Below are 144,179 nucleotides of genomic sequence, written 5' to 3'. Positions count from 1 at the left end.
CAGAGCTGAGTTGAAGTCCTGAATATCCTTGTTAATTTTCCGTTTCATTGATCTAATATTGACAGTGGGGTGTTAAAGTCTCTCACTATTATTGTGTGGGAGTCTAAGTCTCCCACTATTATTGTGTGGGAGTCTAAGTCTCTTTGTAGATCTCTAAGGACTTACTTTATGAATCTGGGTTCTCCTGTGTTGGGTGCATATATATTTCGGATAGTTAGCTTTTCTTGTTGAATTGATCCCTTTACCATTATTTAATGGCCTTTCTGTCTCTTTTGATCTTTGATGGTGTAAAGCCTATGTTGGTCTGCACATGAGATGGGTCTCAATAATACAACACACTGATGAGTCTTGACTCTTTATCCGATTTGCCAGTCTGTGTCTTTTAATTGGGGCATTTAGCCCATTTACATTTAAGGTTAATGTTGTTATATGTGAATTTGATTCTGTCATCACGATGCTAGCTGGCTATTTTGCACATTCACTGATGTAGTTTCTTCATAGTGTCGTTAGTCTTTATATTTTCATATGTTTTTTAGCAGTGGCTGGTACCAATTTGTCCTTTTCATATTTAGTGCTTCCTTCAGGAGCTCTTATAAAGCAGGCCTGGTAGTAATAAAATCCCTCAGCATTTGCTTGTTTGTAAAGGATTTTATTTCTTCTTTGCTTATGAAGCTTAGTTTGGCTGGACATGAAATCCTGGGTTGAAAATTCTTTTCTTTAAGAATATTGTATATTGGCCCCCAACTCTCTTTGGGCTTATAGGCTTTCTGCAGAGAGATTCACTGTTGGTCTGATGGGCTTCCCTTTATGGATAACCTGATCTTTCTCTCTGGCTGCCCTTAATGTTTTTTCCTTCATTTCAACCTTGGTGAATCTGCCTATTATGTGTCTTGGGGTTGCTCTTCTTAAGGAGTATCTTAGTGGTGGTGTCTGTATTTCGGGAATTTGAATGTTGGCCTCTCTTGCTAGGTTGGGGAAGTTCTCCTGGATAATACCCTGAAGTGTGTTTTCCAACTTGGTTCCATTCTGTCAGTTTCAGGTACACCAATCAATCGTAGGTTTGGTCTTTTCACATAGTCCCAAATTTCTCGGAGGCTTTGTTTGTTCCTTTTCAGTCTTTTTAATCTAATCTTGTCTTCATGCTTTATTTCATGAAGTTGATCTTCAATCTCTGATATCCTTTCTTCTGCTTGATCAATTTGGCTATTGATACTTGTGTATGCTTCACGAAGTTCTCATGCTGTGTTTTTCAGCTCCATCGGGTCATTTATGTTCTTCTCTAAACTGGTTATTCTAGTTAGCAGTTCCTGTAACCTCCTATCAAAGTTCTTAGCTTCCTTGCATTGGGTTAGAATATGCTCCTTTACCTAGGAGGAGTTTATTATTACCCACCTTCTGAAACCTCCTTCAGTCAATTCATCAAACTCATTCTCTGTCCATTTTTGTTCCCTTGCTGGCAAGGAGTTCTGATCCTTTGGAGAAGAGGCATTCTGGTTTTTGGAATTTTCAGCATTTTTGTGTGGTTTTTCCTCATCTTCGTGGATTTATCTACCTCTGATCTTTGATGATGAGGACTTTTGGATGGGGTTTTTGCTTGGGTGTCTTTTTTATTGATATTGATATTATTGTTTTCTGTTTGTTAGTTTCCCTTTTTAACAGTCAGGCCCCTCTTCTCCAGGTCTGCTGGAGTTTGCTGGAGGTCCACCCCAGACCCTGTTTGCCTTGGTAACACCAGCAGAAGCTGCAGAACAGCAAAGATTGCTGCCTGCTTCTTCCTCTGGAAGCTTCACTCCAGAGGGTCAACCAACAGATGCCAGCCAGAGCTCTCCTGTATGAGGTGTCTGTTGACCCTTGCTAGGAGGTGTCTCCCAGTCAGGAGGCAAGGGGGTCAGAGACCCACTTGAGGAGGCAGTCTGTCCCTTAGCAGAGCTCGAGCACTGTGCTGGGAGATCCACTGCTCTCTTCAGAGCCTGCAGGTAGGAACGTTTACGTCTTCTGAAGCTGCGCCCATAGCTGCCCCTTCCCTCAGGTGCTCTGTCCAAGGGAGATGGGAGTTTTATCTATAAGGCCCTGACTGGGGCTGCTGCCTGTCTTTCAGAGGTGCCCAGAGAGGAGGAATCTAGAGAGGCAGTCTGGCTACAGTGGCTTTGCCACATTGCAGTGGGCTCTGCCCAGTCTGAACTTTCCAGCAGCTTTGTTTACACTGTGAGGAGAAAACCACCTACTCAAGTGTCAGTGATGGTGGATGCTCCTCCCGACATCAAGCTTGAGTGTCCCAGGTTGACTTCAGACTGCTGTGCTGGCAGCGAGAATTTCCAGCCAGTGGATCTTAGCTTGCTGGGTTCTATGGGGGTGGGACCAGCTAAGCAAGACCACTTGGCTCCCTGGCTTCAGCCCCCTTTCCAGGGGAGTGAATGGTTCTCTCTCACTGGTGTTCCAGGTGCCACTCAGGTACCAAAGAAAACTCCTGCAGCTAGCTCAGTGTCTGCTCGAGTGGCCACCCAGTTTTGTGCATGAACCCAGGACCCTCATGGTGTAGGTACCTAAGGGAATCTCCTGGTCTGTGGGTTGTAAAAACCATGGGGAAAAGGTAGTATCTGGACCGAATAGCACCATCTCTCATGGCACAGTCTGTCACTGCTTCCCTTGGATAGGTCAGGGAGTTCCTCAAACCACCCCCTGCACTTTCCGGGTGAGGCAACACCCCACCCTGCTTCAGTTCACCCTCCGTGGGCTGCACTCACTGTCTAACCAGTCCCAGTGAGATGAACCGGGTACCTCGGTTGGAAATGCAGAAGTCACCCACCTTCTGCATTAGTCTCACTGGGAGTTGCAGACCAGACCTGTTCGTATTCAGCCATCTTGCCCAGAACCCCCATCTGTGTCTTTATATAGCCTTCTTATAAGGATACCAGTCATGGATTTAGGGCCCACTCTAACCTAATATGACCACATCTTAATGAATTATATCTGCAAAGACCCTATTTCCAAATAAGTTCACATTCTGAGGTTCCAGATGAATATGAATTTGGGGGGACATTGTTCAACCCAGTAGAAATAGAGTTATGGTATTTAGTATGTCTTCAAATAAATTGTAAAAAGGAAGAAAATTCCTTTATGGAAATATAATACGAATACTGAATATGTTATATTTAGAATAGACACATCCCAAAGTACATTCAACTGAGTCTTTTTATTTTATTTTACATTATTTTTACATTTATGTATATTTATGCTTACATTTTAAATATTTATATTTATACCTTGCCTTGTTCTATGAGGGTTTTGGGTTGTCTTACAACAAAAAGACTTAGTTTATAATATACGCAGCATAAAATGTATGCTGCTCATTGTCAATAGTGTATAGTTTTTATTAACACTATAAAATTAGAGATTCAGTAATAAAGGAAGATACAGTAAAATCCTTACTATACGTGCAGTCTAAAAAGTTTAATCACATAAAATCCATGTCTACATTATTGCAAAGTTAAAAAAAACTGCTCAATTAGTCTTCCAGTTAATGCGTGCTTTATTTGTTTTCATTTATGAGCTGTGTAAGAAATAGACCAATTATTACAAAATATATAGCATACACTGAGTTGAGAAAGCCCCAAATTATCACAAAGTAGTCACTTCCTGACTCTTCACCACGCAGAACATAATACCTTTAGCTGGTCTTCATTTGAGAATTGCACCCAGGTAAAGAAGGGGAGCCAATTGCCAGTTGAATTCCATCTGAATTTACATTATCTCAGAGACATTATTACAGTTTTAACACAGTCAAGACCAGAGAATGCTGAAATAGAGATGACAGAGGGAAATACAGTCTGTTGCACAATTCTCATTATCAGAAAAAAGAGAATGCATCAGCTCCTTTGGAAAGGCCAAGCTTTGCTATGAGTTGTTTAAAAATGTCTTGCTGAGTGATGAAGGGAGTAGATAATGTCCTTTTAAAATTGCTAAAGTAATTGCAAAATCAGCTTTAAAAGACTGCTTCTTATCAATTGTTTTGTTATAGTGGAGGCCATAATGCTAAAACACAACTTGGTCAAGGCAGTTATGGGAAGGGCCAAGATAACACAAGGCAATGTTCCAGCTTATTCCAAGAATACAAGTTAAAGTAACTGGATTGTAACTAAAACAAACACGTTTCAAACTCACCTCCCCAAATATCACCTTCCCACCTAGGCATTTGTTAGGTATGGGATAGTAGACTCTACCTTCCTGTGCTCACTGATAAGAACACAGAAAGCCAATATTCAGAGCTGCCAAAATCTATACATGCTTTAAAAACAAGTGAACTGACAGATAAATTACATATTTCTTTAAATTTTACATTTGGGGGTACATGTTCTAGTTTGTCACATGAATATATTATGTAGTGGTAATGTTTGGGTTTCTTTTTTTTTTTTTTTTTTTTTTTGAGACAGAGTCTTGCTCTGCCACCGAGGCTGGAGTGCAGTGGCCGGATCTCAGCTCACTGCAAGCTCCGCCTCCCGGGTTTACGCCATTATTCTGCCTCAGCCTCCCGAGTAGCTGGGACTACAGGCGCCCGCCTCGTGGCCCGGCTAGTTTTTTTGTATTTTTAAGTAGAGACAGGGTTTCACCGTATTAGCCAGGATGGTCTCGATCTCCTGACCTCGTGATCCGCCCGTCTCGGCCTCCCAAAGTGCTGGGATTACAGGCTTGAGCCACCGCGCCCGGCCCAATGTTTGGGTTTCTAATGAACCAACCAGCAATAGTGAATATTGTACCCAGTAGGTAATTTTTGAGCCCTCATCCTCCCCTCATTATCCCCTTTTTGGAGTCCTCAGTGTCTGTTATTTCCATTTTTATGTCCCTGTGTTCCTATTGTATAGTTCTCACTTACAAGTGAAAACATGCATAATTTGATTTTCTATTTCAGAGTTATTTCACTTATGGCCTCCAGTTCCATCCATGTTGCTGCAGATGACATGATTTTATTCATTTTTATGGTTGCATAGTATTCTAATATATATATTAGATATATATGACATATTATATATGTCATATATATAAATATGACATTATAAATATATATGTCTCATATATATGACATTTTCTTTACCCAATCAACCATTGATGTACACTTGACTTTCCTATTGTGAATAGTGCTATGATAAACATATGAGTGCAGGTCTTTTTGATATAACAATTTCTTTTCCTTTGGGTAGACTCCCTGCAGATTGCTGAGTTCAATGACAGTTCTATGTTTAGCTCTTTGAGAAATCTCTATACTGTTTTCCACAGGAGCTGTACTAATTTTTATTTCTATCAATAGTGTATAAGCATTCCCTTTTCTCTGCATCCTTGCCAACATCTGTTATTTTTTGACTTTTTAATAATAGCCATTCTGACTGATGTGACATGGTTTCTCATTTGTTGTTTACTTTGCATTTTGCTGATGATTCATGATGTTGAACATTTTTTCAGTTTGTTTCACGTTTGTTGGCTACTTTGTATTTTGAGAAATGTCTGTTCTTGTCCTTTGCCCACTTTTTTATGGGGTTGCTTTTTTCTTGTTGATTTGTTTGGGTTCCTTATAGATTCTGGATATCAGTCCTTTGTTGAATGCATAGTAAGTAAACATTTTCTCCCTATATTAGTCTGTTCTCACACTGCTACAAAGAACTGCCCAAGACTGGGTAATTTATAAAGGAAACAGGTTCAATTGACTCATAGTTCCACGTGACTGGGAGGCCTCAGGAAACTTATAATCATGGCAGATGGGGAGGCAAACATGTCCTTCTGTACAAGGCAGCAGGAGAGAGAAGTGTGGCACGAAGGAGGAAGCGCCCCTTATAAAACCATCAGACCTTGTGAGAACTCACTCACTATCATGAGAACAGCATGGGGGATACCACCCCCCATGATCAAATCACCTCCCACCTGGTTCCTCCCTTGACACGTGGGGATTATGGGGATTACAATTCGAGATGAGATTTGGGTGGGGACACAGAGCCAAACCATATCACTCCCATTCTGTAGGTTGTCTTAATTTATTCTGTTGTTTCTTTTGCTGTGCAGAAGCTCATTCATTTAATTATTTGTCTATTTTTATTTTCATTGTATTTGCTTTTGAGTTCTTAGTCATAAATTCTTTGCCCAGACCAATATCCAGAAGAGTTTTTCAAAGTTTTCTGCTAGGATTTTTGTAGTTTCAGATCTTACTTTTAAGCCTTTAATCCATCTTGAGTTAATTTTTATATATAGTTAGAGATAAGGGTCCGGTTTGATTTTTCTGCATGTGGTTAGTCAGTTTTCCCAGCACCATTTATTGAATAGGGAGTCCTTTCTCCATTGTTTATTTCTGTCAACTTTGTTCAAGATCAGATGGTTGTAGCTATATGGCTTTATTTCTGGGTTATATATTCTGCTCCATTCATCTGTGTCTATTCTTGCACCAGTATCATGCTGTTTTGGTGACTATAGCCTAGTGTATAGTTTGAAGTCAGGTAATGTGATGTCTCTGGCTTTATTCTTTTTGCTTAGGATGCTTTTGCTATGTGGGCTCTTTTTTGGTTCCATATGAATTTTAGAATTGTTTAGAAAAGTTACATTTCTAAGACAATGAAATAAAAATGCAGCCTGGGCAACATAGTGAGATCCTGCCTCTATAAAAGAAAAATGAAGTCACTAGCCTGTCAAAATACAACTCTAGACAAATACCTGAATGGTTCCTGCAGGGAAACTTGGGATTTCCTCATGAAAAGGTTCTGGGTAAACTAGTTCAACCATTATGGAAAACAGTATGGCGATTCCTCAAGGATCTAGAACTAGATGTACAATATGACCCAGCCATCCCACTACTGGGTATATACCCAAAGGATTATAAATCATGCTGCTATAAAGACACATGCACACGTATGTTTATTGCGGCACTATTCACAATAGCAAAGACTTGGTATCAACCCAAATGTCCATCTGTGACAGACTGGATTAAGAAAATGTGGCACATATACACCATAGAATATTATGCAGCCACAAAAAAGGATGAGTTTGCGTCCTTTGTAGGGACATGGATGCAGCTGGAAACCATCATTCTTAGCAAACTATCACAAGAACAGAAAACCAAACACCGCATGTTCTCACTCATAGGTGGGAACTGAACAATGACATCACTTGGACTCGGGAAGGGGAACATCACACACCAGGGCCTATCATGGGGAGGGGGGAGGGGGGAGGAATTGCATTGGGAGTTATACCTGATATAAATGATGAATTGAGGGGTGCTGACGAGTTGATGGGTGCAGCACACCAACATGGCACAAGTATACATATGTAACAAACCTGCACGTTATGCACATGTACCCTAGAACTTAAAGTATAATAAAAAAAAAAAGGTTCTGGGGCCTTCAAGTCCAATACAGTAGACCCAGCACAAAGCTTTTTCTTCTCTACCTTCTGAGACCTAAGGATAACATACAGGTTAACTCAGAATAGTAAAGAGAACAGTAAGAGGGTCACCAGTGGATGAGAGTTTAAAACAACGGAAGACAGAAAAAGACTAGAAGTCTATGGCTAGATAAGAGAGAACCAGCAGCCTAGAATGTGCAGGAAGGGATTTTAATGTCAGAGTGGGTCTGTCTCTATGGCAGAAACCCACAAAAGCCCAGGGCTGAGCTGGCAGGTGCCTCAGAGGGCAGGGGCAGAGGAGAGGTAAAAATAGAAGGGTTAATTGAAAGTGTGCCTAGTGCACAGTCTACACCAGACACCTACCTACACTCCCAACCCTCCTCTCCCACTCCTAAATACACAGAATACCAACTAGTATAGAATCCTGGCCACAAAAAAAAAAAAAAGTTTCTTTTCTTGAAAAATTGAGTAAACTGGTTTGTAACACCATTCCTCCCCACAAAAACTAAAAGGCTCCAGCATTCTAACCCTAAAATAAACACGACTAGTGGATAAGTCTATTTTCAAAAGCAATGGCTAGAAGTGAGTGACAAAAATTTGTGTTCCTCATTCCTTACCGTGATGCCTCTTGTGGGAGGTAACTTCCAGGCCAGTGACTATATTTTCCAGCCTCTCTTGCATTCCAATGTAGTCATTTAACTACATGGGATATAAGTAGAAGTGATATGTATCACTTCCAGGCCAGGGCTTTTAAGAAAGTAGATGTGCCTTTGCACTTTCTTTTTTTTTTTTTTTTTTTTTTTGAGACAGAATCTCGCTCTGTCACCCAGGCTGGAGTGCAGTGGCCAGATCTCAGCTCACTGCAAGCTCCGCCTCCCGGGTTCACGCCATTCTCCTGCCTCAGCCTCTCAGGTAGCTGGGACTACAGGCACCGCAACCTCACCTGGCTAGTTTTTTTTTTTTTTTTTTTTTTTTTTTTATTATACTTTAAGTTCTAGGGTACATGTGCATGACGTTTATATCATGTATAACTCCCCAATGCAATCCCTCCCTCCTCCCCCCTCCCCATGATAGGCCCCAGTGTGTGATGTTCCCCTTCCCGAGTCCAAGTGATCTCATTGTTCAGTTCCCACCTATGAGTGAGAACATGTGGTGTTTGGTTTTCTGTTCTTGTGATAGTTTGCTAAGAATGATGGTTTCCAGCTGCATCCATGTCCCTACAAAGGACGCAAACTCATCCTTTTTTATGGCTGCATAGTATTCCATGGTGTATATGTGCCACATTTTCTTAATCCAGTCTGTCACAGATGGACATTTGGGTTGATTCCAAGTCTTTGCTATTGTGAATAGTGCCGCAATAAACATACGTGTGCATGTGTCTTTGTAGTAGAGTAATTTATAATCCTTTGGGTATATACCCAGTAGTGGGATGGCTGGGTCATATGGTACATCTAGTTCTAGATCCTTGAGGAATCGCCATACTGTTTTCCATAATGGTTGAACTAGTTTACAATCCCACCAACAGTGTAAAAGTGTTCCTATTTCTCCACATCCTCTCCAACACCTGTTGTTTCCTGACTTCTTAATGATTGCCATTCTAACTGGTGTGAGATGGTATCTCATTGTGGTTTTGATTTGCATTTCTCTGATGGCGAGTGATGATGAGCATTTTTTCATGTGTCTGTTGGCTGTATGGATGTCTTCTTTTGAGAAATGTCTGTTCATATCCTTTCCCCACTTTTTGATGGGGTTGTTTGTTTTTTTCTTGTATATTTGTTTGAGTTCTTTGTAGATTCTGGATATTAGCCCTTTGTCAGATGAGTAGGTTGCAAAAATTTTCTCCCATTCTGTAGGTTGCCTGTTCACTCTGATGGTAGTTTCTTTAGCTGTGCAAAAGCTCTTTAGTTTAATTAGATCCCATGTGTCAATTTTTGCTTTTGCTGCCGTTGCTTTTGGTGTTTTAGACATGAAGTCCTTGCCCATGCCTATGTCCTGAATGGTACTACCTAGATTTTCTTCTAGGGTTTTTATGGTATTAGGTCTAACATTTAAGTCTCTAATCCATCTTGAATTAATTTTCGTATAAGGGGTAAGGAAAGGATCCAGTTTCAGCTTTCTACTTATGGCTAGCCAATTTTCCCAGCACCATTTATTAAATAGGGAATCCTTTCCCCATTTCTTGTTTCTCTCAGGTTTGTCAAAGATCAGGTGGCTGTAGATGTGTGGTATTATTTCTGAGGACTCTGTTCTGTTCCATTGGTCTATATCTCTGTTTTGGTACCAGTACCATGCTCTTTTGGTTACTGTAGCCTTGTAGTATAGTTTGAAGTCAGGTAGCGTGACACCTCCAGCTTTGTCCTTTTGACTTAGGATTGTCTTGGCAATGCGGGCTCTTTTTTGGTTCCATATGAACTTTAAAGCCGTTTTTTCCAATTCTGTGAAGAAACTCATTGGTAGCTTGATGGGGATGGCATTGAATCTATAAATAACCTTGGGCAGTATGGCCATTTTCACGATATTGATTCTTCCTATCCATGAGCATGGTATGTTCTTCCATTTGTTTGTGTCCTCTTTGATTTCACTGAGCAGTGGTTTGTAGTTCTCCTTGAAGAGGTCCTTTACATCCCTTGTAAGCTGGATTCCTAGGTATTTTATTCTCTTTGAAGCAATTGTGAATGGAAGTTCATTCCTGATTTGGCTCTCTGCTTGTCTGTTAGGAAAAGAAGAAGTCAAATTGTCCCTGTTTGCAGATGACATGATTGTATATTTAGAAAACCCCATTGTCTCAGCCCAAAAGCTCCTTAAGCTGATAAGCAACTTCAGCAAAGTCTCAGGATACAAAATTAATGTGCAAAAATCACAAGCATTCTTATACACTGGCTAGTTTTTTGTAGTTTTTAGTAGAGACGGGGTTTCACCGTGTTAGCCAGGATGGTCTCGCTCTCCTGACCTCACAATCCACCCGTCTCGGCCTCCCAAAATGCTAGGATTACAGGCTTGAGCCACTGCGCCTGGCCTGCACTTTCTTATTTACTCTTCTGCCAGCCAGAGGCAGAAGGCACCAAAGCCTGCAGAGATGCTAGTAGTGCCAGGGGAAAGAGCCTGGGTCTCTGAATCACCACATGCAAGAAGCCACCTGCCAGTCAAGCACTGGACCACAATACAGATGAGAAACAAACATCTATTATGTAAAGCCATTGAAATTTATATAACTAGCATTACCACAATCAACTATCCGCACCAATCCCCCCGCCACCCCGGGCCCACCGTCCACGTACACAGAGCTCCCAACTACTGGCAGATATCCCATGGGAAAACAGACTTGTACATATCACAGTAAGAAACTCCTAAAAGTTACTTAGAAGTCTCATTCTGAAATATGATGGACAACTAAAGATCACAAGAAAGAAAACAAGCAACATAAAAGAGAAAGACCAAGATAAACAGTATTCATCCTAACAAAAGAACAGAGATTGTCTATGGAATAGAAAAAAATAAATTTTTAATTAGTGATCTCAGAGACATTTGAAAAGATACTGCTTCCAAGAAACTATGACTGGATACTCCTACACCCTATCCTGACTTCACACACACAAACCAAAATAAAAATCCAAAAGAAGAAAGAGTTCTTGGAAATTAAGCATATAATTGCTGACATTTTAAAAATCAGAAGGGTTGAAAGACAGCCTAGAACCTCTCCCACAACATAAAGGAAAAGATGAAAAGAGAGAAAATGTCAGAAGAAAGATGAAACAAAGAGAATAAATCCAGAAGATCCTATATCCAGCAAATAGAAGTTCCAAAAAGAAAAAAACAAGGAATGAAATATCCTTTAAAGCTATAGTATGTATGTGGGTACATATACATATATATGTGTGTGTGTGTGTGTGTGTGTATGTATGTATATATGTCTCATTAAGAGTTAAAGAAAGATGTAACTATTCCCAGTGAAGGGCGTAAATGAGTGCCAGGCAAAATGAATGAAAAAAAGATCAACTAGACACCACATTATGAAATCTGGGAATATTAAATATTAAGAGATAAGAGATTTTTAAGTTAATTAATTTCTTTACTGTGGTAAGAACACATGAGACCTACCTTCTGAAAAAAAAATTAAGTTTACAGTACTATTAACTGTAAACACAATGCTATACAGCAGATCTCTAGAACTTAATCATCTTGCATAACTGAACCTTTACACCCACTGGACAGCCCTCTCCATTTCCCCCTCCCTCAGTCCCTGGCAGCTACCATTCTACTCCCTGCCATAGAAATAGACAACTAGCTTATTTCACTTAGCGTAATGTCCTCCAGATTCATCCATGTTGTCACGAATGACTGGATTTCCTTTTTTTATGACTGAATAATATTCCATGTCATGTATATACCAAAGTTTCTTGATCCTTTTATCTATCGATGGACATGTAGGTTGTTTCCACATCTAGGCTATTGTGAATGGTGTTGCAATGAACATGGGAAGACTCTAGAGAGGAAGAGAATAAAGGTCACCTACCAAGGAACAATAATACACCAGCATCAAGCTGCTGCTTCTTTTTATTTTTTCTTCCAAGACAGGGTCTTGCTCACCTCAGCCTCCTGCATAGGTAGGACTACAAGCATGAGCCACAACACCCAGTTTCGGTATTTTTTGTAAAGACAGGATTTTGCCATGTTGCCCAGGCTGGTTGTGAACTCCTGGGCTCAAGTGATCCTTTCACCTCAGTCTCCCAAAGTGCTGGGATTATAGGCGTGAGCCACCGTGCCCGGCCCAAGCTTCTTATTAGTAATACTCCATGCTAAAGACAGTGGAACAATTCCTTCACAGTTCTTAACGGAAAAAATGTTTGAATATAGAATGTTGTACTCCAGCTAACTATAAATCAATGTAAAGGCATACTAAAGACATTTTCAGATTTTCAAGTACTCAGAAATTTCATCTCCCATCTGTTTTTTCTGATGAAGATACTTTTGGAGATATTCCAGAGAAGTGAAGTGCAAACCAACAAAAAGGAAGATATGGAATACAAGAAAGAGTAGAACTCGCCCAGGAGTAGAATGAAAAGTCATTTCAGAGTGACAGCTGTGCATGGGGTTTACAGAACAATCTAAATCAGAAGAGGGAGTCAGTGGGTCTCAAGTATAACACTGATACTATCTTCAGGAAGAAAAATGAAATGTAGTTTATACAAAAAATAGAATGACCGTGGAAACAGATGATATCAGTGACATGGCAAAGAAAACATGTTTCTTCTCTCAGCAAGATAAAAGAAAGATAATTGGAAATTCCAGGGGAAAAAAAACAACAAGAATTATATAGAAAAGTCGAGATACAAATATGAAGCCAGCTAAAATGTGGCACAATTTTCAGCAATTTCTATAATTATAAAAGAGAATTTATTTAATTTAGACTCTAGAATATCCTTCTTCAAAGAGCCCAGAGGTCATGGTCTTGGACTTATAAAAAAGGAAGTGTAATTTTGGCATATTATCTGCCTATGCAATGAATATTAATAGTCATAATAACATAAATTGGGGGGTTATGTTGATTTTTAACTCCCAGAATCAAACTAAGCAACACATAAAAGATGGGTTACAATAAAGAAAGAAGTTAGCACTAACTCTGAAAACAAAAACAGAAGTCTAGGCCAGACCTGATGGCTCATGCCTGGAATCCCAACACTTTGGGAGGCCAGGGTGGGCGGATCACTTGAGCTCAGGAGTTCAAGACCAGCCTGGGCAACGTGCTGAAACCTCATCTCTACACAAAATACAAAAATTAGCCAGGCATGGTGGAACTTGCCTGTAGTCCCAGCTATTTGGGAAGCTGAGGCAGGAGGATTGCTTGAACCCAGGAGTTGGAGGTTGCAGTAAGCCAAGATCATGCCACTGTACTCCAGCCTGGGTAATAGAGCAAGACCCTGTTTCAAAAGAAAAAAAATATATATATATACTTGACAGAATATCAAGGTGTAATAGAAGTAGGTGTAAGTGTAGAAGGTGGAAGAAAGGAGAAAAGGGCTAATAGTCTCATCAGCGTATCTCCAGAATGTGACCTCTTCTCACCAACTCCACAAGTACCTCCTGATCAGTACTACCCACATCTCTGTCTTGACAACTGTAAGAGCCTCCCGACTACTCCCCTACCTCCCCCTATGCCTTCCTACAGTTCTCAGCATGGAAGCTATACAAATCCACAAGTCAGACCGTGTCACTCCTCTGCTCAAAACCTTGCAATGGCTTCTCATTGTACCCAAAGTAAAAGCAAAAATTCTTTATATTGATCCACATGGCCCTATATCATCTCACCCTGTTATCTCTCTGACCTCATCCTCCATCACGCTGCCCGTTGCTCACTCCATTCTAGCCCTACTAGCCACCTCCAATCCTTGAATGGGCCAGGCACACTCTTTCCTTGGGACCTTTGCTGTTGCCTCTGCCTGGAACTCTCTTCCCTAAAATGCTCACATGAATAATATCCTCCCTGCCTTTACGTCTCCTCAAACGTCATCTCTCAGTGAAGCTAAATGATTAAACCACCTGATTTAAAATTATTATCCCCACTTTCCAGACTCCTGAACTATCTTTTGCTGTCTTATATTTTTTCTACATTGAATATATCAACGTCTACTATATAATTTCTCTATTTGAACAACCCTACCCCCAACTACCATGTAAGTGCCAATGAGCCTGAGAGCTCTGTTTTGTTCACTGAGCACTTAGAACAGTGCCTGTCACCACAGTAAGTACACAATAAATAATCATAATTATATAAATATAGCTTGGGAGTCAAGAGGTATTATATGTGGCTGATGGGACAAAAACTAGAGGTTTAAGTGTATTATTTAAAGGTATAAAAGCAACCAAGAATAAAACTATAATAATAACTATCAAAAACTGGGAGAGGGTAGCTAAATCCTTGTTTTTATTACAGGGAATAATTACAACACACAGAAATAAAGTCTTGAAAGATACACACCAAATTACTTGCAGTTGTAACTTTGCAGGAGGCAGTTTAAAGGAATAAAGGGATAAAAATCAGTGATTAAAATTTTAATCTTGGCCAGGCACGGTGGCTCATGCCTATAATCCTGGCACTTTGGGAGGCAGAAGTGGGAGGATCGCTTGAACCCAGGAGTTCAAGACCAGCCTGGGCAACACAGTGAAACCGTGTGTCTACAAAAAATGAAAAAATCAGCCAGGCACAGGGGCACACTCCTGTAGTCCCAGTACCCAGAAGGCCGAGGTGGGAGGATCCATTGAGCTTGGAAGGTCAAGGCTATAGTGAGCCATGGTCACACTACTGCACTCCAGTCTGGGCAACAGAGTAAAACCCTGTCTCAAAAAAAATGCAATTTTTTTTTAAATCAAAAAAGGGAGGTGGTTTTCCTCTGAAAAGTAGGATTGGGAAGTGTGGCAGACAGCTGTTGTTTTTCAGTATAAAATCCTCAGCACTATCTTATTTTTACTATGTATACATATTACTTTGATGAAAATTAAAAGACAATAAATTTTATTTCTTTTTTTTGCTAATCAGCTGACTTTAGAAAATACATTTTTAAAGAAGCAAAGGAATAAGCAGTTCTAGGTTCACTCTAGTATGTAAACAAATATCCAATAGATTCCCCAAAGTACCATACCTCATAACTGAGATGACGTTGGCCTTGGAAATTTTCAAAGCTGATGTTACCAGTTGATCACTATGTCTATAAAAATAAAAGGAGATATAATAACATTAAACATTTGGTTTTAGGCACTTTAACTCCCTGATATGTACCTGTATGGATTTCAAATTTTTCCTCTATTATCTAAGATAGTCACTGTTTGAAAGCCAAGGCCTCCTCTCCCATCCATCTGTTATCTGCTAGGGGATTAATATAGTATTTTAACATTTGATCTTATTTTCTCCCTTCTGGATCATGTGGATTGGCTTCGCCATCGTATGAGTTTGCCAAAAGCAAGAGTAACATGCCAAACCAAACATCTGTCACTAAACTGCAGATTTATTATTTTTACCTAAAAGAATACTTGCTACATCAAGAATACTGTAGTCATTAAGCCAGATGAGGCCCCAGGCCAGGTGGATGGTGTGACCATGGACACCAAGGTCTCAGAGAACACCCTGCTCTTCCCAATCACAGAGCCGTGAAGGACCCAGCCTTTCCTAGTGGAATGCTGTCAAAAAAGACAACTAAGAGGAAAGTTCTGATGAGGGGATATGCAAGTCTACAAAGAGTTATTTGAGTCACTTTTATAGTTTCCACAAAATTTAAAGAGTGAGACTAAAAATGGCCCTCAGCCACTTACTCATTGGTCAGCCCTAGCATCTAATATAAATGCTCTTCCACAACCCCTAGCAAGCCAAGGGTGGGTGGGTAATAAAGACAGCTTTTGGCAAGACCTCAAGTGAAAGAGAAATTCTGATTCTCAACACTCTATCCCAGGAGGGTAGGGAAGAAAACAGGGAATTAATACCAAAGGACAGTGTTTCTATATCTCCACAGCATATCTTTAGGATGGGAATCAGGCTGTTACCTAGTTTCAAAGATCAACTTATAATAGCAAAGGTAAGGTGACAAGCCATTCAAGGTATTTAAAACATAAGTACTAAAATTTTATCCGTACATTTATGTTTGTGCTTTTGAAAAAAAAAAAGGCCTGTATTGCAGTCCCCACTGGATAAATATATTTTTTACTAAATTTATTAGACATACAACAATTTTAGAAGACATCTGTCAAATACAATAACTTTAGTTTTAGAACTGTTAACATTATGCCATTTGTTTTCTAATAGTGTTTATTATGCAAGGACTGATTGCCTATAATTACCTAGACTCCCCCCACACCATTATCTAAAAGAGTGGGACAAAGGATCAGAAGGTGACCAAGCAAAACAAGCACTTTGTTTTAGAGCCTTTACTTTTCAGAAAAATCACTCCCGTGATGCTCAGAGCTTTCAATGCTATTAAATCAGACTTTTGGCCAGGCACAGTGGCTCATGCCTGTAATTCCAACACTTTGGAAGGCCGAGGCGGGAGGATGGCTTGAGGCCAGAAGTTCAAGACTAGCCTGGCAACATAGAGAGAACCCATCTCTACAATTTAAAAAATGCAAAAATTAGCCAGACATGTGCATACACCGGTAGTCCCAGCTACTCTAGAGGCTGAGGTGGCAGGATCACTTGAGCCCAGGAGCTTGAGGCTGCAGTGAACTATGATTGCATCACTGCAGTCCAGCCCAGATAACAGTGAGATCCTGTCTCTAAAAAATAAAATAAAATGCATAGTTTTTAAAGCATCAGTAACCCTGAATCTCTGTTGAGATTGTATACCATTCTTGTCCTCCTCAACCTCAGTCATCTCAATTCCATCCAGACATCCAAACCGGAACCCTGGGAGCGATTCTTGTCCTCTCCCTCTGCCTCAGTCTCCGTATCAAATCATCCCCCACAAAGCCCTGTTGAATATCATTCTAAAATACATCATAAGCTTTTTCACGCTCTCTGGTTAAAGGTAGTCCAAGTCAACACTGTCTTACATTGGGGCTTACACTGGGGCTTACAATGCTACAATCAGAATTTTTAAATAAAAATAGTAGCAAACACCTTATAATCCTTATTATGGATCAGGTACCCCTCTAAGTGCTTTAAATGCATTAGCTGATTTATTCTTCTCAATAACCCTACAAAGCATTCTAGCACCACTTTAAGATAAAGAAACTGATGCACAGAGAATTTAACTGACTTTCCCAACATCACACAGCTAGGAAGTGGAGGAGCCAGCTGTCCCCTCCTCACTGACCCTTTGTATTCACACCTGCCATCCTCTGGTCTGATTTCCACACAGCAACCAGTGTGATTGTTTAAACAAGTAACTTGTACAGAACCAGAAACCTTGAAGTGAGAACAGAAAACAACTTCTTTTCTTTTCTTCCCGACAGCCTGATCAAACCGGCTCTGCAGGACAGGTTCTTTCCTGGTGCCTGGGGCAAGTCCCTCCACATTTTTTTGGCACTCTCAGTTAATACAAATTCTCTTTTAGTCGCAAATAGTCTCATTTCAATAATAAAAATGTCCAGTTCAACGTGTTGGTTGAACTTCTGAACTTCATTACAGTTAATACTTTCTCCCCACCACCCATCCAAACCCCAAACCTGCTTGGGCTGGCAGCCTTTGTGGTGGGGTTGGCTCCTCTCTCCTGGCCTCCTCTTCCTTGCCTCAGCCCCTTCAGCCAGCCAAGGTTGGCTGTGGCAGTGGCAGGTGTTTAAAGCTGACTCTTGCTCTCAGGGCTTTTTTTTTTTTTTAGACTCTGGCCGTTGCAGATGGCCGTGGCAGGTGGCAGGTGTTTAAAGCTGACTCTTGCTCTCAGGACTTTTTTTTTTTTAGACAGAGTCTCGCTTTGTCACCCAGGCTGGAGTGCAGTGGCGCGTCGGCTCACTGCAAGCTCTGCCTCCTGGGTTCACGCCATTCTCCTGCCTCAGCCTCCCAAGTAGCTGGGACTAGAGGCGCCCGCTACCATGCCCAGCTAATTTTTTGTATTTTTTAGTAGAGATGGGGTTTCACCGTGTCAACCAGGACGGTCTCTATCTCCTTTTTTTTTTTTTTTAAACACACCCTAGATAGTCCCTGTAAGTTCCTCTGATTGGAGCTCATTGAAATAGGCAAAGCCTCGACCTTAGCTGGATGCTTACACATCCACTCCAGCCCCACGTTCAGCTTGACACGTGGACTGAATCTGAAGACATCTCCAGCCTCTTTCTGCTAAGGTTGTCTAGTGTGGGCAGAAGGTCTCTTAAGCATGATTCCCTTTTAAATGACCACATGTATATATTCCTGCAAAGGATTTAATACCTTGGAGCTGCCAATGAAACTCTCAATACCAGTTAACTTCCCAAATGCAGTTCCTTACTTTGATGACAGTAAGCTATTTACCAGGTATTTCTGTGACCCATGGACTCCACAGGCTACAAATCAAACCTTCCATATGGTCTCCTTGGAGCTTCCCTCACTAGCACACCTGAGGCAAGGTAAAAATACCTGTCCTACCAATCTTTCATGGGGTTGTAGGGAAGACACAATGCATTGGAGATTCTTTCAATGAGAATTTCCAAATCTCAACTATCTCCTTGGCCTTTTCAATTTTTGTTCCTATATAGCCTTAAGATAGGCAAAGGGGTGAAGATCCACAGAAGTGGTTTCAGCACCTCTTCTATAATTCTGCTACAGATGATCCGACTCACTGCACTTTGAAATGTGGGGGTAATTAGGCCCTCAGCTGCAGTGAGTCAGGAAGAGTCCTATTTTAACATTCTGTTAGAAATACTAACCATATCATGCCTTTCCATTGCCATTAGCATTAAATGATTAAAAAAAAAAACACTAATCATACTATGTCCTTCCACTGCTATTGCTATTAAATGCTAACTCTTTACCATGTTCTGTGGAGCACTACATGATATGGGCCTTGCCTACCTGTCTAGCCTTGTTTCATAACTCTCTTTTCCAGGTTGAGCTGCATGGGTCTTCTTGCAGGTCCTTGGATTCTCTAAGCTCTTTCCTACCTCAGGACCTTCATACATGCCTAGAACATTCTTTCTCCTACCACTCTTGTCCTCATTTGTTAGGTCTCAGCTTAAATATTATCTCATAGCAAGGACTTTCCTGAAGTATTATAGCTCTCCACGCCCAGCCAACTATTCTCATTCATGTATATTATTTTACTTTACAGCATTTACCACAAATTGTAAATGTGTGATTGTGTATTTTCAAGTTTATGGCCATATGGCCAGAAACTGGTTAACGATTTACCAAATTATTTCTGTTTTCCTCCTGGACATACAGTTGAACTACATATCCCAGCCTCCCTTGCAGTTAGGTACAGCCATCTGACTGTTGTAGTCAATGGAATGTAAGTAGAAAAAGAACACTTCTAGGCCTGGCCTGTAAAATCTTGCCATGTCTGATCCCCTATTCTTTTTTTCCATTCACCAACTTAATAGAGAAGATTCAAAAGACCCAGAAGACCATAGAATCACAAGAGGAAAGTGATCTGAGTTAGTGCTTAGAGGGGAGAGTCCAGTATAGTCAAGACATCAGCAGCAGCCTCACTGGACTATTGTTTGAGCAAAAAAACAAACTTTTATTAGGTTAAGTCATTGAATTTTCTCTTATAGAAGTATTCCAGCAAGTAAATTGAAGAAAGAATGACAGAATTAGATTACCACTATATTAAACCCTAATGAATTCACGAATCTAGACAATGATCATCAATGGCTATTATTTGTGACAGGAAGAGGAAGCTTTGAGAATATTCACAGATATTAAATATATTTCATTGCATCCTGGGCTCTCTTTTCTTTCTTTTGTTTTTTCAGTTTTTATTTTAGATTCCAGGGTACACACACAGGTTTGTTAGAAAGGCATATTGCATGATGCTGGGGTTTGGAGTATGATTAAACCCATCACCCAGGAAGTGAGCATAGAACCCAATAGGTATTTTTTCAACCCTTGCCCCCTCCTTTCCCATTCTTGTATTTCCAAGTGTCTATTGTTCTCCTCTTTATGTCCATGTGTACCCCATGTTTAGCTCCCACTTGTAAGTGAGAACATGTGTTATTTGATTTTCTGTTTCTGCATTACTTCAGCTGCATCCATGTTGCTGTAAAGAACATGGTTTCATTCTTTTTTATGGCTGCATAGTACTCCATGGTATATTAGTATTAATGCCACATTTTCTTTATCCAATCCACTGCTGACGGGCACCTGGGTGGGGTCCATGTCTTTGCTATTGTGAACAGTGCTGTAAGGAACACACAGGTGCATGTGTCTTTTTGGCAGAATGGTTTATTTTCCTTTGGGTATAAACTCAGTAATGTGATTGCTTGGTTGAATAGTAGTTCAACTCTTATTTCTTTGAGAAATCTCCAAACTGCTCTCCCCAGAGGCTGAACAAATTTGCATTCCCAGCAACAATGTATAAGCATTCCCTTTTTTCCATAGCCCCACCAATATCTGTTATTTTTTGGCATTTTAACCAAACCCATTCTGACAGGTGTGAGATGGTATCTCATCATATATTTGATTTGCATTTCTCTGATATTAGTGATGAGCATTTTTTCATGTTCATTGGCTGCTTGTATATATTTTTCAAGAAGTGTCTGTTCATGTCCTTTGCCCATTTTTAATGGGGTTGTTTTTTGCTTGTTGATTTAAGTTCCTTATAGATTCTGAATATTAGACCTTTGTCAGATACATAGCTTGCAAATACTTTCTGCCGTTCTCTAGGTCATCTATTTACTCTGTTGTTAGTTTCTCTTGCTATTCAGAAGTTCCTCAGTTTAATTAGGTCCCGCTTGTCAATTTTTGTTTTCATTGCAATTGCTTTTGAGGACTTAGCCATAAATTCTTTGCCAAGGCTGATGTTGAGAAGGATATTTCCTAGGTTTTCTTCTATAATAGTTTCAGGTCTTACATTTAAGTCTTTAATTCATCTTGAGTTAATCTTTGTATATGGTAAGAGATAGGAGTCCAGATTCATTCTTCTGCATATGGACAGCCAGTTATCCCAACACCATTTATTGAATAGAGTCCTTTTCCCATTGCTTACTAGCTGTAGATGTGTGGCTTTATTTCTGGGTTCTCTATTCTGTTCCTTCCATTGGCGATTTTCTATTTTTGTACCAGTATCATGCTTTTTTTAGTTACCGTAGCCTTGCAGTACAGTTTGAAGTCAGGTAATGTGATGTCTCTGGCTTTGTTCTTTTTGCTTAGGATGCTTTGGCTATGTGAGCTCTTTTCTGGTTCCATACAAATTTTAGAATAACTTTTTTTATTTCTGTGAAAAATGAAGTTAGTAGTTTGATAGGCATAGTGGACTCTCCTTTCTATTTATATTCACCTCCAGATGATCACATTTGGTCCCAGGCTTTTAATACATCTATCCATTGACAACTTCCACATTTTTATCTCCAGAGCTATTAATTCCAGTGAAGTTCTGGATTTCTATATTCAACTGCCTCCTCAAAGTCTCTACTTGGCTGTCTAAAAATTCCTTAAGTTTAACATGTACACAACAGAACTCTTTATTTCTCTCCAAAAACCTCCTCCCACAGTCTTCCACATGTGAGCAGATGAATCTAAGCCACCATCATACCTCATCCAGTGACAGCTGATGTCCATATAATGAGTTCTTCACACAACATCTAGGGTGAGTGAACTTTTTAAAATTCAAATCAAATAATGCCACTTCCCTGTTTAAAACCTTTGTACACTCTGATAAACTCAAAAAAATTCAAACATTTTTTCATGGCCTCTTGCTTCTTGGCTGCTCTGACTTCATTTTCTACCACACTTTCCATTGCACGCTCTTCTCAAATCTTCTTATTGTTCCTTGAAAGAAGCAAGCTCATTCCTGCCTCAGGGCCTTTGTATTTGCTATTTCCCTGCTTGGAACTCTGTTCTACCATCTACTTATGGCTTTGTGCTACACTTCATTCAGACATCCTTGAGAAGGCTTGTCCAATCCATCAAAAATAGCACCTTGCCTCCTCCCACTGTCCCTGCCCTGACTCTTACTCTATTTTATTTTTTTCATTGAAGTTATTACTGTTTGATATCACATATTTGCTTCTTTGTTTAAATATCATCTCACTTGCCAGAATGGAAGCTTCATGAATGCAGGAATTTTGTTTGCCTTGTCCATTGCTGTTTCTTCAGTGCATAGAAGAGTCATTACCAATGAGTGGGAACTCAATACATATTTGTTAAATAAACAAATTGATTAATGGATTATAAACAAGTGACCATAAAACCTTCCAAGTTCGACTCAATCACAGTGATGAGCCACATTTAGGAAACCCTGACATACAAGCATTCTGTCATTTATTGACTGGGTAACCTTGGGAGAGATGCCTGATCTCTCTGTGCCTCCGTTTTTTCATCTGTATAATGGAAGAATGATATCATCTGTTTCATAGAGTGCGAGGCTTAAATAAATGAATACATGAAGTTCTTAGACTAGAACAATGCATAGTATAATACATTGTAGGTACTCAATAAATGTTTGCTACATTATTATTATTACAGAATTCCAGATTTTCAGTGTTTTAAGAAAGTAGAGGAAAGGGCCGTTTTTCACATTAAAGGAATTTTTAAAGTCATAACCAATAAATATGTATTGGTGTTTACAAAGCAGACCTTAACTGCATGAGAGGTAAGAAATAACAGAGAAACTCAGAATGAAAGTATTAAAAACCGCTTTCAATTACAAATCAATATGAAATACAAATAATTCTGAAAATATGATGTAGTCATTCAGATTTGACTAACAACCAAAATAAATCAGTTTATATACAACTTTTCAGGAATACACCTACAGGATAAATTAAAGGACAGCTGAATTCTTCAATACTTAACGTCACTATAATCAGCAAAGACAGATGGAGACCTTTCCTCCTGCCCTTGCCCCCTCTATTCCACATAACCACTATATCCCTCTCTAACTAACAACTTCTATCTTGAAGGCAGCAACATGATTCATACTATAGCCCAGGCTTATCATATTAGGGCAAGACCAAAATACTTAGCCTGAAAACAGGGTTCCACAAATGAAGGTGCTTGATTAGCTAAGCTACATGTTAAGAAATCACTTCTGCACTAAAAGTAAAGCCAAAAATTGAAGCCAAACACTGAATAATTTTGATAAAACTTGCTTTTAAGTAAGTTGTTTCTGCATTTATCTCAGCTTCATTTCCTACATGTCACTGAGAGGAATTTTTCCTCTTTTTATCATCCACAATTATTGTTCTGGTATTTTGTTGTTGTGTTGGTTTGTCTGTTCATTTGCTTTCTTGCTTTACTTGCATCCTGATGTATTAAAAGCATCAGGGTGAGATTCTGCTACAATCTCCTTTGGCCAAACTTACTTGCCAAGCATGCAGCAGTCTTCCTGTTTTCACATAGCAACCTCCCATCTTTTCTTAGTATTTGGAAGCATGCCAAAGCAAGAAAATGATACTGGGTGTCTCAACATACCTTAAGATTTGGCCCTCCTGTCCCTCAAACAACCTAACAAGCAAAACATAGCCTTTTACAGAGCCCACCACTGCTCAGCAAGGCCTACTGCCTCTGTTGATTCCACCTCTGGGAGCAGGCCATAGCTGAACAAAAGGCAGCAGAAACTTCTGCAGACTTAAACATCCCTGTCTGACAACTCTGAAGAGAAAAATGGTTCTCCCAGCATGGCGTATGAGCTCTGAGAACAGACAGACTGCCTCCTAAAATGGGTCCCTAGCCCCTGTGTAGCCTAACCGGGAGACACCTCCCAGTAGGGGCCAACTGACACCTCATAAAGGCAGGTTACTCTCTGGGACGAAGCTTCCAGATGAAGAATAAGGCAGCAATATTTGCTGTTCTGCGATATTTGCTGTTCTGTAGCCTCTGCTGGTGATACCCAGGCAAACAGGGTCTGGAGTGGACCTCCAGCAAACTCCCTCAGTCTGCAGCTGAGGGACCTGACTGTCAGAAGGAAAACTAACAAACAGAAAGGAATAGCATCAACATCAACAAAAAGGACATCCACCAAAACCCCATCTGTAGGTCACCAATATCAAAGACCAAAGGTAGACAAAACCACAAAAATGGGGAGAAACCAGAGCAGAAAAGCTGAAAATTCTGAAAACCAGAGCACCTCTTCTCCTCCAAAGGATCGCAGCTCCTCTCCAGCAACAAAACAAAGCTGGACAGAGAATGACTTTGACAAGTTGACAGAATTAGGCTTCAGAAGGTTGATAATAACAAACTTTTCTGAGCTAAACAAAGATGTTCGAACCCACTGCAATGAAGCTAAAAACCTTGAAAAAAAAGATTAGACGAATGGCTAACTAGAATAAACAGTGTTAAGAAGACCTTCAATTACCTAATGGAGCTGAAAACCATGGCACAAGAACTATGTGACTCATCCACAAGCTTCAGTAGCCAATTCGATCAAGTGGAAGAAAGAGTATCAGTGATTGAAGATCAAATTAATGAAATAAAGCAAGAAGAGAAGTTTAGAGAAAAAAGAGTAAAAAGAAATGAACAAAGCCTCCAAGAAATATGGGACTATGTGAAAAGACCAAATCTACATCTGATTGGTGTACCTGAAAGTGATGGGGAGAATGGAACCAAGCTGGAAAACACTCTTAAGGATATTATCCAGGAGAGATTCCCCAGCCTAGCAAGGCAGGCCAACATTCAAATTCAGAAAAAACAGAGAATACCACAAAGATACTCCTCGAGAAGAGCAACCCCAAGACATGTAATTGTCAGATTCACCAAGGTTGAAATGAAGGAAAAAATGTTAAGGGCAGCCGGAGAGAAAGGTCAGGTTACCCACAAAGGAAAGCCCATCAGATTAACAGTAGAAACTCTATAAGCCAGAAGAGAGTGGGGGCCAATATTCAACATTCTTAAAGAAAAGAATTTTCAACCCTGAATTTCATATCCAGCCAAACTAAGTTTCATAAGTGAAGGAGAAATAAAATCCCTTACGGACAAGCAAATGCTGAGAGATTTTGTCACCACCAGGCCTGCCTTACAAGAGTTCCTAAAGGAAGCACTAAACATGGAAAGGAACAACTGGTACCAGCCACTGCAAAAACATGCCAAATTGTAAAGACCATCGATGTTAGGAAGAAACTGCATAAACTAATGGGCAAAATAACCAGCTAACATAATGTCAAGATCAAATTCACACATAACAATATTAACCTTAAATGTAAATGGGCTAAATGCCCCAATTAAAAGACACAGACTGGCAAATTGGATAAAGAGTCAAGATCCATCAGTGTGCTGTATTCTGGAGACCCATGTCACATGCAGAGATACACACAGGCTCAAAATAAAGGGATGGAGGAAGATATACCAAGCAAATGGAAAGCAACAAAAAGCAGGGGTTGCAATCCTAGTCTCTGATAAAACAGACTTTACACCAACAAAGATCAAAAGAGACAGAAAGGCCATTAAATAATGGTAAAGGGATCAGTTCAACAAGAAAAGCTAACTATCCGAAATATATATGCACCCAACACAGGAGAACCCAGATTCATAAAGTAAGTCCTTAGAGATCTACAAAGAGACTTAGACTCCTATACAATAATAATGGGAGAATTTAACACCCCACTGTCAAGATTAGACAGGTCAACGAGACAGAAGGTTAACAAGGATATCCAGGACTTGAACTCAGCTCTGCACCAAGTGGACCTAATAGACATCTACAGAACTCTCCACCCCAAATCAACAGAATATACATTCTTCTCAGCATCACATCACACTTATTCCAAAATTGACCACACAGTTGCAAGTAAAACACTCCTCAGCAAATGTAAAAGAACAGAAATCACAACAAACTGTCTCTCAGACCACAGGGCAATCAAATTAGAACTCAGGATTAAGAAACTCATTCAAACCACACAACTACATGGAAACTGAACAACCAGCTCCTGAATGACCACTGGGTAAATCACGAAATGAAGGCAGAAATAAAGATGTTCTTTGAAACCAATGAGAACAAAGACACAATGTACCAGAATTTCTGGGACACATTAAAAGCCGTGTATAGAGGGAAATTTATAGCACTAGATGCCCACAAGAGAAAGCAGGAAAGGTCTAAAATCGACACTTTAACATCATAATTAAAAGAACTAGAGAAGCAAGGGCAAACAAATTCAAAGGCTAGCAGAAGGCAAGAAATACCTAAGATCAGAGCAGAACTGAAGGAGATAGAGAAACAAAAAAACCCTCAAAAAATCAACAAATCCAGGAGGTGGTTTTTTGAAAAGATCAAGAAAATTTGGTAGACCGCTAGCAAGACTAATAAAGAAGAAAAGAGAGAAGAATCAAATAGATACAATAAAAAATGATAAAGGGGATATCACCACTGGTTCCACAGAAATACAAACTACCATCAGAGAATAATGTAAACACCTCTACGCAAATAAAGTAGAAAATCTAGAAGAAATTGATAAATTCCTGGACACATACATCCTCCCAAGACTAAACGAGGAAGAAGTTGAATCTCTGAATACACCAATAACAGGCTCTGAAATTGAGGCAATAATCAGTAGCCTACCAACCAAAAAAAGTCCAGGATCAGACAGATTCACAGTCGAATTCTACCAGAGGTACAAAGAAGAGCTGGTACCATTCCTTCTGAAACTATTCTAATCAATAGAAAAAGAGGGAATCCTCCCTAACTCATTTTATGAGGTCAGCATCATCCTGATACCAAAGCCTGGCAGAGACACAACAAAAGAAGAGAATTTTAGACCAATATCCCTGATGAACATTGGTATGAAAATCCTCCATAAAATACTGGCAAACCGAATCCAGCAGCACATCAAAAAGCTTATCCACCATGATCCAGTCAGCTTTATCCCTGGGATGCAAAGCTGGTTAAACATACACAAATCAATAAAGGTAATCCATCACATAAACAGAATCAATGACAAAAAACCACATGATTATCTCAATAGATGCAGAAAAGGCCTTTGACAAAATTCAACAGCCCTTCATGCTAAAAAGTCTCAATAAACTAGGTATTGATGGAATGTATCTCAAAATAATAAGAGCTATTTATGACAAACCCACAGCCAACATCATACTGAATTGGCAAAAGCTGGAAGCATTCCCTTTGAAAACTGGCACAAGACAGGGATGCCCTCTCTCATCACTCCTATTCAACATAGTGTTGGGAGTTCTGGCCAGGGAAATTAGGCAACCAAAAAAGAGCCCGCATTGCCAAGACAATCCTAAGTAAAAAGAACAAAGCTGGAGGCATCACAGTATCTTGACTTCAAACTATACTACAAGGCTATAGTAGCCAAAACAGCATGGTACTAGTACCAAAACAGATATAGACCAATGGAACAGAACAGAGGCCTCAGAAATAACACCACACATCCACAACCATCTGATCTTTGACAAACATGACAAAAATAACAAATGGGGAAAGGATTCCCTATTTAATAAATGGTGTTGGGAAAATAGGCTAGCCATACATAGAAAGCTGAAAGTGGATCCCCTCCATGCACCTTATACAAAAATTAATTCAAGATGGATTAAAGACTTAAATGTTAGACCTAAAACCATAAAAACCCTAGAAGAAAACTTAGGCAATACCATTCAGGACATAGGCATGGGCAAGGACTTCATGACTAAAACACCAAATGCGGAGGCGAGCGGAGCTGGAGACGAGACCAGAGGCCAAACTCGGGTTCTGACAAGATGGCCGGGCTGCCCCGCAGGATCATCAAGGAAACCCAGCGTTTGCTGGCAGAACCAGTTCCTGGCATCAAAGCAGAACCAGATGAGAGCAATGCCCGTTATTTTCATGTGGTCATTGCTGGCCCTCAAGATTCCCCCTTTGGGGGAGGGACTTTTAAACTTGAACTATTCCTTCCTGAAGAATACCCAAAGGCAGCCCCTAAAGTACATTTCATGACCAAAATTTATCATCCTAATGTAGACAACTTGGGAAGAATATGTTTAGATATTTTGAAAGATAAGTGGTCCCCGGCACTGCAGATCCGCACAGTTCTGCTATCGATCCAGGCCTTGCTAAGTGCTCCCAATCCAGATGATCCATTAGCAAATGATGTAGCGGAGCAGTGGAAGACCAACGAAGCCCAAGCCATAGAAACAGCTAGAGCATGGACTAGGCTATATGCCATGAATAATATTTAAATTGATCCGATCATCAAGTGTGCATCACTTCTCCTGTTCTGCCAAGACTTCCTCCTTTTCGTTTGCATTTAATGGACACAGTCTTAGAAACATTACAGAATAAAAAAGCCCAGACATCTTCAGTCCTTTGGTGATTAAATGCACATTAGCAAATCTATGTCTTGTCCTGATTCACTGTCATAAAGCATGAACAGAGGCTAGAAGTATCATCTGGATTGTTGTGAAACGTTTAAAAGCAGTGGCCCCTCCCTGTTTTATTCATTTCCCCCATCCTGGTTTAAGTACAAAGCACTGTGAATGAAGGTAGTTGTCAGGTTAGCTGCAGGGGTGTGGGTGTTTTTCTTTATTTTATTTTATTTTTTTTGAGGGGGGAGGTAGTTTTATTTTTAATTTTATGGGCTCCTTTCCCCCTTTTTTGGTGATCTAATTGCATTGGTTAAAAGCAGCTAACCAGGTCTTTAGAATATCCTCTCTAGCCAAGTCTAACTTTATTTAGATGCTGTAGATGGACAGGCTTGATTGTTTGAACCAAAATGGGAACATTAAACAAACATCACCGCCCTCACTAATAACATTGCTGTCAAGTGTAGATTCCCCCCTTCAAAAAAAGCTTGTGACCATTTTATATGGCTCGTCTGGAAACTTCTGTAAATCTTATGTTTTAGTAAAATATTTTTTGTTATTCTAAAAAAAAAAAAAAACACCAAATGCAACGGCAACAAAAGCCAAAATAGACAAATGGGATCTAATTAAACTAAAGAGCTTCTGCACAGCAAAAGAAATGACCATCAGAGTGAATAGGCAACCTACAGAATGGGAGAACAGTTTTGCAATCTACTCATCTAACAAAGGGCTAATATCCAGAATCTACAAAGAACTTAAACAAATTTACAAGAAAAAAAAAAACCCCTCAAAAAGTAGGTGAAGGATATGAACAGACACTTCTCTAAAGAAGACATTTATGCAGCCAACAGACACGTGAAAAAATGTTCATCATCACTGGTCATCAGAGAAATGCAAATCAAAACCACAATGAGATACCATCTCACACCAGTTAGAATGGCGATCATCAAAAAGCCAGGAAACAACAGATGCTGGAGAGGATGTGGAGAAATAGGAATGCTTTTACACTGTTGGTTGGAATGTAAACTAGTTCAACCATTGTGGAAGACAGTGTGGTGATTCCTCAAGGATCTAGAACTAGAAATACCACTTGACCCAGCCATCCTATTACTTTGGTTTATACACCCAAAGGATTATAAATCATGTGACTATAAAGACACATGTACATGTATGTTTATTGCAGCACTATTCACAATAGCAAAGACTTTGAACCAACCCAAATGTCCATCAATGATAGACTGGATTAAGAAAATGTGGCACATATACACCACGGAATACTATACAGCCATAAAAAAGGATGAGTTCATGTGCTTTGCAGGGACATGGATGAAGCTGGAAACCATCATTCTGAACAAACTATCACAAGGACAGAAAATCAAATACCACATGTTCTCATTCATAGGTGGAAATTGAACAATGAGAATACTTGGACACAGGGCAGGGAACATCACACACCGGAGCCTGTCATAGGGTGGGGGACTGGGGGAGGGATAGCATTAGAAGAAATACCTAATGTAAATGATGAGTTAATGGGTGCAGCAAACCAACACGGCACATGTATACCTATGTAACAAACCTGCCATGTTGTGCAGTTGTGCACATGCACCCTAGAACTTAAAAGTGTACATATATATATACATGGCCTTTTAGAAAGATGGCTCTTAAGATATAAAGGAGAGTTAAAAATTAGTAAAGTTAAATATGGCATTATAATTATCATACTAAATAGGCCTACTGCATATTCCTACTGTAATTCTTTTTAGATTGAAAATGAAAAACCACAGATGTGGAGTAAAGTACTGCTTGAGACATTATGTCTTTTATGGACTCACTGGTAATAACAAATCTTCTCTATCCACCTATTGGAGAAAATGCTCCAGTAAAACAATTGTTAAACCCTTTTAAAAAATTGTTTTAACCAATTCTGCTGTAACCTGAATGTTCCTTCTTAGAAAGGTTGAATAAAAATTATGCTTTCCAATTGAGAAATTATATTTCATTTTATGACGGTAATTGTCTGCAGGCTATTTGTTTTAAATATATTAACCACATCAGATTTAATCTAGACAGCTCTTCAATTTAAGTGTTCAAAAAGCGTATAAGCTAAAAGCTTAAATCAAGGCCATCCATGGATGGAAACTTTTTGTTGTTAAAGATAAAGATCTTTTGTGCTATTTTAAGAATCTCCTTGTTGAAATATCTTGAATGCAGTAAGAAAATCTATATACCTCGGACACTTGGCTAAACCAAGGTCAGGTTAAGGTTACAAGAGAGATTTATCCAACTCATCAGAGAACATAAATATACTTAAATAATAAAAGACACAACGTTGAATATAAGTAACCCAGCTACTCAGATTACTATCACAGTGCAAAAATTCAAGATATCTCCAGTGCACTTCACATTTTCATCACTAGCATCAGTTAAAGTTAGTTGAATATATATATACATATTCAACCAGAATGTAAAATATTTTTCTTCCTTACAGAGTATATTTTCTACATCAATCTAAATCTGTTTCTCTTCCTCCTCTTTTATGAAGATGTACAATATTGGAGACATTTTACTTCTTCTTTTCCTTATTCTGTCACTATATGCCATAAGTTGCCAGGTCTTATTGATTCTACTTTTACAATAACCCCTCGTGAGCCCCCTCCTCTCTAATCTCCTGGTAGTATCCTAATTCAGGGCCTCATAGCAACCTATCATCTGCACGGCTGTAATAACTAGCCTAATAACTGGTCCCTGCATTTAGCCTCTCCCTACCCCAACATAACTTAAATACTTCTGCCAGATTAGTTTTCCTAATGAACAACTCTGATTTTTCATCCCCTTGCGCAAACGCCTTACATAAAGTCTAGACTCCCCAGCCTAGCATTTAAAAGCAGGATCTAGCCACAAACTATGTTTAAAGTCAGATTTTCCTCTACTTTTTCACAGCTATTTTTTCCTTTGTTTTAACTCACATTCTTCTCCTCCCTAATTTCGTGCTTTCCTGCTTCGGAAATGGCCTTTCCTTCCTTCTCTGCTGTTGCAGATTCTACACTTCCTTCAAGGCTCAAGGTCTAGCTCAGTGCCACATCCTCTGCAAAGCCTTTTCTTAATGTCTCATTTGGAAGTAACTGCTTCCACCTTCAAAGTACTCTGGAGGACATTTTGAAAATGCCTCTTTCTCAACTTTCTTCTGTTTCTTATTTTCTTTACCAACTCCTTAAGAAGACAATCCAACTCTTATTTGCTTTTGTATTCTCTAACTGAATAGCACTCTGATAGTGCAAAATAGCACAGCAATATTTGCATGCTGGTCAACTAAATAAATAATAGTTGAAGAAATAAATATGTGTATATCCAACAAACAAGAGACAACATCGCATCAGTTTTATGTAAAAGAAGACATGATCTAACACATAGAAAAATACTGTACTTGATACTGTAGCTAGACATCAGCAAAAAACAAGTACATTGAAAAGGAATAAATATTTATACCTAGGTAACAGTATAAAAGAATCTTTTCCAAGAAAGATCTCAGAGTATTTACTTTAATCAATATATTCTATTGTAAAGCATGTGCATAGTTTTTAATGACCAAATATACCCAATTCTTTCATTTTCACTTTATTTATTACTAATACTAGGAAATGCTGATGATTTGGCTCTAGAAAGTTGAAATAACATTTGAAACATCATTAATTTTAAATATGGCCAAAGTGAACCCAGAATCTGGTAATTCATTTCCTGAAAAATAGAGTTAAAGTTGATGTTTCACTATGAACCTTGGAAATCATCATAAAATTCATTTTTTTTCATGTGTGCCTAGTGAAGTGCTTGGTACATAAACACTCACCAAATATTAAATGAATCAATCAATAAATCAACAAGAGTGCTGATAGGGGTGTAGCTACTACCCTCTGAGTGATAATCCTGCACCAATACATTGAGCTGATAAACAGCTGCACAAAAACAGGTGCTCAGTAAATTTTTGTTGAGTTTAATTCATATAATTTTAGAGCTGGCCAGTCACAGTGGTTCATGCCTCTAATCCCAGCACTTTGGGAGGCTGAGGCAGGAGAATCACTTGAAGCCCCAAGTTCAAGAACAGCCTGGGCAATTTAGTGAGACCTCCTTCTCTAATTTTAAAAATAGATAGATAGATAGATAGATATGATGGATATCAGGTACATAGAGATTCATAAATACATATAAATGTTAAAATATATATTTGAATGTATAAATTTATATATTTATATATTAAATATATAAATATATAATATATATGGATGTATCTACCTCTGTATCTTTTAATATATACAGAGTTCAAGACTATTTATGAATATATTCATAAATACATATGGATATACCTCTGCTATACAATATTTTAATATATAAATAGGTTTAAATATACAAATATATGAATATATATAAATATATATTAAAATATACATAGATACATATGTACATATGTATATCTATGTATATATTTTAGATCTAAAATATATACATAGATATATACACATAGATATGTATATATATCTATCTCTATACATTTTAATATATATTTACATTTATATATTCATATATGTATATATTAAATATATTTATATATTAGAATATTGGATAGCAGAGGTATATTCATAGATATTTATGAATATATATCCATTTAAATCTATCTAAATATGTATCTATCTAATATATATATAGATATACATATATAGATATATATCTGTAGATATATAGATACATATATATCTATAGTTATTTAATTTTAGAGCTGGAGAGGACTTTAGAGATGATATACCTTCTGGTTATTGCTCTCTCCTCTATGAGTACACAGAGCTTTTTGCATATGCTTATTGAAGTACAGGTACCAGCAAGTACTTAGTTTTCTTCAAGTTAACTCCTTCAAGACAAAGATGTTGTGACGTCCTTCCCCACCTAGCCAGATGCTTGCTTGGCAGATTGTAGGCACTTGAATGCTTGCTAAGTGAGTGAATGAGAGTGAGTCTAGACCTCTGCTATCCAATATAGCCATTAGCCACATGTGGCTATTTAAATTAATTAGAATTAAACAAAATTTTAAATTCAGTTATTTAGTCACACCTATTGCATTTAAAGTGTTCAGTCACTACATGTGGCTAGTGACTACCATATTGGACAGAGCAGAGAATATTTCATTATTGCAGAAAGTTCTATTGGACAGTGTTGATCTAGACTATTTCCCTCACTTTGCAGAACAGAATGAGCTCAGGGAAGTTGTCACTTGCTCAAAATTAAACCATCAGAAGCAGAACTGAGATTAAAACTGGGAACTCCTAGATCAATATCCACTGTTGTTGAGTCATACCTCTGATTCATTTCAGAATTCTAACTGTATGTAGCCTTAACTTAAAGCTCCATATGAGCTTATGGTATGATACTAGGGAAAACGTCGTCTTTGTCTTATGATTATATAGAAGCAATTTTATTTTTGTATTTTACTTGATCAATTTGCATATTTGATAAAAATATACATAACAGGTATAAAAATGTAGCTGGAACTTCTGTACCTCTGGTATAAAAAGAAAAAAATAATGCTAACTTTGAAAATACTTTCCAGGTATCTAGCTAAATAAAATATTATAGTATTCTAGTCTTGCGACAATTTACTTAGAAAATGCATAGCGTAAGCTCTGGTTGAACGTGCTTTCTGCTTGGGTTTTTTAAAAGCATTCCTCTTTGGTTTATTAATTTTTGAAAATTATTTGGATCCAAATCAACAGGTTACTTTTTTCAAAAAACAAAGGGGATTTTTTAAAATTGAAAACAAAGGCCGTATTTCAATACAACATCACCAGATATGTGAGTGCATACCAAAGAACTGCAAGAAAATTGGTTTTAAAAAAGAAAAAAGTACAATGACAGAAAACATGATATAGTGCACCTCTAAGGAGATGGGAACCAGACTAACTGGAAAAAAACACACACCTCCCAACCATTTCCACATACACATATGTACAGGTTATATAAGCAAAGTAAATCAACAAATTACTAAGATTTTCCAGATTTGGAATTTAAGGTGGGTTTGGTTTAAATTCTTAAAAGATTTTCACAACTGTTTTAGAAAGCATCAGTATTTTCTAAAATGCTCTTAGAGAAAGAGCCTTATTTTCTACAACTTCCGTAAATGTGTGTGTTTATAAAATTAGTATTTAGTATTTCCCAGAAAGAGAAATCCAGTTCTGCCTGGTGGGACAGGAATAATTATATGAGGTCAGGAAGTGATCATCCCCATAGCTATCCTAACATTAGAGTGTGAAGGAGGCAAGGAAGGGGGCACAAAATCGGAGTTGAGATCACCTGCATGCTATCAGACTAGGGTTCTTAGGGACATTACAATTGCTCAAAGAACACTTTTTGATCCACTCTAGATATGTCTTGACTGGAAAGAAGTTATTGAATAAATATTGTGGTTTCTGATAGAAAAGTATATAATCTTGTGTTACTTTTAAGAATTACAAAGGCAATTTGCCATCTTTCCATAGAAATTTGAAAATTAGATGAAAAAGAACTAGTTATGAAAGAGATCAAGTTTTAGAATTAAAGGAGGTGCCTCAGAAAGTATCTGGTTCTTTCCTTGAAAGCCTTTATTCTCCTGTCAGACAGACTAGTAATCAAGATGATAAAATGTCAGTACTTAGGTATCAATAGCATCCCTATTCAACCACAGGCCAAAGAGAGAAGTTTTTTTTGTTGTTTCTGCTGTTTTTTTTTTTTAACTGTCATATTTCCTTTGATGTAAACTAAAAAACTTTTTGCTTGGCTGAGAATGTAATTATTCAAGCTCCTTCTCTGATAATCAATCCTCAACAACTCTAGTCAAGTTTGGTTTTAGGCAACGGAAAATTAAAGCAAGTACTTGATTCAATTTTCTTAGAATACATGCATTTTTAAACAACCCAATATAGCAGTTTTTCCCAAAAATAAATGATGTAAAAAGTCATGGACTCCTGATGTTGATTTAAATTATTGTAATTATAATGTTACCTAAATGTATATTACACATAAAATTAAACATCTTGTAACTTTTATATCATTATAAAACAATATAAATTTATAAATTAAATACAATGTAATGTCCTAAACATACGTATCAAATTAACAATATTTGAATGTTCACTTACTCAGTAAACATTTTTTTGAGGATCTACTCTTTTCTAGGCACACAGTATGTAATTCTAGCTGTTACAACAAACACATCCCAAATTTCAGTGGTTTAAAAGATTAAATGTTTAAGTGAATAAGCCAGTTACAGAAGGACAAATGTTGTGTGATTCCATTCATAGAGACTCAAGGTAAAAGAGTGGTTTCCAGGGAATGGGGAGTTATTGTTAAATGGGTACAGAATCTCAGTTTTGAAAACAGTTCTGGAGAAGGATGGTGGTGATGGTTGCACAACAGTGTGACTATACTTAATGCCACAGAACTGTGCACTTAAAAATGGTTAACACGGTCAATTTTATGTCACATGTATTTTTCCACAATCTTTTAAAATAGTAATGTTTAAAATCACACACAGCAAATTAAATGCTAATTTCTCACTTACCTCACAGACCGATTTCCTGGTTATAAATTGCCAGTAGGGACCCAGGCAGGTGGAAGCTTCTCCATCTTCCACATCTGGCGTCCAGCATCATCCTTGACGTCAACACCCAGCTATCAGATGGGAGAAGAATGAAAGGGTCACATGCAAGAGGTTTTTATGGGCCAGGCCTGGAAGTTGCACACATTCTACTGGCTGGAACTCAGTCTTGCAGCAGCACCTAATTGCAAGGGAGACTGGAAAAGATAGTGGAACTGTGTACTCAAGAAAACAGGTTTGGTGATGACCTAGTAATCTATGCCATAGTCCATCCATTTGGTCACCAAAAAAAGCCATTTCACTCTTCTTCCCAAATAAACAATACACTCATTATCGTCACCAAATGAGATAACCTAAAATCCACCCAGTCACTGCTTCAAGTTCAAAGTGCAGGATTTCCACGTAATGCACAGAATTCTCCGTCAGATCTGAATATAATTCCACAATGTCCTGTGACCCAGTTATTCTCAACTAAGAATGATTTTGCCCTCCAGGAGATATTAGGCAATATCTGAAGATATTTTTGATTGACACAACTGGGAGTGAGGGGGATGATACTGGCAACTAATGGGTATGAGCCAGGGAAACGGCTAAACCTTGTACAATACACAGGACAGCTCCACTGCAAAGAATTGTCCAGTTTAACATTTCAATTAGAGCTGTGGCCTATGAACTGATAAAATATCTTCCTCACTCACATCCAATATATAGTGATATAACAAATATAGAAAATACTTCCAGGTAGGAAGGGGGGAAAAGTGGGACCCTGGCCCATCACAAAAATGAAATTTTGCAGGGAGGCATTGTGATGGCTCTGAGTTGGCAGTGGGAGCTGTTTCTCAGTTAGATCCTGTTTCCATTCTCTGTGAGGAATCTGCTTATCTGTTGTCCTCTGTGGTCCCTGGCTCTGCCCTCTGGAAATTTCCCCTCTAAGCCCACATTTAAAATGAGTGTTGAGGAACGTGACTTTCTTGAGGAGAGTACAACTTTTAATGCCAGCTCACGATTTCTTTAGCAAAACAGTACCTCAAAAACTGAAAAGTCTTTGATCTTTCTGCTTCCAGTCAGTAACATACGCCAGCAACACTAAGGTTTCCTAGAGATAATTCTCAATCCTGATTATTTCTTTGCTTCTTCACTCCATGCCTCTCTTCCTTTCAATTTAAGGAGGCTTCTTCGAGACCATCAGACTTAAATGTGAAGACCATACCCTAAATATAACCTTTGTTTCATGGCTGAGTCTTAATGGGTCCTTGTTGCTCAAGGCCTTTTTCAATCTTATTTCCTATTCTTTGAGGTATAGAGCAGTTAGTTTTTCCAATCCCTTGAGGCTCCAAATTTCTGTACTGTCTATATTCCTTTTAATTTATGCTTACAAACCTCCTAATTATTGCATGAGTTCATCTTATGTTTCCAATATCTTACTGAAAGCAGTCAACAAATATAACCTCCTAACATTCCATTATTCAACCTCTTATAGAACTAAGGGTTTTATAGGTATCTCACTTTCTTTACAAATTATCGTAGGTATAAGATTGATGGGAAAGCTTCCCTTCTGCCTTCTGAAGCTTTGCTGAAATTACTGACAATAGACAGATTAATAGGAGAAAAGGCACATAAATTTATTAGTGCACATGGACAGAGTAGTCCTGCAAATATGAGACTCAAAGAAAGACCAGAGGGTTGAGACTTAAATATCCTCTTTGTAGGTGATAGGTAAAGGGGGAGTGTACGAAATTTTAAGGGGTAGTAAATGCTTTTCAAGGGAATTGAATAAGCCTATAAGAACTGTCACACCTCTGGCAGCAAGCAGTCTATTCACTCTACTGTTTTACCTGAGAGTTAAAACACTTAGGATAGGCCTATAAATTCAGATCATTTCAAGAAACATGTATTGAATACCCACTAGGTACTGGGCTATTTAGAAAAGATACAAAGATGATCAGCAAACCACCCCTGCCTTTGAGAAACTTGCATTGTAAGTACTGGAGTAGATACTTAGACCTGCTGCCTCAACATTCATTCCACCATCCTATCTGAAGAAGTTGGAAAGCTGAAAATTACATTTCTCAGACTCCCTTGCCACTCAATTTTTGGGTGCAAATAAGTCCTGTGAAATAAAAGTCCATATGAAAACACAGGTGCAAGTGTGGCTCTCTTCTTGCTGCTATGTCACTTGCAAGCAAGATGTGATGACATGTCTGTGGCATTCAGACTCCTGATAGTCTTAACGGGTGTGAGAGCCATTGGTGCTGGCAGCAGCAGTAGCAGTGTTCTAGTGTCAGCTTCCCATCCCAGCTACAGTGTATGTTAGTCGGAATAAACTAGCCTTATGCTGTAGTCACAAGCATCCCCCAAAATCTCAGTGGCTTAATATAATGAAAGCTTCTTTCTCACAGACAAAATGTTTCCTGCAGGTGTGGGCAGTTGCTCTCCATGTGCTGACTTAAGAGATTTGGGCTGCTTCAATCTTGTGGTTGCTACATCTTAACCCAAGGTCTCCTCTGTAACTATCGCGGCAGGGAAGAGGTAGTCTAGAGAACTGCCCAAAGGCTTTTCACTGTCTCATCCTGGAAGTGACATGTTACTTCTTGCGTTTTATTGGCTAGAACTCATCACAAGGCCCCCACCTAACTGCAAGGGAACTGGGAACTGTAAACTCCCATATGCTCAGAAGTCAAGGAGGACCAGATACTAGTGAATACTAGTAATGTTCACCACAAAGCATGTGACTTTGAATTCAACAGCCTGCTGACCTCAAATCCTCCAGCCCTTCCACAGATTTCAGAAGCAGTGAATTGCTTGGATGAAAGCCCTTTGTTTTTTGTTTTTTTGTTTTTTTTTTTTTAAATATCCAGAGTGGTTTCAGCTTCCTACAGTGAACTCTGCCTGTATCATTTGTGTGCTGGTGGCTTTCCGTCCCCTTACCTCCATCCATTCTCTACCTTACGGTGCCCTACTTTGTGCCCCAGGAGTCTGTCCTCTATGAACAGCATGTTCCGGGCCCCTCTACCCTCTGGCCTTGGTTGGTTTTTGGATCATGGGAGGCACCACCAAGAGATCAGAAAGTAGGAGGTGAGAGAAATCAGGATATGTACCTTCTTCCTTTCAACTTCTCACCAGACTGTGGGTCCCTTACCCTGTCAACTCTGTGAAGAGTCCTTTCATTAAACTTTCGTCATTTAAACACATTGAACATGATATCTGTTTCCTGCCTTGCCTATGACTCCTATCAGGTGTTTAATAATAAACCATGAGTCTAAAAAAGAGTAACAGACTGTCTCCTATCTTCCATTTTATAAAGTAGAAGAGTTTTATAAAATGCAAATCTGAATATATTATTCCTCTGCTTTAAAACTTCAATGGCTCTTTGTTAACCCCTGTCACTGTACCCGACTCTAAGTTGCAGCCAGACAGAACTAATTTCAGTTCCCTCTGCAACATGGTCTCCTTTCCTCTGAGCCTCTGCACAGGCACTACCTCCTTCCTGGAAACTGCTCCCCACCCATGTTCATTATTCAGGCCTCAGCTCAAAGGCCTGAATTCAGGCTTCAATTACCCCAGAAAGCATTCCATAAACCTACTACTTATCCCTGTCAGATGCTTTTATAGTCTCCCATAGCAGCCTCTATTCACCATCATACACAGAGAGCACTCAGTGTTACATTGTACTGCAACTGCCTGCTTACTTCTCTGTGTCCTCCAGTAGACCATGAGATCTAAGACATGGACTGCATCTCAGATCCATAGGACCTATTAAAGTGCTTGGCACCTAATAGACACTCAATAAATATTGGATAGTTTCTGAATGTTATTGAAAAAGCTTGAACTGTCCTCCTCTGGTCACCATTCTCTCTCTCTCTTTTCATTCACTGACAAAAAAGTCAGAAAAATATTAATTAAAATATAATTTTTATTTACCCACCTTACTTTGTCACTATCGTACTTTTCACTATCATCTTTTCACTTACTTTGTCACTTTTCATCTCACTTTGTCACTATCTTTTATAATGACTTCTCTTGCCAAGATTACCAGTGACCTCCTAGACCTTCAATTCAGTAGCTTCTTTTCAGTCCAAATCCTCTGGGACTGCTCTGCAGCACTCTCTTGAAATGATCCTCTATCCTGCATGGATCACGGATCGCCCGCTCGCACTCTCTCTCTCTCTCTCTCACTCTGTCTCTCTGTCTCACACACACACACACACACACACACACTTCAGTTGATCTGTTTGCATATCTCTGTTTTTCTCCATTCCTTTATAAGCCCCTATGTCTTATTCATTTGCATCTCTAGCACCCAGCATAGTGCCTGGCACACAACAGAACTTTGTAACTACGAATGTTACATGATTAAAACTCTCTGGGCTTCCAGGCCATCTCTTTCTTCATCTCCTTTTTCTCTTGACTGCTTGTTCTTAGGCACCTTCACGACCTCCTCTTTGTCTACCCTTTAAATATTCTTCAGAGGAACTCATCCTTATCTACCTTTTGGGCTTCAGCTATCAGTGATTACCTCAGTTTCCAAATGTATATTTTCAATTCCCAATGCATTTTTATGAGCTAAGGCTGCCTCTCTCTCTCTACATGTACTGCAAGCAAATCCCATAAAGACTCATTATCTTCCATTCCCAACCTGCCCTCCTCCTGCTTTCAATGTTCAGTCAGTGAAATTAACATTCATCCAGTGCTCTAAATGACAAACCTCAAAGTCCCCTAATGCATCTCACTGTCTTTGCCCCCTGTCCTGCAGGGTAAGAAGCTTTATCCATTACCAAATCCCCACCCCTGAACCTGCCTCTGAGTCTTTTTGCCTCTGAGTCTTTATTTTTTTATTTCTTTCTCCTGGAACACCTTACCCCACTTTGTCCCAAATCATTTTCATCCTTTGAAATTCAAAAAACTGATTAATTTCAATTAATTGTTTCTCTGAGTGCTACATAACTTGGTGCTATGTTTTGTTTTTTTAATGACCTGTCTAAACATATCTTCCTCACTAGATTGTAAAATTCTTGAGGGCAGTTACTGGTTTTTGGTTATTGGGTCTAGCCAATGATTGACATTTTAGGCAATTTTTAAAATTTTTTATATGAATGAATGAGTAAATGAGTAAACTAAGAAAATCTTTTCAGTTAAACCCTTTCAGAGATTACTGTGACAGAATCTTAATGAAAATGACAATAACTCAGTCTAAAAACATGAACATCACGTAACCAACTTTATAACATTCTTTGTAACAATATATGCACGATTATAGAAGGCAGGTAATTGTTATTCATCTAAGGAGGTTTTTGGGTGTGTGTGTGTGTGTTTTTAAGCCTGCCCTGATGATTTTGTTTTGTGTTTAAGACCGGGTCTTGTTCTGCTGCCCAAGCTACCCCCGGCTCAGGCTAACAACCTCCCTCCTCAGCCTCCCGAGTAGCTGGGACTACAGGCGCGCGACACCACGCCAGGTTCCCTGCAGAATTTGATTTTAAGCATTTCAGTTCTCAGTATAGACAGACAAATTTTTAAAGGGAAGGTATTATTTTAACTACTTCTTTGCTCTTTTATCTTTTGTCCTGGGTGACAGGAACTAGCTAAACTATACCCGAAAGAAAGCGCCTGCAGCAGTACGGTACCTGGGCACTTGATAGGCCCTCAATACATCATTTTCCCTTTTCTTACCTTATCTTCCTTTTATATTTGAAAGCTCGTGAATTTGGAGTACCTAAAGGAAATTTTAGTTTTAGGATTTCAATTTGACCAAAACAACGCTGAGATTTTAATTGCCTCTATTAACCCATGGCTCTCAACCCCAAAGGAAAGAAACTACTGGAGCGGGTGGGGGAGAAAAGAGGCGGTGCAAAAACCCAAAAGAAAGCCGGAGAGGAAGCGGTAGAAGGAAGCTTTCTCTGTCGGGTTTGTCTTTTTTTAACCCCAGAAAGGCGTGACGTGCTAACTGCCGTCGCGGGTTAGAGTCCGCGGCCAAGCCCGCGCCCGCCCACAAAGTCCCCGCCCGTCTTCCCGCTTCCGCCCCGCCGTGCGCTACAGGCCGCGGCCGCTGGGGGCGCCCCCGACCCCCGAGGCGCTGAGGCGGCGGTTCCTCGAGCCTCGCCTCTCCCGACTCCCAGACGGGAGGCAGCGGCGGCGGAGGCGGCGGCGAGCTGCACCGAAAGGACGCTCACCTCTCCGGGCGAGCTGCAGTACGACCGCTCCCCGCGGGCGGTCGGGGCCCGCGCCGCAGCTGCCGCCGCGCTCCGGCCCAGGCTGCCGCGAGAGGCGGCGGCAGCGGCCCCGGCCGCGGCCGGCCTGCGGCGCCCCCCGGCCGCGCCCCCGCGCGCAGCTCGCGGCCCTGGCCATGGGGCTGGGCGGATCCAGGGCTCGGCCAAGCTGAGGCGGCGGCGCCCGGCCGTGCGCCCAGCTTGCAGGCGCCTGGCTCTCACGATGATGAAGAAGAAGAAGTTTAAGTTTAAGGTGGACTTCGAGCTCGAGGAGCTCTCCTCAGTGCCCTTCGTCAATGGGGTCCTCTTCTGCAAGATGCGGCTGCTGGACGGCGGCAGCTTCACCGCCGAGTCCTCCAGGTAACTCGCCTCCCGCGCCTCCTCGCCCGGGTCTGCCTCCCGCGCCTCCTCGCCCGGGTCTGCTTGGCCAGGGCTTGTTGGATAGGCAGCATCTCTCCTTGGCCCATTTGCTCGCCTTTCCCTAGGGACCGCTCTGAAATCAGTCGAATTTGTTGATCTGCAAAGTGCTTTGCAAATGGGTTCTTCTCAGCTGGCCTTGGCTTCTGCGCTCCTGACTCCAGATGGTGCCTGGTATCTGCTCTTCCCTCCCAAATCCTCTAGAAATGGGAGCAATGGCCGGAGGGAGAGGATGCTTCTGGTTTCTCTTAAGACATGTCCATATTTGTGAAATGCAAAGTAGAACTTGAGCTGTTAAAAACAAAAATAACACAAACTGCTGGAGTTCCAAGAGCCCAGCTCTGAACAGAAACCTAGGCTTAGCACAATTCTTTCTCCCTTGTAGATTACACGGGGACTTGGCCACCCAGTCTGAGACTGGGGTAGGCCTGGCCGGGCTTGACTTGAGTCAAGTGCTCCTGGCAGGCGAGACAACGGTCTGTGCCTCATCAGAGAGCGGCGTCTCCAGTTAGACGCTAAGGCTGGATGAATTAGTCTTGAAGCGGCCACTAGTGGATCTCCTTGTGGAGAGCTTAGAGCCAGACGGGTTGCCCAGGCCCAGCCCTCATTTTAAAATGCTCGAGCCCCTGGGCACTCCCAGAGAGAGGCATTAGCAGGTTACAGAATGAAGCTATTAAATAATAGGTGTGGCATTAATAATAGGTGTGGCAGTGTTTCTTGAGTAATTTCAGAGCTACTCACAGGTTGACAGATGTATCCTAAGGTGCTTTCTTTAAATATGTATATAGAGAGAAAACAATTTTTTTAATGAACTTTTGAGTTCCTGAGATCAAGAAGGGTTAAAAGCTAGTGTTTATTTTGCCCATATATACTGGTCTTAGACTTTATTTTTGCCCTAAAAATATTCTACTTAAAAAAAATTCAGTCATCCCGTTTATAATGTAAAGGAAATAATGTCACTGGATTGTGGAATTGGGGCCAGAAACTTGTCTTCTGGGGCCATATTGAAGGCTATGGAAGCCAGAAAATGCCTAGTTGGCTAAACCAAAGGATATATGAAATTAATAGTTTGCTGAAGACAGTTTTTAAAATTAAACTGTGGTGACACGTCAGTGGATATTCAGCTAAGTATTTTAAACACCTGTTAGAGAAGAATGTAATCTATTTTGGTGCAAAAAAAAAAAAAATTGGACCGTCCCTTAGTTGTGAAAAAGCCTAAGCCAATTCGTGAAGGTCCTGTTGGTGCAGGTGACAGTCTTACCCTGAGGCCTAGACTGTTTTTCTGCAGGGTCCCACCCCCGATGTCAGGCAGTTAGACTGGCGCTCCTGGGCCAGTGGTGACACCTGGTGGTCAGGGCATTTGTCTACGGGGCTTCCTTCCTACCTCAGTTATGTTGATTTGACTTACTTCCCACAAGTCAGTTATTCTTTCGTTGTAGGCAGTCATTTATTCAGCCAATATATGTTGGCTTCTAAATATATTATCTTATTTAATTCTCACAGCAAGTCTATAAGGTAGGGGTCCCATTTTGTAGATAAATAAACTGAGGGTCAGAAAGCATAACTCACTTTCCTAAGGTCCCCTCAGGTGGTAAGTGCGATGCCAAGATTCTGATCGGGTCTGTGTAACTTCAAACAGGGTGGTGCCAGATAAAGGAGTAAATCGTGTGCCATATATGAAAGTTTCTGAATAGGGAGCTTCCTAATGACTTTAATGAGCAAAAAGTATACTCCGCAAGACTTAGAAATGAAAAAGTTGAGTATCTTGGGTTAAACTCACCCCTTTTTCTTCCAACTAAAATCTGACTTTGATCAATTTGATTTTAAGTAAGATTAGGAATAGTGCTCTGTATAGCCAAACCACAAAGCCATATAGTGTGAGGGAAATGACTCATAATAAGGAGCCTGTGCCTTTGACATTAGGTAGAGATAGTTGCTGTAAAGCTAAGAACAAGGGTTTGGAATGTGGTGGGTCTAAGCTTAAACCCCAGTTCCACTGTGGTAAACCTGGATGGAAGAAAAGAAAGGAAGGAAGGAAGGAAAAGGGAAGGGAAGGAAAGGAAAGGAAAGGAACGGAGGAAGGAAGGAAGGAAGGAATGAAAGAAAGAAAAGAAAGAAGAAAGAAAGAAAATCTGAAATATCTAAAGGAAGTGAATTATTTCAAAATCACAGAACTTTTAATTAGCGGGTGCCAGTCAAGGCAGTGCATCTCTAATTGAACGCTAGATTTTAACTTTTAAAAAATTGCTCTATGTGCCCCTTAAAAGTCAGGTATAGTTAACACTGTAACATTTCACCTGTAAAAATATGAAATGAATTACATAAAAAAGAGGTAACATAGCAGGCTCAAGACTGCTATTCTTAGAAAGGCCTATGTACATGGCTGGCCCTTGGCTGGCATTTGGGAGCTTGAATGGTAAATGGTTCCATACATGATATAAAACTTTACCTAAATGATAAGAGTGACTCACAGTGCCTAGACTATACAGAGTGATTTATGCTAAATTCCGTCTGGAATTTTGGTTCTTGCTAGGCAGCCTGCATGACCGGCCCTAATACGAATTTTGGGCGTTGAGTCTCTTATGAGTTTCCCTGTTAGACAGCACATCACAATTTAATGCTAGGGAAATTAAGTGTGTGATGATTCGACTTTGTATCTTTACATTGTAGTAAATCTTAGCCATGAGTAGGACTGTATGCTGAGTCCTGTGAGTCCTAATGAATCACCATATTCAGGATTAGTCTTGGAGACTCCCCGATGGGTGAACCTGTATAAAATAATACTCATCTTGCTACAGAAAAGCCTTAGAGGCACACAGAAAATTACATATATAGATATAGATATAAATAGAGAGACCCAAATATATAGGTCATATGCATTTGATATATATATATTAATATATTTGGCTTTGTACAGCAACTAAACATGCAGATCATTTATTGTTCACCAAATATTAGTTGAGCATTTACCAGGTTTCTATTAATAGCTCTCCATCTGGGATTGTGAGAAGTACAACAAATATAAGGATCCACAAGGGAATTAATTCTAATGAAATTAGATCATAGCTGTATAATTGCTTGACAGTAGAAGACAGTGTGACTTAGTGCCCAATCAATGGATCAGACAATATATGAGTGTTGTTGAAATTCTAAAGCAAAAGGGTTTATTTACAACTGTAATGGTTACTGACAACCACATTGGCATTTCAGTGGAGCACGCTGGGAGGATGAATTTGCATTGACAAAGTGAGGGTGGGAAGACAGCTTGAGCAAGTCATTAATAGGAGTTGATGATAGATCAGCCTGATTGCAGAGCCTTCACGTTAAACAGAAGAAGATCAGATTAGAGAAACACTTTGACTAGCATCGTAAAGAGTTTCTTTCTACTCTCTTTCTACAAATGAGAGTTGCTTTCTACTGCTCATAGGGTAAAATTAAACCCAAGATTCTTGAACTGAGTTGTGTGATTAAAGTGGTGTTTAACCTGGCTGATAGGCTGATGCTATTTGTATTCAAGGTTGGGTGGGGGGGAAATTAGAGCTAGGGAGACAAATTAGGAAGCTATTAAAATAACCCAAGCAGGAGCTAATGAGAACCTGAACTCGGAGTTGTCTCATATAAGTGACTGATAAATGATAATATTATGACAGATGCCTTGATGCCACGACAGAAGTAAAGAAGTCAGGAAAATAATTTGTTTTGTTTAAGGGGAATATTGCATATGGTGGTGGAAGATATGGTGGGTTAAGTTGCATGCTTAGCACTCTACATTTGAGGTGACAGTGAGCCTAATGAGTAGTTGGAGGCATTTATTACGGTATGTAGATTTCTTAGATGTTGTCTATTGGAGCCATATAGGACTGCTTACTAAACTTATTTAGAATTTCCTTACATTGTTTTTACCCTTTTAAAGATTGTTACTGAAAAAAGGCCAGGCATAGTGGCTCATGCCTGTAAATCCCAGCACTTTGGGAGGCTGAGGCAGGCAGATTCGTTGAGCTCAGGAGTTTGAGACCAGCCTGGGCAACATGGCAAAACCCCATTTCTACAAAAAATATACCAAAAAATTAGCTAGATGTAGTGGTGGGCACCTGTAGTGCCAGCTACTCAGGAGGCTGAGGTAGGAGGATCACTTGAACCCGAGATCACCGCCACTGCACTCCAGCCTGGGCAACAGAGTAAGACCCTATCTCAAAAATAAATAAATAAAAATAAAGATCATTAGTGAAAATTAATTTTAGAATCCAGTTTTTCTCAGTATTGTTTTCAATGAAGAGGTTAGAAAAATATAAAGACTAAAAGGTAATTATTTGTGATAAATGTTATTAAAATGATCAGGGTAAATTGTCAGATTATTACATGCCATAGTTAATAAAATATTTGGAAAATACATTGTACGATTATAGTGGTCTATTCAACTGAGGCTAAATTGTTGCCTAGTAAAATATAGTCATGTATCCCTTAACAATGAGGATCTGTTCTGAGGAGCGCATCCTTAGGCGATTTCATCATTGTGCAAAAGTCATAGAGTGTACTTACACAAACCTAGATGGTATAGTCTACTACGTGCTTAGGCTATGTCGTATAGCCTGTTGCTCTGCCCACATTGTATATTTGGTCTGTTGTTGACCAAAATGTCCTCATGCAGTACATGAATATCTTTCTGAAGATGTTTCAAAAGGACAATATTATTTTATTTAAATATTTTCACAGTACTTCCTCTGCAAAAGCATTTAAATCACTTTTGAGGTTTATTAAAACTGTCAGGGCAGGTTTGATTCTGGCCTACTTAAAGGAATAATTGGAAGACATTTTTCCTACATCTTTTAGAATTCCCTAGTTTGCCTTATTTTGTTCATCTTTTTTTTGTGCTGATAGCCAAATAGGTTTCTAAGTTTCACATGAGGCTGTGGCAGAAATACATGTGAATTTGGGGAGTATCCGGGAAGCTGATGAGCACATCTGTGTACTGGACCTTTTACTTTGTAAACAAGCGGAAAGAATTTCTTTCTTTTGGCCAGAGTACATCCTTCTGTTTTCAAGATTTTAGTTCACTGCACATTGTGTATTTCTTTTTAGTAAACATTTCTTATTGAAAAAGTGATACAGATTCATGTGGAAATTTTAGAAAATAGAAAGGCAAAAAGAAAGGAACAAAAATTGCCCATAAATGAACCACCCAGGGATAATCACTATTATAAATATTTTAGTATAGAAATGAGCCTTTATTGATCCGTACACATACATGTATACCCACACTCCCCCACACGACTATCACATATCCTTTTTAAGCCAAAATGAGATTATACTATACTTAGTATGGTTTTTTACTTCATATATCTTTTCATATCATTAAATATTCAATTACAAAATTATTTTAATAGATGCATATTATTCTATTGTATGAGTTTCCATCATTTATTGAACCAAGTCACTTTTAAAGTCTTTCTCCTTTCCTTTTTTATTAATAGTTTTATAAATAAACTACAATAAACATCCTTATAACCAAGTTTGGTATACATCCATTATTATTTATTTAGGATTAACACTTAGAAATGGAATTATAGAGTCACAGGGCATGCAGATTTGTAAGGGTTTTGATATATATTTTCAACTTGCTCTTCAGTGCATTAAATTGATTTTTTAAGATCAGTAATCACTAACAAGCAGCAAATTATCAAAAGCTACTAGCAGTAGAAAGTACTGTCTGACCATATGGCACAGAATTCTTTATACCCTAGATCCAGCGACCCCTCTCCTAGGTATACATTTGAAGGAATTGAAATCAGTATGTTGAAGAGAATTCTGTGCTCTCATTGTCTTTGCAGCATTATTTACAATAGCCAAGTTATTGAAACAACCTGAGTGTCTGTAAACAGATGAATGGATGAAGAAAATGTGGTATATACAATGGAAATTATTCAGCCTTTAAAAAAAAAAAAAAGGAAATCATATCATTTATGAAACATGGATGAACCTGGAGGACTTTTTTTTTTAAAGTGAAATAAGCCAGGCACAGAAAGACAAATACTGCATCATCTCACATATATGTGGGATATAAAAAAGGTGAACTCATAGTGAGTGAGGGAACAGAGAGATGGGGAACTGTTGGTCATAGGGCACAGATGGGATGGATGTGTTCAGATCCGTTGTACAAACTGCTAACTATAGTTAATAACAATGTGTTATACTTGAAAATTGCTAAGAGAATAGATCATAAGTGTTCTCCAACAGCAAAAAAATAAGTGTGTGAGTTGATGGATATGTTAATTGGCTTGATTTAACAATTTCACAACATATACACATATCAAAACATTACACAGTACACAGTGAGTATATACAATTTTTGTCAACTGTATTTTAATACAGATAAGTAATTAAAATTTAAAAATTTTAATTAAAAAAATTCCTTATACCCTGACCAGAAATGGAGTCATCAATTCACATTATTAAAATACCAGGAATAATAGCAACTGACATTTATTTGAGCACTTTCCCAGTGCATCAGGAACTTTTCTAAGCCTTTACATTTAATCGTCAAGATATTCCTGTGAGGAAGGTGCTATTATTACGTCATTATCATTATTAGTACCCTTGCCATTATTATTGCTGCTATTACTCTCATTTTATACCTGGGGGAACAGAAGCACAAAGAGATGCTGAAAGTTACTCAGCTAGTAAGTGGTAGAGCTAGGAGGCATTCTAGCTCCAAGGACCACTGTTAATCACTAAATTCTACTGCCTTTCAGGCTTTGTGTTGTATGCTTTCTCATTTTTATGTTTTATGAAAGTGGTAGATAAATATATAGATATACTATAACTTTTTCTGAATGTCATTTTCAGAAAACTGGTTCCAATATGTGACATCATTAAACAGGTTACAAGACCTGGCCCCTTTAGATTTGAGGCAGTTGTATATGAAAGGTCAGTAAAGTGCAGCTGGGCATTTTTATGGGCTCATGCCTGTCATCCCAGCACTTTGGAAGACTGAAGCAGGAGGGTGACTTCAGCTCAGAAATTCAAGAACAGCCTGGGCAACGTAGTGAGACCCTGTCTTTGAAGAAAATTTAAAAATTAGCTGGGTGTCGTGGCATGCACCTGTGTTCCCAGCTACTCAGGGAGAATGAGGTGGGAGAATCGCTTGAGCTTGTGAGATTGAAGCTGCAGTGAGCCATGATTGCATCAGTGCACTCCAGCCTGGATGATGGAGCAGGACTCTGTCTCAAAAAAAAAGAAAAAAGAAAAGAAAAATGGTACTCATTCTACTTTTTTTTTCAAGATGTGGCTTTGTACAACCAAGTTCACAAAATTTAGTCACATTATTGGATAGTCATATCTTATAAAAATAGTATTAATGCCATTTTATACCAGTAAGTTAATATTCACCATTGTGTCACTGAGCCGTACATAGCAGGCATTTTGTAAATATTGAAAGAAAGCAAATATTTGGAGAAAAGATCTGTTGTAGTTTTGCTAAAGATGACACATATACAGAGATCACTAAATTAAATATATAGGGAAAGTATATCCTGTTTTATCTACACAGCTTATGAAAAATTATGTTCAGTTTGGGGTATATGCCTTTGAGGGTTATCAAATGGAAGTCCAAGGAAGGTATTGGGATTCTTAAGAATCTTGAGTTATGCTAATAGCAGAGGACTGGGGTTAGTCTTGAGAGAAGATAATGGTCTTCAAATACTAAAAAATTGACTTGTATGTATGTATATTTTACATTCCTAATTTGATTTGATTCTTACAAAACCCCTTTAATAGAAGTCGAAAACCATTGTCACCTGTTTTTGGTTTAGGATGAATGTCAGGTGCTATAACAAGGTATTTTTAAAAAGTAACAAGTGGCTTAACCAAGATAGAAGTTTATTTCTTTTTCATATGATGTCCAAGCTAGTGTGGTAGCTGTGCTCTGTCCAGTTGTGAGGGGCCTGAACTCTTTTTGTCTTGTTGCTCTCAGGGTATTGTTGTCATCCACAGGGGCTAACTTGGCTTACCCCACATCCAAATTCCAGCCACCGGGAAGGAGGAGAGGGGAAGGGGAGGTCCCTTGTGCTCACAGTCCATTGACCAGAACATCAGCACCATGCCACATCCAGCCCCAAGGTTGAGAAATGTAGTCTTTGCTGGGTGCCTATATGCCTAGCAAAACATTCAATTAGAATAAAGGGAGGAGAGGACAGATATCAGGATAATTAGCCTCTGTCATACCGCTCTTTTAGACATGAGAAAGTTGATCCTTAAAAAATAATTTGTTCAAAGTCACATATCAGCTAATGAAAGATATTTGAAAAATTGTCCCATAAAGAGGGAATAGATTTATGCTGGGTGCAGCTGAGGACAGAACTAGGACCAGTGGGGAGATGTTAAAGAAGGCATGTTTCTATTCAGATAATATTAAAACAAGTAAGTTAGAACATTTAGGAGAGTACAATAGTGAGTAGGCTACCTCAGTACTACTAACAGTTGAATGACCTCACCCTTTTGTCAGGAATGTTATTCATCATTAGGAGGATGGGTCATCTAGATGATGATGCTGATTATTCTTTTTATAGACAGAGTCTTACTCTGTTGCCCAGGCTAGATAGGCTTGAGTGCAGTGGCACGATCATAGCTTACTGCAGCCTTGAATTCCTGGGCTCAAGTGATCCTCTCTCCTCAACCTCCCGAGTAGCTGGGGCTACAGGTATGTGCCACAGGAACACGCTAAATTTTCTATTTTTGTAGAGATGTGGTCTTGCTATGTTGCCCAGGCTGGTCTCAAATTCCTGGCCTCAAGCAATCCTCCTTCCTCGGCCGCCAAAAGTGCTGGGATTACAGGTGTAAGTCACTGTACCTAGCCTCACCTAAATGATTCTTAAGGCCCTTTCTAACTCCAAAATTCTATGATTAAGCTTTCAATTTTGTCTTTTAATACTACTCTTCCTAATCCTTTCATTATAGCTGGGTCTGGACAGCTTATATCAGCCAATTATACATGCATTTGTGTCTCCTTGATATCCTCTCCTTCACCCTTCTTTTAGTCAATCTATATTTCAGCCATTCTTTAAGATCTAAATCAGATATCTTCTCAGTTTTATACCCATACGTGTCCAACCTACAGTCCACCCTTAATTAATGTTCATTACTTGTTGAATGAATGAAAACTTTTCTCACCATCCCACTGTGATTTCACTTCTCACTCAATTCTTACAGTTCTTGTTGCTACCAGTCATTTCACGCCAAATTTACTCTTTCGGTTACCTTCATGAAAAATTACCATATGGTGTACAATTTGCAGTAATAAAAACAAATTCGAGAATAGGTAGAAAGGTGAAAGTGTTTAACTGGGAGTTTTTTTGTGGGGGTAGGGTCAGGGGAAGTGTCATGAAAGAGAATTCCTTAGCAGGGTTTTTTTAAAAGTCTAGCTGGAGGGGAAAACGGAATGATAAAGGGAACAGAAGACACGGTGACATGAAGCAGTGTTGTGTTGAGGGCACAGTGGGTAGAGTGGTGTATAACTGCTGCCACATAGAGGGAGGGAGAGGAAGTGGTCATTTCAAGGAGCCTAGACTGGGTTCTGTGCTGTAGTTTAGGGAGCCAAAAGCAGGGAGTGATATGCAAAGTTAGTGGTTTGGTTTAGGGTTGGAATTGAAGAGAATTCTCATCTGACACATGAACTTAGCTTTCTCAGTAGCAACCAAGAAAGGTAGAGTAAGGGATATGAGGATAATGATGAAAGATCAGAAAAGCTTCCACAAGGAATGGGAGAGGAAGCTGACCAAAGACAAGTCCAAAAGTCCCAACCGAAATTTAAAAACATGAATTTTAATGATGGCAGTATACGCGTTTATGCAGTTTTCTCCAGCAGGGCTTGCACATTAGGGATAGGAGGCAGTGGGTAGTAGAATTGATTCAGGAGGTTTGGAGGTTTGTAGGTATGTGGAAAGGCCTAAGGCAATTGGGAGTACTGGTGAAAAAGGAATCTAAAGAATCGGTAATGGAGTCCAGATTTCATAAGGAGCAAAACCAGGCCAGGAATAAATAAGGAAAATATGGAACAGTTGGAGGATGAAGGTCTCAGTGATGTTAAAGGAAGATATGTGTGGAAGGAAAGGCGCTATGCAGAATTAGGTGATGAGGAGGGGCTGTGCTCAGTGTGGGATATTAATGCTTGTGATTATTTCAGTAGAGCAGTCCACAGTTGGGTGCTGGTATGGATGTTGCTGAGATGGTGTGAAGAATGGCATAGGGCAAAGAACCCTGAGTCTAGGGCGTGTTGTTTGCATGGTATTAAGATAGCCCGAATGATTGCAGGTGTTGGATTGAAGAGAGAAAGACTGCAAAACAGCTACTTCAGTGTCACATCAACCTGGAAGGGAAGAGTGTGACATAAGCCAGACATCATGTGCCTCAAGCTTTTAAGCCCTAAGCGTAAAACTAGTAGAGTTACAGCCTGCGTGTGGCAATGAATTGTTCGGAGAGTGCTGGCACTGCCTCTGGACCTGTGGAAGATGGGGGTGGAGAATAAACATCGCCTCTGCTGTAGGGGATACACTACAGCTAGTGTCCTCATGAGATAGCCGGGTTTCAGTTAGGCAATAAGAGGAGTGTTCTGTGAAGAGGCTGAGAGTATGAGGGTTTGTTTAATCCTGGAACAGAGGTTTCAGGTGGTATCATGGAATGAGTTGGGAGAGAGAGGAGCAAGAGAATGAGTCAGAGTGAGGAAGAACAGAACAGTAGGACAGAGCAGATTGAGGATTTAGGGAGAATAAGTGACCAAGACTTTCATCTTAGATTTTTCGTACAGATTCCAGGAATGAAAGGTATAATTTGAACTGACTGGCCTTAAAATTTTCAGTTTTCAATTAAAAGTGATACAAGACAGTTTCTCTGGCTGCTACTTCTTGGAGTGTAAAAATGAGGTTGCGTTAGGTCCTGCCACCCACTGCCTAGGAAGTTGTGCCTTCTTTTATTGTCTGTCCCTCTTTCTTACTGTCTCACACCCCTCTACTGACAAACTTAATCTTCATCCTCACCAATCTTTTAACTATCATTTCAGAGGATGAACTATTCTTCCTCCTGTTCCTTGCCATTTCTCTGTATCTTTGATCCTATCCTTGTTTACCTTCGTTCACCTTCTCTATGCAATTCTGATACAAACTTCATGAGAAAAATATCTACATTTCCTGTCTCTTAAGCATTCGTGCTCTCCCCTCAATCCTGTACTCTGACTGCTGATCCAGCACTCAACTAAAACTGTTTTTGCTAATACCATCAGTCATCCCTGATTGCCATGTCTAGTCAGTATTTTCTCATTTGTACCTTTGTACTCTGTTTGAAACACTCTGAAAATTACCTGTTTCTTGAAACTTGACTATCTTGACTTCCATGAATCCTATTCTTCACATCTCTAATTCCTTCTCTGAATTGCTTGAAGGCACTTCTTCTGCCTGCCCTTTTTTTATAGACTTTATTTTCAGAGCAAAATTGAATGGAAAATACACAGAGTTTCCATATGCCCACTGCCTCCTGCTCACATAGCCTCCCCCACTAGCAACATCCTGCACACAGTCATACATTTTTGCCAGTAGAGAACCTACATTGACACGTCATTATCACCCAAAGTTCACAGCCTACATTAGGGTTTACTCTTGGTGTTGTATATTCTAGGGGGTTGGCAAGTATCTAATAACATGTATTCACCAATCTAGTGTCATACAGAATAGTTTCACAGCCCTAAAAATCTTCTGTGTTCCACCTTTTCATTCCTCTTTCTCCTCTAATCCTTGATTTATTTTATTTATTTATTTATTTTTTTATTTTTTTATTTTTTTGAGACGGAGTCTTGCCCTGTCGCCCAGGCTGGAGTGCAGTGGCACGATCTCGGCTCACTGCAACCTCTGCCTTCCGGGTTCAAGCGATTCTCCTGCCTTAGCCTCCCAAGTAGCTGGGATTACAGGAGCACACCACCACACCCGGCTAATTTTTTTGTGTGTCTTTAGTACAGATGGGCTTTCACCATGGTTTTGCCTTTTCCAGAATGTCATATAGTTGGAATCATCCAGTATGTAACTTTTTCATATTGGCTTCTTTTGCTTAGTAATATGCATTTAAGGTTCCTCTTCCTTCATGGCCTCGTAATTCATTTCTTTTTAGCACTGAACAATAGTAATTATCTGGATATACTATGGTCTATCCATTCATCTACATATCTTAGTTGCTTCCAAGTTTTGGCAATTATGAATAAAGTTGCCATACACATGTGTGTGCATGTTTTTGTGTGGACATAAGCTTTCACCTCATTTGGTTAAACACTGAGGAGCACGACTGCTGGATCATATTAGAAGAGTATTGCCCACCCATCTTTAAAGGCTTTACAGGATCTGTGAGACAAGGAGGGCAATTATTAGGATTCTACTTTGCAAATTTTTTTGAGACTCTGTCTCAAAAAAAAAAAAAAAAAGATCAGAAAAGGCAAATGATTTACCCAACATTATACTAGTAGTAAGTGATAGAGCAGGTCTAAAATTCAAGATTCCTGCCGACTCATGCAAGACTTTTTCATTATCTTATGTGACCTCTTTATTACATAACAGAGAAATAGAGTTTAGATTTCTCACCTGGAGGTCCAGGCCAAAAACTTCTACACAATCCTTGAAAAACTACAGTACCTCGTATAGCCTTGGCTGGGAAAGGGAATAGGCTGGAAAAGTAACTATAGTCTTTGCTAGGGCCTTTAGTGATGAGGATATTAGAGTCTCCCATAAATCCAAGAATTTGTTTGTATTTACAATGTATTAGGCCAAGAGTGAAAAGGCAACTCAGAAAATATTTGCAAATCATGTACTTCATAAGGGATTGATATCAAGAACAAAGAACTCCTACAACTCAGTAACAACAAAAACACCAAACAACCCAATAAAAAGTGGACAAAGGACTTGAATAGAAATTTCTCCAGAGAAGTTATACAAATGGCCAAAAGCACAAAAAAGGTACACAACATCACTTATAGGGAAATGCAAATCAAAACCACAGTGAGGTGTCACCACTCACTCATTAGGATGGCAACTATCAAAAACAAAAAACAAAAACAAAAAAAACAAGTATTGGCAATGATGTGGAAAAATTAGAATCCTTTTGCATTGTTGGGAATGTAAAATGGGGCAGCCATTGTGGAAAACAGTATGGTTGTCCCTCAAAAAACTTTAAAACAGCAATTCTTCTGGATGTATACCCAAAGAATTAAAAGCAGGGACTTAAATATTTGGACACCCATGTTCATAGCAGCATTATTCTAGGTAACTGAAAGGTAGAAGAAAGTGTCCATCACAGGATGAATGGATAAACAAAATGTGGTATATACATACAGTGGAATATTATTCAGCCTTAAAAAATGAAGGCAATGACAACACATGCTACAACATGGGTGAAGGTTGAGGACATTATGCTAAATAAGCCAATCACAAAAAAAACAAAAACAAAAAAACACAAATACTCTATAATTCTGCTTAAATGAGGTACCAAAAGTAATCAGAGTCATAGAGATAGAAAATAGAATGGTGGTTGCCAGGGGCTGGGGTAGGGAGAAATGAAGAGTGTAATGGATATGGAGTTTTGGTTTTGCAAGATAAAAAGAGTTCTGGAGATTGGATGCACAACAATGTGAATGTACTTAACACTACTGAACTGTACACTTAAAAATGATTAAGATGGGCTGGGCGTGGTGGCTCCTGCCTGTAATCCCAGCACTTTGGGAGTCCAAGGCGGGCAGATCGCCTCAGGTCAGGAGTTCAAGACCAGCCTGGCCAACATGGTGAAACCCCATCTCTACTAAAAATACAGAAATTAGCTGGGCGGTGGTGGGCGCCTGTAATCCCAGCTATTTGGGAGGCTGAGGGAGGAGAACCGCTTGAACCCAGGAGGCAGAGGTTGCAGTGAGCCAAGATCACACCACTGCACTCCAGCCTGGATGCCAAAAGCTAGACTTTGTCTCAAACAAAAAGGGGGTGGAGGGTTAAATGGTCAATTTTATGAGTATTTTACCACAATTTTTTAAGTGAATAAATATTTCACCCCCCCAAATTTTTATTAAGCCAAACCAATTATTTGTACATTAATATATTCAACTAATACAGACTTGTATTTAAAAAAAAGTTTTCTGTTTTTTAAACTTCATAATTTAGGAACATTTTATTATGAATTTTTCTGCAGTAGCAATGATGAGTTCATGCAATCATTCTACTAACTAATATGATTTAGTAGAATATACACATATGGGCTTAAACAGTAATTGATTTTTATTTAACAGTTTTAGAAAAATCCCTCTGTCAGATGATAACTGTTTACCATCAGAGGAATTGCCAGACTGTTTTTCAAAGAGGCTACACTGCAAAATGCTTTCCTGATGAAGATTCAGGGTTGCTATAGCACTCTTTAAAGTGGTTTTTCACAATAAGCACAAGTCAAAATGTTATTAGAGTCAAAATGTCTGACATTCTATTATCCCATTTTCCCCCTTCCTGGTTAAGTCCTACTAGTCCTTTAAAGCTCATAGATGCCATCTCTTCTAAGGAGTCTTCCCTAATTTCTCAGCTAAAATTAATAGCTCCGTTCCTTCTGGGAACTTTGAGGGATTGGTGGGACTTAAACAGTTAAGGGAAACAGTTACCATATGACTCAGCAATTCCACTCCTAGGTGGAATGAAATTCTGTATTCAAGAGAAAAGAAAATATGTCACACAAAAATGTGTACATGAATTTTCTTAGCACCATTGTTCATAACAGCCAAAAAGTGGAAACAACCCCAGTGTCCATCAACTGATGAATGGATAAATGAAATGTGATATATCCATAGCATGGAATGTTACTCAGCAGTAAGATGAAATGAAGTACTGCTAGATGGAACAACATGGATGAAGCTTGAAAACATCATGATCAGTGAGGAAGCCAGTCACAGAAAAACACATATTCTATGATTCAATTGATATAAAACATCTGGAATAAGCCAAATCTACAGAGACAGAAAGTAGATTAGTGGTTGGCTAGGACTGAGGGACTGGAGAGAAATGGGCAGTGACTGCTAGTGGATATGAGGTTTCTTTTGGAGGTGATGAAAATGTTCTAAAATTGACTGTGGCGATGGGGTCACAAACTGAATATACTAAAAGCAATGGATTTGTACACTTAAAATGAGATACGATATGTGGATGATGTATGTGAATTATATCTCAATAAAGCAGACTTTTCCATTTTAATGTTATTTGTTTTGTGTATGTGTGTGTGTGAGATGGGGGTGTCATTATTTGCCCAGGCTGTTCTCAAACTCCTGAGTTCAAGCAATCTGCTCGCCTCAGCCTCCCAAGTGGCTGGGACCACATGCACGCACCACTGTGCCTGGCTCCTAATAAAGCTTTTTTAAAAAAGCATTTTTTGACAAAATTCCCCTAAACTAATACAATTCCTGGGCAAATTCATTTTTTAATTTAGCAAATACCTGCCTAGGTAATATATTGTTTTATTCTGCTTCTATACTGAGTAGCTGAGACTATAGGTGGATGCCACCACCCCCAGATAATTTTTCATTTTTCTGTTGAGACAAGGTCTTGCTATGTTGCCTGGGCTGGTCTCGAGCACTTGGCCTCAAGCCATCCTCTCACCTAAGCCTCCCAAAGTGCTGCGATTACAAAGTGTGAGCCACCGTGCCTGGCTCAGTGCTATTTTTCCAACAGCATAAGCTCACTTAGTATCTCTAGGCCACTTTTTGGTAGTTTTCACAACATTTCAAACTTTCTCATTATTGTTATAGCTCTTGTGATGATCTGTGATTAGTGATCTTTGATGTTACTGTTGTAATTGTTTTGGGGAGCCATGAACTGCACCCAGAGAAGGTGATAAACTTAGTGACTGTTGTGTGTGCTCTGACTGCTCTACTCACTGGCCATTCCCTCATCTCTCTTCCCCTTCTGAGACCTCCCTATTCCCCGAGACAAAAGAATATTAAAATTAGGCTAATTAACCCTACAGTGGCCTCTAAATGTTCAAGTGAAAGGAAGAGTTGCACATCTCTCACTTTAATTCAAAAGCTAGCAATGATTAGGCTTAGTGAGGAAGGCATGTCAAAAGCTGAGATAGGCCAAAAGCTAGGCCTCTTGCACCAAACATTTAGCCAAGCTGTGAATGCAAAAGAAAAGTTCTTGAAGGAAATTAAAAGCGCTACTCTAGTGAACACATGAATGATAAGAAAGTGAAATAGCCTTATTGCTGATATGGAGAAAATTTTAGTGGTTGGACAGAAGGTCACACCAGCCACAATATTTCCTTAAACCAAAACCTACTCCCTGACTCTCCTCAATTCTGTGAAGTCTAAAAGGTGAGGGAAATGCAAAAGAAAAGTTTGAAGCTGGCATAGGTTGATTCACGGGGTTTAAGGAAAGAAGCCATTTCCATAACATAAAAGTGCAAGGGGAAGCAGCAAATGCTAAAGTAAAAGCGCAGCAACTTATCCAGAAGATCTTGCTAAGATCATTGATGAAGGGGGCTATGCTAAACAACAGCTTTTCAATGTAGACAAAACAGCCTTCTATTGGAAGGAGATGCCATCTAAGACTTTCATAGCTAGAGAGAAGTCAGTGCCTGGCTTCAGAACTTCAAATGACAGGCTCACTCTCTTGTTAGGAGCTAATGCAACTAATGACTTTCAGTTGAAGTCAGTGGTCACTTATCAGTGTGAAAATCCTAGGGCCCTTAAGAATGATGCTAAGTCTACTCTGCCTGTGCTCTATAAGTGGAAGAACAAAGCCTGGATGACAGCACATCTATTTACAGCATAGTTTACTGAATATTTTAAGCCCACTGTTGAGACCTACTGCTCAGAAAAAAAAAAAAAAAAAGATTCCTTTCAAAATACTACTGCTCATTGGCAGTACACCTAGTCCCCAAGAGCTCTAATGAACATGTATAAGGTAAATACTGTTTCACACCTGCTAAAACAACATCCATTCTGCAGCCTGTGGGTCAAAAAGTAATTTCAACTTTCAAGTCTTGTTATTTAAGAAATACATTTTGTAAGGCTGTTGCTGCCTTAGATAGTGATTCCTCTGATGGACCTGAAAAAATTAAATTGAAAACCTTCTGGAAAGGATTTACCATTCTAGATGCCATTAAGTATGTTTGTGATTTATGGGAGGAGGTCAAAATACCAACATTAACGGAGTTTGGAAGAAGTTGATTTCAGCCCTCATGGATGACTTTGAGGGGTTCAAGACTTCACTGGCTGCAGATGTGGTGAAAATAGCAAGGGAACAAGAATTAGAATTGGAGCCTGAAGATGTGACTGAATTGCTGCAATCTCATGATAAAACTTGAATGGACAATGAGGTGCTTCTCTACATATGAGCAAACAACGTGGTTTATTGAGATGGTATCTATTCCTAGTGAAGATATTGTAAAAATTGTTAAACTCACAGCAAAGGATTTAGAATAGTTCATAAACCGTAAACTTAGTTAATAAAGCAGCAGGGTTTGAGAGGATTTTTAATTTTGAGAGAAGTTTTACTGTGGGTAAAATCCTGTCAAACATCACATGCTACAGAGAAATATTTTATGAAAGGAAGTTAATTGATGCAGCAAACTTCCTTGTTCTCTTATTTTAAGAAATTGCCACAGCCACCCCAACCCTTAACAACCACCACCCTGTCAGTCAGCAACCATCAACATCGAGATTTGCTACCAAAAAAAGATTACTACTCACTTAAAGCTGAGATGATTGTTGGCATTTTTTAGCAATAAAGTATTTTTAAATTAAGGTATATACATTTTTTAGACATAATGCTGTTATACACTTAATAGACTACAATATAGTATAGACATAACTTTTTTATGCACTGGGAAACCAGAAAATTAATGTGACTCACTTTATTGTGATATTTGCTTCATTGGGGTGGTCTGGAAGTGAACCCATAATATCCCTGACCTATGCCTGTATTCCAGGCCATTGAACTATTTATATTATTCTTCACTGCAATTTTTTTATATTATGAGATTATTTTTTGGTGTTTATTATCTTATCTGCACAAAGTATAAAGATTGTAATATCTATCCTAATTTGTATTAATCTGCCATAATATATATGATGGCTATAATTTTTATTAAATTCAGTTTTTCAGGACTAGATTTTACATATCTAAATTCTGTTAAGAATTTTTAATTTTTTGTGGCAATTTATAGTCAAGAGCAAATGCTATCATGTCATTTTAGCCAGTGAGTTTTATGTTTGTTATTACTACCAGTAATAATCATCATGGATTGGATAAAAGACTTACAGAATTTTTTTCTTTCTTAAGCAAATCCAAGAGAGAATTTTGAGCATTGCCCTCCAGCTCTGTAGCAGGGTTTAGGCAGCATATTCAGGATAGAAATGTCCTGCTTTGGGGTAGGACAGAAACAGACTTGAAAAGCACATGGAAAGATACATTGCAGAGAATATAGTGGCTGAGTGGGGGAGCAGAGTAGAGCATATTTGGGGGATACAGTGAAGGACAAGACTGGAAAAGTCCATTGGGAAGCAGAATTTGGCAGGCCTTGGATGCTATCACATGAAGATTGGATTTTATTCTTTAAGTAATATGATTTGAATCCCCACACACACACTTTTTCCTGATCAGCATACAAAATGTAGAAAATATATAAAATTAGAAGAAAATGTTGCCTATCAGAGGTAATCACTGCTAATATCTTGGAATATAGCTTTCCAGTTTCTTGGAGTTGGTGTTTTACACAGTTGAAACCACATTACATACATAATTTTTTATCCTGCTTTTTTTTTTTTTTTTTGCTGAGACAGGATCTCACTCTGTCATCCAGACTGGAGTGCAGTTGCACAGTCATAGCTCACTGCACCCTTGTCCTCCCCGGGCTTAGGTGATCCTCCTGAGTAGCTAAGACTACAGGTGCACACCACCACACCTGCTAATACTGTATTTTTTGTAGAGATGGAGTTTCGCCACGTTGCCCAGGCTGAACTCCTGAGCTCAAGCAATCCACCTACCTTGGCCTCCCAAAGTGCTGGGATAGGAATGAGCCATCGTGTCCAACCCTCCTGCTTTTTTTTTTTTTTAACTGAACACTGTAATATAAGCATGTCCCATGTTACTAAAAACTTTAGTATATTTATTTCAATAACACTATACATATTCTTTCATGGATGGAGTGTAAATAAGTAACAGTTCTTCTGTTTTGGTTATTACTGTTGTTTCCTGTGTATTCCCTTTATTGCTAATTCTGAACTGTTTCCCTTAAACATTTGAGTATAAGAAGCAAGGTATATGACAGTATGTGGTAGGTGGCTGAAAATTTAAGTCTGAAAACCGACATAAACTGTTAGGATTGCAGAATAGTTAGGGTTGAAGACCTAGATTTTAAGAAAATTCACCGGGACAAGATAATAAAGCCAAGGATAGTATGCAGAACAAAACACAAGGGCCAGAGGACAGAACCTTGGTAGAAAAGACCTAATTGGGGCCAATGAGACCAAACAATGGGGAGGTGTGTGGTATCGCAGAAGCTAACTATGGGAAGTACGTTAGAGGAGAGGGTGTTCAGCTCTGCCATAGTGTGGAGAGATGGGGTAATATGAGAGATGCTCTGTTTATTTGGCAATCAGCAAAGCTAACTATGGAAAGTACATTAGAGGAGAGGGTGTTCAGCTCTGCCATAGTGTGGAGAGATGGGACAATATGAGAGATGCTGTGTTTATTTGGCAATCAGCAAGTCTTCAGTGAATTCTGAGAGAAAAGTTTCAATGGAGTTGTAGGAGCAGAAACCAGGTTTTAAGGGGTTAGAGAGTGAGCAGGTGGTGAAGGAGCAGAAGCATGGAGTGTAACTTCTTTTGGAAGCCTTGTTAATGAAGAAAATGAGAAAAATGCAATTGGGTAAAAGAGACAAGAATAAACAGCAATATTTTATTTATTTTTAGGAGAGGGACTTGAACTTGATTATATGTTGAGGCAAAGGATTACTGTAAATGAAAATAGTGATACAAATATTAAAAACAAACTCATGGCCGGGCGCGGTGGCTCAAGCCTGTAATCCCAGCACTTTGGGAGGCCGAGACGGGCGGATCACGAGGTGGGGAGATCGAGACCATCCTGGCTAACACGGTGAAACCCTGTCTCTACTAAAAATACAAAAACTAGCCGGGCGAGGTGGCGGGTGCCTGTAGTCCCAGCTACTCGGGAGGCTGAGGCAGGAGAATGGCGTAAACCCGGGAGGCGGAGCTTGCAGTGAGCTGAGATCCGGCCACTGCACTCCAGTCCAGGCGACAGAGCGAGACTCCGCCTCAAAAAATAAAAAATAAAAAATAAAAAAAAAAAAATAAAAACAAACTCATGATTGAGAGTCTGTATGCTTTCTTAAAAAAATATTTTTTTTCTGTCTTAAAACCTGATTACTAGTTTAAGAAGAAATTCCCAGGCTTTTCCTAATCAAATGCTATTTCCAAGCATTGTGGCTTAAAAACTGGCTTATACCCGAGACTTATTTTATCTTACTGAAATGAGGAACTACCCATAGTATTGATTTTGGGCTTTGCATGTTTGCTTTGTTTTATTTAAGTGGGTCATCGCTAGCATAGCATGAGAATAAACGCATTTAGTGACATTTTATTTCTAGTTAGCATGTTCTGTATTTCCTTATTCACAGATTGCAACCACTTTTCAATGGCAATTTCTGAGAATTCTCTAGTGCTGGTGTCTAAATATAAAGTTATTAACAGTTTATCTTCTGTTGTTACCTTTTTGAGGCCAGTTCAGGTTACCATAAGGTTTTGTATTGTTAAAGTATCACCTCTGTGTACCATCCAAGGCATCTTTATGGTTAAGAAATGACTTACAGGAAGTGCACCTGAGTATCTTATGTGGGCAGTTCTGTGGACATCACTATTTCCTTTATGTATGAGGCAGAAAACAGTTTTATAAATAGCCTCAGGAAGTAGTTAGAAAAGATTATTCATAGTCCTTCCAAAAAAAGGTAATTCGTTGCAAGATTTTGGTTTAAGCTAAATTAATAATCTCTTATAAGCAATCATAAATTACCTTTATAATTTCTGTTAATGGAAAAGTAAACATAATCATCAGACTAGTAATACAGATAATATGCATTTGTAATTATACACAATTGAAAACTGTAACTTCCGTCATTATGCTAATCAAGTGTAAGCCTTCCTGAAGCAACTAGGAACTCAGTAATAACTGCAACATTAGCTCTTACTTGCTCATTGAAGAAACTGAAAATTATTACCAACTGGTAGTAAGTCAAAATGAATTCAAAAGCTATTTTTGCTAAGATAACTTATATAAACCCTAGCTGCCACATGACTCTCTGCTGGTACTGTATTGGCTTCAAAGGAACATCAATCCAGCATTCAAAATAATTAAGAAGCTATTGGCCTCTTTTTCCGGCTGGAACCATGGAGGGTGCAGAAGAGAAGAAGAAGGTTCCTGCTGTGCCAGAAACCCTTAAGAAAAAGTGAAGGAATTTCGCAGAGCTGAAGATCAAGCGCCTGAGAAAGAAGTTTGCCCAAAAGATGCCTCGAAAGGCAAGGAGGAAGCTTATCTATGAAAAAGCGAAGCACTATCACAAGGAATATAGGCAGATGTATAGAACTGAAATTCGAATGGCGAGGATGGCAAGAAAAGCTGGCAACTTCTATGTACTTGCTGAACCCAAATTGGCGTTTGTCATCAGGATCAGAGGTATCAATGGCGTGAGCCCAAAGGTCCGAAAGGTATTGCAGCTTCTTCGCCTTCGTCAAATCTTCAATGGAACCTTTGTGAAGCTCAACAAGGCTTCGATTAACATGCTGAGGATTGTAGAACCATATATTGCATGGGGGCACCCCAATCTGAAGTCAGTAAATGAGCTAATCTACAAGCATGGCTATGGCAAAATCAATAAGAAGCGAATTGCTTTGACAGATAACGCTATGATTGCTCGATCTCTTGGTAAATATGGCATCATCTGCATGGAGGATCTGATTCATGAGATCTATACTGTTGGAAAACGCTTCAAAGAGGCAAATAACTTCCTGTGGCCCTTCAAATTATCTTCTCCACGAGGTGGAATGAAGAAAAAGACCACCCATTTTGTAGAAGGTGGAGATGCTGGCAACAGGGAGGACCAGATCAACAGGCTTATTAGAAGAATGAACTAAGGTGTCTACCATGATTATTTTTCGAGTCTCCTCAGCTTAATAAACAGTACCTGCTCTCAAAATGAAAAAAAAAAAAAAAAAAAAGAAGCTATTGAACTGTTTGTTAGAGTTTCTATGTGAGGAGTGGTGTCAGATAAGTCAAGTAACACAATGTAAGGCATAAACATGAAGTCTGTTTACACTGGCTGTGATCAATATCAGCAGGAGACACCTTAGCAGGTCTGTGCCACTCAAGGAATGTTCCAGCATGTATGCTTACTACAGTCCTTTTATATACAGCCATCTATAATCTCATCCTTTCACCAATGCATATGATCCCTTCCATCTCCCCAGACCTTCCTTCAAAGTAGAGCTATATTAATAGTAGGCTGTGCTGCTGTGCCTTTGATTATAAGTTACTTCATCTGCATAATTTCTGAATTATTGTAATATCATTAGTATAAGGATAAGCAAAACAACCAGAGCAGAGCCTTCATGGTACAGTTTGTACTAACTCTTTGTGCTGTTTTGTCATACCCTGGCCATGTCGTTGGCTCATTTCACTCTTGATCAGAAGAATGTAAACACCCTGCCATCTCCTTACCTATATTTCCAAGTATGTCTTAGTGACCCAAACATATTCTTTTGAACTTACTGCTTAATATTCTTGTTCCAGAAAACTGATACATTTTCTTCCTCTGATATTATAGAGTTCCCTTTTGATAATTATACTTCTGAAAATACCAACAGAGGAATACTTTCATAATATGTGGCAATATTTTTCACAGTACTGGAGGATGGCAAAATTAATAATAATACATAGCAGAAATTGCATTAAACTCCTATTTCCCTTACTCTCAGTAGCTTTCATTTGCAAGGAAGCTACTCCAGACATGCATGCAGAAGACTCCAGGAGTTTATAGGAACCAAAGAATCATTTTACCCAAGGACTCAGGAAATGCATCATAGGAAGAGCTTTTGAGCAATGTCTTGAATTATAACACTTGGTGGTTTACTCAGTGGGGTGTGTGTGTGTGTGTGTAATGCCATTTAATTTAGTAAGTTTTTATAAGCATTTTAGATTCAGACAACATATGTTTACCAATTTGTACCTGACTATAAAACATTTTATAAGAGGAAATTTATGCAGAGGAAAATAATTACAAATTACTTTCACCATCCATTCAGTGTTGAAATTAAACTTGAGCTCAGATCTGCTGAGTCTAAAATTTGTTCCCTCCTCTTTTTACCATGTGGGTGAGGCTTTATACTAGGAAAGGATAAGAAGACATTTGGGAGGGCATCCTAAAGGATGGGAAAGCCAAGAAGGCAGACATGCAGGTGCATAGTGCGAGGGCAGAAAATGGTGAAGAACTGTAGGGGTGCAAATTTGAGAGGCTGAAGGGAGAAGACAATACTAGCTGAAGAGTTTGGTTTTTCATGTACATACATAAGACGCCATAAGTTTATTGATCTGGAAACTGGCTGATTGGATCTGTAATTGAAGAAACTGTTTACAGCTATTATTTTCCCACACCTTTTTAGAATATTTAGAAAGAATAAAAAGTCTTTTTGTTCAAAAGTAAAGTCTTTTTGGAAGAACAAGTAACCTATACTAATTTGATTTCTTGCCTTTTCTTTTTCCTATACAACACCAATGTACCTTTTCCTGTTTCTTAAGATCTAACTTGTAATTCATTTTTCATTTCTTCAGGTGTTTTATTCAGAAAGGGTACTTGGGTGATAGTTTCTTGCCTAAGAGTTATCTTTCTTTTTCCTTCCTACACAATGCTTAGTTTGGGCTGGTTATAGAATACATAGTTCACATCAACTTCTGGGTTTTGTGAAGTTATTTATTCCCTGTGTCCTTGTTTTTAAGAGTTTTGGAGAACATATTTTCATCTCTATGTGCATAATCTGATTTTGAATAGACTATTTTTTAGAGCAGTTTTAGCATCACAGAGAAATTGAGTGGAAGGTACAGAAATGTCTCCTATACCCTCTGTCCCCACATACACACAGTATCCCCAGCTATTAATATTCCTAACCAGAGTGGTGCATTTGTTAACGTTGATGAACCTTCCTTGACACAGCATCATCTAAAGTACTTTAAAGTTTACATTAGGCTTCCCACTTGGTGTTGTCCATTCCGTGTTTTGACAAATGTATAATGACATGTATCCACCATCATAGCATCATACAGAGAAGTTTCACTGCCCTAAAATTCCTCTGTGCTCCACTTGTTCATCCCTCCTACTCCCAACCCCTGGCAATCACTGATTCTTTTACTATCTGTAGTTTTGTCTTTTCCAGTATGTCATAGTTCATAAGCTAATTTTAATTTCCTATATCCTGGCAGGATTTTTACTTTATTGGTAGGACATTTTGTGTAGTTTTCATCAAATTTCCCAGGCTATGATGTGTATTCTGAAATTTTCAGTATGAAGTCTTTCCTTAAATTAATCTAGGAATATTTTTTCTCCTGTTATTTCATTTTTATTGTGTCCTCTACATCTGTGTTGTTCTTTCTAGAAAGTGGAGAGGTGATGCTATGTAGAATTTGTATAGTTAGAGCAGAATAAATTCTGTGAGTTTGACTTTTTTAGGTTCCACATATAAGTGAGATTATGTGATATTTGTCTTTCTGTGCCTAGGTTATTTCACTTAGCATAATATCCTCCAGGTTTATCTATGTTGTCACAAATGGCAGGATTTCCTTCTTTTTTAAGGCTAAATAATATTCCATTGTATGTATATACACCCCACATTTTCTTTATCCAGTCATCTGTTAATGGATATTTATGTTGTTTCCATATTTTATCTCTTGTGAATAATAATGAAATGAACATGGGGGTGCAGATATCTCTTCAAAAGACTAATTTCCTTTGGATATATTACAGATGTGGAATTGCTAGGTTATATCATGGCTCCATTTTTTATTTGTTGAGGAACATCCTTACTGCTTTCCAAATTGTACCAGCTGACCTTCTCACCAGCAGTGTGCAAGGGTTCCCTTTTCTCCATATCCTCACCAACACTTTGTCTTTTGTCTTTTTGATAATATCCATTGTAATTGATAGGAAGTGTTAACTCCTTGCAGTTTTGATTTGTATTTCTCTGATAATTAATTGAGCATCTTTTCACATACTTCTTGGCCATTTGTATGTCTTCTTTTTTTATTGCAAATTGACAGTTTGTAATTGTGTAAGTTATGGTATAAAAAGAGATGTCATAATTTATGAGTTTTTGTGGTAAGATTTGAAATTTACTCTCTTAGTGTTTGTCTTCTTTTGAGAAATCTCTATTCGGGTCCTTAGCCCATTTTTTAATCAGGTTATTTGATTTTTTTTTTTTTTTTTTGCTATTGAGTTGTATGAGTTTCTTATATATTTGAGATATTAACCCCTTATCAGCTATATGGTTTGTAAATATTTTCTCCCCTCTGTAGGGGACGTATGTTTTTTAATGAAATTTTTCATCGAGACATCTGTCAGTCACTGAATAAAAACCCTGCGTGAAGCTATAAGACTTTTTGTAATATAGAAGATTATAAACAAGTATTCATTTGAGGACCTACTGTGTGCCAATTAGTGCTGTATTTTTATATGAAATTTCTCATAAGAACAGTTCTAGACAATGAACAGTTAGTTGTCTGCTGACAAACTTCCCTGCATTAAAGCTCACTCTTTTCTTTTTGTCTCCTCATGATGGAAGAGGAGCCTCTTCTCCTGTTCAGGGCCAGTCCCCCCAGCTGTCACCTGGATCACGTCCTCTCTGGCATTCTCAGGGATAGACCTCCTCTGGCACTGTTACTCATACCCTCTCAAATCTTTTCTCCTCACCGTTAGTGCTGACAGGTTCTTTACTATCAGCACTAAACTATTCTTAAGTCTCTTCTTACATGTTAAAATGAAATCCTCCCTTTATGCATATCCCCATTTCGCTGCCACCCTAATTTTCTCCACTTTATTACTAAAATATTTGAAATGTCTGTGTTCCCTGTCTCCACTCCTCCTAGTAATCTGGCTTCCATCCCTCCTTTTACTGAAACTACACTTGCTAGTGTTATTAGTGAATTCTTTATTGCTAATTTTTTTTAAAGCCTTTATCTTACCTGATCTCTCTGCCACATTTGATAGTCCAATTCTTTCTTTAAAGGTTTTCCCCTTGGCTTTGGTGACAACATAATCTCCTTTGCTTCTCCCACTGTGAACGTGTTAGCCTCCTTTGCCTGTACCCCTTCTTCTCCTATACCCTAAGTGTTCATGTTCGTTGGAGTTCCAAACTCTGCCTTCTTCCCTTTCTCCTCTACCCACTCTCCCTGAATGGACTCATCCATTCCTATAGCTTCAGTGACTATTTACTTGCTGAGGTCTTTTGTCCTTTTTTTTTTTTTTTTTTTTTTTGAGACACGGTCTCGCTCTGTCACCCAGGCTGGAGTGCAGTGATGCAGTCACAGCTCACTGCAGCCTCAAACTCCCAGGCTTAAGCAGTCCTCCCACCTCAGCCTCCCAAATAGCTAGGATTATAGGTTTGAGCCATCATGTGCAGCCAGTCTTGTATATTTGCATTTTCAGCCCTGACCACCTTTGAGTTCTAGGTCTGTGTATCTGTCTGCCTCCTAGACATTTCCAAATAGGGGACCCACAGGCTCCTCAACTTCAAAATGTCCAAAACTGGATTATCATTTCCCTCACTCCCTAATCCCACTAGCAAAATGAATGAGTAAATAAATAAGAAATAAATAAAACAAAATATTCTTGTGTCCAATTCTTCCCAATGAATTGATGTTACTTTTCACCCATTTACTCAAGCCAAAAATATCTCTGATGTATGAGATGTTCATTTATCCTTAGTGTTGTAATTAAAAGTTACAATTTTATAGATCTGATTTATCCTTGGAGTATTAAAATACTTGTTTTTGCCTCTGTTCTCACAGGTTTCTTTCTTCTCAAGAGTCTGTATCTTTTAAGAAGTAGAAATCTTCATTAACATTGAAAAAAAACTTTCCTTATAAATTTGACCATTTCACTGTGGTGGGCAAATTCAGGTGGACTATATACATCCTTTATAATAACTTGCAACATTTATTACTGAGATACACTGTAAGCCAGGCACTGTTCTAAACTCTGTGTGTAATAATTCATTTGATTTCCCCAGATTCCCATGAGTTGTACGTATTGTTACATCCTGTTTCACAGAGGAAGAAATGCAGCATACAGACAGAGAGGTTAGGAACGTGTCCAGAGTGACAGTTGGCAGAGAGCAGAGGCAGGATTTGAACACAAGCAGCCTGGCTCTGGATCTAAGCTCTTAACCTCCATGCAATACTATCTGGCAAACGGTTTGCATTCTTCATAGCAGTTTCTTATCACTGTTTTTTAAAAAGTTAAAAATACACAGAATTACCAAGACATGGCATAATTTTAAATGTGTACCTAGGGTATACATATGCAAGTTATTCTGAGAGTAAGTAATGCATTTTGCTGGTACAGTAATTAGTCACAAAAAATGGATCCATAATTTTGCTTTTATATTACTTTTATTTTTTAAAGACTTTCTAGATTTTCTTCGACTCCTTTGAAACACAAGGCCATCGTAACATTATCTTCTTCGGAGTCCTCTGCTTATTTTATATCAGCAGCTGTATCACTTTGTCTTAGAAATACTTGGGTTTTCACAGGATCAACACAAATCATATTCTGTTGCTTTGTTTCTGGAAAGTGGTTAAGCAACTGTATGAAAGTCATAGGAAATTAATGACTCACATAACGGAAAGCATTTACTAATGTGACTTTTGTCTCCGATGCCAAGTAGTCTAAGTTTGTTTCCATGGTAACCCATCAGTATAACAAATGGTAGCAAACTAACTTTGCTGCTTTTTTGGTTGTTTCGTTTGGACAGCTTTCTGACAGCTGTCTATGTACCTGTATGTACACATTAAAGATTATCACACACAAAAAATGTCTGAGTAATTGCCTTAGTTGCACAAACAAAACTCTTTTTTAGAGAGATTGTTTTAAGAATCCAAGGCTATGATTTTGATGTTACAAAACTATAAAGGTTACTTAACATATCTTTCTACTTCAGTTCCTATTAAGAAAGGGTACAGTCAGCAATTTTTAAGCCCATACATTTAAAAAATTCATTTATAATATTTGTTTATTTGAAATATATCAATCATAGAAGACTCTGCCAGAAACAAGGCGGAGAGAAAGGGAAATGAGGGCGCTGTCTTGGGAGACTGAAGACTGAGTGAATGATGGAAGAAGTGGAGGCAGCCAGCTCTTCCCCACCCTGCCCCTGGGAACAGTGCTGTAGGGTAAGGAAAAGAGGACACTGAGAAGGGAACCAAGGCAGGCCTGGTCATTTGGGACACCGAGTTGCAGAGAAATTTCTAGAGGAGGTAATGACAAAACTAGGTGAGTTAGAATTAAACTGGTGAGTGCAGGAAGTTGAAAGGAGAGTGGATGGAATAGAAGGGAAAGAAAAAATCATGAACAAAGGCATACAAATGAGAAATAGTGTAAAGTAAATGGGAATGACAACAGTATGAGACAGAAAGAAAGGGTCAAGAGATAAGACTAAAGACAGGCAGGGCCTTAATCATAAAGAGGCCACATTAAGGAGGTTGAACCTAATCCTATAAGAGGAAGCAGTGAAGGATTTTAAACAGAAATGACATTTTCAAGTTTGTATTTTTAAAAGACTTCTCTGGTACCAATGAGGAAAATAGATCTGTGTGGGGACCATTAGGGAGACTGTTGCCATGCTTGAGGGAAACGATATTGAGAGTCTGAATTGTAGTGGCGCTAGACACAGGAAAGGGCTTAATTCACAAAGAGTTAGGAAGTAACACAGGCAAGAATTGGTATCTGGAATCAGTCATTTATGGCCCATGCATGACTTCAGTTATTCATTTGGTCAACAAATCTTAATTGTTTACTGTGTTTGGCAAATGATTAGTATTATGGTGCGGTGCTCTTTCCCACCTTCATCATTTCTGGGTTTCTTCTCCATTAAGGAGTCTTTGTTTGCACATCATGAGGTAGTTAATAGACAAGTGCACATTGCACAGCTCTAGTTCATCCCAACCTGATCTCTTGTCTTGGCTTATTTGACTTTCTTACATAAGAACCTGTTTCAGAGTCCTAGCACATTTGTCAGTCTACTACTTGGGAGGCAGTATCTATGTGTTTGGATAGGGGCTTATTGCCTGGGAAGTGATTCAGAGTTTATTTGTGTCTTCATTGGGTGGGACTCTACAGGTCATGAAAAATATGTACAATAAGTTCCAATGTATTTCATCCATATACTTAATCTTAAATGAGGGGAACAGGACTCTGGAATGGACCACCTACAACAATGTGAATAACATTTGAACTTTACAGATATCTTGGAAATGGTAAGACTTAGTCTATGTCAGTTAGGATTTAGTTCAGCTGCATATAACAAAACCCAAAATAAGCATTTTAAATAATAAGATTTAAGAAGTTTGGGCCAGGTATAGTGGCTTGGCCAGGCACGGTGGCTCATGCCTGTAATCCCAGCACTTTGAGAGGCCAAGGTGGGTGGGTCACTTGAGCCTAGGTGTTTGAGACGAGCCTGGCCAACATGGTGAATCCCTGTCTCTACAAAAAATACGAAAATTAGCCAGGCATGGTGGCGCACACCTGTAGTCCCAGCTACTCGGGAGACTGAGACAGGAAATTTGCCTGAACCTGAGAGGTGGAGTTTGTAGTGAGCTGAGATTGCACCACTGCACTCAGCCTGTGTGGCAGAGTGAGACTTTGTCTCAGTAAATAAATAAATAAATAAATAAAGGAGTTTGGAGGGAGACAGTCCAGGGCTACATGTTTATTAGAGACCCACCTTCCTTCTGGCTCTGCACCATCATCACGTGGCTTTTCCTGAGGGTAACCTTGTGGTCCAAAATGGCTGTTGAGAATCTAATCATCGTCATGACAGTTTTCCAAGCAGAGGAAAGAATAAAAGGTAAAAGGGTACATTTCAACTATCCCTCTTTTACTTTGCCTTTCCAGAAGTTATACCCAATAACCTCCATTTATATCTCCTTAGCTTGTACTCCATCCCATGCCTACCCTGTAGCTGCAAGGGAGGGCAGGACAATGCAGTCTTTTAACTGGACATATTGCCAGTTTGAGTAAAATCAGGGTTCTCCTTTTAAGGAAGAAGAGAGACTGCATATTGGATAAGCAACTGATAATCTTTGCCACATACATTCCTGGGCAAACCATTTGACTAGTCAAGCTGCTAGCTTACTTACTAGCCTGCTGGGAAATACCATGATAAACAGATATCAGAGACCTAAAGCCTTACCTAGAGGCTAGGACTACTAGGTGAGTTCACCAGTTAACATGTAGATATATGAATCTGAGGACTAAAGAAGAAGACTTAGTTTTGTTCGTTTGTTTGTTTTCTTTTGTTTATTTTTTTTGTTGTTTTTTTTGAGATAAAGCCTCACTTGTTGCCCAGGGTAGAGTGTACTGGCACAATCTCGGCTCACTGCAGCTTCAACCTTCTGGGCTCAAGCAGTCCTCCCACCTCAGCCGCCCGAGAAGCTGGGACTACAGGCATACACCACCACACTCGACTAATTGTTATATTTTTTTGTAGAGATGAAGTTTCGCCATATTGCTCAGGCTGGTCTCGAACTCCTGAGCTCAAGCAATCCGCCTGCCTTGGTCTCCCAAAGTGCTGGGATTACAGGCATGAGCCACTGCGCGCAGCCTGAAGACTTAGATTTTTAAGTTCTCAGTACACACGTGATAGTTAAATCCATCAGAGTAAAAAAAAAAAATGAGAAAGCCAAGGATAGAAGCTTGGTGGACATCAACATTTTAAGGAGACAGAGGAACAAGAAACTGCAAAGAAATAGTCACATAACTAGCAAGGACAAGAATATTGCAAGAATTTATAGAAGGGTCAAGTATGATACTAAAAAAATTACCCTTGGATTTGGCAATTAGTTACACACTGGTGAGCAGTTTCAATGAAATTGTGGGGGTTAGAAGCGTGATTAAGAGGGACTGAAAAGTAACTGGGAGGTGAGGAGATGGAAAATGTCTATACTGTAGAGACAGTTCTTCAAATTTCAGTTCCAACCTTTCCTGCTGAGTGACCTTTGACAAGTCACATAGTTTCTGTGTATCTTAGTTCCTTTATCTATAAAATGGAGTTAGTAGTACCCGCCCCATATAGTTGCTTTGAGGATTTAGTAGTTAATATGTGTAATTTTTAATATGTGTATTTACAGCAAGGCCTGTAATAATAAGCACTCAATAATAAGCACTCAATAAATGCTCTCATCATTATCCTTAGTATCATCATCTTCAGGGAGCTTGGACCTGAAGGCAGAGTGATAGTAAGTAGATGAGGACATGGAATTGTGGGAAGTTAAGATTAGAAGACGCGTGCTGTATGAGAACCAGTTCTCTATCTCTATTTTACACTGTAATTCTAATTACCTGCCCATATTTAGAATGCTGTGCTGAAGAAGTTTTTATTTTAACAAAGTTATAAATACAAATAATTTAGAGTCTAAGTCCTACAAGGCATATTATGGAACAGCACAGTCCCCAACCACCAACCTCTTTCTCACATGGCCCAACAGGGAAGGAGCCAGGAGAATAAATACATCAGCTTCCCTCTCCTCCTGCCCTCTATCCTTGCAGTGTTTGTCGCTTTAGCACAATCGGAGGTAGAGGCCAAGGGAGCCTTATTGATGTAGTTCATAAGACTGGCCTGCTGGACTACAGAGAAGGATAGATTGAATCTGGAATGACAAAATATCAAGCCCAGTAGTTTGAATTTCCACGAGCACTTTAATTTCCTGTATGCTTTTTTTTTTTTTTAAATATAGCATCCTATTCCTGTATAGTAGATGCAGTTTCTTTTTTATATCACTCAGAATTTTTTTTCTTCTTCAAGCACAGGCTCTGTTTTGTTCAAGTTGCTATTTTTCTCTTCTTTTTTTTTTTTTATTTTCCTCTTTAAGACTGAGTCTTGCTCTGTCACCCAGACTGGAGTGCAGTGTGGCATACTCATGGCTCACTACAGCCTTGAACTCTTGGGCTCAAGTGATCCTTCTGCCTCAGCCTTGCAAGTAGCTGGGACTACAGGTGCACGCCACCATACCCAGCTAAGTTTTAAATTTTTTGTTGAAACAGGGTCTCCTGTTGTTGCCTAGGCTGGTCTCAAACTCCTGGCTCAAGTGACCCTTCCACCTTAGCCTTCGAAAGTGCTGGAAATACAGGCATGAGCCCCTGCAACCAGCCAAGTTAGTTTTTTTCTATTCATCTGGTTTCTTTCTTATTAAGAGACTTTCCTCACTTATCTGCCCATATTTAACTGTGAAGCACTAAAAGTTGATTGGGAGCTTTGTGTATGTGGCGGGTGCTTGTCATCTCAGATTTTTATTGTAGTCTGATTTGACTGGCTATGTCATTGGGAACCCTCAACATCCATCTCATGAAATCTTTTCTTTGAGGCTGGTTGGATTCCCTAGAGAATATTCTTCCCACATCTTGAAGAACAGGTGCCTGGTTCTGGCATTGTGAGAAGCCAGGTTAGGGGAATAAGGTTGGAAGTCTCGGCATTAAGTCATCTTTCATTACCCCAGCCAGCATGCCTTTGTGCTCTTTGTGCCGTTTCTGATACTTGCCCTCACTTCAGGCTGTCCAGAGATCCTTCTGTTTCATCTTACCAGGGGAATACATCTCAGTCATCTGCAGGAGTCAGGGAAGAAGTCTGCAGTCTATTTCTAAAACAGCTTTTGATCAATCCTCTGCCGTGTCCTCCTTCATTCGACTTCAAAACCTGTTTAAGTTTCCTGCTCTTGGCTTTTACTATTACCAGTGTAAGGTTCAAATTTCCTCAGTATGCTAAATTAGTTATCACTTGTCTGTCTGTGGCCACTTATTTTTGTCTCTAGTTCTCTTTGTGTCTGTGAGATAATGCCTTTACTTGTTTTTATTTTAGTAGGTTTGGGGAGGGAGCAGAGGCTAATACATGCAATTAACCTGCCATGTTTAACTATAAATTTGTATATAATTTTGTAAGAAAAGTAAGAGTTTTTTGTAAATGTTATTTATTGATATCTGATCATATATCAGTGGTCTCAGTGACAGCAACAACCCAGTGCCTTGTTGCTCAGTGGACCCTGAAGGGTCCAGGACATCAGTGTTTCTATCTATATCTCCTTGTTGGGAGCACCAGACACCATAGCTGATGGCTCCAGCAAGTCTTGAGGCCAAGAGATGTTGGGAGAGAAGCAATAATAAAAAATTTTAGGCCGGACACAGTGGCTCACGCGTGTAATCCCAACAATTTGGGAGATCGAGATGGCCAGATCGCTTGAGGCCAGGAGTTTGAGACCAGCCTGGCCAACATGGTGAAACCCCGTCTCTACAAAAATACAAACATTAGCCAGGTGTAGTGGTGCACACCTGTAATCCCAGCTACTATTCAGGAGGCTGAGGCATGGGAATTGCTTGAGCCCAGGAAGCGGAGGGTGCAGTGAGCCAAGATCACACCACTGCACTCTAGCCTGGGCAACAGAGCAAGACTCTGTGTCCAAGAAAAAAAAAAATCTGGATTTTTTTCTTGCTTATTTTTATTACTCTTCACGGTTTTTTTAATGTATTTATTTTTGAGTGTACAGGTTAGCAACTGCCCTCCTTACCAAGGAGTCCTCCAGCTGCCTGACAATTACCTCCAGGTCCATCCTTTGCCAAATAACACTCATCTCGCCTGCATTGTGACTGTACCGATAAATTATACCCTGCCTGGATTTCAAGGGAGATTCCACTATGAACCCACACATACATTCTTCATATCATGATTCCTTAAATCACTTAAGGGTTCCTAAGGAAAAAAATGGCCAAAGTTATCATAGTAGAACTGATGGTAAAATGGATGCCCTCCTCTCCCATTTGTGTGTCTGTTTAGTATGTAAAAGTAAACACTCATACACATATGACACACAAATACACACTTGATTTTTAAATTATGTTTGGTTTTTTTGTAATTCCTGTTCTTGGATTTCTGTGTATTGACGGAGAAATCAGAAAAACCAGGCCAAGTGGCTCACACCTGTAATCCTAGCACTTTGGGAGGCTGAGCCAGGAGGATCGCTTGAGCCCAGGAGTTTGAGACCAGCCTGGATAATATAGGAAGACCCATCTTTACCAAAAAATACAAAAATTAGTCAAGTTTAGTGGTGCATGCCTATGGTCCCAGCTACTTGGGAGGCTGAGGTAGGAAGATCTATTTGACCTGAGAGATCAAGGCTGCAGTGAGTTGTGACCGCACCACTGCACTCCAGCCTGGGTGACAGAGTGAGACCCTGTCTCAAAAACAACAACAACAACAAAAAATAACTGATAGATCCTAATAAAAATCTATTTTATTCCCTGAGGCAGCTATAAGTTTGACTGCCTGTCACATTCACCACAGCGGTTTTCCTGTCTCTAAGCCTTTATCTAAATTTTCAACTCACCTCCCAGTCCTATCACTCCATAGACATTACTTATTACTCCCCTAAGAAAATCGAAACTATTCAGCCTGGGCTCTCTTGCCATTCTCTTTTGCTTTCTTTAGTTTTCTCTTTATTTCATCCATTATCTTTGTCTCCTTCCTATGTTAGAGGAATGGTTTTCTTTTTCTTAGGCTGAGCATCCCCCACCCCAGTACCTACACACGATAGCAGAGAGAACAGTATGTACAAAGGCCTGGGAGCTTGAAAGAGCAAAGTTGTGGAAAAATACAGATTTTCCTTTGTGGGCAAGTGGGCTTGAGAGTTAAATAGGCCTAGTTTGAATGCCAGTTCTTCTCTACCGCCTCCTACTTAAACGACCTTGAGTTCAGTTCTCTCATCACACTTCATTTCCCTTATCTTTAAAGTGATGAGGCTCACGCTTATAATCTCAGCACTTTGGGAGGCCGAGGCACGTGGATTGCCTGAGGTTAGGAGTTCGAGACCAGCCTGGACAACATGGCCAAACCCCGTCTCTTAAAAACACACAAAAAAATTAGCCTGGCGTGGTGGCAGGCGCCTATAATCCCAGCTACTCAGGAGGCTGAGTGAGGCAGGAGAATAGCTTGAATCCAGGAGGCAGAGGTTGCAGTGAGTGGAGATCACATCACTGCACTCCAGTCTGGGTGACAGAGCAAGATTCCGTCTCAAAATAAATAAATAAATAAAGTGAAGAAAATGCCAGCTACCTCACAAGGTTATTAGGAGGTTTCATAGCATATGGTAAGCTCTCAATAAATGGTAGCTGTTCTTGCTGTTATGGCTGGAGTAAAACTATGACAGTAGTTCCTCTTAAAATAAGGATTTGCTTATTCCTAGAATAAGCATTTGTTCATATTTATGCCTCTTGCATTAACTATGAATATAAGCCCTACAAGGTCAGGAACTCTGTCCTCATCTTTATGTTTTAAACACGTACCACATGCGCAACATATACAGTAAATGTACATTATGTGTTGAATGAATGAATGGTGTAGCCTAATATATATTGATTGAATTTATAAAGTAAATTCACTTTTTTCCAGCTTCCTGTGGATAATTAAAACCTTCCAAAGACTTTCAGATCACATTGTTAGGAATTTGCTTCCTTCCTGTTACACTGTTTACAAATACTGGCTTTTAGCACATTACTTTTGCATGTTAGACTTGAGTGAAAGTATGGGTGTGCTTTTTAACATGTCATCAACAATAGTTAATTAATTGCTTCTTTTTTTCTTTCCTTCAGGGAGGTGGTACAAGCAAACTGTGTTCGCTGGAGAAAGAAGTTTTCATTTATGTGCAAAATGAGCGCAAGTGCTGCCACAGGCATCCTAGATCCTTGTATCTACAGAGTGTCTGTGAGGAAGGTATAAAAATAGCCTATTACTTCTTCCCTTTCAGGAACCATAATTAGTTCCATAGTCACTAGCTTGCTTTGTTTAGCTCTGCTTTATCTTTTTCATTAGAACTGTATATGCAGCTTCACTTCACACTTGCTGTAGTAATTAAAATACCATGGCAAATATGATGAAGAATCTGAGGTTATAAATTACAATTATTATTCAAGAATCTTCATCTCACTATACATATAAGTATTAATCTTATTTGTATTAGTTTGGGGACTATATATATCTATATCCACTATTTGTTAAATACCTAGTTTTTATTAGGCATTGTTCTGGGAACTTTATGTGTAATATATCCAATAACCCTGAAATTAGGTGTTATTTTCTCCATTTTCAGGAAAACCAGCGCTCTGAGAAGTTACTTGCCCAAATTTACATAGTTAATAAATGGCAAAGTAGAGACTCAGAGTTTTCTGATTCCAAGTCTGTTTTCTTTCCTGTATATTGTCTTTCCAGTGTTAGGTTGAAGCAAATTACCAATAATCTTTTAAAAATGGTAATTTCATATGGTTCAACTTTGTGTGTGTGTGTGTGTGTGTGTATGTATGCGTATGTTTTACTTGCCAAAATAATACATATAATGGTCAAAAATTAAATAGAGAAGAAGGATTTAGAATGAAAGCAAGTCTGTGGCCTTGCTCTTTTCCACGCCAGTTCTGCGTCCTTCTGTATCAGAATACCATTGCCGTGGTATTTTAAGTATTATATAAAATATTTAATATGATATACCAAATAATATTTTAAGTATTATATAAAAGAAGCCATAAAAGAAAAATTAGTAAACTCAACCATATAAACACTTTATGCATTGCAAAATATAACAGAAACAAAGTCTTAAATTGGGGAAAATAGTCACAAATTGTGACAAAGGATGACTTTCCTTAGTATAGAAAGAGTACCTTCAAATAAATTAATTTTAAAAATCAACAGCCCTTTAGAAAAATAGGCAAGGGGCAGAATAAACACTTCACAAAAAAACTATAAATAGCTTTTAAACATAAAAATATGCTGAATCTGACACAAATTAAAACTACAAATTAGATACCATTTTTTACCTATAAAGTTGACAAAAATAAAAAAGTTTGATAGTGCACTCTGTTGCCTAGGACACAGGGAAGCAATCAGTAACCAGCCAACGGTGCTATTCCAGGCACTGAGAGGACAGTGGTGAACTGGAATGAGTTTCTGCCCCGAAGGACTTTACTTTCTGGATGGAGTTGGGGGAGGTGTGATAGGAAAGACAGAGACCGTAAACATGTGGCCAAATAAGATTATTTGAGGTCATGATAAGTTTTATGTGTAGGAAACAATTCAGTAATGGAGAATAGCTTGGGCAAAGGAGATTATTTTAGAGAACTGAGGCAGGAGTCAATGAAGACTTCTCTGAAAGGTAACATTTGAAGAAGAGGCAACCATGTAAAGGTCTAGGGAAAGGCCATTCTAAAGGAGTAGGACCTGAAAGCAAGAAGTCCCTGTATTAGTTTCCTAGGACTGCTGTAACTAAATAGCACACTCTGGGTGGCTTTAAACAACAGAAACTTATTGTCTGAGTTATGGACAACAGAAGTTCAAAGTCAAGGTGTCAGCAGGGCCATGCTCCCTCTGGAGGTGCTGGGGGAGAAACTCACACCTCTTGCCTAACGTCCAGCAGCCTCAGGCATTCATTCCTTGACTTGTGGATACATTATTCCATTCACATGATTGTTTTCTCCCTTTGTGTCTTCACATCATTTTCCCTCTGTGCATGTCTGTTTCTCTGTCAAAATTTCCTGTTTTTATAAGGATACCAGTCATATCGGATTAGGACCTCATTTTAACTTGAGTACCTGTATGAAGACCCTATTTCTGGCCAGGCATGGTGGCTCACACCTGTAATCCTTGAAGTTTGGGAGGCTGAGGCAGGCAGATTGCTTGAGCCCAGGATTTCAAGACCAGCCTGGGTCACATGGAGAAATCCCATCTCCACAAAGAATACAAAAATTAATCAGGTTTGGGGGCATGCACTTGTAGTCCCTGCTACTTGTGAGGCAGAGGTGGGAGGATCACCTGAGCCCAGAAGGCTACAGTGAGCCGTGATCATGCCACTATACTCCAGCCTGGATAACAGAGCCATACCCTGTCTCAAAAAAAAAAAAAAAAAAATAGACCCTACTTCCAAATAAGGTAACATTCTGAAGCAAGGACTTCATGTCTTTTTTTGGATTAGGGAACGGGGGACATAATTCAACCCATACCAGGCCCTACAGTATAATAAACATGGAGATTATTTTAATACTTCTGAAATTAATGGACTAACTTGTTGCAGACCACTGCTCCCTCTAAGAACTATTAGAAAAGCTAGACAGAATATCCAAAACAGCTGCTTGAAGGCATCGGAAGCTACTGAGGTAGTCAGGACTTGAGGGGCTTAGAATCCATAGAGAAGGGAAGCATAGAGATAAGCCTGACATTTGGCATTGCCTTTACCCTCAAAGCATTTTTTGATTTGCAAGTAGTGGCAAAGAAGCTGCGCACAAAAGAATGAGCAGTGAAGACACTAAGTTGAGATTGCAGCAATCTTACAGGTCTAAAGGAACAAAAACGAATCTGGGGACCACCAGGGAGGAGGGGCCTTGGCAAACACCTCAGGCTTTCAGTTAGGACTCACTCTCTAAGAGTTTCAACCTACTAGGAAGAGTGTAATACATACAGATCAGCCTTACAAAGACTGAAACCCAGCCTCCAGTCAGCTCAATCCCTTTTTAGATGAAGGTGATCTGCCTCTTCCTTACTACTCGCCGAAAGCAAATGTGTACCTTCTCCTATATCACATCACTCTGAACCTCAAATTATTTCTTCAAGTTTTCATACACAGCTATCAAGCATATAAAGAGACATGACTACATGACCAAAAATCAAAAGGAAGAGTATATGATAAAAAGAGACCTATGGAAGATACAGATTTTGGAAAGATCAAAGACAAACTTTTACAATAACTATAATTAGTGAACAAGATGGAGAATTTCATCAGAGAGCTAAAATTGTTTAAAAAAAAAACAGCAAATTCTAAAACTGAAAAGTACATTAACTAAAATTTAAAGCTAAGTAAACGAATAAAACTTCAACAGATGGATTTAACAGCAGGTTTACCATAACTGAAGAGAGCATTGGTAAATTGGAAAATAAGACAGAAGAAAATATTCAGGCGAAATCACAAAGAGAACAAGGGTGGAATACGCAAGAAAGAAGGTAAGACATGTAGGAGACAGTGGAAAGGTCTAACTGTATAAGCCCTAGGAGGAGAGACGAGCGTGGCTGAGAATCTTCTAAAACTGATCAAAGATATCAAACCACAGATTCAGAAGTACTGTGAACCCTATGCAGTGTAAACAGCAAGTCTGGCATGTTTAAATGACAAGACCAGCCTAGCTGCGGTGTGGGAAACAGAGAGGCAAAGTTCTTGGTAGTGGGATTGGATGCACTAGATCAGGCCGGGCCTTATGAAAAGGTTAGATCTAATTATAATTGGAAGTATTGGAGGATTTTAATAAGGAGAGACATCATCTTCTGTAAGATCACTTTTGCTGCTGTATTAGATAAATCACAGAAACCACTTAGGTGTTTTTTGATAATTGAAGGGAGAAGTGCTTATGTTTTGATATAGAGTTACAACATATAAATGGTCATTATTGTGCAGCCAGATATCCAACTAAAAATAGAGGATTCTGTTACTATGGAGTGGGGGGAAATGGATAATTGGGATATGACTAGCATTCTTTCTACAGAGGTTGAGTGAAGGAATAGGTCCAGCAAATGAGAGTGAGGAGTTGCCAGTGAGGTAGGAATAAAACTAGGCAATTGTGGTACTGTGGAAGTTCAGCAAAGAAAATGATGCAACAAAGGAGGTGGAGTGGCCAAGCCTGTCACCTACCGCTGAGATGTTGAATAAGATGAAGACCAGGAACCTTTGGCTTTAACAAAATGAAGATCATTGGTAATCTTAAGAGCTATTACAAAGGGCTGAGCACACCTATAATCACACCTATAATCCCAGCAATTTGGGAGGCCGAGGAATGAGGACTGCTTAAGACCAGAAGTTTGAGACAAAACTAGGCAACATGGCAAGATCCCATCTCTCCAAAAAAAAAAGAAAAAAAGAAAAAAAATTAGCTGGATGGGGTGGCATGCACCTGTAGGCTTAGCTACTCAGAAGACTGAGGTGGGAGGATCTCCTGAGCCCAGGAGTTTGAGGTTTCACTGAGCTATGGTCATCCCACTGCACTCCAGCCTGGTTGACAGAGAGAGACCCTGTCTCTAAGAAATAAAATAAATAAAAAATGAAAAAGAACTATTGCAGAGGGAAAATAAGGATGAAAGCCCAATTGGATTGGGTTGAATAGAGAGTAGGATATAGCAAATATAGATAAGTCTTTTGATGAGTTTGGCTATACAGGGGAGCAAATAAAAGAATTAGCTAGCAGAAACAAGAATCATCTGGAGAAAATTTTGTTTTCTTAAGGAAAGGCACTAGTAAAGAATATGACAGTCACCTAATGAAAATGCGATCATTCATAATGGGGTAGATGTAGTAGTATGGCCACACCTGAAATCAGTGAAGCAGGGAAGGGGAGGAACAGCAAATATTCATGAATGATAATAGAGTTTATCATAGATTGTTCCTTAACATATTTGTATTCACCGCTTGAAAGATGGAAATGATAGATAATGCATTATAAATAAATAATCTATAAATTATCTATAAATAATAGATAATTGCATAAGTACAACCTATGCAAAAAAGATGAGACAACACCATCCAGCAGATGCGTTTTTAAAAGTAGGTAGGGAGTGGGGAATGTGCTCTAATAATAACGACAAAGACATATATACAAACACATACCATGTGCTAGGTATTGTCCTGAGTGTTTTACACTTAATTCTCACAGCTGTATGAAAACAAATCTAAAGATTTGACAAATTTATGTACCGTGACATATTTTAAGTTAAAAAAGACACATATCTTTTTTTTTTATTATTTTCACTTTGGTCAACCTTGTTCACCTTAGGTAAGAGGGTTTGTACTATACTAAATGTACACTTTTACATGCATAGAGTATCTCTTCAGTGATTCATAAAAACTGGTTGTCCCTGGGGGGTGGTTTCAATTCCTGTTGAAATCTTTCTATACTATATTAGTATGCTTAACTGAGTAAATAATTTAACCTTTCTTTGGTGATTCAGGTTTTTGCAGTGAGTCCACAACACTTTTTGACCATTTCTTCAGCGAATAGATAAAATATTAGCTTATGTTCTCACCATTTGTCTCATTTAGATTAAAGTGAAATGCTAAATAAAAATTCTGGTCATTTGGGGGGCTTGTGGGAGTCTAAATAGTTGGATTTAAGATCATCAGAATTTTACTGTCTATGATATTTTCCAGCATATATATGTCTACTTCAGAATTATTTGACATATTTATTTTTAAATCTTTTACTATATGATATCCTTAACAGTATTTTATGTCTTTGGCAGGAATTAAAAGGTGGAAAAGCTTATGCAAAGGTAAGCAGATGTTCTTTAACTGCTTTGGAACATGTAATGTTGCTTATTGCTATTTATAGGCTTAAAAATTAAATTGTTTACTCTTCTAATATCTGTTCAAGCTTGTCTCTTTTTATATGACGCAACTTGGAGATTGAACAGTTGGATCTAACAGTAAATTATAGGCATATTCTTTCTAAATGCTGATTATGGAATGTTATTCTTTAGATTCAGCCTCCCTGCTAGAGGATGATCTCTAGTTTGCATTAAGCCATAGCATGTGATAATTCAAAGGATCTTACCTGGGAAGTGTGGCCAGGCCCACCTCCCCCCACTGTAAGAGGACCTGTCCTTTTTGCTGTCTTAGCACTCTGTGTATACATGATAAGTACTGCTGGTTTTTACTTTTGCTAGCTCTGTGGAATTACTAGTGGATGTGCTCACCTGTTTGCTGACGAGAAGGATTTAGTAACAACATTACCAGAAACTCACATAGTCCTTTTTTACTTCCAGTCTCTGTGAATGGTACCTCCATCAATCCAGTCACCTGAACTGAGAGATTGTACACTAGTCTTTTTTTTCCCTAACTTTTTAAATTTTGTTTTTTTTATTTTTGTAGACATGGGGTCTTGCTATGTTACCCAGGCTGGTCTCAAACTCCTGGCCTCAAGTGATCCTCCTGCCTTGGCCTCCCAAAGTGCTGAGATTACAGGCATTAACCACCTTGCCTGGCCCCTGTACATTAGTTTTAACCTCCATATTTACTGAACACCCTAAATCTAGTTGGTTGCATTGCCAGGATGTTCTTTGTTAAAGTCATAGAAAACCTTCCTCAACTAGAGATTTTTTTAATATTACAAAACAAGGAGATGTGAGATAGACTTGCTCCAGAACTGGTCAATCCACTCACTGAAAAACATCATCAAGAACTCATTATTTTTCTCTTTCCATTCTGCCATTCTCTATGTGACGACTTTGTTCTTGGCCAGCTCCCCTTCTGGACACCAGGTGGCTGGCTGCTTAATTTTAAGTCAACACATTCACATATGACAAAAATCCAGCTGCTTCTCCCTGTATTACATTTTTTTGAGTGAGGAAACATTTTCTAGATGACCCTCAGAGGGTTTTCCCATACCTTTCATTGGCTGGAACTGGATTATATGCCCACCCTAAACTGGTTGTGGGCAATCGGAATGGATTGCCATGGTTAGCTTAAACTAATCACAGTCTAACACTGAGCTAGGGTTTGGGTTTCCTTCCTTGTACACATGGATGAACTGAGACTGGACACCTGAATAAAACCAGGGTTTTGTGACTGGGCGTGGTGGCTCATGCCTGTAATCCCAGCACTTTGGAAGGCCATGGTGGGAGATCACTTGAGCCCAGGCATTCATGACCATCGTGGACAACATGGTGAGACCCTGTCTCAGTAAATAATTAATTAACTAATTAAAAATAAATCAAGGCTTTGCTATCAAGGAATAGGAGGGCATTGATTCTGGGCTAGGCAGACAACAAGGTCTGCTGTAGTTGACCTGTCCTCTTCATTTTTCCTCTCTAAAAAGGTCTTGAAACCATACCTTCTCTCCATTCCCAGGGCCACTGCCTCAGGTTATGCCTTCATTATTTTTTATTTACAGCCTGCAGTGGCCTTCTATCTGGTCTCTCTGTCTCTGTTATCTCCCTCTATCCTCCATATTATTGCCAAAGTAATCTTTCTAAAATTAAAACGTGATCATATCATTCCCCCATTTTAAGTCCTTTAGCAGCTATTCATTGTTTATAAAGGAAAATGAAAATTTCTTAACCTGGCGTGTAAGACACATCTTGTCATCTCTACTGTCATCTGCACATTAACACACACATACACACTCATACACTCATCCTTATGCCTCACACATACCACCCTCACAAACCTCCTGGAGTATCCCATGCTATCTTATCCTTTTGCTTTATAACTTGATGTCTTTTCCTACCATTTTTATATTTCTCCCTCCTCTTGTCCTGTCAACTCATGTAGCATTAAAGACTTAGCTTAGTCATCCCTCCCCACTGAGAACTTTTCTTTTCCTCTGTTTCTTGTAACTGTGTCTTCCTCTATCACAGTACTTTCACACTGCATTAAGGAATCTGTTCACTTTTCTGTCCTCCCCTATTAAACTATAAGAGTAGGAATGACTTCCATATTACCTGCAATGTAGATGCTGAAGATTATTTCATGAATGAATTAATACCTGTGACAAATACAGCTAGTGTTTATGTATATATGCCATTTCATGAGACAGTTACTCAGTGAAGCCAAAGAAAAAGTCGTAAGGAAACATAGACTTTCTAATTCTTCACTAGAATGTAAGCTCTTTGAAGGCAGAGTAGATGTCCTGTTCATCACTGTTTCCCAGTGTCTACAACTGGGCCTGTCATATAAAAGATGCTTGATAATATTGACTTCACTCATTAGTAACTGTTAGCCTGAAATATCACATTGACATGCCCCACCTTTTAATATACTTTCTTAATAGGGGCTGTCTTAGTTAGTTTGGGATGCTATAGCAGATTACCATAGATTAGGTGATTTAAACAACATTTATTTCCCACAGTTCTGGAGGCTGGGAAGTCCAGGATCAAGGTGCTGGTGAATCCAGTGTGGTGAGGGCCTGCTTTCTGCTTTGCAGATGTCTGTCATCTCGTGGTGTCCTCAAATGGCAGAGAGCAGAGAAAAAGGAAGCAAGCTCTCTTGTGTCTTTTTAAAAGGGCATTAATCCATTCTTGAGGACTCCACTCTCGTGACCTAATTACCCCTCATAGGCCCTGCCACCTAATACCACCCTTTCGGGGGTTAGGGTTTCAACGTAAGAATTTTGGGGGAACATAAACATGCAGGCCTAAGAGGCACTGATCAGATTCTCCCCTTTTTTAACTTATTGACATTGTAATATACCAACATTACAACAGTAGATGGTAAGCCAAAGGGCTGTTCTTTTATTCAACAAATATTTATTAAGTGCCAGACGCTGTTCTTGGTACTGTTCTAAGTACTGGAGATACAGCAGTGAACAAGACAGACAAAAACCCCTGCGTGTGTGGAGCTTACGTGCTAATGGGAGCAGGGGTCGTTGGAGGGACAGACAATAAGCAAATATGAAATATGTGTGTACATGATGTGATGATAACTACTAAGGAGAAAAATAGAGCAGGTAAGGGGAGGAAGGTGGTAACTACAGGGTAAGGGAGGGAAGAGGGATGTGATATAGGATGGTCAGGGAAGGCCCCTTTAGAGAGATGACTTTTGAACATTGACCTGAATGGAGTAAAGGAGAAAGCTATAAGAAAATCTGAGGGACAGCATTTCCGGCAAAAGAACAGTAAGTGCTAAAGGCCTTGAAGTGATCTTGGCATTTTCAAGAAACAGGACATTGTGGCTGCCAGAGTAAATGAGGAAAAGGAGGAAATGAAGTTGGTCAGGTAGCCAGGCACAGAGCAATAGGAGACTGCAGAGAAAACTCTTTCAAGAGGAATGAGATCATGTCCTTTTCAGGGACATTGATGGAGCTGGAATCCATTATCCTCAGCAAACTTATGCAGGAACAGAAAATCAAACACTGCATGTTCTCAATTATAAGTGCAAGCTGAACAAATGTGATCACGTGGACACAGGGAGGGGATTAGCACACACTGGGGCCTGTCGGGAGGGGGCAAGAGCATCAGGAAAAATAGCTATTGCATGCTGGGCTTAATACCTAGGTGATGGGTTGATAGGTGCAGTAAATCACCATGGCAAACTATGCGATAAACATGCATGTCCTGTACATATACCCTGGAACTTGAAATAAAATTAAATTAAATTTAAAAAACTCTTACAAGAAGTTTTGCTGTAAAGAGGGCAGAAAAAAAAAAGATTCAATAGCCTGGAAAGAGATGTAGGGTGAGGTTTTGTTTTGTTTTCTTTTGTTCATTAAAGTAGGAGAAAATCCAGCATGTTTGTGTGCTTTTGGGAATGATCCAGCAGAGAAGGGAAATTTTAGAATGCACAAGAGCAGAAAGAATAACTGAAGTGATTAACTTGAGTGGGCAAGAGGAGAGTGGTTGACCTCAGACAGTACTGTAAGTGGGAAAGCAAGTATGTGGGCACAGATGCAGGTAGGTGAGTGGATGTCACTGGCAGTAAAAGCTTATGGAAGTTAAGTGCTCTTTTGATTGCTTTAATTTTCTGATCGAAATAGGCAGTAAGGTCATCAGCAGAAAGTGAGGATGAGAAAGCAGTGTTGGAGGGTCAAGGAGAAGGATAATGTATGAAACAGGGTGCACTGATAATGTGTGATCAGTCATGTGAGTCTTCACATGCCCAGTTGGATATGGCTTTGTCCTGGACATATCCAGGCTTTTTCTGCTGATGTTTTGCCCCTCCAAGAGAGGCAATAAGACAGCTGGGCGCAGTGGCTCATGCCTGTAATCCCAGCACTTTGGGAGGCTAAGGCGGGTGGATCACGAGGTCAGGAGATCGAGACCATCCTGGCTAACATGCTGAAATCCCATCTCTACTGAAAATACAAAAAAAAACATTAGCCGGGCATGGAAAATACAAAAAAAAAAAATTAGCCGGGCATGGTAGCGGGCGCCTGTAGTCCCAGCTACTCAGGAGGCTGAGGCAGGAGAATGGCGTGAAGCTGGGAGGCGGAACTTGCAGTGAGCCAAGATCATGCCACTGCACTCTAGCCTAGGCGACAGAGTGAGACTCCATCTCAAAAAAAAAAAAAAAAAGAGAGAGACAATAAGACTAGAGTAACCATGTGCAAATTAGGTGGGTATTACTGCTGCTTGATGTGTGTTTGACTTACTGCATTTGCGGCTTGTCCTTCGACTGCTCTCTGGGTTCTTATTCTTCATTCTTTTTGTATCAATTAAAAGCTGTTAAAATAATGCTCCAGCCTGCAATTAAAATATTCATCTCGAATGCAATTTGTATGTGCCCACTGTGTGTTTTAAAACCCTAAGGCAAACAACTTAGAATCACACCAGTTTTTGAAATGTATAATACTGTGAAATGTATAATACTTTTTATTGTATATTTATGGAAACATGCTTAATAAATTGCAACTCAATTCATTTTTTGTTGTTAATAAAAAGACTGTATATACACTTAGTCATGTAGACTTAGCTTGCTCAAAAAATGATATAATGATAAAATGGGGTTGATTTGTTGTACCACATGGAAATGAGAAACAGGGTTGAGCAACATCAGAGGAAAGACTATACGGCAACCTTTGGCAGCTGCAGAAAATGGGGACTGAACCTGGGCAGTAATAACAAGAAGGAACAGGTTTGAGCTGAACTTCTGCACAGCAGCAGAGAGGGCTGATGTGGGGCAGAGCTCTGAGAAAGGGATGAATTAGGTGTCATAAAGAGAGATTCAGTTCAAGGATGATCAGCAAGAAGACACTGGTACCAAAGAAAATAGGTGATTCACTTAAGTCACTCCAGTTCTTGCATGGGGAGTGAAAACTTAATAACCTGCAACTATCTGCCTTCAGCACTGGTTAACTTGGCATAGAGCCTGACCCAGAATAGGGAGAGGAGAGTCTAATCATTCTTTTCTATGTGTATGCAAATTATCACTCTTGGTTTGCTAGTATTTCCCACAGGGTGGTATGAATACCATTACTTGCAATGATTTTAGCTGTTTGATACATATTATTTTTACTTTAACAGTAATATTTTTTTTAATGTATATAGAAAAAATATATTTACTGCATCAATTCTGATTTCAGAGATCCTGTTGCTGAAGACAAGAATAAATAAATAAATTCATATAAAAGGTGAACCAATTTAAAAACACAAAGCAAATAGTAGAACAGGTATTAAGTTGTCAAAAATTACAAATAAATGAAGCTGGAGAAAACCTGTCTAGGGTATGGGTTGAATATTTATTTTAAGAAGCATATGATAGAAGCCTACTAGATAGTCTATTAATATAATTCTCTTTCTTTTCATAGCTGGGATTTGCAGATCTAAACCTGGCAGAGTTTGCTGGATCAGGAAATACCACTCGCCGCTGTTTACTGGAAGGCTATGATACCAAAAATACAAGACAGGATAATTCCATTCTTAAAGTAAGCACGTTTCAGGATTTACTTGTCAAGAAATAGGATTATCTGCCTTTAATAAGCATATGTATATATTGTCAAGGACAAGATGTGAATCACTGCTGATATGATAAACTGACCATACCACTGAAGTATTCATCACCTAGGGAAAAACCCCATCTAAGTCACAAAAGCAGTGAAAAGTAACAAACGTTCACCTTCATGGTCCTAAGGTGTTTTTCTTTGATGTTTTGAGCATTCAGAGAATACGTACACCACTACAACATAAGAGCTCATTGGGAGGAAGGAGCATGATGAATTAATGAATACCTTAAAATATCTGTAGCTCCCATAAGGTGATTTACAGAGCAGCTGTGATAGGTACATAGAAGCCACTGGGTTCTCTTGTAAACTAGTGAAGTGACAGATGGAACCCACTTCTGGGCATCTGCCCGGCTTTTTCTAAGTACCATCAGGAGCTATGTACTCTAGTAATGAGTGCGAATGTATACTTCATCGAGTTAATTGTAGTATTAAGTGAGATTAATTGAGAAAATATTTGTAAAGTACTTTGCACCTAGGAAACCCCATTAGGTAAACCTTTTGCAGTGTTACAGTTAAGTTACCCCATGATCGTAAGTTATCTAATAAGGAAGGAAAATAATTCTGAATAAAAACTGGGTGTTCAGAAGTTAGTGAAGCAAAGAATTACCTTATACTCTACAGTTTTCAAACTTTTTTTGCAGCAAATCTTAAGCTCTGCACATATGAAAATGTGTAAAATGGTTGTTATAGCCAGTCCAGTGCATAAAATGGTTTTTGTAATCCTCACATGAATTTAGCAGCTGGAAAGAAAGGTGGGACAGTGAGTTGATATGGGAAGGAAAATGTTCAGAAGACAAGGAAGAAATTAGAAAAGTATCACAGTATAAACTTCTGTACACATCATGTTGATTGTATAGCTTTGTGGTTTTATAACTCTAAAAAGTTTTCAAAGCACTTGCCCATATCTCCATGAGATGAACAGGGTTAGAGAGATGAGGATAGATTGTTATTCACATTTTATAGATGAAGAGCTGAGACTAAAGTATCTCACAAAAGTAGTCAGTGGCAGAGCTGGGACCACAGCGCATATCTTCTGCTGCCTGGTCAGGGGTCTTATTTCCTCATATTTCTTATATGAAAAGATGGATAATTCTCTGAATGACAGTGTTTTCATTGGAAATTGAAATAACTTTTTAATTTCAGACCCTCACGTTCCTAAGAGCCAACTCATGGAGTAGTTTCCTTCTGGCTTCCCATTCATCCTTCCATACCATCTGGCCCACTTTGTCCTACCAAAAAAACATACTTTTTGAAGATTACACCATTCAGTCATAACACTCTCTCCTTTCCTAATCTCTGCCATCTCCTGACCCGTTAGGTACCTTCTCACTCCTATCCATTGATGACTTAGCTCGTGGCTCACAGTTTTTCTCTATATCTCTTCTCAGGTCATCATTTTTCCATGGCTTCACCATCTGTGCGGGCAAGCTGGCGAGCTAGCCTTGTGCACTATCTTATCTGTATTTTCTTTCCTGATAGCTGATCATCTATGAGTCTAAGGCTTCTCAGTTACTTAAACTCCCTATCTCCAGCAATATTTTCCTCCTCATCATCTCAGTTCCTACTCCCATGGTCACACTCTAGAGTCTAGACCTTTTTACTCCTAGAAACTTCACCCCCCAAAAAAATTTCAATTTAAAGTTTTCTTCCTCCTACACTATCTGTTTCCAGTCCTCTTAGTCTCCTACTCACTTGGCTGTCTTTAACCTTACCACTTTCCCACTATCCATCAGCCCTGACTTGCTTCCACTTCCCTCTTTATCCAGCTTAAATTTCATGGTCCATAAGGCCAAGAGTTCAAGACAAATCTGGGCAACATAGTGAGAACCCCATCTCTTAAAAAAAAAATACTCCTGGCTCCTCTGTCCCTGTCTCCCTGCATTGTCTGAATAATCCCCAACTTTTGTTGAACTCGGTTATTAAATATCTATCCTTGCATGCTGAGCATTGCTGAAGAGAATCACACAACCAGACTAGCTGTCATTACTGAAGCCGTGCTCACTGCCATCTGGCAGTCATACTCTACTTCCTTCATATGCTTCCTTTCTCAATTTTAGATATTCTATCTCATACCTTTTTTCTCCTCGTCTCCCAACACACTATTCTTGCTCTCAGATACTGGCCTTGCCTTATCCTATTGAGAAAACAGAAGCCATTAAACTCAAATTCCTTCATCTTTCCATCACAGACTTTACCTGCCTCTCTTGCCTTATCCTTTTTGTCTCCTGTTACAATGGATGGCATGTCCCCTCTCCTGTTAGAAGTCAGCCCTTCCTCTTGGCTTCTGGAATCCAAAGCTTGCCTAACCAAGAGCTTTACCCCTTAGATTATCCCCTCTTCTCATCATCTCTACCTCAAGTGAACCATCCTCATCAACATATAAAGAAACAGCTCCACTATCTCCGATATTTATTTTAAAAAAGGACAAAAATTAATCTCTCATCTTCTCCAACTACTGTCTCACATCTCTGTTCTAGTTCACTATTCAGTTCCTTAAAAGCTGTATGTGCTACCTCCATCTCCTTTCTGAGACATCCATGATATTCAACAGTGCAGTTTTGATGGAGTTGGAAAGCAGACCTCAGGGTTCTATGAAAGAAGAGATGATGAGGAAATCAGTGCACTAGGATAGATTTGCCATTTAAAGAGGAAAAGAATAGTCATGGAGGTGCTGGGGTGAGGAGATAGGAATGAAATAAGGTTATATAAGATACATGTCAGCCATTAGCTGGAGAACATACAACAATGTACATATCATTTTATTCATTAAGACTATGAATTTTGCTATGTGCAGCCCTGGGATCACATCTCAGCTCTGCCCTTTACTAGTTATCTGGTTTTTAAAATATCACTTAATCTCCTGAGGTTAAAATGAAAATATTGTTCTCTCATAGGAATACTGAAAATTAAAGGAAATAATGCATATTAAATACATAGCTTGTGCCTGGCACATAATGAATTCTCAAATCATGATTGTTGTTAATGTTGTTGTTACTATTACCATTATCATTATTATTCCCATAAGAACATAAAGAGGTCCTATGACTGACTGTTAAAGGTAGTCAGCAACTAGAGAATAGCAGCATCTTAGAAAGTATTAGAAAAGCTTTAAATCCTGACTGGGCACAGTGGCTCACACCTATAATCCTAGCACTTTGGGAGGCCAAGGCGGTAAGATCACTTGAGGCCAGGAGTTCAAGATCAGCTTGGACAACATAAGCAAGGCCCCATCTCTACAAAGGAAAAAAAAAAAAGAAAAGAATTCGCCAGGCATGGCATGCACCTATAGTCCCAGCTACTCAGAAGGTTGAGACAGGAAGATCATCAGCCCAGGAGTTTAAGACTGCAGTGATCTGTGATAGCACCACTGCACTTCAGCCTGGGTGACAGAGCAAGACCTTATCTCAAGAATTTAAAAAAAAAAAAAAAAACCTTTAAATTCTGATCTAAAGCTGGAACAAAGGCCAGAAGCTTTTTACTCTTAGAAGCTACCAGCCAGCATCCCTTGAAACATCAATGTGGCAACTTGAAGGAAAACATTACCAGACACTTAGGCACCACAGGAATTTGGGAGTAAAGACAGACAGATTAGCATGGCCACACACCCACAGGATTATTACTGGTGAATTATTATTGCTATTTGTTTCCATTATTTCCGTTCTGATTTTTGCGGTTTTGAGGTTTTGAATGTTAAAAATTATTTTAATCTATATGGAGCAGTAATTTAATATTGAATATAACCCACTTCTTTTTTTTTTTTTTTTAATAGAGACAGGGTCTTGCTCTGTTGCCCAGGCTGGAGTACAGTGGCATGACCATAGCTCACTATAACCTGAAACTCCTGGGCTCAAACAATCCTCCTGCCTTAGCCTCCCATGGATATAACCCAATTCAACAATCATTTTATTTAATGCTTTTCCAATAGAAAATATCGGACTAGGTGCTGTGAAGGAAGCATTTTATAATTTTTTATAATCGTGATGTTTCTTGTTCTATGTTTAGGTTTTGATCAGTATGCAACTGATGTCTGGTGACCCATGTTTTAAAACGTAAGTTGATACCCAATAAGTGGATTATGTATCTAAAAGTATAAGAAAGATTTATTTGTTTAAATTTTTACATTAATATTTTGTAGTGCTTATGGGAAAATACCAGTTAAGAGATAGTTTCTTCCATGGGAGACTGACTTGACCTTCTTAGAAGTTATGTTTACCTGTTATCAAATGAATTCTCCATACTCTAAATTATTAATGCTATAGGTCCTTTATCATCTTCAGGTTTTGGATAAAATTATATAAACAAAAATTTTTAATACAGCTCCTGTGAACATATTCATTTCTTCAGTAAATACCTATTAAGTGCCTTACCAGGTGTTAAGCCATATTCTAGATACTAGAGAAACAGCAATGAACAAAATAGGTTAAGTCCTTGCCATCCTGGAGCTTATATTCTAAGAGGAAAATGGACAATAAGCTAACAAGTAAGTACATAATACAGCGATGGTCATAAGCGCTTTGGAGAAAAAGGATGGGAGGGCCATCGTGAAGAGAAGTGTCACTATTCCATATATAGTAGTCAAGGGAGGCCCCCCCTTGTAAAGATGATATTTGAGTAGAGACCTGAAGGAGGTGGGAAGCAAGTCACATCGGCATTAGGGGAAAGAGTATTTGAGGTAGAGGAAACGAGGACAAAAACCTTGAGGGAGAAGTGTTCTTGGCACGTTCAAGTAGCTGCCTGGAGAGCAGCAGGTCTAAAGCAGGGTGAATAAAGTGACGGGTGATAGGAGATGAGGTCAGATGATAAGGAGTCTTGTGGCCATTATAAAAAGGACTGCCACTCACACTCTGAGTGAGATAGAAAAGCTATTGGAGGTTTTGAGCAGAGGAGTAGAATTATCTGACTTGTGGCTGCTGGATAGGGAGTAGACAATCTGTAGGAGTAACAAAGCGGACAGGGACACAAATAAGTAGATAAAAGGCTATTTCAGTAATCCAAGGTTTTGAGCCTGAGTAACTGGACAAATGGTGCTTTCATTTGTTGAGATGAGATAACAAGTTCGGAGTTTGGATGTTAGACATTTTAAATTTGAGGTCCCTATTTAACATCCAGCGGGGCATGTCAAGTAGGCAGTTGGACAGATCAACTAGAGTCCAATAGGGAGATCTGGGCAGGAGATAGAAGTGTGGAAATTATTACATCATCCACATACAGGTGGTAATTAAAGCCATAAGACTTGAATAAATGACTAGAGGGAACGAGTAGAAATGGAAAAGGACCAGAGACTGAGGTGGAGACACCCCAGCGTGTTAGAGGTCAGGGAGACTGGCAAGAAGAAGGAGCAAAGAAACCACGAGTGTGATCGGAGGAGGAAAGCAAAGCAGAGTCCTGTCCTGAAAACCAAATGAAGAAATGGCCTCAGAAAGGCAGGAGTAAACACCTGCATCACATGCTGCTGTAGTGGGTTTCAGAAAATGAGGACTGAGGATTGACCCTTGGAATTTGCAGTGCAGAGACTGTTGATGACTTTGGCAGGCACTTTGGTAGAATGCCCTTAGACTAAAGCCTTTGAGCGTGGGTTAAAGAGAGTCTGGGAGGAGAAAAATTGGAGACAGTGAGTATAAACAGTTCTTGTGAGGGGTTTTGCTTTAAAAAAGGAACAGAAAAATGGAGTCATAAGTAAAGAGAGGATTTGGAGTAGGGCAGGTTTTATTCATTTTTAAGATGGAAGATGGTATAGCATATTTGAGTACCAATAGTATTGGCTCAACAAGAGGGAGAAACTGATGATCCAGAAAAGGGACTGTTGCTGGAACAGCATCCTTGCATTGTTGGAAGGGAGGAAGGCTGAGAACATAGCTACTGATGCAGGTAGAGGAGAAATGGAAGCAAAGAGAAGTTCTTTTCTAATTGCTTCTGATTTCTTAGTGCAGTAGGAAACAAGGTGCTCATTGAAGAGCAAGGACAGGGAAGATAGAGGAAGGGGTTTGAAGAAAGGAGAAGGTGTGCAGAAGTCTCACAGAGTGTGAGCATGAATGGAACAGGAAATGCAGGATTGCTTCTCAGCAGCCTTGAGGACACTTAATGATTAAAAATGAAAGTTCGTTGATATCATTGAGCTATCAGAAAAATACACATAGAAAACTAAAGAAGACATTACCTCCCTGTATATCAACTTCATGTTTTTAATAGCTGTAACTTAGAAAGCAACACCTGGCCAGGCACAGTGGCTCATGCCTATAATCCCAGTACTTTGGCAGGCTGAGGCACGAGGATCACTCTACAAAAAAATACAAAAATCAGGTGTGGTGATGCATGCCCGTGGTCCCAGCTACTTGGGAGGCTAAGGGGAGGATTGCTTGAGCCTAGGAAGTGGAGGTTGCAGTGAGCTGAGATTGCACCACTATACTCCAGCCTGGGCGACAGAGCAAGCCCCTATTTCAAAAAAAAAAGAATCAGTTCTTGATTAAAACCACACATCTTCCTATAACTTAGCCTTCCTATGCTGTCTTCTCAGAAACCATGGTTTCCTGACTCCTTTATTTTCTGCTTTCTTGGGATTAAACCAATTTTGCTGTAATATTTTTGGTGTCTCGGGTAACTGTTTTTCTAGTGGAGTAAGATTTAGGGTAAAATAAGAAAATGAGTAGCAAAACTTAGTAGAAGAAAATAAATTGATCATTCCTTCTCATGAACTTTTTATGGATATTCCCTTTCTTGCCCTTTCTCTGCCCTTTTCTCTCTCTACTTAAACTCACACATTGAAGAACTTGAAAATAGATCATCTAATGTTTTATATTATCTCCATAAATTTAATTCTGACAATCTGGAGTTTATATTTACAGAGAAAGACTTTTGTAATTCATAAAAATAAGCAGACATTCCCTAATTCCAAATACATAAAAGTATTTTTCAAGAATCAAACCCTCAACAGTTTTTCTTTTCTCTTTTAAATTGTTCAAATGTCATTGAAAAAGGGGAAATTCTAACACATTCATATACTTGTACATACTGAATATGTACTGAATAGAAAAAACATTTTAGCTACTGATGTAAAAAGTAAATTCATTTTATCAGGTTATATTTAAATATATATCAAATATGTAAAATCACATTACTTTACAGCTAAAAAGAATGTTGGAAGTTGTCTAATCCAGTGATTTTTTTTTCAGACTATTTAGCTACAAAATCCTGTGTTCAGATATAATATGAAGCCAGTCACAGTGGCTTATGCCTGTAATCCCACACTTTGGGAGGCCAAGGCAGGTGGGTCACTTGAGCCCAGGAGTTCACAACCAGCCTGGGCAACATGGTGAAACCCTGTGCCTACCAAAAATTAAATTAAAAAATTAGCCAGGCATGGTGGTGCACCTGTAGTCCCAGCTACTCAGGAGTCTGAGGTGGGAGGATCACTTGAGCCCAGGAAGCAGAGGTTGTAGTGAGCCAAGATCATGCCACTGCACTCCAGGCTGGGTGACAGAGCGAGACCTGTCTCAAAAAATAAAGCAAATATATTATGAATCCTAGTATATAAAATTTTACTCTATGTTCCCTACAACTTAGGTAAGATAAGAATAAATTTTCTACTGAGCACTCTCCCCTATCTGTTTCTACAAGACCCTAAAAGATATCACGAAACCAGTTTTAAAAGTGTTGCTGTAATCCAAATTCTTATTGTACAGATGAGGAAACTGAGGCACAGAGCAATCGAGTGACTTTACTGAGTATCTTTTTCCAGAACGAAGATGTAAATAACTGCTGGAGGGCTTCATTCTACTGTTCTCTGCTTTTGTCTGTCTTTAAATTTTTCATGATATAAATTTTTTAAATTTACTTGAGAAACAAGAGTACAGCAGATCCTTAGTCTCAAGTTTAAATCCTAGTTTTAATATTTTCTGAGCAGAAGATCTGTAACATAGATTGTATAATTCTTCTGAAGCACCAATTTTGTACTATAAGACCAGAATTTATGAAGACAGCTGGTAAGTCAGCCTAACCACCTACCCTAAACTTTATTTCATAGTTCTCTACAACTCATCAAATATCCACCAACTCTCGTAAAAGAATGAAACTCACTCTGAAAAGTGCTGATAAAGAAAAAAGATATTTTAAGAGAGAAAAAAAGATATTTTAAGAGAGAAATTGTATACTCTGCTGGCATATGGGAATCTGGTGGCAAAGCAGATCTGGGGTGATATAAGTCTCTTGAATAGCAAGGTTCTGACGTGTTCATATTCCGAAAGGAAGGAAATTATCATTTGTGAAAATGATTTCATGAATGTTACTGTCTCTCAATTCTTAAAACAACTCTGTAATGTAAATATTATCCATATATTTGAGTGAAGACATCGAGACTAGGAGGTTAAGGAATTATTTCTTCCAAGGTCCCAGGATGCAGTCATTCATTCAGTACATGTGTATTGATTGCCTGCCACATGCCAAGACTTAACAAGCTAGAAAAGACCAGCCCCTGCTCTGAAGGGATTCACTGATTATGTGGGAGACAGGCACACAGCATACAATGTCACTGGGGCACACAGGATAGGATCCCTAGCCACAGTTCCTTAGAAGCCAGGGAAATCTTTACTGAGAAGGGGATGCTGAGCTAAGTTTAAGGGATGACTAGGAATTTACTAAGCACAGGAGGTAGGTAGGGACACCCCACGACAGAAAACAGTTTGCACAAGTTTATGCCATCATTACAGGGCATTGAGTATTTAAGAAGTGTCAAGTAGGTAATATTGTCATTTTATGAGGTCATTTTTTACACATTCTTAACATTACTATAATGCAATCAAATTAATCCCATCTCTTTTTCTATACTTGATCTACATTAAGTGATTTCAGATGACGGATGTAAAAGCATTTTCAGAACAAAAGAGGTAATAGAACAAAAACTGGCACATGGCAAGCACTCAGTGATTATTTATTCAACAAGACTGAGTTGTCCAGGAAGCTAAGAGAGCTGCCAAGGCCCAGCTAAGATTTTGGATTCTAAATTTGCTTTACTATCAGTCCCCATAGCCAATGAATTTTCTCCATAGTGCTTAGTTGCCCCAGTAATAGAGCAGTTAGTACAGATAGCTGATATTATCAAGGGTTGCAGTTCTTCAGCTTGAGACCACAGAACAAGGGGTGCCAAATTGAAGGTGTTGCTTAAAGAGTTGTGGCTGTGGGATCAGGCTGGAAGGGAGAATGGAGCCAGAGGGGAATAGAGAGGGAAGGGGCCAATGTTTGGGAGGGCTGAGGGCTGGAAAACAGGTGTAAGACACAGAGGGGATAGAGACACTGTAATCAGGTCACCTGTGAAAGAAACTGGCATTAAAAAGGTAAGAATTTTTAGACATGCAGGCATGAGTCAGCTGTCAATGATTAATGACTATGACTATAGGCTCCGTTCTTTGTGTTTCTTCTTTATATTAGTTTTTCCCATGAAATATTTAATGCAGCGTGTTTTGTTTTGTTTTGCTTTTCCACAAAGCTATTTTACATTATTTGAAAATACGGGCCGGGCATGGTGGCTCATGCCTATAATCCCAACACTTTGGGAGGCCGGGGTGGGCAGATCACCTGAGGCCAGGAGTTCGAGACCAGCCTGGCCAGCATGGCGAAACTTTGTCTCTAATAAAAATACAAAAATTAGCCAGGCATGGTGACGGGCACCTCCCAGTTACTCGGGAGGCTGAGGCAGGAGAATCACTTCAACCCAGGAGGCAGAGGCTGCAGTGAGCCAAGATCGGGCCATTGCACTCCAGCCTGGGAAACAAGAGCGAAACTCCGTCTCAAAAAAAAAAAAGAAAAAAGAAAATACAGCTGTTGGTAATCCAAGAGGCAGGTCTAGGCCAGACTGCAAATTCTAAGGGATTTGAGTTTTATGCCGAAGAAGCTATTTAAATAAGAGAGTAACATGTTCAGAGGCATGTTTCAGAAAGACCACAGTGACAGTAGCATGGAGTAGAGGTTGGCAGACCAGCAAGGAGACCCTTGCAGTCAGCCAGGAGAAAGGTACAAAGGCCAAAACTCAAGTAATTAGTGAAGATGGAAACGAGATGATAAGTAGGAAAAATACTAAATGAGGATCTGGGATTTGGAAATTGATTGGATATGGGAAAATGTTATTAGGAAGGAGGCAGAGGTGATATCCATAATTCTAGTTTTGGTGACTTTTTGGATTACAATGACATTTACAGAGAGAGTAAAAGAAGAAAGCAGGTTTTGGGAAACATGAGTTTAGTTGGGTATATATTGAGTTTCATATATATGAGTTTCAAGGACAAATACTTGAAAGTGTCTCAATAGGATATCTAAGTCTAGAATTTAGGAGATCCTAGGCTGGAAATAGTCAATAAATGCAGTAGATTTAATAGCAATCTTAAATGTCTCTATCCCCAAGAATCCAAGTAGCCTGAGAACTCCATTAAGATAACAGGGTAAGAATTTAAGAATTGCCATAAAGCAGGTCAGCTTCATTATTCCTTCAGCCACCTCCCCGTTTTATCTCAGGTCACCAAGGGATAGTTTCTAGGAAGATGTGGTTTTCCTCTGCAATATCAGCCTCAAAAGGTTAGGGATTGGCTGGGCGTGGTAGCTCGTACCTGTAATCCCAGGACTTCAGGAGGTCAAGGTGGGAGGATGACTTGAGGCCAAGAGTTAGAGACCAGCCTGGGCAACATAACAAGACCCTGTCTCTACCAAAAAAAAAAAAAAAAAGTTTTTGTAAGGTTAGGGGTGTTTTCTAATAAAAATCCCTATGATAAAAAGAAAACACAATGGGATGACGACAGTCAACAATAATTTATTGTACATTTTAAAATAACTGAAAGAGTCTGGGTGCCATGGCTCACATCTGTCATCCCAGCACTTTGAGAGGCTGAGGCATATGGATTGCTTGAACCCAGGAGTTCAAGACCAGCCTGGACAACATAGGGAGACCCCCCATCTCTACAAAAAAGATTTAAAGTCTCTACTAAATATAAAAAAAAAAAAAAAGCCAGGCATGGTTCTGTGTGCCTATAGTCCCCACTAATTGGGGAACTAAGGCAGAAGGATTACTTGAGCTGGAGAAGTGGAGGCTGCAGTGAGCCATGATTGCACCACTACACTCCAACCTGGATGATAAAGTGAGACCCTGTCTCAAAATAAATAAGTAAAAAATAAGAGTATAATTGGACTGTTTGTAAGAAAGGATAAATGCTTGAGGTGATGGATACCCCATTTACCCTAATGTGATTATCATGCATGGCATGCCTGTATCAAAATATCTCATGTAACCCATAAATATATATACCTACTATGTATCTACAAAAATAAAAAAATAAAAAATAAATTTTTTTTGAAACAGAGTCTTGCTGTCGCCCAGGCTGGAGTGCAATGGTGCGATCTCGGCTCACTGCAACCTCTGCCTCCTGGGTTCAAGCGATTCTCCTGCCTCAGCCTCCTGCGTAGCTGGAATTACAGATGCACGCCACCATGCCTGGCTAATTTTTGTATTTTTAGTTGAGACTGGGTTTCACCATGTTGGCCAGGCTGGTCTGGAACTCCTGACCTCAGGTGATCCACCTGCCTTGGCCTCCCAAAGTGCTGGGATTACAGGCGTGAGCCACTGCACGTGGCCAAAATTTTTTAAAGAAAAAAAAACTGTTCGAAATTAAACTTACCCCTCCTTGCTTCACAGCTTTTACGTGGAATAGGAGTTTGAATTAACCAATGAAAATAGATCCATTACTACTCCCAGAGAATCCAATCCAAAAAGCAAATCTAAACAACTGGGCCTCTCTGTAGACTCTCCCTGGGCAGATGAACTGTTTACAGAGATGAAGGTAGAAGATAAAACCGTGGATACTATTCAAGAAGCGAGTGGAGCCAGCCAGGGAGCACAGGCTCTGAAGCAGGAGGCATGAGGCATTCTCCTCCCAGCCTGATTCAAAAGGGCTTGGCGCTGCCTTCCTCAGCTGAAAGGTGCCGTCCTGAGTTGACAGTTAGAGCAACACTCCCTTGACCAGTGCCGGGTTCACACTGACAGAGGCCTCTCTTTTTAGGACTCTATGGAGACAATGCCCTTTTCTTGTTATGTAAAAAAAAACCTTTTTCTCTTACGAATTTTATTCAAGTTTGAAAAGATGCTTATACGTTATCTGCTGATCTTTATGACTTTCACCCTCAAAGGGGTAACATTACCCAGCAGTTTATGCCAGGGCTTCCTCAGTTTACCAATCAATGACTGTTGCAAACTTTGAGGCTCCCCTACAACTCCAGTTTGCAAATGTTTTTTTACAGGCCTCCCTCCACTTCAATGTCTATACCAATTGCTGGCGAATCTGAATCTTTGCAAGAAGATAGAAAAGGTGGAGAGACTCTCAAAGTGCATCTTGGAATAGCAGGTATGGGTGTGTGGCTTACTGGTTTTGTAATTTGTGAGAGACTACTTGATGCCCTAAAAATTCCCAAAGCCCTTCCAGATTTAAAATTGTGTGGGTATTTGACTTGAAACAGGCCAATAAGAATCAGCAGTTTTAATTATTTAATTCTTGGTTGATCCAGTGCTTTATTTAGTCTAAAGTATTGTGCTCTGACAGATTAAAAACTAGGTGTTACAACGACACTCCGGTCATCACTGTATGCATCTACTCCCCACAGGTACAACAGAATACTACAGGATTTTTTCCATTTTTCCCATTCCATTACCCTGCAACTTCTGTAAAGCAACTTCTGCCTCTCAGGTGTTGCTCCTCTTCCATGAATCGCTTTCCCTCTGTCAGTGGTTCTCAAGCCCTAGTGTGCATCAGAGTCACCTGGAGGGCTTGTGAAAACACAGGTTGCTGGCACAGCAGCCAGAGTGTTTGATTCAGTAGATCTGGCTTAGAGCCTGAAGTTTTTTATTACTAAGGCATTCCCACAAGACCCTGATGCTGCTAGTCCCTGACCACACCTTGAGATCCATATTTCCAGGCACACTTCTCGCAGCAGTCAAAATCTGCTCCAGAAGTAAAAGCGTGGTGGGGAAAATGTCAAGGTCACAGGAGGAAAAGGACTTAGGAGCTTCCTTCTGTCTTCAGTATTACGGGAACAGGATGTATTGTTTGAAAGAAGGGAAAGAAAGGTGAAGTGATATAATTAACACTTTCACTACCTTTTAAAATATGCAAATATATGATTTCTTATAAATAATAGTGACTCTGAAATGTCCTGTTTTGGGATCAGTGGATTTTTTGGGAACTTGTAACCATTCCATTAGCTCCTTCTCTTCAGCATGTAAATATTCTGAATTCTTTCTCATATTGAAAAAATAAAAACAAAAACTCCTTAGCCCTACATCCTTCTCTATCTACTGCTCTCCCTTAGGCTGCAGCAGGCTGGCACACGTGCTCACATGCTCTGTGTCTTTCCCCACCCTGCCCCAAATATATATAGAGACCTCCCTCTCTCTCTCTCTCTCTGTGTGTCTGTATGTGTGTGTGTGTGTGTGTGTAGAGAGAGAGAGAGAGAGAGAGAGATCAGCAAGAGATGATATATGTACCACACACTTCTTGTAGCCAAACTTCTACAAAGAATATACTGTCCATTTATTCCTGAACACATTAGCCATCTGGCTTCCATCGTCTGCCCTGTCTTGATGCTATCCCCAGATACATGATTGTCAACTCCTGTGGACATTTGTTCTGGTCTCATCTGATGGCCAGTTATTCTTTCTTGATGCTTTCTCTTCCCTTGGCTCCTCTCTGACCTTTCCTTTTCTAGCTTCTTAGAGGCTTCTTCATCTTCCTCCAACTTCCCTTTACATATTGATGTTCCACAGGGTTTGGTCCCCTCACTTCTTTGAGCAATGCCATCTACACCCTTGGCTTTATCTGTCACATAAATGTAAATGTGATTGTTTGATGTAAAGGTGATCAAATGCTTTGGGGAAAGGTCCACTTCATACCAAATGTTACACTGAAATCCATCTGTTTCTCTTTCTCCCCAGCCAGACTCTAAGTTTTTCATGATCAGGTCTTATTGATCTCTGTATCCCCAACAGAAAGCCTGGGACACAGTAGATGTTGAGTGACTGTTGAATAGGCATCCTTAGGTGTCTAATTCCGCATATCTAGCACAAGTCCTCCTACCTTTTCCTCCTGTCTTTTCTACCTCAGTTTTCCTGACACAAACTTCTGCTTTGTTATTGAGTCCTGCTATTTTTGCCTATGAAACATCTCTCACTCTCAGCCGGATTATTATGAAAACCTTCACTCATATGCCCCCCGTTTATCCTGTTGCCAAAGTGTTCTTCCCAAAATGTAGATCTGATCATGTCACACCCTTCCTTGAAGTCACTGAACTGTTTCCTTCTTTAAACTCATAGAAGGTCCTTCATGAACAGGCATCTACTCATCTTTCCAGCCTCTTTTCCCTCAGTTGTTATACTACACTACCCTGTATGCCAACTTTCCCAAACAATCTGCTTCCCTACAAACAAGGCATGCTCTTCCTTGTGCCTTTTCTTGCTCATCTAGCTCAGGAGTTCCCAAACATTGCTCAAGTCCTGGGGTTAACCTCCTCTGTGAGGTCTTTCTCCCATTACCAGGTTGTGTCAGATGCACTGTCCTTTGGAGCTCTTAACAGCTGCCTTTTGGTGCTTGTATTTTTGTACTTACCACATTGTGTAAGTTTTGCTTCTACCTCTAAACTCTAAGCATGTATTTTGTCTTACTTATTTTGTACTTCCTATACCTTGTACAGTATTAGGCACCTGACTTGGTAAAATATTCATCAATATTGATTGAATGAATAAATTTTGAAAACCAGAAGATATGTGGATGACTTAAGATCTGAGCCAAACCCAGAAGTAAAGAGCGCTGCATAACTCTTGATATGAACTAACTTTTTGGGTTCAGATTTTGCTGATTTTGCTGCATGTTTGGGTTTGGACCACTGTAGAGATGCTTGGGCCACTTACACTCTGTCCAGAAATGAGAAACCTTTGCAGAAGGACCAGGTTACTCCAGTAGCTTCCTTGTTTGCAGCATTTGTTGGTCCAAGTGCATGCAGTATCATTTATAGAATGGTTGCTATAATAGCTGTGTTACTCAGTTGCTTTCCTTCTGCTTCTATGTTAAAAACAGTTCTTGTTTCCAAATATGATTGTGCCCTAGGGAAAATGGTCACAGTTCTGCATTCTCTGGAAGAAGCCTGGTTCTGAAAATATATAATTGGCACCTGGAATATATACATGATCAGAAACTATTAGAAATGGCTTTGACACTGCCTTTTGTACATTTACGTTGAATCTGAATACTATAATCACTTTCTTAAGAACTTTTATTCTCGGTGCAATATCCCATGCTGTGTTGCTTTAAGCCACAGACATTGCCCAAATTATAGCCTAGCACTAGCAACACTAACATTAAAGTAATAGAGTACTCTAGCTTGTTGTTGTGATGGATTTTTAAGGAAGCTGTATTTGCTTAGAAACCACACTAAAACCTACCAATTTTGTGAATATTTATAAGAATACATCAGGCTGGGCGTGGTGGCTCAAGCCTGTAATCCCAGCAATTTGGGAGGCCGAGACGGGCAGATCACGAGGTCAGGAGATCAAGACCATCCTGGCTAACATGGCGAAACCCCGTCTCTACTAAAAGATACAAAAAAACTAGCCGGGCGAGGTGGCGGGTGCCTGTAGTCCCAGCTACTCAGGAGGCTGAGGCAGGAGAATGGCGTAAACCCGGGAGGCGGAGCTTGCAGTGAGCTGAGATCCAGCCACTGCACTCCAGCCTGGGCGACAGAGCGAGACTCCGTCGCAAAAAAAAAAAAAAAAAGAATACATCAGAGTCGTTTTTATTGGAGAATACTGAACACTAAAACTATAGCAGTTTTAAGATAGAGTGCTGTTAAATGTTTTGAAAAACAGAAGTTTATTACATGGACTGAACTAATAAGGACTGAAATAATTTTTTTAATGTTATGAAAAACATAATACTAAGGTATTTAAATACTTTGTATTTCTTACAATACAGTTATTTCCATTGTACTGACTTAAAAGGATGTCTCTCATTTTGTAGCTTATTGTTTTGATAATGAACTTGGCAGAGTTTATAAAGTCTGCAGATTAGAATACAAGTTGACCGTTAACTTTTTGGCAATAAGAGTGACATCATGTTATGACATATTACAGATCTTTCAGCAAAGAGTGCCTCTGTTCCAGACGAACTTGGTGCCTGTGGACATTCTAGAACATCAAGCTATGCAAGCCAGCAGTCAAAAGTATCAGGTAGAGGCTAACAGTGAAGTTGAATTCCTTATTGTTCCAAAGGGACTTGAAACTGCTGTGGTGTGGGGGAAGGATGTCAGATTGCAGTGTTTGATATGAGTATGATATCTAAGGTGATTTTCTCTGACAGGGTATAGCACATGTCACTCCCGGTCATCTAGTTTCTCTGAGCTCTGCCACAGAAGAAATACCTCAGTGGGAAGCACATCAACAGGAGTTGAAAGTATTCTAGAGCCATGTGATGAAATCGAGCAGAAAATCACTGAGCCAAATATTGATACAGCTGATAAAGAAGATACAGCTTCAGAAAAACTCAACAGGTATCCTTTTAGTTTAAAGAATAAATTTTAATTTTAAAAAAACTTTGTTTTCATAACAATAAAAAGGAAAAAATGTAATTCTTTTCAAAGATGCCCAGTGAAACAAGATTCTGTAGAATCTCAGCTGAAGCGAGTTGATGACACCAGGGTGGATGCAGATGACATTGTGGAGAAAATATTACAAAGTCAAGACTTCAGCCTTGATTCCAGTGCCGAAGGTGTGTAGATAACTGTTCAGCTTAGATTCCTGTAATCCAGGTTTTTGTAATCTGTGTAGTCAGCAGTAAAGAGGCTCAGAACATCATGATATGACTGTTGCGTATTTGTATAGTACATTTCATGCCCATAAAAATCTCAAGATAACTTTATAACTCATTTATTAATGAGAATGATTATTGAATTTAGAAAAAGAACACATTTTAGTTAAAAGTGATCAATTTTAAATAAAACATGTATTGTGTTTTTAATTATGCCCAGATGTCTACAACGTTCGTATACCTAATGATAGGTATCTACATCTGCTTTTGTTATAAGTGCTTTAAGCCACTGTTGTAATTTAGAGGTGGTCTTAGAACAATAGTGAATAATGGAATCCTTCATTCCCTCCTTAGAATTTTCACTGATACTGAAAATTTGTATGCCACCAGTTTGAAAGATATAATTACTCATGTTGATGTGAATAGAAAGCACTTAACAATGGACTTATTTTCATTATGTAGCTGGGTGTAAAGAGAAATAATTAAACCTTACTTATGGAAATTTGTAGGAAGAGCTATCTTCATTACTCAGCTAAAAGAAAAACAGCTTTAGAAAAGTTGGTGAGAAATAACCTTTAGAGTATCTTTTAAATTGCCTATTTTAAAACATGTGTATGTAACTTTGGTTTTTACGTTGTTTATTTCTTTAATAAACTGAATTGTAAAATATGGATTATTACAATATCAATACTATTTGACAATAGTCTAATAATTGTGCATGTAACAAGCATTTTAAATGTGTATTGCAGAAGAAGGACTAAGGCTATTTGTGGGTCCTGGGGGAAGTACAACCTTTGGCAGTCATCATCTTCCAAATAGGTAAGTAGTACAAATAGTGTCTTATTAAAATATAGACTAATTTTTTTTTTTAATCATGAGTAGAGGATGATGGTTGCAAAGTTTGTATTAGGCTGAAGCTAGGAAACACAGTAGTAGTTACATAAGAAGAGTTACAGCTCTTAGCGTAGCTCTCAGTTTCCTTTATTCTGGATATGTTTGACATTATATTTTATAAATTAGTTTTTAATTTCCTTAGAAGTATTTTTAAAGTGTATTAGTCAAGGACCAGTAGACCATCGGGAAAGTTGCAATATAAAAGGACATTTAGAAAAGACTTCTTAGTCTTTTAAAACATTAATTTTTTATTAATATATTTTCTAGAGACAGCGCTGTTTCCCAGGCTGGAATGCAGTGGTGCAATCATAGATCACCGTAGCCTCAAACTCCTCAGCTCAAGTGATCCTCCTGCCTTAGCCTCTTGAGTAGCTGGGACCATAGGCATGCGCCACTGTGCATCACTAGTCTGATATTTTAGGAAGAGCAAAGCAAAATTATATTTTCAGTCAATGGTCTTATCTTTTCTGAGCAGTTACACAGCCACTGAGCAACTTAAGCGCTGTTAACCTTTCTTTACTCTCCTTTTCTCCACCCCACTGCTATACATATTAAGAAAAGTTCTGAAAACCAAATACCATTTTGCTGGTTATTCAGATGCAGATGAAGAAAAGTCACCTGCCAAACTTACCACTGATTATCAGCACTGCAGCAGATAACAGTGAGCACAGACACCGAGGACAGTGTAGGAATTCTGATCACTCCCTTGCTCCTTACAACCTGCTCCCCACACTTCTGTGCACCCCTAATTCCATTCCATGTCATATTTATGTAGAGTCCCTGCAAAACTACAGAGTGAGTCACAGTTTCAGGGGGGAGCCCCTTGGACCAAGACAGTTATTTTATTCTCTCATGCTCAAAACCTAAAAGAATTTGCATTGGCCGGGCGCGGTGGCTCAAGCCTGTAATCCCAGCACTTTGGGAGGCCGAGACGGGCGGATCATGAGGTCAGGAGATCGAGACCATCCTGGCTAACACGGTGAAACCCCGTCTCTACTAAAAATACAAAAAACTAGCCGGGCGAGGTGGCGGGCGCCTGCAGTCCCAGCTACTCGGGAGGCTGAGGCAGGAGAATGGCTAAACCCAGGAGGCGGAGCTTGCAGTGAGCTGAGATCCTGCCACTGCACTCCAGCCTGGGCGACAGAGCAAGACTCCGTCTCAAAAAAAAAAAAAAAAAAAAGAATTTGCATTCATTTCTTTTACTAATACTCATTTCAATGAGTACCTCCTATTTGTCCAGCACATTACAAGGCTCAAAAATAGACTAACAGCAAAAACCTACATCAACAATTAACTACAATCAGATATCATAGATAGGTAAGAGAGAGACATATAAAGCTACTTCCAGGGAGTAATGTGAAAAAGGATTTACAGAAGATATAACACTATTTAGATCTTTGATTGACTCATCTGCTTATTAAATTCAGTAACTGTTTCTTGGGCCAATTTCTGGGTAAGAATGCAAGTAGAAAAGACCCATCTCTTACCCTCTGCTGGCTTATAGTCTAGCACATGGGGCTGGCAGGCTATAGCCCATAGGCCAAATTGGCCCACTGCCTGTATTTAGCAACTATAGGTAGCATTGAGCATTTATTAGTTATGTGCCAGGCACAGGTACATATATATTTTTTTATCCAATTCTTATGTAGTATCTTTCAGTGCTCACAACATACTGCAATTAGTTTGGTGTTTTTTTAATGGAAACAAAGATACAAAGAAGTAATTTTAGGCTGGATGTGGTGGTTCACACCTGTAATCCCAGCACTGTGGGAGGCTGAGGCGGGTGGATCACTTGAGATCAGGAGTTCAAGACCAGCCTGGCCAACATGGCAAAATCAAATTTGGAATTCTCCAGCCATTGTTTTCCCCAACCCCTCCTTCTGTTATTCTGATCTACAAATTCTAGTCCCCAGCCCCTCTGAGCTTTGACCTCTGACTCCTCCCCTCAGAGAGACCAGCAGGCTGTGTCTGGGGTCTTCCTCTCTGCACTGCAGGCTCGGAGGATCCTGAAGGAAACTGCTTCAGGCAGCTAGCTGGGGCGGTTGTCAGGCTCTCTTCATTTATTTCTTGTTTCTTGGGACCACAGTCCTGCACTGCCTGTTGTCTAGTATGTGCAAACTGTCATTTCACTTATTCTATCCAGTTTTCTAATTATATAAGGCAGGAGGGAAAGTCTGGTTCCTGTTACTTCATCATGGCCAGAGGCAGAACATTTTTAAAAGGGCATCTAAAAGCCAGTGTGCCTTGCTGCCCACTATGGTTTCTTCAAATTCTGATTTTCTGTAGGTATGAATGGGTGCTCACTGGCATTCTGTTGAGGAAATTCCTATTTCTTCTGTAGAATGAATCTGTGAGAAAAGGATTTTCTGGGCAGTCAACTGAGAAGTCCAGCCAAGTCCATGGTGGGCTAGTAATCACTACTACCTTACTTCTGTTGTTTAGAATTTCCTCTTAAAATGTCATTAAGGGAGACACTAGTCATGGTGGTTGCTTCTGGGCTTACTAAACTCAGGCACACTCAGGGTGAAATGACCAGTAGTAAGGTATACCCTGACATCTTGACAAATTGGGAAATGGGTACCTGGTGATAACTTTAGGCAGTAATGGGCCAGGCATAGTGGCTCATGCCTGTAATCCAGCACTTTGGAAGGCTGAGTTAGGAGGATTGCTTGAGCCCAGGAGTTCTGGTTGCAGTGAGCTTCAATCACGCCACTGCACTTCCATCTGGGCAACAGAATGAAACCCTGTCATGAAAACGCCACAATATTATGACAGCTGAAGACCATCATCATTAACTCAGTGTGAGTCCTGATGCACTGCCAGAGTCAACATATGCTCTTGGATGAGACCGATTTTAGAATGGATAGATAAACATGTTTGAAGAACATTTCTTGCCAACGTTTGTTGATTGGTCAAGAATTGGGGAATTGTAAGATTATTTTGGGAATAAGTGCAAGAGAATCAGGATCTAGACTAATCCAGTGTATTAATTATAAACATTTAATATTTCACATAGTTTCTATCCATGATGCCTTTAAACCTTGTGGAAATCAGATCTAGTAGAAAAATACCTAATGACCCATCTCTCCAGGGACAAGGTTACTTGGAACAGTTTCAAACACTACAGCTCAAAATTTTGAAGTTTTTTTCCTCTACTGTTTTAGGGTAGGGTCTGGAGCTTATGAACAAGTTGTGATCAAACGCTAGAAGTCAAGCCGGTGAAAACATTTCCCTGTGGATTTAAGATGTGAGTAGTTGATGTATCAAGGCATTTTATTCAAGCACTTAATAGAAAATGAACCTCAACTATCAAGAGGAAAGTCAATGCTGATTTCTTCTCTGGAAGGACCCACCACTATCCTGTACCAGCCACCAAAGGGGAACATCTGCATGGCAGTCTCCAGGCACCGTGCTGCTGTGTGCCTTGGAAGCACCTGGCTTCTGTGGTCACCGCACGTGATAATGAAAAGCCTGCTTTGTCTTTCAGAACACCCCAGTGGAGAAAACAGCATTATACACATCGGAGTATCATTTTAGGATTCAAGTGTAAAAATCTGTGATCAAGGTGCTCAATAGATTTGAGCTCTATGGTTTGGTTTTTTTAGTTTGAGAGACAGTACATGAATATAACTTAAACCCTATAGATTTTGTCAAGATAGTCATAATTCCTGTTCTGGAAATCTTCCCTATTACACTACCTACAGCATTGTATAAAGCGTGGGTGTTCATGCTTTGGGAAAATGTTAGACTACAGTTGAAACATGTGATGTGCTTATTCATAATTCTCAATGTATCAGTCATAAATGAAATAACAAGTGCATTTCAGTCTGAGATACGTGAATGGATGTAATGCCATTTTTATGCAGTATGTATTATTAATTGTCATTAATATTAGATGAGCTGCAGAATCACCCCCAAGCACTACATAAAAGACTCAAAATAAGTTTAACACCCACTGTGTTAGGCACCCTAACAGAAGAGCTGTCTTAACTCACTGAATGTTAAGGTCTGCTGGTTTCAGGAGTCAAAATGTAGAAAAAGAGGAGAATTGTAATATGGTCAGAAACAGAGAAGCCTTTTCTATGTAAATTCAGACTTACCTGAGGCTAACAGTTTTCCAAAGTGGTGGTGGGTAGCAGCATGACAGCTGCTTGCCGTGACTGATGCGGACTGGTAGGTTTCCATTTTAGCTCTCTGTAGGTACTATTTTCTTCTCCACTGTGTCAAAAGTTACTTGTTTTGAGGCAAGAGTAGAATATAACATACATCAAATATAGCTTTTAAAATAAGAATACCTGGTTTGGATCCAGTTGAGCAGCACAGCAGATAAACCTTAGAGTTTTTCTGTTCTTACATGACAGTTTCCATGTGGAAAGATCAAACTTTATGGAATCACTGTTAGTCAAGAAAAATGTAGAATCTGTATAACCAGTAATTCCCCAATTCTTACTTTCAAAGTCATACCCAGGAAAGATAATATGTCAGAATAGAATGACTTTGGTCTAGGTGTTTTCACGTTGGCAAAAATAAGGAGGAAATTATATTATTTTAATATCCAAATTTAAAGGTTTGGAAAATTTTGAATAGTTAATATTAGGACTTTTGTTGCTGTTTTTTATACTTCAAGGATTGGGTATTCTGCATTGATCCAATACTATATTAACCAAGAGGTTCTGGAATTTTTTAAAAGATGATACCCTGTTTTATATTTTGAATGTAGAGAGACTCTGAGAGAGAGAATGTTCTGAGTTATTATACTTTTTATTTTTTAAGATTTATTTTTAAGGATAAAACAATGACCTGAACATTTTAGCCTAACCAAGGGACTTAAGTGGTAAAGACTTGCATTCTGTCTTCACATGAACTGATCCATTCATTATATATTATGGGAAAAATCAAAGAAAGTTTTTTATAGAGATATGAAGATATTATTTAGAGAGATATTTATTATGACATTTTTTAAAAACATATTTTTCTATTTTCAGAATATTATTTCTAGGCTATATTTTTATTGGTGCTGTGCAGATGATTTTGCAGTTTTGAAAATGATAAAACTAGATTGTAAGTGGGGTTCAGTGAGAACATTCATCAGACATGTAAGAGGTCCTGCAGTCAGGGCGGTGCCCATCTTACTCATCCTTGGCTGCCCTTGGTCCGACACCTCTCTATACAAGGCTGGTTCTCAGTATTTTAAATGGTACAGAATTCTTTTTAAAAAGTAGAGAGATTTTGAAAAGCATAAAAATCATGCCTTTATAATCTTAGCAGCCATCAGATACATCTTGATTTATGTAGTAGTAAATATAACAAATATTTTAATAAATAGAAACACTGATTAGGAAGAAAAAAGAACTAATGTCTATGTCTTCTGTAGTCAGCAAAAGTCTGGATCCGTTTTATTCCATTTTGTGTTCCATTGGCACACTTTGTATTCAACTTTCAGTGCAGTCCTTTCAAAATACTCGCTAAGGGTTGCCTAAGTGTCTGCCTTACTCTCTGATTTTCTAAGAGCATGGTTAAGAACATCTTAACCATGTTAGCCATTGAAAAAAATCTGTTTATTAAATAACAAGTCCACTTCTGTTTATGTTTTGAGTTTAGAAAATTTGACTTGAAAATTTAGATTATTAGTAAATGTATTTTTAAATATTAAAGTCAAATTTCAAATCACCCAGTGTTGAAGAATTTGCAGATGTATACTTTTTCTAATTATATCCTAGAGAAAAAGACTAATGGTATTTTAAAGCTGTGTATTTGTGACAAGATAAAGAAGAGTCTTAAATGTCTTGTTTGGGAGAATGCACAGGCCAGTCAGGAGACCCACCTCCTGTGCCGTGAGCTGCTCACTGAGACCCCACAGGTCATGAAGGCTAGTAAAGGGCAGAGAAGGCCTTGGGCCATCAGTTTACACTCGAATGGTTGACTCCCTTTTGTGGTGTTTTTGAAGGCTGCTTATACCAACAGCTAATGTGGATTAGTGCTTATGATCTTGAAAAAGTCTTGACCAAGAGTCCTAAACTCCACCACTCCACCATCCCATTCCAGCTTAACACTATCAGAAAAATATCCAAACTCTGGATTCTTTTTTCTTTTTTACTTTTTTTTTTTTTCCTTTTTTAAGAGAGACAGGGTCTTGCTCGGTCACCTAAGGCTGGAGTGTAGTGGCGCAATCGTTGCTCACTACAGCCTCCAACTCCCAGGCTCAAATGATCCTCCCACCTTGGCCTCCCAAAGTGTTAGGATTACAGGCATGAGCCACTATCCCCAGCCTAATTTCTTTTGTATATGCTTTTTTTACAAAACTGTGAGCCACGGAGGTTGACCACTTAGCCAATTGGTTGCTAGAAGGGAGAAAAAAAATCTCCAGCTAGCCTCCAGACAAAACATACTCAAATTCAAACAGCAGTTAGTTTTAATTAACATACAGAAGTAATTTTAGGCTTTCAGATTTGTTTGCTGACTAGAACACTTTGCAAGCTGAAGCTGACATTATTATCAAATACTTCATTTAAGTACATACTCCGAAGCATCAGGCTTCCAGTATATGTAGCAACACTCTGAGAGACAAACTGGGCTCATATGATGGGGTTGCATTTTATTTTCTTAACAGGTCTTTAAATTGGGCAGTTCTGAAATTCTGTTTGGTCACTTCTAGATGGTACGTCATGTGAATACAACCAAGTACTGTAGTTGAAATTGTGTTATGCCACTACTCATATGTTGTTTTAGGTACTATGCATAATGTTAATAGCTGAGATGTTGAAGAGTTTGAAGTCTAAAATATAAAAGATAAATATACCTATATTAATCCTATGTTAAGATGCTCTGGAAATAAAGGCCTTATTCCCTTACATATGCGATTTTTGTAAGATAATATATACACAGTGTATTTTAAACGTTTGTGTGGGTGGCCCATGTAGTTACTTCCCATACGACAAAGCTGACAAAATTTTTAATTTACACAATGTATTCTGCATTTTCAAATGTTTATCTTATATATATAGCAAAGAAATTATCTTACTGATATGCATTGACCAAATCCCATGGAGAAAAGACATTTAGATACATCTCATTTGAGGCTCCCCTTCCTCTCATGTGTTTGATTTTTTGGAAGATGACACAATGTGTGGGTAACCATGCAAATGTTTATGAATAACTTTATTGAAGTGATTCCATCAGTATTCTGTTCTAATACTTGGAGAATGATCTTCATATTTATATATTTTATTTCTTTGTTTCAACTATACAGTGATAATCCAGGAAATGTTTCCTTTTTTTTTTTTTTTTTTACAAAAACTGATTTTTTATTTGTAAAATGTTTGTAATAATGTAAAGGTGAACATGTTCAATAAAAATCGTATATTAAAAGTTTAGATGTTCTTTATCTTTTAAAATATCAGTTAAGATTCCATCAGAAAATTGTGCCAAGGTAAGAAAACAGAAATGAAAGGACCAAAATAACTTATCCCTGAGGGTTTATTTATTTATTACCAGGGAGCATGGGACAGATTTGAACGCCCCCTGTGGCAGACTTCTCTTTGAACCCTGGGGCAGCCCATGCAGTGGCATGGACCTGGGCTTTGGGTGAGACAAACCTGAGTCTGAATACAAACTCCCCTCTGAACCTGGCCTCAAACTCCTGAGCTCAAGTGATCCTCCCACCTTGACCTCCCAAAGTGCTAGGATTGCAGGTGTGAGCCCATGCGCCTGGCCTGAACCTATTTTCTAATCTAGGATGGACATAACACCAACACTCTATTGGGTTGTAATGAAAGACATGGGCATTGTTGTTAAGAGTATGCTACTTTCTAGGCACTCAGTAGTCCGTCAAGCCAAAATTTGCCTTTGTATAGCATCTGTACACATATACTCATTTCTAGTGTTGGACATACAGATGCTTATTAAATGTGCCACTATTAGTGTACACCCAAAAGAAAGGAAATAAGTATATTGAAGAGATATCTGCAATTTTATGTTTATTGCAGCACTATTCACAATACCCAAGGTTTGGAAGCAACCTAAGTGTCCATCAACACTTAGATGAATTCATAGAGAAAATGTGGTATATAAACACAGTAGAGTACTATTCAGCAATAAAAAAGAATGAGATCCTGTCATTTGCAACAACATGGATAGAACTGGAGACCATTATGTTAAGTGAAATAGGCCAGGCACAGAAAGACAAACTTCACATGTTCTTACTTATTTGTGGGAACTAGAAATTAAAATAATTGAGCTCATGGAGATAGAGAGTAAAAGGATAGTTACCAGAGGCTGGGAAGGGTAGTTGGGGGGTAGAGTGTGGGAGGTGGGCATGGTTAATGGGTACAAAAAAGAATGAATAAGACATAGCATTTGCTAGCAAAAAAGGGTGACTATGGTCAAAAATAATGTAATTGTACATTTTAAGAGTATAATTGGGCCAGGTACAGTGGCTCACGCCTGTAATCCCCTTTGGGAGGCCAAGGCAGGCGGATCACTGGAGGTCAGGAGTTCGAGACTAGCCTGACCAACATGGTAAAACCCCATCTCTACTAAAAATACAAAAATTAGTCAGGTGTGGTGGTACACTCCTGTAATCCAGCTACTCAGGAGGCTGAGGCAGGAGAATCGCTTGAACCCAGGAGACAGAGGTTGCAGTGAGCCGAGATGGCACCATTGCACTCCAGCCTGGGCAATAGACAGAGCAAGACTCCATCTCAAAAAAAAAAAAAAAATGTATAATTGGATTGTTTGTAACACAAAGGATAAATGCTTGAAGTAACAGATACCCCATTTACCCTGATATGATTATTACACATTACATGCCTATATCAAAATATCTTATATACCCCCCCATAAATATATACACCTACTACGTACCCACAAAAATTTTTTCACTATTAAAGATCATCACTTAACAAATGGTATTTAGTGTCACCTATGTCCTCATACAGACTGTTCTATTCCCTTAGACCAGAATGTCCTCAGAGAGCAAAAACAATGCCAACAGTGTCCCTCTGCTGATACTCAACTTATAATAGCAATTTAATATTAATAAAGAACTATGGTTTAATGTCAGTTTCAACCCAGATTCTTCTCTGCAGATTGTCAGGGCCTCCCTGGACAGTGCAGATTTAAAAAGGTTATGTGACCAAAGAGAAAGTACCCTGTCTCTTGTCAGGAGAGAGTAGGGTATGGACACTCTATGGGAAACCCTCCACACTCCTCCCCAGTACAGAGGATCACCCAGAATAACTTTGTACCAGATCACAGCAGAACCTGGCAGGACTCTGATCTGCCCACATCTCCAGCATGGAATTCTCAGACCCAGCCTTCTTGTTTCAACTTGGCCCACCTTTCTTCAATACCTGGTGATTTTCTTCCTCTTTCTCTGTCTGTCCTTCCCTTTCTCTTTCACCTGTTTTCGCTTCTTCGCTTCCTGTACCTATGCATCACTTATCATAGCAGCACATAATGAAATATTTCCTTCCATTTGTATGATAGGTAGGAAATCACTGGTGGAGTTAATCCATTCCACATTATACAAAGTGTAACAAAAAATTAAGAAACCTAGGCCGGGCGCAGTGGCTCACGCCTGTAATCCCAGCACTTTGTGAGGCCGAGGTGGGTAGATACCTGAGGTCAGGAGTTTGTGGCCAGTCTGACCAACATGGTGAAGCCCCATCTCTACTAAAAATACAAAAAAAAAAAATAGCTGGGCATGGTGGTGGGTGCCTGTAATCCCAGCTACTTGGGAGGCTGAGGCAGGAGAATCGCTTTAACCTAAGAGGCAGAAGTTGCAGTGAGCTGAGATCATGCCATTGCACTCCAGCCTAGGAGACAGAGTGAGACTCTGTTTAAAAAATAAAAAATAAAAAAATTAAGAAACCTAAACAGGCATAAATTTAGACATTCCCTGGGTCAGTGATCTCTATTCCATGTGAACCTATTTAATAGGAAATGTCAGAAAATTTCCCAAATGATCATGTTTAGACCTCCTTCCCATGCATTTATTACCCAGCTAGGTTGAGGTATCACCTCAACCGTTTCTTAAGAAATTGACTTCACTGCAGATCTTCAAACCATTTCAACACTGTTTTTCCTTAGTGTATGCATTGCAGAAAACCTCAAACCTCTGCAGAAAGTCGGCATGCCTAAGATTTTTGGCATCTTTTTTTTTTAATCTTATGTTGGGGAATCCTTAAAGCGAGTATGTGCAGCTACTTAAAATAGGAAAAGTGTGCCACCTTCTGGCCTTAAACGTCTGATGATTCAGTTCAAGTCTACCTGTCTCAAGTGATCCTGTCTGCTCCTATTTCACATATATTTCATGAAATTTACACCAAAGGAAAAACACATTTCGTATCTTTTCAGTAACTTTTAAAATTTGAAATAATTTCAACAGACTTTGAAGCATTGCACATTTTGCTTAAATAAAGTAAAATTGTTTCCTTTGGTGTGGGATTAATGAAAAATTCTGTAAGTACAGTTCCATGAAGATTTCTACCCAAAGGCACTGCTTGGGCAGCATGGTAAAGAACATATTTACAAGGCCAGGTGGGACACAGCAATGAGAACACACAGAGCCTGTTCAGTGAAAGCAAAGGCTCTGATGGGTCAAGGGTGATGTGTGGGAGCAGGGAGTCCTGTTGTTGGGTAAGACAATCAGATCACAGCTTAATCTAATTATAGCTTGAGTCTAGCATGCAGGATGAAGTGGAGCAGGTAGAAAGAAATGAGATCATTTCAGCAATGGAGGCAAAAGTGTGCAGGCAGAGTATATACAATTCAGCAGGAACATTAAGAACCCAACAGAGAAATAGAGGACATGAATTGTTAACTTTCAAGATAAAAGGTATACAACACATGCTGCTGGCTTCAAAAGCTTGTATTTAACATTTACTATACACATTTCTGACTGCCAGCTTTTAGCAGCTTGCTAGACCTCAGCAATATTCCCAGCTGTCCCCTTTGTCTAGATATCGCCAAGGATGTTCATTATATATGTGAAAGGAAAATATCTTGGTCCCCTAAAATCACTAAGCTGAAAGGAAAATTCAAACTGGAAACTGCTCAGGGCAAACCTGCCTCCCATTCATCCCCCTGCTCACTGAGATAGATGCATATCTGATTGCCTCCTTTGGAAAGGCTTATCAGATACTCAATGCAACCATTTGTCTCTCTTCTACCTGTGCCCTGGAAGCCCCCTCCTTGCTTTGAGTTGTCCCCGCCTTTCTGGATGGAACCAATGTACATCTTACATATATTGAATGATGTCTCATGTCTCCCTAAAATGTATAAAAACCAAGCTATGCCCCGACCACCTGGCGAACATGTCGTCAGGACCTCCTGAGACCATGTCATGGGAGCGCATCCTCAACCTTGGCAAAATAAACTTTCTAAATTAACTGAGACCTGTCTCAAATTTTAAGAGGTTCACATATGTAATGATAAGTCATGTTTGCCGTAGTTAGCACCTAGCATTCTCCATGAAGGCAGAAACCCATGGTTCTCAGTCTTCAAAAGACCACATTGCCACTGCTGATGCTGCTCAGTCCCTGACTTCCTGTCAACTGCTCCACACACAGTCTCCGCAGGACCAGGCATAACGAGATAAAGATTTATAATGTTCTTGGCACCCAAACTCTAGTTGAGGAAATTGGCTTTATTTGGAGCTCTCCCTTGATAATCACTGGTGGAACTGAGGACTGAGAACACTTGAAGGAGTTGAACTGCTGGGCATGCAGTGGAGCGGGAGGTTGGCAGTCACAGGAGAGGCGGGGAGAGGGTGGGGCAAGCGAGGGCAGCTGGGGAAGGTGAGCTGGGAGCTGCTGCCGGGTGAGGAGGAGGGTAAGGTGGGACATGTTTGAGAAGCCTCGGGGCAGCATAGAAGGGGCTGAGATTCACATCTCACTTGTATGGAACTGAACTTGAAGGCAGGCAGTGCTGTGATAACTTAAGCTTTTAGGAAATCATAGAAGTCTCAGAGTTTTGGAGTTACCCAGACTATGGAAATAGGAGTTGGAGGCAAATTATATTCAGATCTCAAGGGCCAGGGAGGTTTCAATACCTGGTAGTGCAGATTTCCTATCTAGTCTGGGAGGTGGGCAGTGGCAGTGAGAACTTTCTCTCAAGACTGCAGATTAAACTCTGTCTCCTGCTGAGCCCACTTGTTTTCATACTGTCTGTGGTGGCTTTGACTCAAGCAGAGTTGAATAGTTGTGATAGAGACTGGATCACCTGCAAAGATTTACTGTCTAGCCCCAAAAGCATGTTTGGCAACCCCTGACCTCAAGTATTAATGAGTCTTTCAGTGTGCAAAGAAAGGCCTGTATCCAGTCTAGGGGAAAGACACACTTCTCAAGAACGTAGGTACAGAAGTCGTAGAGAGAGCGGGAAGGCCATGGGAAAGAGTGGCTCCAGCCCCCATGGCAGTCATGAACACTTAAAATATTTCCATGTGGGGGCTCCAGTGATTAGGCTCGAACAAAATTAACTGATTAACTTTCAAGAAAGATCGGAGAAAGAGCTGGTCTTGGCTAGAAACCTTGGCTCTACCACAGAAGACCAATGATGAGAAGGGAACTCTAGAGTGAAAACTGCGGAGGTCTAGAAAGGTGAGGACAGACAGAGGACCTTTGAGAGCAGGAATAGGGTGGGGCTACAAATCTCTTGTTCATGAGCACCTTTGAGCATTCATGGAGGAAGTCTGATAGCAGTATTAGAAATTCACGGAAAAAACAGCTGGTTTACCAATGTAATGTGATTAAAAGATGGTTCTCATCAGAATCCCTTCATTCTCTCCCCCCTCACCAAATCCCCTTCCTATCTGCTTAATTATTAACCCTTGGAAACTCAGCTTGAGAATTACTCCCCCAGCCCTCTCCCAGGCACCAACTGTGTCAGCATAGCCCCCATTCCAGACTGGTCAGGATGTCCCCGCTGTGGCACAGATGGTTATTTGCCACATTGTTTCTTCTCCCCTTGTTCCTTGGCAGACCAAGTGGACACATGACCTCCCGGAATAAAAACTACATTTCCCAGCTGATACGGTTTGGATCTGTGTCCCCATTCAAACCTCATGTCAAACTGTAATCCCTGATGTTGAAGGTGGGGCCTGGTGGGAAGTGATCATGGGAGTGGATCCTTTGTGAATGGTTTAGCACCATCCCCTTGGTGCTGTTCTAATCACAGAGTCCTCCCAAGATCTGTTTAAAAGTGTTTAGCACCACCCCCTCACTCTGTCTTGCTCCTGCTCCCACCATGTGAGACACCTCGCCCCGAACCAACCCTTTGCCTTCTGCCATTATTGGAAGTTTCCTGAGGCCTCCCCAGAAGCACAAGCCACTATGCTTCCTGTACAGTCTGCGGAACCATGAGCCAATAAACCTTTCTTTATTACCCAGTCTCTGCTATTTCTTTACAGCAATGCAAGAATAGACTAATACATCAGCTTCCCTTTGTGCGGCCTGAAGACTTCCTTCTGATCAACAGGAAGTAAGTAGTCGTGTTGCATAACAACCCACAGTAAGCCTTACCAGACAGCTTGTGTGTGCCCTTTATCCCTTCTCTTCTTTCTGCTGTTTTAGAATATGAAAATGGTAGCCAGAGCTCAAATCTCTGTTCCTGGGTGGCATGCTAAGTAGCCACAACATGCAAGATGGATGTCTGGGTCCCTAAAGTGGCAGAGCTCCCATGCCTGGGGCTTACCTCTGGACTCCTGTGCCTAGCCTCTCATTTAAACTACTGTTTTCCCCCCATGACGTGAAGCTATGTTTCTTTCTCCCATTAGTACTACCACCTCAATTCCATCCTGAGAGTAGGGTGCTCAAAAAACACTCCCAGCATTTGGGAAGCTGAGGCAGGTGGATCACTTGAGCTGAGAAGTTCAAGACCAGTCTGGGCAACATAGTGAGACCCTATCTCTACAAATTTTTAATTAGCTGGGCATGGTGGTACATGCCAGTAGTTCAAGCTACTGCTGGGGAGAAGGTAAGGTGAGAGGGTACTTTAGCCCAGAGGCTGAGGCTATAGTGAGCCGTGATTATGCCACTGCACTCCAGCCTGGGTAATAGAACAAGACCCTGTCTCAAAAAAAAGAACAACAACAACAAAAAAAAAACATGGACAGCAATTACCTCATGAAGAGGCTTCTATGCCCTCCAACCGCCTGCATTGCTGTTTCATCAATGTTCTAGGCTAAATATTACACAGGTTAGAATTTGGCATAAAGGAGACAGAGAATCCCAGAAAAATTTTAAAGCTACTCTTACCCCAAGGAAAAGGTTTTGAACACTATATTTGATAACTTTCTCTTAAATTGTTAATATCACAATCGATATGGTTTGTATTTCTGTCCTTGCCCAAATCTCATGTCAAATTGTAATCCCCAATGTTGGTGGAGCAGGCTGGTGGGAGGTGACTGGGTCACGAGGGTGGATTTCCCCCCTTGCTATTCTTGTTGTTAAACCTGGTTATTCAGAAGCGTGTAGACCTCCCCAAGCTCTCTTCCTCTGGCTCTGTGTAACACGTGCCTGCTTCCCCTTCGAAGGCCTTCCACCAAGACTGGAAGTCTCCTGAGGCCTCCCCAGCTTCCCATATGCTTCCTGTGCAGCCTGCAGAGCTGGAAGTCAATTAAACCTCTTTTCTTTATAAATTACCCAGTCTCAGGTAGTTCTTCACAGCAATGTGAGAACAGACTAACAACAATCAACTCATGGCTCTAACACAAAAAATATAGGTAAGTTCAAAATTAACATATTACCACATCCAACTTTTTTATTCTTGAGAAAACAAAAAAGTCCAAGCTCAAAGGAAAGCACCTGTTTTTAGTTAAACCCTAATATCTTTCTCAGGGCTTACTGCAGTCTGGCCATATGTCAAGCAGGTCTGTCCAATGGCTTGGAACACCGACTTTTGCAGTGAAATTTTAAAAACATTACTTGAATTAGGATTACACACACAAAAAAAACCCTAAATTCTAAGTGAGCACAACTATCACTGAGACCCTGAAATTTCAGGAAATAAACATGGTTCAAAACTCAAACTGTTCATCAAAATAATTACACAGGTCAGCCACCACTGCAGAACCATCACTGCTCAGAGGAATTGAGTCAGCAATGACGGATCTCATCATCTCTTCATTAGCACATAAGCGGTTCAACCTGGGATAAGCAAGGAGTCTCTGCAGAGGTATGAAAAATTTATCTCCAACACAGAAGGGTTTGGGAGAGTTCTCGATCTTGGCCTTCTCAACCTCTGTGAAGACTGGTCCAAAGCATGGGACAGGGGCCTTTGAGCCGCCAATGTCTTTGGGCTTATCACCCCGTTCCCCATCCTGTTCTTTCCGCCTTGGCAGGTGGCTCACTCTTAAGCTTTCCACTTGTTGGGACACCTCATTAACCAACACAAGTTTAAAGAATCTTTCCTGCTGTAAGCTCGGGTATGAGGTGGTAAAAACCTGAAGGGAAAAAACAAAACACTTATATGGAAAATACATGGAAAACTTTTCAAAGCCATCAATAACTTTTTTGCCATGTAAGAATGAATGTACGTATTGAATATATGTCAGATCCTACTAATCGTAAATGCCTCAATTATAATGGGAATCTAATTACTGACACACAGACATTAACTATCTCATTTGCTTTCTAATGCTAATGCCCAATGTCTCCCAGCCAGGTTTCTACCAAGTCACACAAACCCAGTATTTCTACTTGATATTACAGGGGAAAGGGCAAAAAAACGAAAAATGGTTCTGTTAAAAGAGAAAATGTGGGTAAATGCAGTGGCTCACACCTGTAATCTCAGCATTTTAGGAAGGTGGGGCAGGAGGACTGCTTGAGGATGGAAGATCAAGACCAGCCTGGGCAATATAGTGAGACCCTGTCTCAACAACAACAAAAAAAATGCTGAGCATGGTGGTGCACGCCTGTAGTCCTAGCTACTTGGGAGGCTCAAGTGGGAGGATCACTTGTGCCCAGGAATTCAAGGTTACAGTGAGCCATGATTGTGCCAGTGCACTCCAGCCTGGGTGACAGAACAAGACCCCTAATTAAATAAATGTTTAAAGAGGGGGAGGATGTGTTTCTTCTTCTTCTCTTTAAACCAAAAAGGTCTGAGAAGTTTGTAGGCTCAAAGAGTATGTCCTAAGCCAAGCCGGGGAGAAACTGCTGCTGGCTTTCCTTTTTGCTACTGATAATCCTAACAGATCACAAAAAGGAGTTGCTGAAGTATTGCTTTGAAGTATTCTGGGTGTTTTTTTGTAGAGATTGAGATCTCACTATGTTGTCCAGGCTCCACTCGAACTCCTGGGTTCAAGCAATCTTTCTGCCTTGGCCTCCCAAAGTGCTAGGATCACTGGTGTGAGCCACTGTACCCAGCTACTTTGAAGTATTCTAAGACAACCCCAGCAATCATTCCCTTAAACATGCCTTGAAACACACCAAAGGGCCAGGCAGTGTCAAAGGATACCGTAGGCTAACTCGGACAGAAGTCATGGGGCCTGAAGAATTCTCCTAGGTTGAACCACAAAGCAAGGTCATTTATACTCATCTCTAGTTTGGGGATTCTTACTCCCCAAAAAAGTTCACCATCCTAATGTACCTTTAGCCCTGATAGATATCTCACAAAGAATACTCACAGCTTTATAAACATGCTGATCATGCTGCTCTGAAACACATGCTTCTGTTGCCTTTCCTCCGTTTTTGTGGAAGATTCCTATCTGGGTACAGTATCCAACATTTTCAGCTCCAGCTGGTGGTTCCCCAACACCAGTAAACTCCACAGAGTAATCATAGCGATTTGCCACACATAAAGCCCTGAAACCAAAACGAGGACAGCAATCATTTTTGTAAATGTAGAGCTACTGTTAAATAAGGAACCATTTCTGGTCAGCAGTATAATAGAACATGAAAAATACATTTAATGTAAATACTTCTAAGTTACAAATTCCTAATTTATTTCAATGAGAAGTCAAGGCAAGGATATAGTGTCAGTTTCCAATTTACCCTAAGAATATGGAAGAGGAAAGGAACATCATGGGCAGGTATAGGGGTGGACAAGGAGACCACAAGGGCTCAACCCAACTCCATTTGGGTTTGCAGTAACTCCAGAAAGCATGACTCAGCCTCAGGAGATACCCCAGGGAGCGGCATGAGGCTCATTCTCACTGCCCCAAACCTTCCCTGTTTTGTTCCTCATCTCCATGCCAGTACTACAGATGCCTTCACATAAAAGGTGCCCAGTGACTATACCTCCTCCCTTTCCACACTTGCCCAAATGCAATGGTTCCTTTGTGATCTTATTACCTACTAAGTCACACGTTGGAATCAATTTTATTGGAAGAAAGTAAAAAACAATTTAGGTAATGTATGTATATCAATATTTATTTCCTAAGATTTTAAACTCCAACAGGATCCCAAATAAACAAAAACCCTTCTGAACTTACCAGGTCTGAAACTCCATTCTGGTCCACTCAAATTTATGATCCGAATCTCTTAAGGTCACTGATGGAAACAGGGGATTGAATTCAGAGTTTGGTGTGCTGATGACAATCATGGATGGAGACAGGTACCCAAATACCACTTCAGGAAATCTGGCCAGATCACCTGAATCCAAATGTTCTATTCTAAAATAATCAATGAGAAAGACATAATAAAATTTAGCTTCATTTGCACATATTTTTCTAATTGATTTATCAAAAACAATTTCCATCTGCATATCGATTTCTCCCTTCTTTGAATATGTCATAATGCTTACATGACCTAAGAACAATTCTTCAGGCCGGCACAGGGGCTCACGCCTGTAATCCCAACACTTTGGAAGGCCAAGGTGGACGGATCACCCGAGGTCAAGAGTTAAAGACCAGCCTGGCCAACATGATGAAACCCTGTCTCTACTAAAAATACAAATTTTTGCTGGGTGTGGTAGCGCACGCCAGTGATCCCAGCTACTTGGGAGGCTGAGGCAGGAGAATTGCTTGAACCCAGGAGGCAGAGGTTGCAGCAAGCCGAGATTGCACCATTGCTCTCCGGCCTGGGCGACAAGCAAAACTCAGTCAAGAGAGAAACAGAGAAAAGAGTGTGGGGAGAAAGTGTGGGGAGACAAAGAGTGTGGGGGTGGGGGAGGGAGGGAGGGAGAGAGAGAGACAGGGAGGGAGGGAGAGAGAGAGACAGGGAGGGAGGGAGAGAGAGAGACAGAGAGAGAGAGAGAGAGAGGAGGGAGGGAGGGAGGGAGGGAGAGAGAGAGAGAGAGGAGGAGAGAGGGGAGAGGGGAGAGAGGACAGAGAGACTCTTGTCGCCCAGGCTGGAGTGCAATAGCATGATTTCAGCTCACTGCAACCTCCACCTCCTGGGTTCAAGCGATTCTCCTGCCTCAGCCTCCCAAGTACCTGAGATCATGTTGGCCAGGCTAGTCTTCAACTCCTGACCTCAGGTGATCTGCCTACCTCAGCCTCCCAAAGTTCTGAGATTAGAGGCATGAGCCACCACGCCCAGCACAGAGGGAAATTTGTAAAAGCAAAACATACACACAGTCTTAAACCTACGACCTACCCAGTAATCTCACTCACAAGTGAAGTTTATCTTTGCACAAAACCTGTATGTGAATATTTATAATTGTTCTATTCATAATCACTCCAATGGGAAACAATCCAAATATCTTTAAATGGGTAAAGAATGAAAGGTGGAGCTTCCATACAATGGAATACTACTCAGAAATTATGAGGGACCAACTACTGACACACAGAATAACTTAGATAACTCTCAAAGCCATCACAAAGTGAATGAAGATTGTCTCAAACGTTACAAACTGTGGCCAGGCGCAGTGGCTCACGCCTGTAATCCTAGCACTTTGGGAGGCCGAGGTGGGTGGATCATGAGGTCAGGAGTTCAAGACCAGCCTGGCCAACATAGTGAAACCCCATCTGTACTCAAAATACAAAAGTTAGCCAGGCACGGTGGCACGCTCCTGTAATCCCAGCTACTCGGGAGGCTAAGGCTGGAGAATGGCTTGAACCCGGGAGGCAGGGGCCGTGGTGAGCCGAGGTTGCACCACTGCACTCCATGCACTCCAGCCTGGGCGAGAGAGCAAGACTGCATCTCAAAAAAAAAAAAAAAAAAAGGTTACAAACTGTATGATTCTATTGTCATATATTCTCAAAAGGACAAAACTATAGTGATGGAAAACAAAGGAAGATGATGGCAAAGGAGTAGTACAAAACAGGTGTTTGGGGTGATGGGCTGTTCTGTACCCTGACCATAGTGATGGCTACATTAAACTGTGTGTGTTCAAATTCACACAACTATACCACCTAAAAATCATCAATTTTACATGTTATTTTTTAAGTCATTAAAAATAAAGTCAAACAACAAAGTGGGGGGTAAATATCTGCTATGTGTATCATATTAACTGGCCTAATTTCCCTAACATAAAAAGAAAGCATATGAATTAGTAAGAAAAATATTAACAATCCAATAAGAAAAATTCATTTAAAAAACACATAGTTCAGAGAAGTGCTCTGAACTCTGGAACAGGTGAAAATGTGATACAGGAAAAATATAAGTTGAAAGTATACTGAGATTACTTTCCTCTTAGCAGACTGTCAAAGATCAAGTAGGAAAAGACAACACTGGAAAAGTCATATGGTGAAGGGGTAGGAAAATAAACCCTCCTACATAAGCAATAGGCGTGTGAATCAGTACAACTCCTAAGGAAGGCAGTTTGGCAAGGACTTCTGTGGTGGATGCTGCTAGCTGTCCACCAGATTCTACTCTATTCTTCCTCCATAGTAAGAGTTGTCACAGGCATGTGGCTGCCTGTTTACAGGATCCATTTCCAGCCTCCTTTGCAGCCAGGTGTGACCACAAGCCTAAGTTCTCACAAACAGAGGGTGAATGGAAGAGATGTTTTCCCCTTCTGGGTCTTAAAATATTTAGCATACATGCCTCTGTGATTTTCCCCTCTCCTATTAACCAGGAGAATATGTCTGTGACACAGCTATGACCACAGATAGGTTTAACACTCCAGGGGACGGTAGAACAAGACACAGGAATTTGGTTCCTAGTGACTTCAACGAGCCAAGTCACTGCCATTCTTGGACTAGTAAGTTATTGGTCCATAAAGTGAATGTGAAATGGTGCAGCTGTTACAGAAAACAATATAAAACAGTATGGTAGTTCCTCAAAAAAATTAAAAATAATTACCATATGATCCAGCATTTCCATTCTGGATATATACCCAAAATAATTGAAAGCAGAGCACAAATGGATATTTGTATACCATGTTCAGAACAGCGTTTTTTACAATAGCCAAAAAGTGGAAGCAACCCAAGTGTCTATCAACAGATAAATGCATAAACAGCCTATGGTATACACATATAACATGGATGATTCAGCCTTAAAAAGAAGGAATTTCTGACACATGCTACAGCATATGGGTGAACCTTGAAGATATTGTGAGAGGTGGCAAAAGCCAGTCACAAAAGTACAAATAATGCCTGATTCCACTGATCGAGACAGAAAATAGAATGGTGGCTACTGGGAGGCAGGAACAGGGAGTTGTTAACAGGTTGGTAATTGTTTGGGTTTTGCAAGACAAAAAGTTCTGTGGATGGATAGTAGTGTGGCAGCATGACAATGTTAATGTATTTAATGCCACTGAACTGTACACTTAAAATGGTTGACATGGAAAATTCTGGTTATGTGTATTTTACCACAATAAAAATAAAAATAATAAAAGAGGTACACGGGAAACTGAAACACTAACTTCAAGAAGGACAAACTGGATATACTTAAGTACAAATGATGAGACCAAAATACCTACGAGTAGATTTTCTTATTGCCAGTTGCTGTTCTAAACTTGATATATGGCTCCTTTGTTCTTCATTCAATTTTGTTTCCTATAACTAATATGTTCCAGGCAATAGAAAATACAAAAAAAATACAAAGTAAACTCTCTGCTTTGGAGGAGCAGTACATATTACTAAAAATTAGAAATCAGGCCAGGCACAGTGGCTCACGCCTGTAATCCCAGCACTTGGGGAGGCCAAGGCACGCAGACCACATGAGGCCAGGAGTTCGAGACCAGTCTGGCTAACATAGCGAAACCCCATCTCTACTAAAAATACAAAAATTAGCTGGGCATGGTGGCACGTGCCTGTAATCCCAGCTACTCAGGTGGCTGAGGCAAGAGAATCACTTGAACCTGGGAGGTGGAGGTTGCAGTAAGCCAAGATCGTGCCACCACACTCCAGCCTGGGTGACAGAGCGAGACCCTGTCTCAAAATACATAAATGCATACATACAAACACAAATAAAAATGAGAAATCAACCTGAACACACAACCAGGCAAACTGACCACAGAGCAAGCCCTTTAACTATTAAAAGTCATTAAGAAGCACCTATCTTAGGTTCCTAAATACCAATCCCCATTTAAAGGAAACAGAGCTCCTTTGAGAAATAAGTTATTCCAGGACCAGAGAAGGAAAAGTAGGAGGGAGGCCTGGTACATCTGGGATGTCAAAGAGTACTTACAAAAATGAGACCTATCTCAAGACTCAGGAGCCAGCTCAATGGGGCCCCCATTAGCCAACCCTGGGACAAGAAAATAAGTGCAGTATTAATCATAAACCATCAAAAAGTAAGAATTCATGAGTTCACTTACTGATAAATAAATAAGTGGGGAGAGGGCGGGCTCTTGCTCCCGGTAAAATGCCAAGGGTTGACTGGTAAATGTCTAGAGGTAGTACTGGAATCACAGTAAACATCATTTGCCTCCACTGTCATAAAGATTGGATCAGACACGAATCACTGATGATGCTAAATCTAGGGGGAAATACGAATGTGTGACAAAGTATCTACATATTGAGATCTACATATCTCAATATGTCTCCCTACTAGTCATGAGAGAAAAAGGCAAAATCAAAACAGCAATTACACAGTGGAGCAAACACCTTGACCGGGGAGCAGGAGAAGGGGAATCAAAATTAGTATCATCAAGGAGGGACAGATGGACATTATGTGCTTCCAGATGGGAGGCCATGAGAAAGACCCAAATAACCTCTGGGGCATTCTGCAGTATTCCAAAGATGCATAAGCTGAATCTAATCAATGGGAGCCCAAAATAAAAAAAATTCTTATTTAAAAATGGGGGACAGGGGACTGGTTACATAATACCCCTTGCCTTGGAAATAAGCTGAACTGTACATATTTATAGGATGCAGAGTGATAGTTTGATACATGTAGACAATGTGTAATGATCAAGTCACAGTAATGAGGATCTCCATCACCTCAAACATTTATTTCTTCATGCTACGAACATTCAGAATCCTCTTCTAGCTCTTTAAAAATACACAACTGTTAACTATATTCACCCTACAGTGCTATAGAACAATAAAACTTGTTCCTCCTATCTAGCTGTAGTTTTGTATCCATTAATCAATCACTCCCTAGCCTCTCCTCCCTGCTACCCTTCCCAGCCAATAATAATTCTACTCTACACTTAAATTTAAGCTCATTTTTTAGGTTCCCAGATATGAGAACATGTGGTATTCATCTTCTATGCCCGACTTATTTCACTTAATGCCCTCCAGGTTCATCCATGACAATTTCATTCCCTTTTACAGCTGAATAGTATTCCATTGTGCATATATCCTTTTTTTTTTTTTTTTTTTTTTTTTTTGAGACGGAGTTTTGCTCGTTGCCCAGGCTGGAGTGCAATGATGCAATCTCAGCTCACTGCAACCTCCACCTCCCAGGTTCAAGTGAGTCTCCTGCCTCAGTCTCCCAAGAAGCTGAGATTACAGGCGCCCACCATCACGCCCAGCTAATTGTTTTGTATTTTTCTAGAGATGGGGTTTCACCATGTTGGCCAGGCTGGTCTTGAACTCCTGACCTCAGGTGATCCACCTGCCTCGGCCTCCCAAAGTGCTGGGATTACAGGCGTGAGCCACCACGCCCAGCCTAAATACCACATTTTCTTTATCCATTCATCTACTGAGGGACATTTAGGTAGATTCCATATCCTGGCTACTGTGCTGTAATAAACACTGGGGTGCAGATCTCTCTTCAATATAACTGATTTCTTTCCTTTGGATAAATACGCAGTAGTGGGATTGCTAGATCACATGGCAGTTCTATTTTCAGTTTTTTTGAAAAACCTCCACACTGTTTTCCATAACGGCTGTACTAATTTACATCCACACCAATTTATATGAGTTCCCTTTCTCTGCATCCTTGCCAGCATTTATTGTCTTTTTAATAACAGCCATTCTAAATGGGATGAGATATCTCACTATGGTTTTGAGTCACATTTCCCTGATGATTAGTGATGTTGAGCATTTTTTCATCTACTTGTTAACCATCTGTATGTCTTTTGAGAAATGTCTCTTCAGGTCCTTTGCCCATTTTTTAATTATTTGGGGTTATTTTTTTGCCGTTGAGATTCTTGTATATTCTAGATATTAATCCCTTGATGAATACTTTGCAAGTATTTTCTCCCATTCTATAGGTTCTGTTCACTCTATTCTTTGCTGTGCAGAAACATGTCAGTTTCGTATAGTCCCATTTGTGTATTTCTGTTTGTAGCCTGCGCTTTTATAGTCTTACTCAAAATCTTTGCCTAGATCAATGTCCTGAAGCATTTCCTGTTTTCTTCTAGTACTTTTATAGTTTTGGATCTGCAATTAACTCTTTAATCCATCTTGAGTTGATGTTTGTATCAAGTGAGAGATAGGGGTCTAATTTCACTCTGCATAGGGATATGGAGTTTTCCCAGTACCATTTATCAAAAAGGGTGTCCTTTTGCCAACGTATGTTCTTGGTGTCTTTGTTGAAATCAGTTGGCTGTAAATGCGTGCATTTATTTCTGGGTTCTCTCTATTCTGTTCCATTGGTCTATGTCTCTGTTTTTATACCAGGACCACGATATTTTTATTGCTACTGCTTTGTAGTATATTTTCAAGTCAAGTAGTGTGAGGCCTCCAACTTTTAAACTGAATTTTTCAGTAGAGGCAAAGGGCCATGGGTACACCCTTAATTGATTCAGGAAAAAAAAAAAACTCTAAAGGGAGATGGAGGAGGGGGAAACAGAAGAAGGAGGGTGCAATGTACAAATTATTTAAAAAGTGAGGAAGATGTTAACATCTGGATAAGGGGGGGTATAGGTATTCTTGGTACTATGTATTTATGGCAATTTTTATCTGTATACTTGAAATTTCTAAGTAAAATGCTGGAAAAGCAGAGTAAAAAGATATTCCCAACGAAAGAGCAGTTTTCCTTACAATAATCAAGACGTAAATATTTAGGACACTAAGATCACTGAGACTTATTCAGGTTTTGCAAATGAACAGTTATACAGTATATCAGTTTAAAACTTACAATTCAATACACGTTATCAAGTCAAATCCAAGCAAACGAGAGTCTCTCTCCACGACGGAGCCATGATACAATGTGATGGTCAAATTCAGATCCCGAGGTTTCAGAAAATCCCCCATGAAAGGAGCTAACGAATCCCTGCAAAAGAATTATTGAAGAAACTTTCTGAACACAATCTATTTGAAAATTCTCACCAGCTACAGAACTCAGATCTTCTGACAATTATCTTCTATCTCTATTGATATAAGTCTGCCATGGCCTGTTTTCTTTGTCTTGATATATTAAACACCAGGTCATGGGGAAACTTCCTCTCACAATGATAAGTTACTGGCCAATGAAAAAAAGACTTTGAATATTTAATATTGTTATATTGTTTTCATTTGTAATACTTTTGGTTTTCCAGTTTACTTTGATTCAGTGATTTTGAGATTTTTGTTCTTTAGAAAAAGAATATTCTTCAAGCAATCTGTGGAAATCTAATGTATATATACTATATGCACAAGAGATAGGAGAAATGCTATGGTTCAAAATGGAGGTGGTGGCCTGGAGCCTTGGCCTCAGTGTTCTGGGGCATTTTAAATTCTCTGCTATAAATTATCATAGTGTCCAGCATTAAAGTGATGAGATTCTGCTATCTGAATTTTAGTTTGCAATGCTTTGACTATTATAATCATTTAATTGAGGCTATACTTTAAGTTGGTAGCAATAAAATGCAGGTATTTTTAGTGTTATGGCAAAGCCTGATTATTCGGTGAGATGAAAATCCCTAATAGCCCCAATCTTTTAAAACAAGTATAAAATCAACACTTTCTCTAAACTCAATTAATAATGCCATTAGTTTTAGATTAATGCATAATTCTTTCAGAAAGTAGGTATTACCCTCTCCATCGTAATTTATCCTCATTAATATCTACTCCAACAAGCAATTCAATGCATGGATTGACTTTTAGCAGCCTTAAGAGTGAAGTATCACCACATCCCAGGTCTGCAACCTGTCGATGAGACAGAGTGTTATTTCAAAGACATTTAGAGCCAGAGAAGCAGGATCAAACACTTTTTTTTTTTGAGGAGGAGGAGAGAGGGGAGTATATATCAGTAATAAAATAATAAAAGGATCTTTTTGGCAGAAGATTCTACACACACACACACACACACAAATTAACCTGCGACTTTATAAGCCCACAGGCAAATTTCTATTTGATCATAGTAAAATAGAAAGGTCCATTCCTATTCCAGAACAACTGTTACTGTCTATATTGAACTAATGGGAAACAGTTAGGTACACAGTTTTCCCATTCAGAATCAGAATTTGGAGTCTTAAATATTCTCAGCATATTTCAGCAAACAAAGCTTTCTAAAACTTTGCTTTCACCCCTCACACATTTATTTGATTAAACAATTACCTCAAACCATCTGAAATTCCATACTGAACTTTGAGCTGCCAAAAAGCCAATTTTAGATGATTTACCTGAATACACATGCATAGATGGCTACAAAGATATAAACTAATACCTGCGCCTTTGTGTGCAAATGTAGTAACAGTAGTGGTGCAGTTAAGGGAAACCTTCACACACAGGAATCTTCACTAAGTCTTCAATATCAAGCAGAAAAAGAAAGCTTTCATCTAGAAATTCACCTTATCCGCATCTAATTCACATCCAATTCATTAGTATAGTAACCAGGTATGGATGTATGTATGTAGATTGTATGCAATTATGACTTTCCTCTGAAGTTAACTGAGTAGGCTCATTATGATCTAATTTTCTTTTTGAGACGAGATCTTGCTCTGTTGCCCAGGCTGGAGTGCAGGTGGTAACAGCTCACTGCAGCCTCAATTCCTTGGGCTCAAGGGATCCTCCCACCTCAGCCTCCTGAGTAGCTGGGACTACAGGCACACACCACCATGCCCAACTAATTTTATGTTTTGTAGACACAGGGTCTCACTATGGTGCCAGGTTGGTCTCAAGCTATCCACCTGCCTCAGCCTCCCAAAGTGCTGGAATTACAGGTGTAAATGGGCCATCGCACTCGGCCCATTATCATCTAATTTTGAAAGAACCACAATACCTGTGGCTACAATACCAGTTTGCCTGATATTCTAACTAAATGCTCTAGAAATACGGTACCTACAAGACCATATCCAACTACGAAATCTCAAGATTTTCTTCATATTTGAACCTGACAATGCTGAATTCTATCTGAGCTCTGTGTTTCTGGTATCTGCTAAAGGAATCCACCTATGCTTTGTGTTCCAGGAAAGGGCTCACCGCAAAGAACCAAAGAACGACCCTCCTCCATAAAACTTAAGATAAGATTCCTTGTGTTTCCATTCTTTGCCTCAAATGATTTTCATGAATACTTGTCCCCACTGATCAATGGGAAGAAAATTCCTTTTTTAACCATACTTTATTCAAACTTTCCTTCTTCCCCAGGGCCCTGAACTTTAGCCTGAGGAAAGAGCCCCCTCCTTAAGGCTCCCCATTCTACTGTCCTTTCAAACCAACCTTTCATCCCACCTCCCTAGTTTCTAGCTTTGTTCACTTCTCCAGTAAAAGAAAAACCTCTTTTGCTTAACTCTTAAGACACTTGCAGATCTTGTGGTTATGGCATTCTCCCTATTGCAGTAATCCCTGTGAAAAGTCTCTCCATACTAATCCATTTGACAAAACACTTCATAAGACTAGTCTACTAGTCTTAATAATTAAATGTTTGGAAAGAGAAATACCTACCTTCTTAGGCTCATGTTGATCCACTAAATTTTTAACGAACTGGTACCGCTGTCTGTATAGTGGAGGTTTAAACTGAATTGCTGTCTCCCTGGGAACTTCTTCAAAATTACCGTCAACCACACTACTGCACTAAAGTTCACAAACAAAAAAAGACAGGTTCTAAATCACGCATGACTTCAGAAATTAAATAAGGGCAAATAAAAAAAAAAAACCCTTTATTTCCCCCAATCACTTTGAAAAACACAATGGCCTTCACATACCCCTTGTCCTAAAATCATTAGGTAGCACTGCATTTCCTCCACAGTTCATCTAAGCATCCTCATGCCTTTTAATAAGTGAGAATCTGGCTCTATGCGCCCTATAGCTTAGTTTCAGCTGAAGAGAACATTACTAATGAATGTATTCAATGAAAACAATTAGAAGCCGGGCGCAGTGGCTCAAGCCTGTAATCCCAGCACTTTGGGAGGACGAGACGGGCGGATCACGAGGTCAGGAGATCGAGACTATCCTGGCTAACACGGTGAAAACCCCGTCTCTACTAAAAAATACAAAAAACTAGCTGGGCGAGGTGGCAGGCGCCTGTAGTCCCAGCTACACGGGAGGCTGAGGCAGGAGAATGGCGTAAACCTGGGAAGCGGAGCTTGCAGTGAGCTGAGATCCAGCCACTGCACTCCAGCCCGGGCGACAGAGCAAGACGCCGTCTCAAAAAAAAAAAAAAGAAAACAATTAGAAGACTCCTAACCACAAGGGACATTTTATGAAGTGAGTTGCCAAAGCCTGTGGTCCAAGTAGGCAGGAGGCTGGAAAATATTTATAATGACTGAAAATATATAGATATATAATATATATATCTATATATTTTTTTTCTTTCCTTCCCCAAGACAGAGTCTTGTCCTGTCACCCAGGCTGGAGTACAGTGGCGCGATCTCAGCTCAATGCAACCTCTGCCTCCCTCCAGGTTCAAGCAATTCTCCTGCCTCAGCCTCCCGAGTAGCCGGGATTACATTACAGGCACATGCCACTATGCCTGGCTAATTTTTGTATTTAGTGTTGGGCAGGCTCTTCTTGAACTCCTGACCTTGTGATCCGCCCGCCTCCCAAAGTGCTGGGATTATAGGCGTGAGTCACCACACCTGGCCAACACTCTCTCTTGTTAAGTAAGACCCCTGGCCAACACTCTCTCTTTTTAAGAGAGGTGGGGTCTCACTATGTTGCCCAGGCTAATTTAAAATTCCTAGGCTCAAGCAACCCTCCTGCCTCGGCCTCCTGAGTAGTTGGGCATCTGTAGGAACATTCCACCACGCCAGCAAAAGACTCTCTCCTTGACCAAACTTTAGTCAGGTTCCTCTGAGTCATCTTCTTAAATAGACCTCAAACCTGGCCCCAATCCTATCTTTGGGCTGCCTAACCCAGTTTTAATAAGAATATTTCTAAGTCACTTTAGACAGAATCTTCTACCCCTGCTATCTGATCACCCTATGTGGTCAAATTCTTCATCCTCGCAATGTTCTTATTGCAACAGTCCTCAGTAAAGTCAGACTAATTTTTTCTTTAACATGACCCCAAGAAAAAAACAGGATTTATAAGATTAATCTGTAACAGCTGTTACTGTTCCTACACAGCAGTATTATAAAAGTAGTCCAAAGGGTATTTGATATCTGGTGTAGCACTGTTCAATAGATAAATACAAGTAGGCAACTTTCTTGTAGCCCAATAATTGGAATTATAATTGGAATTAGAATATTTAACCCAATATATCGAAAATATAATGTCCACATAAAATCAATATAAAAGTGAGATTTTAGATTCTTGTTTTTCACATTGTCTCAAAATCCAGTGTGCTATATATTTTGTACTTCTGCATCTCAGTTCCAAGTTTCATCAGAAATACTTGTCGTATTCGATTTAAAAACTTTACATTTAAAATATACATTCACGTACCCAAGTTATTCCATACTTTTTTCCAATAATGTAATCAAATATCCCTTTTTAAACTTAAAATTAAAAATGAAGTTATGAGACCGGGTGGTCAGCGCTGCAGTGAGCCGTGACTGGGCCAGTGCATTCCAGCCTGGGCCACAGAGCAAGACCCTGTCTTAAAAAAAAAAAAAAAAAAAAAAGTTAAAGTTCAGTTCCTCAGTTCCACTAGCCACATTTCAAATGCCCACTTGCCATGTGTAGCTACTGGACAGCAGGGAGCTACATCCTAGATACTCCCAATGTGGTTTCCAAACCAGTGGCATCTTCACCTAGAAACTTTAGAAACACAAAAGCGTGGGCCTCACCCGTCTTAGACCTCCTTAAACAGAATCTGCAGCTTAACAAAATCCTGGGTGATCCATATGCACGATCACACTGGGGAAACACTACTTAGAATGTTTTTAAAATAGATTTTGCTACTTTAACAGCTGGTGATAAAAATAAAAACATTTATTTTACTTACATACACCAAGTGTGACTCTTTCATCTATGTATACCCTTGTTTACCTCAACCAACACCCCAGGAAATGCTAGGACTTAAACGTGATCAATTTTGCTTGCAATTATCTCACAATACATCCAGGTGATAATTCTTAAGAGTCAAATACACAGCTAAAAAGGGTGGCATTACCTGTAGGTTATTTTCTTCCATTTTGTTTCCAAGTTTTGTTGAAACAAAAATTAAGATTTATCCTTCAGGCTCTATTTGAGAGAATCAACACTGACTCAGCTGTAATAAATACAAAACCGTTTTTGTAAAGAGTTGCCTGAAGGAAATAGCTGCTTAGTTCAGTAGGGAAGAAGGAAAGCCTCTTACTCCTTACTGCAGTATATAATTTAAATAGAACGCTTAAAAGTAAATAATGATTTCACCTCTGGGTACTCAAAAAAGAGAAAAAAAACACGAAAGCAGGACTGGACCAGATATTTATACACCGAGGTTCATAGCCGCATTATTCACAGCAGCCAATCTGTGGATTAAATGTGGACTACCATTTAATCTACAGTATCCAGTATTTTTTCAGACATTCGCAAACAGGCTCAGAAAGCGTGGCTTTTCACTATCTCAAACCCTACTAAGAACAAAAACACTCATCCTTTCCCTTTACTATCATTAGTAGTTCAATTAGATACAAACAGAGCAGTCTTGGGAGTTCTGCCCATTTCATTGCTAAGACCCTCAACTTCAAATTTTTTCAAGAATTTTTCCACACATCGTCAAAATGAAATTTCGAGGGGGAAAAAAGTGTCCTTGATAATAAACTAGAGCTGTTCCAACATCTGTCCAATTCTCTCACGAACATGAATTTAAATTTTGGTTCTCTATTGCACATGTGTCTCCAACAACTAGACTTTAGTCTCGAATCTAGGCAGCATGTTAGTCACCAACTTGTATTACGAAACCCTACTCACTGAAGCCAACGCTTCTGTCTTTGTAATGGCCGTCGCTTCCATCACCTTGCGGTAAGAAACATGCCCAACCGAAAAAGCAAAGCTCGGCGCCGTGCCGCCGGCGTCCTCAACTCAGAGACGCCCTGACGCCCGCGCACGCGCGGCCTCGCTGCGTGACGCTACCGCCGCGGCTACGCCAGCGCCTACACCTGCGCCTGGGCTTCCTCGCGGGGCTCGCCAACCTTGTGCGCTCTCACGGTCGGCAGTGGGCCCCGGGAGTCCCATGGTGCGCCAAGCTCTGTCCCTCTAGGCTCTTGGCTCCGAAGCGTCGGTTTTGCGTCTGGTAACGGCCGCTGTGGCGTATGCCCGGAAGCCATTTTCAAGGTCCTCGTCCGAACCTTGGCGAGGACCCCTGCGCCCACCGCGCCGTTGACCCCGCTAGCGTGCGGCTGCGACCCGGCACGGCACGGCAGCTATTCGCGGAGGCCGCCGACTCCGAGCATGTGTCCGCAGACCGCGAGCCGAGAGGCGTCTTGGGCGGCTGTTGGGTTCGTGGCGCTCCCGAAGCGTGGCAAAGGCCTAAAAACGGTCTCGGCCAGCGGAAGGCGGCAAGAGGAGAGGAGCAAGGCTCCACGCGAGGCGGCCGGCGGCCGGAGTCCCAGTCAGTCTCCGCTTTGATCCCAGAGCAGTCCACGGGAGCCTTAACGGAATGTAGGCTGGGTGACGTTGGCCCAGTGATACTTGCGCTCAGAAAAACGTTCTTTCCACTCCCAACGCCCCGTCCCCCACCCCCGCCACCCGACCCCCGAAATAGTTTTACCCGAGTGTTGTGGATAGAACTGTCAGATCTCTTAGAAAATTATTGTATCCTGCCATCCTTCCCTCTGGAGACTCTACTTAATATATATAAGTACTTTATTACCTGTGTGTGATGGAAGAGTATTAGGGGGGTGAGGAGAGGGACGAAGCTGCCTTCTTGAGGGAAAAAAGATTGACTTATATTTTAAAAGATGCAAAAGCTGATGTTTTTACTACTGAATTAATAGCCTATTAATATGCCATAAATGATATATTGGAACTGTATTTTCAAACATTTAACACCTACTATGAGCAAATCACTATGCTAACAGCTTAAGGGTAACAGTGATAAATTACACCAATCTTATTTTTGCTATTTGGGGGTCTAGTGTCATAGGTAAAGAAGTACATAACTAAGAATAAGCTTCAAAAATTCAATTATAAGGCCCGGCTGGGTCACTGCCGTCTGTAATCCCAGCACTTTGGGAGGCGGGCGGATCACTTGAGCCCAGGAGTGTGAGACCCCGTCTCCCAAAAAAAAGAAATTAGCTGGGCATGGTGGCGCCTGCCTGTGGTCCCAACTATTTGGGAGGCCAAGGCCAGAGGATCACTTGAGTCCAGGAGTCCGAGGCTGCAGTGAACTATAATTGCACCACTGCACTCCAGTCTGGGCGACAGAACCAGACCATGCCTCAAAAGAAAAAAAACTCAACGATAATTTCACATTACAGTTTGAGAGATTCCTGTTGACTTGGGGAAACTAGTTTTAGCAGACTGTCTTCATTAAAGGAGTGTACACCTTACTACAGAATATGATTTAAAAGAACGTTTGAGAGTAATTTCACTTCCGGGTATGTACTCAAAGCAGGAATTCAAACAGGTATTTGTACACCAAAGTTCGTAACAGCATTATTCACAGTAGCCAAAATGTGGAAACAACCCGAATGTCCATTAAAAGATGAATGAATAAGCAAAATGTGATACAAACATACGATGGAATATTCAGCCCTTATTTTTCCAATCACAGAGTTTCAGGAAAATCAACCTTTAAAAGGAGTGAAATTCTAACATTTGCTGCCACATGGATGAATCTTGACATTATGCTGAGTGATATAATCAGTCACAGAAGGACAAATATTGCATGATTCAGTTTATATGAGGTACCTAGAGTGGTCAAATTCATAGAGACAAAGTAGAATGGTGGTTACTACGGGCTGGGAGAAGGATGGAATTGAGAGTTGTTTAATGGGTGATGGAAAAGTTTTGTAGATAGGATGGTTGCGCTGAATGCCACTGAACTTAAAAATTGTTAAAATAGCTTTATGTATATTTACCACAGTTTCAAAAGTTTAAAGGAAAATTTAAAAGCTATTAAATTATGTATACGGCATTCCTGGAACCAGGGTTTTTGCCTCCCCTGCTGGTTAACCCATTTATCAACTTGAACTCCTCAGGTCCAGTTCCCTCTCCAAATTTGCCTATTTCATCATTCTCCGGGCCTCCTACTCTTATTAGAATCTGAAAAATCATCCTTGGCTCTATCCACTTCTGTCCTTCCCACACTTGGACAATCACCAAATTTTTACCTCTTCAAGCTGTCGTCTACCATCTGTTCCTTCCCACAGCTAATAGCTTAGCCTTTGTCGTCTCATTTTGTCATTATAACTCATCTTTCTTTCATACATCAGGTAAGTCCTACTGAGTTACAGACCGTGTAACATCTTTTTAGAGTGGATTTTAAGTCAAATAGGCCATAAATCCTGATTTTACTATTCCTGCATAACCTTTGGAAGTTGACATCCTCTCTGAGTGGTAGGGGTTTTTTTTAAAGTTGAAAAATGAGAGTTAAATGATTACTTATTTGGTAAATGTGTGTAGAGTATTTATTATGGATCAAGTACTGGTTTGAATTAAAAAGATAAATAAAGATGCTTTCATAGCTTTTACAGTCCAGCAGGTGTAGGTGTCTGGCACACAATAGGTAATCAAGAGTTATCCTGGACTAAGTGAGGTGGTTCATGACTGTAATCCCAGCAGTTTGGGAGGCTGAGGCAGGAGGATGGCTTGAGGCTAGGAGTTCAAGACCAGCCTGGGCAACATAGTGAGACCTGTCTCTACAAAGAAAAAATAAAACATTATCTGGTTGTGCTGGCAGGTGCCTGTACTCCTAGGTACCCAGGAGGCTGAGGCAGGAGGATCGCTTGAGCCTGGGAGTTTGAGGCTGCAGTGAGCTGTGATCATGCCACTGTGCTCCAGCCTGGGCAACAGAGTGAGACCCTGTCTTAAAAAAAAATTAATTTCAAAATTTAAATTTTTTTTTTTTTTTTTTTGAGACGGAGTCTGGTTCTGTCACCCAGGCTGGAGTGCAGTTGCACAATCTCGGCTCACTGCAACCTCCACTTCCCAGGTTCAAGTGATTCTCCTGCCTCAGCCTCACAAGCAGCTGAGATTGCAGTCACGCACCACCATGCCCAGCTAATTTTTGTATTTGTAGTAGAGACACGGTTTCACTATGTTGGCCAGGCTGGTCTCGAACTCCTGACCTCAAGTAATCCACCTGCCTCAGCCTCCCAAAGTGTTGGAATTGCAGGCGTGAACCATCGCCCCTGACTAATAATAATTTTTTAAGTTACTTTGGATGTCAGCTTGAGCCTTATGCTTAACAGGATAGAATATTTGGAGGTCTTGAGAAGAGGGTGATTGTATATTCCGTGTAAGAGGAATGTAAATAGTTTGTGTCCAGAATGAAGACTGTAACAGACTAAGATGCACGAATTCCTTCTCACCTATTGAGCGAAATGGGCATTTCCTTTTGAATCTGTATAGGTTTTGTGATTTCACCAATGAATAGAATACCTCTGCCAGTTTCTGGGCCTAGGACTTAAGAAACTGGCAGCTTCTACTTCCTGTTTCTTAACGCATCCACTCTTGGAACCCAAATGACATTCTGTGAAGAAGACTAAGGGAACCCACAGAGAGGCCCACATGGAGAAAAACTCAATCCCCACTCACCCGCTATCCCAGGCTGTCAGCCAGCACCGCCTTGTCTTGCCAGCCATGTGAGTGAGCCATGTTGGAAGTGAATCCTCCAGGCCCAGTGAGCCATTTAAACTGACTGAAGACAGCAGCTCTGTCCATGTGTACAGAGAGCTGGAAGTGCCTGAAAATTTATATTTTCCTGGGTAGTGCTTTGCTAATGACTAACTGGTGTGGATGTATAAAAGTCCAGCTCTGTGATCTCAGACTTCTGGCCTCCAGAACTGTAAGAAAATAATTTTTTGTTGTTTAAGCCATCTAGTCTGTGGTATTTTGTTATGGCCACCCAAGCAGACTGATAACACTGAATGATGTATATAACTGAATAATAACCTATGGAGCAGTAAGAGCACACTTGGAGCATCTTCTCTGTCAAGCAAGAAACAAAAACATTCTCTCATCTTATCAATATTCTACAAGTTAACCTCTAACTTCTCAGGGTTGTTAACTGTTTGGACTCTCATGTTTGTAAGGAGTGACTCAGATGAAGTTACAATCCCCAAGACAGCCATATGCCTGTGAGACAGGCTTAATTCCCTGGCATGTTACTAAAATGTCAGCCATGTGCAGTGGCTCGTGCCTGTAATACCAGCTTTTTGGGAGGCTGAGGCAGGAGGATCACTTCAGGCCAGGAATTTGAGACTAGCCTGGGCAAGACCCCTGTCTCCAAAATTACAAATAAATTTTTTTTAGAAAATTTAAATACTGTGAAATAATCTGTTTCCAAGTGTTGGATATTTTTTCTGCACAGTAGTAAAATTATTGCTGGCTGTCTCGGTGTAAGAATGGCCACTGAGCTACCTGGCATCCTGATGGGAAGGTGCAGGGCCAGAAGTTGAATCATACTGTGAGTGTGTCTTACGGGCCAGCTCTGAACCCATGAGGGTAGTGGAGAAGAAATAAGATTTGAAATGCATAATTCCAGAAGAGTCTGGAAAATTCTTCCAGTTGTCAGACATGCGAAGTTGTAATTTCATATCCGTAATTCTTTATGCTTTTTCTTATAGAAGGTCTTGACATTGTATAAGCTTCAGGCCCCACAAAACCTGCATCTTCCCTGCCAAGATCAGCATCTAGAGGAAAACTGCTTCCACAGTAGCACAACCAGTCTGATCATCCCTGCATCAGTCAGCATTCTCCAGAGAAACAGAGCCAACAGGGTATGTGTATATATGTGAAAAAAGACTTATTTTAAGGAATTGGCTCGTGCAGTTATGGAGGTGCAAGTCCAAAATCTGTAGGGCAGGCAGATGGGCAGACTGGAGACCCAGAGAAGAGTTGCAGTTCAAGTCCAAAGTCAGTCAGTTGGAAGAATTCCCTTTTGCTGGGTGTTGGTGAGAAGTAGGAGTAGATGGAGAGGGAAGGTGTCAGGCTTTGCTCTACTAAGGACTTCAACTGATTGGATGAGGCCCAGTAACATTATGGAGGGAAATCTGCTTTGCTCAGAGTTTACTGATTTAAATATTAATCTCATCCACAAAAAAAAAAAAAAAAACCTTCACAGAAACATTTATAATATTTGACCAAATATCTAAGTCCCGTGGCTCAGACAACACATAAAATTATCCATCACAATTCCATTCTCCCAATACAGGTCAGCAGGGACTTGGGCAGGTGGTAACCTCAGCCCTGAAGTCTACAGCAGTACTCACACTTATCACATGTAGTTCTGTGGGTCCAGGTCTCACTTCTCAAGAGAGAATCTGATTGGCTAATTTCGACCAAGTCTCCTTTCCTAGTTCAGTCACATGTAAGGGTTAGAGAAAGAGTTGGGCTTACAGGGGACTTAGGGCTGCCTCTCTGGACTTGGGAGAGCAGGACTTCTCAGAGATAAATGGTTAGAGAGTAATATAGTTTGGATATTTGTTCTCTATAAATCTCATGTTGAAATTTGATG

General features: G+C 39.7%; 4 protein-coding genes across 6 annotated transcripts; 3 read left to right on the top strand and 1 right to left on the bottom strand.

The window, feature by feature from the left end:
• The first annotated feature begins 27,583 nt into the window (after nt 1-27,583).
• On the top strand, nt 27,584-28,250 carry LOC117075554 (ubiquitin-conjugating enzyme E2 N-like). Its single transcript, XM_033198009.1, has one exon. It carries the CDS (start codon nt 27,635-27,637, stop codon nt 28,091-28,093), a length of 459 nt encoding a protein of 152 aa, XP_033053900.1. The 5' UTR covers nt 27,584-27,634; the 3' UTR covers nt 28,094-28,250.
• Nucleotides 28,251-41,819: 13,569 nt separating this feature from the next.
• Nucleotides 41,820-111,275, top strand: FAM102B (family with sequence similarity 102 member B). Its single transcript, XM_033200102.1, has 11 exons — nt 41,820-42,394; nt 78,410-78,530; nt 84,081-84,110; nt 90,080-90,196; nt 94,277-94,323; nt 102,548-102,651; nt 106,425-106,520; nt 106,651-106,840; nt 106,931-107,058; nt 107,847-107,916; nt 111,156-111,275. Exons 1-11 carry the CDS (start codon nt 42,258-42,260, stop codon nt 111,196-111,198), a joined length of 1,083 nt encoding a protein of 360 aa, XP_033055993.1. The 5' UTR covers nt 41,820-42,257; the 3' UTR covers nt 111,199-111,275.
• On the top strand, nt 63,884-64,733 carry LOC117076512 (60S ribosomal protein L7-like). The gene has a single exon (XM_033200103.1). It carries the CDS (start codon nt 64,023-64,025, stop codon nt 64,647-64,649), a length of 627 nt encoding a protein of 208 aa, XP_033055994.1. The 5' UTR covers nt 63,884-64,022; the 3' UTR covers nt 64,650-64,733.
• An 11,450-nt stretch (nt 111,276-122,725) lies between the features above and the next one.
• On the bottom strand, nt 122,726-138,796 carry HENMT1 (HEN methyltransferase 1). 3 transcript variants are annotated; one of them, XM_033200101.1, is made up of 8 exons: nt 138,658-138,796; nt 137,688-137,786; nt 135,077-135,205; nt 133,227-133,339; nt 132,351-132,485; nt 125,423-125,602; nt 124,616-124,793; nt 122,726-123,433 (listed from the first exon to the last, which is right to left on the bottom strand). In XM_033200101.1, the coding sequence occupies exons 2-8, from the start codon at nt 137,706-137,708 to the stop codon at nt 123,008-123,010; spliced, it is 1,182 nt and encodes a 393-aa protein (XP_033055992.1). In that variant the 5' UTR covers nt 137,709-137,786; nt 138,658-138,796; the 3' UTR covers nt 122,726-123,007. The 3 variants fall into 3 exon arrangements, with proteins under 3 accessions (XP_033055992.1, XP_033055991.1, XP_033055990.1); XM_033200100.1 differs by lacking the exon at nt 138,658-138,796 and adding an exon at nt 138,515-138,635; XM_033200099.1 differs by lacking the exon at nt 138,658-138,796 and adding an exon at nt 138,470-138,600.
• Between the last annotated feature and the right edge of the window lie 5,383 nt (nt 138,797-144,179).

This window comes from Trachypithecus francoisi, unplaced genomic scaffold (genome assembly GCF_009764315.1).
Source record: "Trachypithecus francoisi isolate TF-2019V2 unplaced genomic scaffold, Tfra_2.0 Lachesis_group5, whole genome shotgun sequence".
Lineage (NCBI taxonomy): Eukaryota > Metazoa > Chordata > Mammalia > Primates > Cercopithecidae > Trachypithecus > Trachypithecus francoisi.
The sequence above is the reverse complement of the archived record's forward strand: the minus strand, read 5'-3'. Positions and strand labels throughout refer to the sequence as shown.

Bases quoted from the DNA above. Each gene is read 5' to 3' on its own strand.
- LOC117075554 (XM_033198009.1), top strand. From the start codon at position 27,635: ATGGCCGGGCTGCCCCGCAGGATCATCAAGGAAACCCAGCGTTTGCTG.
- FAM102B (XM_033200102.1), top strand. From the start codon at position 42,258: ATGATGAAGAAGAAGAAGTTTAAGTTTAAGGTGGACTTCGAGCTCGAG. The intron at 84,111-90,079 runs GTAAGCAGATGT...TTCTTTTCATAG, and splicing joins GTGGAAAAGCTTATGCAAAG to CTGGGATTTGCAGATCTAAA. The intron at 107,917-111,155 runs GTAAGTAGTACA...CTACTGTTTTAG, and splicing joins AGTCATCATCTTCCAAATAG to GGTAGGGTCTGGAGCTTATG.
- HENMT1 (XM_033200101.1), bottom strand. From the start codon at position 137,708: ATGGAAGAAAATAACCTACAG. The intron at 133,340-135,076 runs GTAGGTATTTCT...TCTCATCGACAG, and splicing joins ATCAACATGAGCCTAAGAAG to GTTGCAGACCTGGGATGTGG. The intron at 132,486-133,226 runs GTAATACCTACT...ATTCTTTTGCAG, and splicing joins GATAAATTACGATGGAGAGG to GGATTCGTTAGCTCCTTTCA.
- LOC117076512 (XM_033200103.1), top strand. From the start codon at position 64,023: ATGCCTCGAAAGGCAAGGAGGAAGCTTATCTATGAAAAAGCGAAGCAC.